This window comes from Pseudopipra pipra, chromosome 6 (assembly GCF_036250125.1).
Source record: "Pseudopipra pipra isolate bDixPip1 chromosome 6, bDixPip1.hap1, whole genome shotgun sequence".
NCBI classification, from domain to species: Eukaryota; Metazoa; Chordata; class Aves; order Passeriformes; family Pipridae; genus Pseudopipra; species Pseudopipra pipra.
Genome location: NC_087554.1, coordinates 64,518,917 through 64,661,921, shown reverse-complemented (window position 1 = coordinate 64,661,921; position 143,005 = coordinate 64,518,917). Strand labels below are relative to the sequence as shown.

At 47.0% G+C, this 143,005-nt stretch overlaps 1 protein-coding gene and 3 long non-coding RNA genes across 13 annotated transcripts in view; 2 read left to right on the top strand and 2 right to left on the bottom strand.

The window, feature by feature from the left end:
* Positions 1-24,667: 24,667 nt before the first annotated feature.
* On the top strand, positions 24,668-83,310 carry LOC135416511 (uncharacterized). Of its 3 annotated transcripts, XR_010431608.1 has the most exons (13): positions 24,668-25,191; positions 28,439-28,575; positions 30,599-30,718; positions 58,975-59,102; positions 59,403-59,475; positions 62,371-62,500; positions 63,415-63,856; positions 64,342-64,499; positions 68,836-68,925; positions 71,085-71,130; positions 75,334-76,256; positions 81,909-81,984; positions 82,483-83,310. It is a non-coding gene; the product is annotated as an uncharacterized LOC135416511 (long non-coding RNA). The 3 variants fall into 3 exon arrangements; XR_010431606.1 differs by lacking the exons at positions 24,668-25,191; positions 28,439-28,575; positions 30,599-30,718; positions 59,403-59,475 and adding an exon at positions 42,037-42,190; XR_010431607.1 differs by lacking the exons at positions 24,668-25,191; positions 28,439-28,575; positions 30,599-30,718; positions 68,836-68,925; positions 71,085-71,130 and adding an exon at positions 42,037-42,190.
* Positions 83,311-83,822: 512 nt separating this feature from the next.
* Positions 83,823-93,982, top strand: LOC135416501 (uncharacterized). Of its 7 annotated transcripts, none has more exons than XR_010431596.1 (6): positions 83,823-84,880; positions 85,774-85,959; positions 86,710-86,771; positions 88,907-89,048; positions 89,263-90,339; positions 93,340-93,982. It is a non-coding gene; the product is annotated as an uncharacterized LOC135416501 (long non-coding RNA). The 7 variants fall into 7 exon arrangements; XR_010431601.1 differs by having other exon boundaries at positions 89,263-89,353; positions 93,340-93,977; XR_010431600.1 differs by lacking the exon at positions 93,340-93,982 and having other exon boundaries at positions 89,263-89,353; positions 90,196-90,812.
* Positions 93,983-133,491: 39,509 nt separating this feature from the next.
* On the bottom strand, positions 133,492-140,297 carry LOC135416510 (uncharacterized). 2 transcript variants are annotated; one of them, XR_010431605.1, is made up of 3 exons: positions 140,027-140,297; positions 138,046-139,250; positions 133,492-138,010 (listed from the first exon to the last, which is right to left on the bottom strand). It is a non-coding gene; the product is annotated as an uncharacterized LOC135416510 (long non-coding RNA). The 2 variants fall into 2 exon arrangements; XR_010431604.1 differs by having other exon boundaries at positions 138,046-140,297.
* A 650-nt stretch (positions 140,298-140,947) lies between these two features.
* The window catches only part of MDGA2 (MAM domain containing glycosylphosphatidylinositol anchor 2), a gene marked incomplete at its 5' end in the record, with an annotated part of 311,527 nt that continues 309,469 nt past the window's right edge, over positions 140,948-143,005 (bottom strand). The window contains 1 exon segment of the mRNA XM_064660078.1: positions 140,948-142,027. Within this exon segment, the coding sequence (XP_064516148.1) occupies positions 141,939-142,027 (89 nt within the window).

The following is a 143,005-nucleotide window of genomic DNA, read 5'->3' as shown; positions in this document are numbered from 1 at the left end:
CACACAGACAACAACAGGCAGGGTTGGTTCGTCCATATTTTATAGAACAAGGGAAAAACAGGCATTGCAGAGGAAGCTGCCATTAATTCTGCCTAAAAGGGAACCCAAAAACGTCTGACAGCTTTAAGAAGTAAGGAAATGACAGTCTGTCCAGCAGGAAAGTACATGGTCCCTGCTCATCCCCCTCTTTCTGGAGCAGACATGCTCTTTTATTCCTCAGCAGATGGTAATGAAAAAACTCCTCTTTCTGATTTTGTCCAGTCACTTTGACGCTTCTCCATTAATTTCTGGGGCTTCTCAGCTCCTGGTTTGTCCACATAAACATCCCCACTCCGTCCCAGGATGTGGGTTCACACCCAAACCCAGCCCTTCAGGGGTCCCTCTTGCCCGGGCTCTGCTGCAGGAGCCTGAGCTCATCCCTTTGGTCCCATTTCCAGTCTGTCCCAGAGCTTCACCCCGAGCACAGGCAGGAAACTTAGGATGTTAAACCACCAAAACCACCAGGAGCTCCTAGAGCAGAGTTGGCCTCTTTCCTTTTCTGGGATTTCCCTCTTTCTGGATCATTCACTGCTCCTGTTTTCTCTCCCTGGTGCCGCCGTTTGTCCTTTCAGGGGAGTCCCAGGAGGTGTCCAAGCAACATCCCAGCTGGGTACTTTCTCCTCCCAGGGTTGTGCTCCTCAGATGAGGAGCAGGAGCTCTGAGCACCCCAGAAGAGGTGGTTCTTCATCTTATCCACCCCCAGAAACCACGTGGCCCTTGAGAACAAGTGGCCTGTTGCTGGTCCCTAAATTACAGCTGCTCCACAGCGACTCCTGACTTGGTTTGAGGTGGAAAATAGGGGGGAAAATGTCACTGGAGGTGCTGAGGAAGGAGATGGAGCTGGTGATCCCAGAGGGCAGATGGAGACACAAAGGACTGTGCCAGGGATAACGAGGAGGGTCTGCAAGAGAAATGAAGGAACTTTGTTTAAAACAGCAAGAGAAGATGGTGGGATGGGAGGTGGAAGACAGGGGGTGGCTGGAGCAGGGAGCGGGAATGGGACTGAAAACACAGAGCTGTTCAAAAGCAAAGGAGAAGGGGAAGTGAAGAGACAGAGGAGCCAAGGTGGAGAGGAGAGAGGGAAGAGCTGCAAGGAGAGGAGAAGGATGGCCACGGTGGTGGGATGAGTGTGGGAAACAGGGAGAGGGGCACTGGGATGCTGGGGGGGTGAAACCTGGATTTTCAGTGATTGGGGAGAGTGGGCAAATCAGAACAAAGTGGGCAGAAGGGATGTGGGGAGCTGATGGGGACCATCCCAAGGGAAGGACAGCCCTGCTGGAGATGCCCCAAATGCATGGACACAGAAAGAGCACAGGCTTTGGGTGAGGGAAAGAATGTTGATGTGGTGATACCACCTTAATGCAAAATACATCAATGATCCCACAAACACGCTCCTCACTCTGCTTTTAGGAGGTTTTTAGGATCCCAAGTGTTTCTGGGCTCAGGCAGCTGAGGTCTCTCTGTTGACTAGAGAGAGGCACATCTCTGATGTGGCTGAGCAGGTTGAACTCTGGGACTCAGCAAGTCTCTTCTGATCCTGTTCCCGATCCTGTTCCCTGTTCCCTTTGAACATTTCCCTGTTGGACCCTTGGCTGTCACATCTCTGAACTCGCCAGGACTCGGCCCCTTCTGTGCCTCCGGGATTCTTCTTCTCTCCTTTCAGCACCTCCAAACTAAACATGAAAAATTAACTGAGATGAGGAAATTCTGCCAAGCCTGACTTGAAGAGACCTCTATTTCACAAGGAGGCTGGAATTAAAAAGTCCTCTCAGCGTTTGTTTGCAGGAGATAGGCATTAGTGCTGGGCAGGGTGCCAGGAACACTGAGATGTTCTGAGACAGTAAAACCTTCTCTGTTCCTTGTGAATCACATTTTAAACATGTGAATTTTATGTCTCAGACATCACTGGCAGATGTTAAATCATTTCAGACACCACAATTAAAAACAGATTAATACTCACTCAAGATGAGTCTCCTTTGAATAAGGAGGACCATGAGGACCAGGATGAAAACCCAGTTGTAGGAAGCACAGCAAACATTTAAATCCATCTCTTTTCTAAGGGCTGCTGTTCCTGCCTGCAGGGATCCAGCCCCTGGGACACACTGGAGCATTCAAATGAGCAGGAAGGGGAAAAAACAAAATATAACCAAATTACTCAGTGTTCACTCTAAGGACTGAATTTATTAATAGCTCCAATATTCTGGGAGAAACATGGGATGGGTTGGGTTGGGAGGGACCTTAAAGTTCATTCAGTCCCACCTCCCACTAGCCCAGGTCACTTCAAGCCCTGTCCAGCCTGGCCTTGGACACTTCCAGGGATCCAGGGGCAGCCACAGCTTCTCTGGGCAGCCTGGGCCAGGGCCTGCCCACCCTCCCAGCCAGCAATTCCTTCCCAATATCCCATCTCTCCCTGCCCTCTGGCAGTGGGAAGCCATTCCCTGTGTCCTGTCCATCAGGATCATCAAGTCCAAGTCCTGCACTGGAGAAGGTTGGGAATAGACTTGTTTTGAAACCAAGAAACAACCTTTTACTCAGCAAAGATTTAATCCTACATACTGCAAGGGAAAAAAAAAAAGAGGACTATTGAAAGAATAATTGTTATCCAGCATGGAAAACTGCAGGATATCCCACTGAAAAAGAACCAGCATGTTACAGAAACACAGGGAGAAGAGCCACTGAGTGGGTGCAGGATTTTGGCTGTGTGTTCCTGTGAGTCCCAAACTAAACATGAATTGGAAATGAAATGTTATTGCAGAGATGCCAAACAGGCCCTGGAATGTCTTGGTCACTGCAGAGACTCCAAAGGTGGGGAGGTAACTCTCTGTGCCCCTTGGGAAGGGAGAACTGCAGCATTTCCATCAGTCCTCGCTGGCAGTGGGGGATACAGGGATACAGAGGCTGAATCCAAAATAATCCCAAATTGGAAAAAACCCACGTTTAAGGACTACAAGGAAAGAGCAAAGTAGGACTTTCAAACCAAAAGAAGGCAGATGGGCCCAGGAAGCAACTTTCAAGGTCATAAAAGACTGTTTGTTGAATGCTCACAAATTCTAGGGCAAGAAATGAAATGCTTAAATGTCAGGAAGAAAGGCTGGAGGTGATTCCAGAGAAAAATGAACTCTATCACAAGGATACTGAGGGCTTTGCTTGGAGGCTTTGGAGACGCTGGCTCTGAAAGTCTGGAGGAAGAAATCCATCCTTTTTCCAGCAGATACGGGGTGTGGATCATCATTACCTGGGACAAGGGGGGCATCGGGCACAGGGGGATCCGTGGGCTGGGAGGGCTTTGCCAGCCTCAGGGATCCTGGGATTCTGTGATCTTACAGGTCTTTTCCAACCTCAGTGATTCCATGATTCTACACCATCCCAGTGTAGCAACTCTTCCAAATTTATGGTTTTTTTCTCCCTGGAAGTTACTGCTGTATTTTAGCAGTTTAACTCAGTCTATTTTCCATATTTTTTTTTCCCTGCAGCAATTTCAGGGAGCGTCTTGTGAGCTCTCAACCTCCCCACCACCAGCAGAGTTAAACATCTCTTCCAGTGCAAGAGCTGGGCTGGAAATGGGGCAGCAATTAACTCAGATTTGTTAGAAAGAGGGATCCTTCACTCTCACTTGGAGATTAATTCCTCTGCTTTAAACCTTTCCCCATTTATCCCTCATGTATCCCATTGTTCTCTCCTGGGGTGGGGGCTTTGTGCAAACACCATTTTAATTACTTTTATAATTAGTCAGCAGCAAAATCTGGGATGAAACACCTCTTGTGCTTCCTGCAATCCTTGCTGCTTTTTTTTTTTCATGTATTATACACAACTTCTCATTAACTTTTTCAAGTCTAATTAAATTCCTCTCATCATTCCTGCATTTTCCCCCCTCCAGTAGCACTCCCTCCTAATTCTTCTTGTGCCATTAGTCTGGATAACATCATTAAATCTCACGTGCTTTAGAGGAGAAAAAAGGCATTTTGGAAAATGGAGGCTTGGGAGCAGCTTTTATTTTACTGTTATTTTCAAAGGAGGCTTCTTTCTGCTTTGCTAAAAATCAGTGAAACAGAAATTGGTAACGACTGGAAATGCAAATTTCCCGTGGCTGAAAGAGTTTAAACAAAGTTGAAATAATGTTATTGCTGTGGATCCTGAATTTTATAGACATTTTAGAAACAAAGTAGAGATTTTTACAATAACTTTTTCAGTTGAAAAAATAAGATGTCTCGGCTCTTGAACTCAGTGATCTTACATCTAAATTATCTTCCTGGTGGCCCCTCGCTGACCTTAAGGAGCCATTTCCAGAGGGTGTGTAATTAATGACACCTCTTGAACAATCCTTGTAATTAATGACACCTCTTGAACAATCCTTGTAATTAATGACACCTCTTGAACAATCCTTTGCTGCTTGTGTTTTTGGGATTCACTTCCATGGGAAAATGTTTTTAGTCCTTCTTTGCAACTCCCACCTTTCTCTGCCTCTTCACAACTTGCCACTGCTTTGTTCCTCCCTGCTTCCCTCTGGGATGGCCTGCAGGGATTATTTAGTGGTGCCATCAGTAGGATTCATGGCCGGGCTTGGCGAACGAAGATTTGGGAAGGGCTCTACCCACTTTTGTTACAGGCACACTGGTGGCTAAAAAGGCCACGAGATAGACATGTCTGGTTGCAAAAGGCACAGCAGAAAGACTCCTTAGGTGGGAAATTCTGCAAGACACGATTCTTTCTGTGTTGTCTTTTCTCCTCCAGGGTGATCCTGCTGCGTTCTCAAAGGAGACAGCAGCGTTATAGATGGTGTGTCTCCAGGCCTCCTGATTGGAGGCCAGAGTAGACCAGTTATGATGATCAATGTGGCCAAGGCTGAGATGTTGTTTCAGGCAGTCCTTGTATCTTCTCTTTGGGGCTCCTCTCTTGCAGCAGCCGGTGGCAAGTTCACCACAGAGCACGATCTTAGGGAGGGGGTGGTTGGTCCTTCATCCTGGAGACGTGCCCTGCCCAATGCAGCTGTGTTCTCAGCAACATGGCCTCAGTGCTTGTGACTGCTGCCTGTTCTAGAACAGATGGATTGGTCACATCATCTGACCAGGGGATGTTTAGGATTGTACGGAGGCAGCGTTGATGGAAGCGTTCCAGGAGTCGCAGGTGGTGGCTGTAGATGACCCATGATTCAGATCCATATAAGAGAGTCGACAGCACTATGGCTCTGTAAACACTGATCTTGGTGCTTTTCTTCAGGTGTTTATTTCGCCAAACTCTTTTATGGAGTTTTCCAAAGCTCTCTGTGCCTTTGCTAACCTGTTGTCTATCTCCCCATCAATCTCACCGTCCGAGGAGATGAGGCTGCCTGGATAATTAAACTGCTGGACTGATTTGAGCTCTGACTGGCCAATGGTGATTTGGGGATGATGGAAGACTTCCTGAGGTGCAGGTTGATGGAGAACTTCTGTCTTCTTTAGGCTGACTTCCAGCCCAAAGAGCTCAGCAGCCTCAGCAAATCAGGATGTTAAACGCTGCAGAGCTGCTTCTGTGTGGGCGACAAGGATGGCGTCATCAGCATAAAGCAGCTCCTGGACAAGATGGTTTAAGGTCTTGGTGTGGGCCTTCAGTCACCTTAGATTGAATAGACTTCCATCAGTACGGTATTGAATGTAGATACCGTCCTGATCATCGAGGTCATTTGGAAATGAATCCCCCCCCCCCGTGGATTTATTGGGGAGACCGGATGAAACAACACCTGGACACGTTTCAGTTCGTCTTTGAGAAGTTGCTGTTTGGTCTCATTGTCCCTTCTCTGCCTCTGCCCACACACCTGGGCATTTATGGTGTGGGAATTATCTCTCTTTTTCAATTTAGAAGGACAGCATAAACTCAGGGAACAAAGAAACTCAGGGAACAAAGAAACAAGGAAGAATTTATTCAGCACGTTGGGTCTTTCTCGCCCTGAGTTTCTGGGGGAAAGACCCCTTGGGTTTAAATTCCACACATTTTATAGTTTCACAAAATCCCCACCCTTTTCAGATAATCTTAATATATTCTTTGTTTTGCCTAAAAAGGTTTCTTTTCTCTGAGAAGGGGCTTTCCCTTCTATCCAATTGGCCACTGGACATAATGGATCTTCCTTTGTTCTTTTAGCCCGAAGAGAGAAGAGAAACCTCTGCGTGCAAAATTCTCACGTGGCCTCAAAAGATTTTAATTTTTAGGAATTTTTATATTTCCCTTATCAGGCTGAAAAAGTCCCTGATACCCAGTCCCAGTCTGGGACTTGAATATTTGAATATGTAAAAAACCCAGATTTTTATTTCTCCTGATGGGAATTGCCAGCACTGCTTTATCCACGCGCTTCCAGAGCTTTTGGGTTTCCTTTCCTGGGTTTCCTGCCTGTCCTTGGACCTGGGAGCACTTGGTTTGCACCTCCCCTTCAGCCCTAAAAGCAGAGGTGAGACCGGAGCGCGAAGAGGGGCTGATGTGGGCAGGAATATTCCCAGCCCCGGGCCAAATCATTCCTGGTTTTCCTTTGGCTCTTTGTGCTCCTGGGATGAACGTGTGGGAAGTTTCAAAGAGCCTGCAGAGCATTTCCTGGAATGTCAGAGGTTGGAAAAGTCCTCCAAGGTCACCAAGTCCAACCACCAACCAGCGCCACCATGGTCACCACTGAACCGTGTCCCAAGTGCCCCATCCACATTTTTTGAACTCTTCCAAGGATAAAGACTCCACCACTTCCCTGAGCACCCTCTTCCAATGATTTACGACTTTTCTGTGAAGAAGCTGTTCCTGATTTCCAACCTAAATGTCTCCTGATGCAATCTGAGGCCCCTTTCTCTCATCCTGCATTTGCCTCCTGCCCATTCCACGCCTTATCCCAACTTTCCCATAGAAAAATCCCATCCTGCTGCTGGTGGGACCAACCCAGCCCAGCTCACAGGTGGTGGCATCTCCCCCAAAAGAGGCCTGAACTTGGAAAACACTTCCTGTTCACCTTTTTCCCCTCTTGTTCTTCCTCTCTCCGATTCCGTGTGTCCTCCTGTAACAATTCCCACACCTTGGAGCACGCTACGGATTTTTAGAGGAATATCCCAGAATAACCATATTAACAAAGCCATTTCTTGGGATGTTTTCCTAAAGGGTGCACTTAGTATTTAAAGCCATTTTGGCGTTTTTCCCCTCCTGAAGAACATCCCTTCCTGCACCTCTGGAGTTGCTCCCCCAAACCCACCCTGTGCAGGGACAGGGTGAGCTGCCCTCGGGCTCTGAGCTGTTGTTTTTTGTGGTGAAAAATTCCAGTGATTAATAGTCCATCCCAGTGATTATTATTCTTTCTTTGTTAAAAAAAAAAATATCCTTTTTCCAGTTTTAATTTCCCTGGGTTTAGCTTCCAACTGCTCCTTCTTCCCGTGCCTTTCTTCGTGAGATTAAAGCAGTTTTCACTCTTCATAAAAGTGCTTTGCATGTTTATAACATTCCCTCTCTTTTTTTTTTCCTTTTGATGAACAAGCCCAGTGATTTCTTTGAGTATCTTCAAATGAGAGCTTTTCTTTAACCTCGCTGGGGGCTCTTTCCTGCCTCTTCTCCCTTTTTTTCTCCCATGAAAACAGGAATAAAATCAGCAGCACGCATCTCTCCAGGCACCTTTCAGCAGGAATTTCTCCACTGCAGCATTCAGAGGTGAAACATTTCCATTTAATCACACTCTTGTCTCTCTCTCCTGGCAGATCCACGTGTTTTTTAGGTGTATTATTGTTCTGGGAGCTGGTTCGCTCGCTCACCATGACACAGGAGGTCGTGTAGCACCACAGTTCTATGGAAACAAGGGGGATTCAGCAAAGAATGGATTTATTTTGTGGCCTGCAGTTCAGACCTTCTTATCAGAACATTTGCTGGTTGCTCTCCAGGGTTGTTTTTTTAACCTCAGTTCCAGCAGGAGTGGGAAAACTCTGTCCTGGCAGCGTTGCAGTGTCAGAAAATCATGGAATGGTTCGGGTTGGAAGGGACCTTAGAGCCCATCTCGTTCCAAAAGCAGGGCTTTGAGGTCCCTTGCAACCCAAACACAGGCAGCAAACAGCAAGGGATTGTTCAAGAGGTGCCATTAATTACAGCCCCTTTGGAAATGGCTCGTTAGGGTCAGGGAGAGGCCGCCAGGAAGGGAATTTAGGTATGAGATCACTCAGTGACAGGGCTGTTTCTAACAGCTCCTCAGCACACAAGTTCAAGGGCCAAGGCATCGTGTTTTTCAGTTTGCAGCGTTGATTTGAATGAGCTGAGGGTGAGGCCACAGGTTTCTGTTGGGGGGGTGTCACAGCAGGGCTCCTAAATGGATTTGTGGAGTCACTGGGAGAGGTTCTCTGCATCCAATGAGCCTGAATCTCTCATTTATGGTGGCAGTGCAGCCTCTCTAGGGTTTTATTCTGATTTCCATGGTAAATGTGGTGTCTGTCTGAGCAAGTTTCCTCCCTGGCTCACAGCAATGGGGAGATTTGGTGCTTGTCCCAGTCTGGGACCTCCCCGGCCCTCGTGCTCAGCTCACTCTTGATGCTGATTCTGGAGGTGACACTGTGGCACCAACAGCTTTTAGCCTGGGCTTCCTCCTCCCCCCTTGAGTTCCTGTGCTGTCTGAACCAGCTCAGGATGAATTCCCCTCTTGGTGAGGAGTTCAGTCACTGGCAATCCCGGGATTCTGTGCACTCTGGAATTGCGGCGCAGACGGCTCCAAACCGTGACCTCGGCAGCTCTTTCCAACCTGCTCTGCTTTGACACGAGCTCTGCTGGAAAGAGGGAATTGCTGGGAAGAGGGAAAACTGCTGGAAGGAGGGAATTTCTGGGCTCACCATCCCTTGGAGCGTTCAAAAAACATGTGGATGTGGCACTTGGGGACACGAGTTAGTGATGGTTTAACGGTTGCACTTGAAGATCTTAAAGGTCTTTTCCAACCTTAAAATGCCATGATTTTTTTTTCCTATAATGAAACACGTGCAAACACCACCTCCTGCTATTTTCTGTGTATTCTCTTGGCATCTTCCTGGATATTTTACACCCAGCACAGGAGGCATTGGGGTTTTTATGATCTCGGTGTGTTGTTTTTTTAATTTGCGTTTGCTTTTGGAGACTTTTGGAGGGTGAGAAGATGTTCAAGGGGAGGGAGGGAATGTGCTGAGCGACACTGAGGTGGATAAACAAGGGGAGTGTGTGAATTATGCATATTTTTGAGCGTTCACCTTCAGGAAGCAGTCGGATTTGGGCAGAGAAGACCTTGAAGAGTAGCTCTGTGGGACTTACTTACTTTTTTATCAGCACAGTCTTCCAGGAAGATTAATTATCCCACAGAAAAGCCTCGAGGGATCTTTTTTTTTGTTCTCACTGTACAAGTTTTAGGACCAAGAAAATAACTCTCTTCCCCAGAGAGTTCTTCTTCCCCCATCCTGCTGCTGAGCTGGACAACAGGTTACCAAGGCACCCAGTGAGCAGGATTAGGCAGCCTGGAGATGGGAATGAGGACATCTTACAGCTCTCCCTGGATTTTATGACCTTCATTAAGCCCAGGGGAGCAGCTGAGCACAGAATCCATGGGCTCACACCCTGCCCAGGGCATGAACTGCAGAGCAGCAGAGCTCCTTCCACGGGGGGCTCGTGGGGAGCAGGACAGGCTGGGCAGGGGCTGGGCAGCTCAGGCAGGGCTGGGTTTAATAGTCAGGAAGCTCAAATATAACCCCCCCTAAAAAAATTAACACACAAGGAAAGGATGGATTTAGACAAGGAAGGGCTTGTGTGTGTGCAGGAATCCCAGAATCCCAGGATGGTTTGGGTGGGAAGGGGCCTTAAAGCCCACCCAGTGCCACCCCTGCCATGGGCAGGGACACATCCCACCAGCCCAGGCTGCTCCAAGCTCTGTCCAAGCTGGCCTTGGACACTTCCAGGGATCCAGGGGCTGGTCATCCCATGGCTTTGGAATCACCAGCAGGTGCAGCTGCTGCACAGGAGTTGTAAAGTCTGTGAGCTCAACTTTCCACACAAAGCCTCCAGCCCTGTGTCCTGTGCCCTGTGTGCATTCCATGTGTTCATCTGGTGTGCACACAGTTAATAAATATTCCCTTTGATTAACTGGGATTGCTTTGGAGCCTGAGCCAGGGCTGGAACTCTCACAGTGAGGAGGTGCCCAGGAAGGCAAGGGGGGTGTGTTTGAGTCCCTAGTGACAGTCCCTGCCTTTAACACTCCTAAAGCATCCCAGAATCCCAGGATCCCTGAGGCTGGAAAAGCCCTCCCAGCCCATGGATCCCCCTGTGCCCGATGCCCCCCTTGTCCCCAGCCCAGAGCACTGAGTGCCACGGCCAGGCCTTCCTGGGACACCTCCAGGGCTGGGCACTCCAAACCTCCCTGGGCAGCCCCTGCCAAGGCCTCACCACCCTTTCCAGCAGGAAATTCCTCCTCCTGTCCCACCTGAGCCTCCCCTGGGGCGATTCCACCAGATTCTCTTTAAAGGTTTATAATTTCTCTTGTTGTAGTAGAGACTCATAATTGCAAATTCCAGCTTAGACTCTGATTAATCATCAGCCCTCAACACTTCCAGCCTCTGGTTTGTGTTTGGAAGGCACTGATGGCCTGTGTTTGATCTCCCATCACTCCAGATAAAGTGGGGTTGCCCTAATGCTTCACACATAATCTGTTCCTAATTGGAAGAGCTCCTTGAGGCCTCTCCTCATCCTGGGGACACAACACTTCATCACTGCAGCTCGTTATGAGAGTGCCACCCTCAGAAATTATAATTCTCTACCTCTTTGAAAAGGAATTAGTGTTTTCTGATGTCTTCCCTGTAACAAGCACCTGCAGCCAAGTTATTCCGAGAGAATGATTTCCTCACAATTAACTGGGCAGGTTTCCCCTCTGGGAAAGAGCAGAGTTTGGTCAGAATGTTATATTGTGGTCAAAAATGAGTGGTTGTAAAGGTCAGGGTGTCCAATACCTGCAGTGGCCCAACAGTTGAGTGGGGGGTTGCAAAGATTAATAGGAAAATACATGAAGGAAGCATTAAAAAAACCCTTTGTGATTCAGACAGCTCGTTGTGTTCTGCTTCTGAGCCTTGGAGGAGCTGCCAGAGTTCAGGGGGAGTGGCAGGCAAGGAAAAGGGATCAGTTTATCCATGGCAGGGGGAGATGTGGCCCACTGAGTTCCCTCTCAAAGGCCAGCAGAGGGCTGGGTGCCTTGGGGGCCAGGCCTGGAGAGCAAACACCCCATTTTCAGTGGTTCCTCCAAAACTTGGTGGTTTGGGAACTTCACAGGTTTTTAGTGGAATCCAGATCAAAATATAAAAGGATCAGATGAAGGCACTGCTGGCAAATATGAGTCTGTCTCTGAGCAGGTGGACTAGAGACCCCCAGAGATCTCTTATTCCATCATTTTGAGGTGTCCACTTTGCCAGGAGAGAGTTCCAAGCTCAGCAGGTTAAATACAGAACCCAGCTCCTCTTGGAAGGAACAACCCATGTCAGGGTCACAATCTTTGCAAGGAATTCATTTATTCTTTGGAAGGAATAACCTGTGTCAAGGTCACAGTCTTCCCAAAGAATTCATTTATTCCTTGGAAGGAATAACCTGTGTCATGGTCACAATCTTCCCAAAGAATTCATTTATTCCTTGGAAGGAATAACCTGTGTCATGGTCACAATCCTTCCCAAAGAATTAATTGATGTTCTTGGCAGAGCTCGTATCAATGTAGTTTTTATTCTTTTATATGTTGAGATTATTTGATATAACTTGGGACAAAGATATTGATACATTCACAGTGAGAGAGATTCCAGAACAATCCTGTGCCATGTGCTCTGGGGTGGCCCTGGGACCAGATGAGCCACTGGTCACTTCCTGTGATCTTTACTGAAAACATTGATAAATTGGTGGTGATCAATACCCAGCACCAGTGAGGAGATGGAACTCCTGCTGATCCATTAGAACCAAATGGTGCCACAGGAATGTTTTGGGAGCCTGGGGGGGAAAATTCAGAGCTCAAAGTGCTGAGTCTGGTACGAACCAACTCCAAGAACATGAGGACATCTCTGTTGCATAACATCCCACAGGGAGATATCCAATATATCCACTTATTGCTCCCACATCCTTCTCCGTGCTGTTGCTCTCAGAGGCAGCATTATCCTGGTTTTTTTCACCTCCATGGCTTTCCATCCTCATGGTCCTGCCTTCCAGTCACGTTTGATGGTGTGATTTCCCTTTGTGCTTCCCTTGTGTTGGTGCCAGTGGTTCCTGAGTTGTTTTTTCCCTGCTCTTCCCTCCTCCCTTCCCTGGTTCCACCTGCACTGTGTTCCATCCACTGAGACGCTTCTGATCTCGAGATCAGGGCAGGATTATTTCTGAAGGGTCAGAAAACTGATGCTTTTAAATCATATGGAAGAGAGGAAACAGCCTCAAGTCGCCCCAGGGTTGGACATTAGGAAAGATTTCTTCGTGGAAAAGGTTGTCAGGCACTGGGATGGACTTCCCAGGGCAGTGGTGGAGTCCCCATCCCTGGAAGTCTTCAAAGACCACGTGGATGTGGCACTTGAGGACATGGGGGTGGTTGGACTCCATGACCTGGGAGGTATTTTCCAAACTCAAGGATTCTGTGATTTCATTCATTTAAGTTTTAGAAACGGTGCATTTTTGCACTTTTTTGTGTAGTTTGTCCAGAGGAATCTCACAGGCCGTGAAAATCACTGGCTGAGCCACAATTCCAACCAGGAATGGGATGGAAGAGCCTGTGAGAGTAAACAGGGCCCTGAATTAGAAGAGGGTTCAGGAGCTGTGGAGCACCAAGGGATGAGAAAAGAGCGTTTAAGAAAATGGTGTGAATTTTCCTTTCATACCTCGGAATAACTTTGTTTCACTCAGCAGAACAAACAAGGCAGAGCCTTTGCTGGAGGGGAGGGAGCCACGGGAGAGATTCCACAGTAAATCAACATTTACCTCCCTGAGTCACACTGAGGATTCCGTGGCCCTGAGGCCCTTTGAACAAATAGCTGGGAAGGAGCACCAAGGGGCTGGGAGGAGTTTTACAAACCTTCTCCTTGCTTTTAATGTCTCTGTACACGGAGCCAAGAGGGACATTCCAAGGGGGGACGTGTGTTTTTGCTGCTAATTTTGGTGTTCAGCAGCTCAGGGGGGTGTAAAAAGTCCTGCAGGTTGTTGTGGTGGCTTTTGTCAATTGTTAAATCCTCCCATGGATCTTTTTCTGGCCAGGATACTGAGTGAGGATGAATGATGGGGCTTTGAGGTCCCTTCCAAGCCAAACTCTTCTGGGATTCTGTGAGGTTTTTGTAGCTTTTAGGCTTTTCAAGCTGTCCCCCACCTCAAAAGGGAAGGGAGCACCCAGCATTCATGGATTGGAAAAGGAGCTACAAAAGTGAGAGGGTGCAGAAAAGCTTACAAAGTTTTATTGGTAAATGACAGACTCGGGGTGGAAATTGGTGTAAATTAGTTCCTGATCTTCTGGTGCCTGGGGTTTGAGTGAGGAGGAGGGGGAGTTGAGAGAGAGAAAAAAAGGAAGGAAGGGTGATCCTCAGTCCTGGCTCCAGCACAGATCCGGCTGAAGGGGTGTCCTGAGTCCTGGGATTCATGGGAACACCTTTTTGGAGATAAATTTCCCCACCCTGGAGATCACTTTCTTCATTTCTATGCAACTTAATTCTCATGCTCAGCCTGTTCTCCCAGACCCTTCTGGAGATGGGTCAGAGGATTTGGGGTCTTGGGTGCCCCTGATCCCCCCGTGGTCCATTCCCACTTCTCCAGCTCATCTGTGCTGATCTCCAGGAGCCAGAACAAGGATGTTTGTCCCAGAAAGTGCTGCCCTCCCTCCATGTGGCCCCTTCTCCAGCCACATCCTGCTCTTCCTCACTGGGTGTTATTCCCAACAATCCTTGGGTGTCTCCATGGGACAGACACGTGAACTCTGATCTCCTGGGCTCCTCCACACCTCCCCTGTTGGTGTCTTCAGTTAAAGTCCATCTCTTCTGCTGCCCTGGACCAGCTGCCTTTTGTTCCCTCTGTCCCAAAGGGAAGGAGATCCTTGGAGTGGAGTGGTCTTGTTCCCAGCTGGGAATGGGAAGGGGATTAATGCTGCTGTTTCTGAGCTGCTCCTGGGTTTTGCTTGGAGAGGAGCAGATGTGCTCATTTAGTGGGAAGTGATTGTCCTTAGCAGGGAAACAAGTTCTGCACAAGGTCTACAAATAAAATATTGGTTTAACTCAGCAGGAGCACAGGTGACCTAAAGCAATTGATTGAGGGGAATTTGGATTTATTAATTGATAGATTTTGGGTTCCAGGGAGACCTGAGAGCCCCTTGCAGGGCCTAAAGGGGCTCCAGGAGAGCTGGAGAGGGACTGGGGACAAGGGACAGGACACAGGGAATGGCTTCCCACTGCCAGAGGGCAGGGAGAGATGGGAGATTGGGAAGGAATTGCTGGCTGGGAGGGTGGGGAGGCCCTGGCCCAGGTTGCCCAGAGAAGCTGTGGCTGCCCCTGGATCCCTGGGAGTGTCCAAGGCCAGGTTGGAGCCACCTGGGCTGGTGGAAGGTGTCCCTGCCCATGGCAGGGGTGGCACTGGATGGGCTTTGAGGTCCCTTCCAGCCCAAACCACTCAGGGATTTTATCATTAACTCATAGAATAAGTAAAAAAATAGAGTTTGCAATACTGGATAAATTTTAAAGCCTGATCAAGGTTTAATATGCAAATGAACAAAAGGGTCATGGGTGGGTGACCTGCAAAAATAGTGATAAAATCTGCTAAAAGGAGTGACTTTCTTGCCAGAGAGCCCCTGAGCGTGAGCTGGAGTCAGAACTTGGGCTCTCTGCAGGAGTGCAGGATAAATGGGATGTGTTGTGCTCCAGAACTGCCCAGACTGGATGATCTACTGTCTGTTCTGGGCTTCAAATTGGTCTGTAATTCTTTGGCCAGTGGCTGTGGCAAAGCTACACGACAACGAGCGGGACCTGCCATGAATCTCCCCGGGAGAAAGAGTTGCCAGGTCGTTCATCTTCCCCTTGCCAGCGCCCTGACAGGTCCCTGGCAGGCCCTGGCAACGCTTACCTGCTTTTAATTAGAGTTCTGCAAGATTTACATCAGTGCTCCAGCCCCTGCCCCACCATATCCCACTGCAGAAAGACATTCTGCCCGCCCAGCTGGCAGGGGATGGAGATTTTTCCAAGGAATAACTGATTCTCGGGAGCACATCAAGGACGAGGGCTTGAATCCAGCCCAGAGGAGTGGGGTGGGAAGTCCCAAACTCTAATTCCTTCTGGGTAATTGTCAGTCCATGGTCGCTGCACAAAAATCGACTTTTAGGAGTATTTTTCCATTATTTTGTGGAAGAGTTGGGATATCTTTTATTTTCAGGAGCTGCAGGCTCTGCCCATCAGAAGTTCTTCAGTGAATACCTGACATTAAAATGCTGCACCTTAAAACTGGGAAGGGCTGGAGGTATTTTTAAATAACAGTGATGGACAAGCCACCATATATTACAAAGTACAATGTACCTTTTGCATCAGGATCCATGAAGGAAAACTACCCAAGTTCCTGGTTTTTAGTACAAATTAGGCAGGCGCAGGAATATGAACACGGGAAGCAGAGTCTGGAAAAGTCAGAAACCTTGGCTGGAATTAAAGACTGGTCTTTGAGGAAATTTTTCCCTCCTGTTGCCCAGAATTCCACTGCCCAGCTGCTGTATCTGCAGACACCTGTGATGCTGTGCTGGAGGCATTTTGGGGCTTCATTTATTTATGTTTTTATTTATTTGCTTCTACCTGAACTTCCCCACTGTGTTCAGGAGCTTCAGTCCTGCTCTGCAATGCAAAATAAATCCGGGTTAATGTGTCTGCAGTGAGGTTATAAATCAAAATCCATTTAAATGACCTCCAAAGCTTCATGCAGTGCCACGGGTTTTATGTGGTTCTGGGTGGGTGGCTGGGTTGAACTTGGTCCTTTTGTTCTTAAAGAGCTGCAATAGGAAAACCATGGGAATGAGTTTAAAACCTGCAGATTTTAGATGAGTTTAAAACAGGTAGAGGGAGTGTGCTGAGTTGGTTTTGACTTTGTGCACTGTGTGATGTAATTATAGAATTACCTGATACTTCAAAAAAAATTAGGGATTGTATTTTCCAGTGACTGGTGAGGACCAAGGCTGGTATTTATCACTCAGGCCCTAATTCCCATTTTTAACTCACAGAATCCCAGAATGGTTTGGGAGGGACCTTAAAGCCCACCCAGTGCCCCCCCTGCCATGGGCAGGGACACCTTCAACCAGCCCAGGTTGCTCCAACCTGGCCTTGGACACTCCCAGGGATCCAGGGGCAGCCACAGCTTCTCTGGGCAACCCGGGCCAGCCACGAATTCCTTCCCAAGATCCCATCTCTCCCTGCCCTCTGGCAGTGGGGAAGCCATTCCCTGTGTCCTGTCCCTCCATGCCTTGTCCCCAGTCCCTCTCCAGCTCTCCTGGAGCCCCTTTAGGCCCTGCCAGGGGCTCTCAGCTCTCCCTGGAGCCTTCTCTTCTCCAGGGGAACCCCCCCAGCTCTCCCAGCCTGGCTCCATAAAAATACCACACTGCAGGAAAAAGTGGATCTTGCCCAGTCAGCTGCAGGCTGGCAAAGAGCCCCTCCTGATTTTTGGAGCAGGGATTCAGCCCCTGCATCAGAATCCAGGAGTGCAGCAGGTCCCGTTCCCGGCCCCATAAACGGCTTTAATGTGCTTTTTGTGATGTGTGAACACGAATATCCTTCCCCTCTGCTGGGATTCAGCTCGCAGTGACCTCTCCCCTCTCTCTGCAGGAGGAATGTGAAAGCTGGCAGTGTGATTATTCCTGCCCCGGGCACATTCCCTGTTTTCCTCCACGGTGTCCGGGTGCTGCTGCCAGGAGGGAGTGCAGCATTCCCAGCCCTCTGCTCCCCTGTGCCAACAGCAGTAAGTCAGCCTGGTTTCTTTATTTCTTTATTTCTCTTTTTTAAGGATGAAATCATTAAGATGAGTAGCAGTAAGAGAGGTTGTGGAATCCCCTGGATCCCTGGAAGTGTCCAAGGCCAGGTTGGAGCAGCCTGGGCTGGTGGAAGGTGTCCCTGCCCATGGCAGGGGTGGCACTGGGTGGGCTTTAAGGTCCCTTCCCACCCAAACCATCCTGGGATTCTGGGACTCCTGCACACACACAAACCCTCCCTTGTCTAAATCCATCCTTTCCTTGTGTGTTAATTTTTTTTTTTTGTGGGCCTTGATATTTGAGATATTTGACTATTAAACCCAGTCCTGCCTGAGCTGCCCAGCCCCTGCCCAGCCTGTCCTGCTCCCCACGAGCCCCCCGTGGAAGGAGCTCTGTTGCTCTGCAGTTCATGCTCTGGGCAGGGTGTGAGCCCATGGATTCTGTGCTCAGCTGCTCCCCTGGGCTTAATGAAGGTCAGGGAGAGCTGTAAGGTGTCCTTATTCCCATCTCCAGGCTGCCTAATCCTGCTCACTGGGTGCCTTGGTAACCTGTTGTCCAGCTCAGCAGCAGGATGGGGGAAGAAGAACTCTCTGGGGAAGAGAGTTATTTTATTGGTCCTAAAACTGGTACAGTGAGAACAAAAGAAAAAAGATCCCTCAAGTGGCACTGGATGGGCTTTGAGGTCCCTTCCCACCCAGACCATTCCATGATTCCATGATTCTGCGATCCAGTGCCAGTGATCTTGGAACCACAACCTCAAACCTTGTGTGGAAGGGAAAAAAAAAATGGTTAAAAAATGAGGAACTGGAGGTGTTTGCTCAGCACTGCAGAGCTTCAGCTTTGATTAGAGGAGTAGCTGCTGCAGGAGGTTAAGAACTCAGGATTAAAAGAACTGATGATATTTAAACCCAGTTTCTGAAGGTTCATTATCCCCGTTGAACAAGGCAGTTGTTAAATATTGGGATAAGAAGGAAACTGTTCCTGAATGGGAAGTTATTTTATCGAGGTCGCCTGAAGAATTTCTTTCTCAACAACACTGGTTTTTAACTTAGAGTTGCTTGAATGGGTGGATTTTTAGTAAGATTGTGTTTAAAAGCTTTGCCCAAAGATCTCTTGCCAAACCCACATAATTATGCAGAATTCCAGTGCAGGAATTCCAATACTTCCTTTACATTTGTTTTTATTTTAATTCAAAATATAGGAAAGTACTGAATGCAATTTCTCTAATAAAGTTTTGTCCATACCAGAGAACTCACATGATAGGCAATTAGTGAGATGTATTAGGGCATTATTTTCCCTTGACAAATGAACGGATTTTTGCACTGGATTTAGAGGATGGAAAAAATTACACCAATTAAAAACGAACCCTGAGGCTCAGCCATCAGAGCTCAAGTGTCAAAATAGAAATGTTTCCCAGGGAGCCATTCTATAACGAGGAAAAGGAGGGCTGTCCCCTCAGAAAGGGATTCCAGACAAAACTTTGGCATTTCAAGAGCCAGGAGGGTGAAAAATTATGTAATTTACGGAGTGACAGTACTGTGGTTGTGAGAAATGCGTGGAGAGGGGATTGGAGAAGAGAAATTCCGTGTTGGGAAGCACAATCTTCTCAGCCCCTGCTTTGGGTTCCTCCTCCAGCCGGAATAGCTGTGTCACAGCAGGAATTTTGTGTCTTTCCATGGAATTCAGGGTGAGCCAGGAGAGCCCTGGGTTGGAAGAGTTGAGCTGCCCCTGAGCCCCGATGGACCTGTGGGGTCTGAGGGTCTGTGGGACTGTGGGATGGGATCCTTGGGCCCTGGGAAGGGGTTTTGCTGCTCAGGGCTGGTCTCCTCTGGCAGAAGGTGGAGTCACACCATTGTTTAGGTGGGAAAAACCCTCTGAGACCATCGAGTCCAACCAGCCCCAGCACTGCCCAGGCCACCACTGACCCACGTCCCCAGTGCCACATCCACAGGGCTTGGAAATCCCTCCAGGGATGGGAATCACCCCTGCCCTGGGCAGCTGTGCCAAGGCTGGACAGCCCCTTCCAGGCAGAAATTCCTCCTCCAGTCCCACCTGAGCCTCCCCTGGCACAGCTGGAGGCCGTTCCCTCTCCTCCTGTCCCTTGTTCCCTGGGAGCAGAGCCCGACCCCCCCCGGCTCCCCCCTCCTGTCAGGGGGTTGCAGAGCCAGAAGGTCCCCCCTGAGCCTCCTTTTCTCCAGGCTGAGCCCCCCCAGCTCCCTGAAGGAGAAGGTCTCTGGAGCTGTCATGGACATTAAAGGGTGGTGAGGCCTTGGCAGGGGCTGCCCAGGGAGGTTTGGAGTGCCCAGCCCTGGAGGTGTCCCAGGAAGGCCTGGCCGTGGCACTCAGTGCTCTGGGCTGGGGGACAAGGTGGGCATCGGGCACAGGGGGATCCATGGGCTGGGAGGGCTTTGCCAGCCTCAGGGATTCTGTGCCATGCTGCAGACACCACCCTGCAGTTGCAGTGGAGCAAAACTGGGATGTGGCCTTTAAATTAAAACACTTTAAAGGTTCGGAATCCCAACGCTCTGCTCCTCGTGAGCTCCTGCACCCATTTCCATTCACATTTTCCCATGTCCATCAGTGTCAGCAGCAGGAATTTGAGGACAGGGAGGTTTTTGCAGCATTGCTGGTGCCCAGCAGTTCATCCCCACGTCCTGCTCCAGCTCCCAGCTCTGTCCCTGCCGAGGGCTGAGGTGTCTGTGGGATCCCAGCCTTGTTCCTGCTCAATGGCCCTGTAAAATCCACACACTTGGAGCCTTCACAACAGAGGTTATTTTACAGCTCTAATAAAATCCTTGGGTAATAAATTATTTACCTCAATGTTGTTACTCCGTGGTTTGAATCCACTGTTCAAAGTGGCTGATCAGTCACCCCAACAGCCTCAGTTTTTACAGCAATAATTCTCTGGGGATTCCAGCACAGACTGGGCACGGGCTGGGAGTGTCACACGGGGGCTGGACCATCCCTTTGTGCTCCTGAGCAGTTCTCATACTCCAGAAGTCATCATGGAACGGTTTGGGGTTGGAAGAGACCTTAAAGCCCATCTCATTCCAGCCCCTGCCATGGGCAGGGACACCTTCCACCAGCCCAGGTTGCTCCAGCCTGGCCTTGGACATTTCCAGGAATGTTCAGGTAAACAGGAGCACAACCAAAGAGGAAGAACAGGAGGGGTTTGTACACTACAAAGCAATTTTTACATCAGTAATGCCATTATGTTTTCTTTATTATAAATGTTACTGTCTGATGCTTTTTCACCCAACAAATATACCTCTGCACATTGAATATCTTACCCTGTTAGGCTGTGTAATTCCCATTACATATCACATGGGAATGTGAGTGCCAGATCCCACTGCACTGCACTTCTTCCACAGCTTTGACTCCTTAAAACAGGAGAAGTCAGGATAACCCCTATAAATAACCTTGCCTTCTATTCCTACATGGGGTGCTGGTGGGTGGATTTCCATCTTTGGTGGTTTTTCCTCAGGGATGGTTAATGTGGTGGCTTTGCAGGGCACTGGGCTCTGCCATTCACCCTCCTGGGCATCTGGGACAAACAGGGACTGGTGACCAGGAGGAGCCTTCCCCTTCCTTGGCAATCCCAGGAATGTCACCAAAAGCTGCCTGATGAAACCCACGTGCTGCTGATGGAACAGAATTTACAACATTGAAATCTTTTCTGGTTCAGATTTCTGAAAAACAGGTGGAAACCCCTCCCGCTCAGGAAATCCTTCCTCTGTGTCACTCTGCTTGCTGTAGGACTTTCCTGCCCTCAGAACCTGTGCAATAATCTGTGAGATCACCTCGGTGTATCCCATGGAGAACCATCTGCTCCTTTCCAAGAAACCTTGTCAGTGCAATCCCAGTGGTCCTGTTAATCCCCCACCTCGTGGCCTTTGGCAGCAACTTGTCAGGGATCACAGAATCATGGAATCATAGAGTCATGGAATCATGGAACCATAGAATCATAGAATCATGGAATCATGGAATCATGGAATCATAGAATCATAGAATCATGGAATCATAGAATCATAGAATCATGGAATCATGGAATCATAGAATCATAGAATCATGGAATCATAGAATCATAGAATCATAGAATCCCAGAATCAGCTGGGTTGGAAGGGACCTCCGAGCTCATCCAGTCCAACCCTTGATCCAACCCCGCCGTGGTTCCCAGCCCATGGCACTGATGCCACATCCAGTCTGTCCTTAAACACCTCCAGGGACGGAGAATCCCCCCCTTCCCTGGGCAGCCCATTCCAAGGGCTCAGCACCCTCTCTGCAAAGAAATTCTTCCTGATCTCCAACCTGACAGCTGGACAGGGATCCTGGCCCTGGGAGCTGCAGCCAGGAGCCATCCAGGCAGTTCAGCCAAGAGCTCCAGCCCTTGGCTCAATAAATCCTCCTGCACTTCATTCAGCAGCAAAGGAGCTTTGCTGCAACGTGTAAAACCTCCCCGTGTGTGGCACAAGAGCTTTAATATCCCAAATTCTGCCTTTTAAAACCCCAAATCCCCTTCTCATCGGAGCCGACGCTCAAAGGTCCCGATGCCGTGGGGCAAACATGGGACAGAATTTCAAACACAACATTTCCAAGTGTTCTTTTCCCTAATTTTTTTGTTTGTTTTGTTTTTTGTTCCTTTATTTGCTTGGTTTTGGTTTTGTGGGCTTTTTTTTGTTTTGTTTTGTTTTGTTTTGTTTTTTTGGCTTTTTTTTGTGTGTGTTTTTTTTTTGTTTGGTGGGGTTTTTTGGTGTTTTTTTTTTGTTTTCAGTTTTGGTTTTTTATCCTTTTTTTGTTTTGTTTTGTTTTTGATTTTGTCCTTTTTTGTTTGGTTTTTTTGTTTTGTTTTGTTTTTGGAGGGGTTTCTTTGGGGTTTTTTTGTTTGTTTGTATTTTTTTGGGGGACTTTGTTTTGGATTTTTTGGGGGGTTTTTTTGTGTGTTTTTTTGTTTTGGTTTGGTTTTGGGTTTTTTTAATCCTTTTTTGTTTTTGTTTTTTTTTTTTGGTTGGTTGGTTTTTTTGTTTGTTTGTTTTTTGGTTTTGGGGTTTTTTTGTTTGTGGTTTTTTGTGTGTTTTATTGTTTGTTTTGTTTTTTGGGGGCTTTTGTCTGTTTGGATTTTTTTTTTGTTTTTCTTTTTGGTATGTTTTTCTTTGTTCTTGTTTTGTTTTGGTTTTTTGTTTGTTTCTTGTTTTGTTTCAGGTTTTTTCTTTTTTTGTTTGTTATTTTTAGTAGCTGAAATACCACAATTTCCCGAGGCACTGCTCCTCTGGGTGGGTCCCACTCAGCCTTGTCCCAGCTAAAGCCCCCAAAAGCAGAGCCTGAAAGAAAGAATAACAACCTGGAGCAAGCCAAACAAAACTAACCCCCCAAAGAAACCCGTTGCTATTTATCAAACCAGCTCTTTGGGAACTGCCTTCCACGCAGGGAAGCACAAGGATTTCCCTGGAGGTGGAAAGAACATTTTGGTTGGAGCTCCTGAAGCAACCCTTGTTCTTGTGATGAATCTTTGCCTCGTGGTTTCAGCTGCAGGGGGGGTCCTGACTCGGAATTCCCTCTCTCCTCCTCCTTCCCACTGCACGGCTGGAGCTGGGAAGGGGTGGAGGGGCTGCAGGAAACCCTCCCCTCCTGCCCCCCTCGGGCAGTGCTGGTGTTGCCACTGCTTTTCCAAGCACCTGTGGGCTCAAAAATCCACAGGCGTCCCTTTGGTTGTCACTTCAACTTGCCCTTTTTTAGGAACAGAAGGGGAATTGATAAGGAAAGAGCTGAACAAGGAGGGAATTGATAAGGAAAGAGCTGAACAAGGAGGGAATTGATAAGGAAAGAGCTGTTTTGCTGCCCCTGGCTGTGGCAGCACAGGGGCTGGGGGCAGTGGGGTCAGGCTTTTGCTTTTCCTCTGGATATTCCAGCTCATTTCCCACGGCAAAGCTGCTGGAGATTCCAGCTCCATTAACTGCTGCTGCTCCTTGGCCTTCCATCCCTGCCCAGCCCCAGGCTGCAGGAGAGAGAAATGCTTATTTTTATTCAACTAGAGCCTGAAAAAAGCCCCTCCAGCAGCACTTCCCCTCCTCCCAGAGTGACAAACAGCCCTGCCCTGCTGCCTGAGGTTCCTGCTGGGCCAGACCCACCCTGTTCCCCTGCCAGGGGCATTGTCAGGGAATTCATTTCGGGCCTGTGGCACCAGCAAGTGGCAGAAATCGTTTGTTTTCAAGTGTCAAAGAGCTGCTTTCCCTGTTCCCAGCTGGAAACTCCTCTGCAGCTTTTATCCCTGACTTCCTTGTGTCCAGTTCTGGGCCCTCAGCTCAGGAAGGCCCTGGAGGGGCTGGAGCAGGGGCAGAGGAGAGCAAGGAGGCTGGGGAAGGGACTGGAGCACAAGTGCTGGGAGGAGAGGCTGAGGGAGCTGGGGGGGCTCAGCCTGGAGGAGAGGAGGCTCAGGGGAGACCTCCTCACTCTCTGCAACTCCCTGCCAGGAGGGGGGAGCCGGGGGGGGTTGGTCTCTTTTCCCAGGCAACTCTCAGCAAGACAAGAGGGCTGGGTCTGCAGCTGGGCCAGGGGAGGGGGAGGTTGGAGATCAGGAAGAATTTCTTTGCAGAGAGGGTGCTGAGCCCTTGGAATGGGCTGCCCAGGGAAGGGGGGGATTCTCTGTCCCTGGAGGTGTTTAAGGACAGACTGGATGTGGCATCAGTGCCATGGGCTGGGAACCACGGCGGGGTTGGATCAAGGGTTGGACTGGATGATCTCAGAGGTCCCTTCCAACCCAGCTGATTCTGGGATTCTGTGATTCCTGCAAAGTGCAGCACACTGCAGGTTGGTGTGGGAATTTCCAGGACATCCCACTGCACCCACACATCCCGGGATGCTGCCTCAGGGAAAGGCAGATGTGAGCAGGGCTTGGGGTCCAGCTGGGGCAGAGCTTGGGAGAGGCTTGGGAGAGGTTGGGAAAGATGTGTGGCCAAAAAATGAGGAACAGAGTGACTTTGTGCCTAAAGGGGCTCCAAGAGAACTGAAGAAGGACTGGAGTGCCAGGACACAGGGAATGACTTCCCACTGCCAGAGGGCAGGGAGAGATGGGATATTGGGAAGGAATTCCTGGCTGGGAGGGTGGGGAGGCCCTGGCACAGGCTGCCCAGAGAAGCTGTGGCTGCCCCTGGATCCCTGGAAGTGTCCAAGGCCAGGTTGGAGCAACCTGGGCTGGTGGAAGGTGTCCCTGCCCATGGCAGGGGTGGCACTGGATGTGCTCTAAGGTCCCTTCCAATCCAGGCTGGAATTCCATGGTCACACCTGCTGCCTGCAGGGTTTGGAATTGGAGCTGAACAGCAGCTTTTAGTAGATGGTGTTTGGCACAGAGGTGGGAAGGGAGGTTGAAATATGTCCCTGGTTTTCAGCTGAACAGCTCTGAAATGAGTCTCAGGGGTTCAGGCAGCCCTGAGGAACAGGCTGGAGCAGCACTTTGTGTCCTGCTTCCCTTTGATAGATCCTGTGGCTGGAGGCAAAAGCAGCATTGGAGTCTCCACAGGTTTAATTTGCTCTGTGCACAAGCAGGGGGTTGTTTCCATAAAGGGGGTTGTATGTACATAAGTACAAGTGTTCAGTCCTGACCCAAAGGGGGGAAGTACCCAGGCAGTGGCCGTGTGGAATTGTGAGTGCCAGGAAAAATACTGCTGGGGGTGGTTCTTCCTTCTAGTGGGAGGTGTCCCTGCCCATGACAGGGTTGGAATAACATGGAATTTAAGGTCCTGTCCAACCTAAGCCATTGTGTGATTCCAGGACAACAGATCTGTGAAAACCAGGCCCCAAAGCTTTGCAATGCAGTCGGTGCCAGGACTCTTCTCCAGAGCAGCTGGTTGGTTTGGAGCAGGACACATTCCAAGACACCCAGTTCCTGGCATTGGCTTGGTCACAGCGACATCAGACCCCTGGAGTTCTGCTGATGTTGCTCATTATTGGCTTGAAGTGTCGCTGCTGCTTGGAAATGTGGAGTTGCAGTCAGAGAAAGTTCAGTTTGGGGTCAAGTTTCCCAAAATAGCCCCGAGCTGGGCCAGGCAGAGGAGGATCTGATCCCCTGCCATGGAGAGGGGGGTGTGGATCTGACCTCCTGCATCCACTGAGGAGCTCCTGCGAGCACCAGTGTCACTCATCAGGGAGAAACCTGCCCCAAGTGGCCCATCTTCAGCACCAGGGGTTCAGCTTTGCTCTGTGGGAAAGCTGGAATTTGCCCAAGCAGGAATTTGTCTGTGCAGGTACAAAGCAGAGGTGCAGCTGCTCCGGTGCCGGCGAGAGTCCAGCTGGTGGGTGGGGAACAGATGGACAGGCAGGGGTTTCATCTCTGGGCTGAAGCATTTCTGTGAGCCCACAGGTGCTGGGGAAGGAGGAAAGCCCCCCCTTTCCCACTCCAAAATGCCATCCAGAGGGTGAGAAGGGTGGGGGGAGGACACAGCCTGGAGCAACACCGAGGAGTGGGAAGGAAACTGGGAACTGGTCTCCATTTGGGCTGGGGGGTCTGGTCTGGGGGCTCTTGCCCTCTGAAGAGCCCTCTGCCAGTCCAGAGATGCTCCCACCAGAGCTGATTCCACCCCTTGAAGAGAGTGCCAGCTCTATTTAGAGCTGCTGTTCCTCCACACAGGGTTTGGGTGGCTGGCAGACCTTGGCAGCTGTCTTGGTGTTTAGCGCGAGAGTCCTAATTTATTTTTCCCCTGAAACCACACAAGCCTGAACAAATCCTCTCCTTTGTCCCCTGTCAGAGCTCTGAGTCCCTGGGAGTTCATCCCCTGTCACTGGAGATCACTGTGACACAGGAGAGTGGAGCCACCAGCACCTCCAGGGCACGGGGGGCCATCAGTGTTGGCTTTCCTTGGCCAGGAGCTGCTGTCAGCTCCCTTCTGACACACTCCACCTCTCCTGGGAGAGCCTGAGCTGCTCAGTAGAGCTGAGTCAGGCCTGAAAGCCCTTCCAGCCACCATCCTGGCTGGCAGGAGCTGTCCTGCCCACTTCCCAGTGCCAGGAGAGGTCCTTCCCTCAGGGCAGCCCTTGATCTGCCTCAGGCTCTGACTTTGCTCTGGGTTCACCTGAAGGAAATGGGAGAATTCCCTTTTGCTCTGGGATGAAAGAGCTGCCTCTGTTGTGCTGCAGGTTTTGGGCAGCAGGGGTTGCAGAGGAGGGTGCTGGAACAGATTCTGCTTCAGGTCCCTCCTGGCAGATCAAAAGCTGCCTTTGTTCCTAAAATTCATGCCCTGATTCCAGGGATCTGCTGGGCAAGTGCAGGTGAAAATAATTTCCATCTCATGGTCAGGTGCACACAGACAAGGCAAAAGGCCCTGAGCTCTGGTGAGAGAAGTGTTTCTGGAGGGGAGGACGGGGGAGAATTTCCTGTGTGAGTGAAAAGCAGGAATTGGGAACTTTTCTCTCCCTCATTGGGGAAAAGCCTCCCTGGGGTGACTTAACAGAGCAAAGGAGGAACCAAGGTGGGCTTGTGATCCCCGAGGCACTGGTGGCACATCAAAGAAGGGCCTTTGTAAGTGAGACAGCAGCTCATTCGTTTCTAGGGTGGTTTTGATCCTTTTAAAGCAGGATTCCAGGGCACAACAGGCAGGTTTGAGGAATCTGTTACTCCTTCCCGTGTGTCCCACATCCCTCAGAGCACGAGGAGGGGGAGGAGTTCCCTGCTCCTGCAGGGAATGCTGCAAGTTGGCCCTTTGTGGTGGGGCAGGGCCAAGAGGAGTCACCCCCACAGTGGCCACAACATGGGTGAGGGCACGTTTTGCTTCCCCAGGAAAGGGGAGGAGATCACAGAACCTTTGGGGTCAGTCTTTTCTTCTGGATAACAAGTGACTGGGTGAGTGGACACGGCCTCAAGTTGTGCCAGGAGAGGGTCAGGTCGGATATTAGGAAAAATTCCTTCGTGGAAAGGGTTTGTCCAGCCCTGGCACAGGGTGGAGTCCCCATCCCTGGAGGGATTTCACAGCCCTGTGGATGTGGCACTTGGGGACAGGGGGCAGTGGTGGCCTGGGCAGTGCTGGGGCTGGTTGGACTCAGTGATCTGAGAGGGCTTTTCCACCTTTAATAATCCTTATCCACTGTCCCCCCAAATCATCCCTCTGGAGGCTTCTCCCTGGCAGATCCCCCTGGGATTGCAGTCCAACAGCAGCTCTGCTTCTCTGCCTTTTCTTTTCACTGTGGAGGTGGTTCAGGGCCCTGAATTTGTATTTACAGAATCACTGAATGGTTTGGGTTGGAAGGCACCTTAAAGATCATCTAGTTCCAACCCCTCCACCAGAAAACTGAGTTTAAAGCAAATATCTTTCTCCTGGGGTGTTTGGAAGCTTTTTCTCTGATGGCTGCAGGTCCCAGGATGAGTCAGAAAATGAGGGATGGGGAAATCCCGCTGGGTTTGTAAATGACTTGGAGGAAAAGGTGCAGCCAAGAGACACACCAGAGCCTGGGGATGCTGGAGCTGAAGTTCCTTTTGTTCTCTGATGACAGAGAGAGCTGCCAGTCTTGGCTGTGCTGCAAGGCTCGCTCTCTGTAATTAAAAATCAATTAGTGTGTTTAGCAATTAGCTCATTGACTTACTGAAGCTGTCATGTTAGATTCATATCCAGACACGCCTCGGGACTGGGGGGGTTGGTGCCGATGCCAACGGTGCCTTTGCTGCTCCTGCACGTGGGGATGAAGGGAAGAGCAGGAGGCTCTTGGGAATTTGGCACATTCCCGATGCTCCGGGCCTGGGGATCCTCCAGGGATCGAGCAGGGGTGGGAAAACTTTCCTGGGAACACGTTCTCCATGTGTAGGACTTGCTCCCTGAGGCTCAGGGTTGAGGAGTAGTGGAGAGTGATCCCAGCATCAGTGGGGAGTTACAGTCGGTGCAGTTTGACTGTCCTGGGGCTTGTTCCCAGGTCCGTTGGTGGCCCAAAGGACCAAGTCTCAGGCTCTACCTGGAGCAGTCATGCTTGGCTGGTGGTCCTGGATCCACCACTGCCCACTGCTGGGGCACCTCCAGCCCTGGGGGCACTTCTGGGACCTCAGACAAGAGAGACCCGGAGGGGCTGGAGCGTGTGCAGGGAAGGGAGCTGGGAAGGGGCTGGAGCAGCAGGAGGGGCTGAGGGAGCTGGGGGGGCTCAGCCTGGAGAAAAGGAGGCTCAGGGGGGACCTTCTGGCTCTGCAACCCCCTGACAGGAGGGGGGAGCCGGGGGGGGTCGGGCTCTGCTCCCAGGGAACAAGGACAGGAGGAGAGGGAACGGCCTCCAGCTGTGCCAGGGGAGGCTCAGGTGGGACAGGAGGAGGAATTTCTGCCTGGAAAAGGGCTGTCCAGGACAGAGGTGGAGTGCCCAGCCCTGGAGGGATTTCCAAGCCCTGTGGATGTGGCCCTTGGGGACAGGGGTCAGTGGTGGCCTTGGCAGTGCTGAGGGAGAACAGTTGGACTTGACCTTGGAGGCCTTTTCCAACCTAAACAATTCTGGGATCCATGATTTCTGTCTCATTTATTCCAGGATCCTTGTGCAGCAGGAACCATCCCCTGGGCAGTCACATTCCCAGCACTGAGTGTTTCCCTGCTCCCAGTTCCATCCTCTCAATAGGAATAAAAAGCTGTCTGATGCCAAGGACCCCGTTGTTTCCTGCCCCAGAGGTGAGGTCAGGCTCAGTCCTGAGTTGGTATTTACAAAGCCAGCTTTTAAGCCAGCTTTTAACCCAGCCTAGGTGGTTTTCTCTGCTGCAGCTCTAACAGGTACTAAAAAAAAATAAAAATGTCCATGGTTTTGTAACTGGCTGTAGAATGGGAATTGGGAACAGCTTTTGCAGCCTCTGTTCTTTGTGAACATCCTGGATTCCAGCCCTTTCCTGGGAATCTTGCAGTTCAGGCTGTTAATGAGGAGGGTGTGCAGGAAGGTAAAATGGGATGGCAGTGGCTTTGCAGAGCCAAGCCTTTATTTAGTCCAGCAAACTTAACTTCCCATCAGGGTTTGCTGATGGGAATTGGAGAAAATCCAGAGCAAGAGGCATGAGCAGAAAATCCAGAGCCTGTTTCCAAAGGTGGGGTGGGACTATGAGCCTGGAAACCTGCAGGTGTGCTCAGGCAGAAGGACTCAGGTGACAGATATTGCTGGTGACATTGTCTGGAGCTCCAGCTCTGCAGTTCCAGACGGTGCTAAAGGCAGGAAAAACCCCTCCTGTAAAACCTCAGCTGCCTGGGAAGAGAACTGGGGAAGCTTTAGAGGTTTGGAAGACCTAAAACTGGGGCTCTTGCTTGTCCTTGATGACAAAAATTGAGCAGCTCCAGCGCCAGTGGGAGGGATTGATGGATCTGAGGGGGCTTCCAGGCTGGACAGTTCTGCCTTATTAATAGCAAGGGATGTGATAAACCCTTCTAATTGTCTTCCTAAATCCCCTGGGATACATTTCTCCCGGGAAAGAGGGGGCTGGAGTTGTTTGGTGACGTGGGAGCCAGAGCTGTGTGGGATCTGTCGGGGAGTTGCTCAGCCTGGACTCCCCAGGGAGTTGAATATCTTCGATCCTTGTGTCAGTTAAAAACCTCTAAGGTGGAAAAAATACACCAGGAAGATGAGCATAAAGGGGATGTGGGCAGGTTTGGGAAGGTCATTAGGTGCCTAAAGGTGCAGGGAGGTATTTCTGGAACAACCTGAGTCCCAAAAGTCAGTGGAGAAGAAATAACAGAGAGTTCAGAATATGAATAAGGAGCTCTGAGGGAACAGGTTAGAGAGGGGATGGAGGCAGGTGAAGAGGTGGAGATTTATCAAGCAGGACTGGTATTCAGGAGCAGAAAATTCTTCAGCAAGTGCTGAGACCCAGTGTCAGGTCTGCAACAGGGATGGGAGTCCAATGTCCTGGGAGCAAAACACTCCCTGAGGTGCCCAGGGGGCAGAGCAAGGCTGGGGGACAGGGCTGGCACAGGGGCAGGGGAGGAGCTGGCAGCATTTCTGGGAATGGCTGGGAAGGGAAGGACAAGAGGCAGCCAGGTCAGCAAGGAACAGGACTGTAAAGAGAGGATTTGTGAGACAACTGGAATTGCAAATTAAAATCATAAATAAAAATCAAAGAGAAAAGTTCTGTCTTCATAAACTCCCAGGATGGTTTGGGTGGATGGAAGGACCTCAAAGCCCATCCAGTGCCACCCCCTGCCATGGACAGGGACACCTCCCACCAGCCCAGGTTGCTCCAACCTGGCCTTGGACACTTCCAGGGATCCAGGGGCAGCCACAGCTTCTCTGGGCAACCTGGGCCAGGGCCTCCCCACCCTCCCAGCCAGGAATTCCTTCCCAATATCCCATCTAACTCTGGCAGTTTGAAGCCATTCCCTTTGTCCTGTCCCTCCATGCCTTGTCCCCAGTCCCTCTCCAGCTCTCCTGGAGCCCCTTTAGGCCCTGCAAGGGGGCCTAAAGCCAGCTCTCCCAGCCTGGCTCCAGCCCTTGATGGATTCCCAGTGATGGGAATACCCATAATAGGTCTTCCCCCATCCCAGAGCTGTAAAACTGTAGCTCCAAGGATTGTCCAAACAGCAGTTTCTTCATCATCAGTTAATTTTGTGCCTGAAAATCATGTGACAAGTCTGTAGATCAGACAGACATTTCTAGTTTATGCCACTTCATGCATGACACAGCATCTTACAATCAATTATTCCCTTCTGTCCTCAGATCCCAGTACCCTAAAGGACATTTAATACTATAACTGTGAGCGAGGAGGAACCGAAATATTTCTTCAAGACACCTGAGCTCCTGCAGCACTGAGAGCTTTGGGAGCTGACCCTGCCACAGGTGAGTGATTTTTTCCCCTCCTCCCCATCCTGCTGACACCCAGGGCCTGCTGCCAAATGCACTTTCCGTGTTTGGTGCTTCAGCACCGCAGGAAACGCTCTTAAAAATTGATAAGTGCATGTTGCACAAGAGCAGGGACTCTGCCTTGGCTCCCTGTTCTGCCACCCAGAATAGAAAAATGCATTAAGGGCTGGTTCAGGTTTTCACTGTTTCCTCTGTGGTTGTTTTACAACCTGCTGGAGCTGCTGAATTGTGTCATAAATTGGGGAGTTTAAAGGTTGTCTCCCAGAAGTAACCAATTATCCCATTTGCAGCTGTCTGTTTGCAGGGTGATCTCTGCTGCAGGAGCTGGAGATCACAGCCCTGGGTGGCAGCACAGCAACCATAAATTACAGCTGGAAACATTCCTCTCTTTTTAAAACGTGGCCACGGGAGGATCTGCCTTTCCTCTCCCCCCAGAACCCTGGGTGGTCCTTTCCATTTGGAATTATTGCCCTTGTGGCAACTTTTCCTCACAGGTTTGATGCCAAACCTTGGTACTTGACCACAACCCTGCCCCTCAAACCCCTGAAACCCCCCCACAAAAACCCCTTCTCAGGTCTGCAATATCTCCACAAATCAACGTTTTGGAGTTCTCAGCCTTGCAAGGATCTGCACAGTTATTATCCTTAGGTGGGAGAGCAAAACTCTGGGAATTTTCTAGGGTTTTTCCAGGCAAGAGCCCACAGGGAGAGGATTCCTGGAGCTGCCTTTGTCCCTGACCTCCTTGGCATTTGTTTCCTTCCTGAAAACAAGGAGCTGCTCCATGAATCCCTGCCCAGCTCCTCTGGCTTTCATGGTACCTAAAATCCTACAGAGATTTCCATCCTGGGAATGGGGTGAAAGGGCTGTGGAGCCACCCAGGGAGGGGTGTTAGAGGTGGTAGTGTTCAAATATGGAATTTTGGAGAAGAAAATGGGATCCTCCAGCTTCGATCCCGAGCACCAGGACAAACTGGCTGGAAAGGGGAAGGCAGGAGGAACTTCTGAGTGTGGCCATGGAATACAGAGGAAGGATATGGGAGAGTAAACAGTGCAGAAAATGGAATTAAAAGAGAGATAAAAAACTCCCAAAAACCAGGGAAAATAGCCCCAATGACCTTTATTAGGGCAAAGTGAAATAAGGTCAGAACTGGTAGGAAAGATCCTTTGGGAAACAAGCCCAAATGGAACAAAAAGGAGTTGAGGGAAGTGGGCAGCTCTTTAAAAATGCTGTTAAGGGCACAGATACAACCCATCCCAGTGCAGAGGAGCTGCCAGAAGGGTGGGGAGGGACCATGGGGGTTAAATCAAGAGCTCTTTATCGACTTGGAGTAAAAAGGGATTGTACAGGGAGCAAAAAGTGGATCAGCTGTGTGAGAAATGGAGTGTGGAGAGTGCTGCAGGCACAGGGGGAGGAGGGAAAAGCAGGGAGGAGGGTCAGGGAAGGGCTCAGTGGTGCAGCTGCATTGGAGGAGACCTGGAAAACTTGGGGGTCATGACTGGGAAAGGCACAGGGGGGGCTCAGGTGGGGCCTTCAGGGATGGATGAAGGGCTGAGGGTCCTTTTCCTGCTGGAAACACCAGCAGGAACACAGCCCAGAGGGCACAGGGACACAGCCCAGAGGGCACAGGGACACACCAGAGGGCACAGGGACACACCCAGAGGGAACAGGGACACACCCAGAGGGAACAGGGACACACCAGAGGGCACAGGGACACAGCCCAGAGGGAACAGGGACACAGCCCAGAGGGAAGAGTTGGTCTGGAAGAGGGAAAGGATTTTAATGAAGTGTCTGCATAAGGGAAGTGTTGTTGGATCAGGCTGGTTTGATGGAATCACTGAATTATAAAGGTTGGAAAAGCCCTCTGAGATCATGGAGTCCAACCATCCCCAGCACTGCCAAGGCCACCACTGACCCCTGTCCCCAAGTGCCACATCCACAGGGCTTGGAAACCCCTCCAGGGGTGGGGACTCAACCCCGTGCCAGGGCTGGACAACCTTTTCCAGGGAGAAATTCCTTCTCCTGTCCCACCTGAGCCTCCCCTGGCACAGCTGGAGGCCGTTCCCTCTCCTCCTGTCCCTTGTTCCCTGGCAGCAGAGCCCGACCCCCCCCGGCTCCCCCCTCCTGTCAGGGGGTTGCAGAGCCAGAAGGTCCCCCCTGAGCCTCCTTTGCTCCAGGCTGAGCCCCCCCAGCTCCCTCAGCCCCTCCTGCTGCTCCAGCCCCTTCCCAGCTCCCTTCCCTTCCCTGCACACTCCAGCACAGCCCCTTTTGCCCTCCCTGCTCTCTCCAGGTGACCATGAGCAGGTCCCTGGGCACAGGATGGGAGGGGGTGGCTCCCTGGAGAATAATTAGCAGGATCAGGGATCAAATTATGTATGAGGTGACCTTACATTTTGGAACAGACCCCAAACAGGCCTCAGAAATCAGGACTGTGCTCTGAAGGTGATGTCAGGGAAGCTGTCCCCTTTCAGGGCTCCTGGGTTTCTATTAATTTAACAGAACAGAGGTAAATATAACTCAGTGTGTAGCCTTGAGCTTTCCATTTTCCTGTCCTTAATTCAGCTTCAGCAGAGAAAAATTATATTCTGAAAGGTCAGTGCTTGTGTTTTTACTGTAAACCAAAGATACCTTCTTGGAAAAGCATCAGAGCTGGAGATGTCAGGGAAATTATTGAAATTATTGACAGAAGCTCTTTAGGAATCTCAGAATCATTAAAGTGGGAGAAGAGCTTTAATATTATCAAGTCCAACCATCAATGTTCACTCTCCTCACAGCCTCCAGTGTTCATGTTCACTGAAAGTGAAGCAAATGGTGCAGCACTGACAGACAATCCCGTGCCTTGGTGGGCACGAAACTGCAGCAGGAATTCCTGAATTCCTGGCTCCTGGCCAGGTCAGAGCTCCAGGGTTTGTGCTGGGGAAAAAAAAGGGATTACTCCATCCCTTTGCTAAGTACAGGCTCTGCTGGCAGCTCCTCCAGCAATCAGGTGAAACCCATCCCTGGAATTGTCCCAGGCCAGGTTGGACGAGGCTTGGAGCAACCTGGGCTGGTGGAAGGTGTCCCTGCCCAGGGCAGGGGGTGGCACTGGGTGGCCTTTAAGGTCCCTTCCAACCCAAACCATTCCAGGACTTTGTGATCTCCATGTGAAGGCCTGAGAAGTCCAAATTTCCATGCCCAGCCAGATATTTGTTGGGATTATTGATGTGCTGATGGTCTGGCAGATGTTTGGTTTGCAGGGGTAAAGGTGAACCAACTTGGGTCTAGGATCCCTTTTCTCATCCTTATCCCAACTGTTTCCCCTTGGAAACAGTTCTGAATGCCATGGATGGTCTTTTCCTCTGGAGAGGAAATGTAGAGGGGAGACCTGGAGAGCTCCACTGGGACAGCTCAGGAGATGGATGGATTTTTCAGCTGTCCTTTTTCTGGATGGAATTTTCCCTGTTTCTGTGGTGGTTGACCTTGGCTGGCCCACCCAGCTGCTCCATCACCCCCCTCCTCAGCTGGGCAGGGGAGAGAAAGCACAACAAAGGGTTTGTGGGTTGAGAGAACCAAATCCACCCCCAAAACCTTGCCCTGGAACCCCAAACCCTGCCCTTGGGCTCAGCCTGTGGGTTTGCTTCCAATTCTAAGTTATGAACCCCAAAGCTTTGCCTGTGCTCAGGTGACCTGTCACAGGGCCTGGAAAATCATGGAATCATTCAGGTTGGGAAAGCCCTCTGAGATCCTGGAGTCCAACCATCCCCAGCACTGCCCAGGCCACCACTGCCCCGAGTCCCCAAGTGCAACATCCACAGGGCTTGGAAACCCCTCCAGGGGTGGGCACTCCACCTCTTCCTTGCCCAGCCTGTTCCTGCCATGCCAGGAGGGTGTTCAGCTGGATGAGCAAAGAGGGGCTGAATTAAACCCTCAGTGTTGGTCCTCTCCCCGTTGGTGTCCCAGAGAGGTCGTGTGGCCTCGGTGGTGGAGGCTGAGAAGAAGAGGCTTTGGTCACTTGTGTCTCCTGTGCTCCTGAGCTTTGGGGCAGAGCAACAACTTGTATTTTCCAGCTCCAGAGCTGGGTGAGCTCTGTCCAGAGCAGGAAGGCACATGGAGCCCATTTTAATAGAATCATGGAAGATCCTGAGTGGGAAGGGACCCACAAGGTTCATCCAGTCCAACCCCTGCCCAGACACCCCAACAATCCCCCCCTGTCCCTCAGAGCGTTGTCCAAACCCTCCTGGAGCTCTGGCAGCCTTGGGGCCGTGCCCATGGGGAGCCTGGGCAGTGCCAACCACCCTCTGGGGGAAGAACCTTGTCCTGATATTTCTGTTCCTTGGTGGTTCCCTTTCATTTTTGTGACAAAAGCATCCCACACACGCAGCTCCAGCATCTTCCAACTGTGGCAGCAAGGTGTTTTGTCCCCTGTAAATCCTCTTTTTGTGCCCCAAGAGCAGCACTAGGATGCTGAAGAGCCCTGCAGAGGGAGGAAACACCTCCTAACCGAGCAGGTGCCTCACTTTCCAGTCGCGCCCGCGTGAACATTTATGATTTCATTTCACAAAGGCGTTGCAGTGAGCTGTGCCTTTACAAATAGCAAATTAAATCAGCTGGTGATGTAAACCTGCAGAGGAGAACAGGCAGCTGTAATGGTTCTTTATTGCTTTTTTCATCTGCTGTTGCATTTTGCCATCGTCTGGTGCTTAGTGAAGTGTATGATTTATTCATAGGAGACACTGTCGCAGCCAAAGGCTTGTACAATAAACCACTGACAAGGCCTGTGCCAAAAGCCATTAGGAAGAGAGAACAATAATGCAGACACAAAGTATTTACAGACCAAGTTGTCTTTAATTTAAAATCCTTTACTAGGGCTTGATGATAATTGCATCACATTTCCAATCAGCCAGTGCTGACAGGCTGCTCTTCCCCACGTCGGCGGGAAAAAATCCGCGATAATTGAAATGTGCCTTATGAAGCTGCGACAAATTAATGTCATCCCGAGGTCACCCAGGCTCATTCATGCTGCCAGGTTTGCTTGATGGTGGTGCCAGGCTGGCAGAGGGGTTGGCATGACAGGTACGTGCTTCATGTGCACATTGGGCTGGATCCTCATCCGTGGGTTTTTCTTTCTCCTCTTCCTTCTCATTCTCTCTCCCTTCCCATACAGAGCCATTTATAGAGGGAGAAAATAGCTCTGTTTTATAGAGAGATCTATATATGGGTTTCTTTCTTTGGGAGGGGCTGAGGGGTGTTACTAAGGTGGGAATGGAGACACGATTTCAAGCCTGCAAATCCACTGGAATTCCCAAAAGGACCTTGCCTGCTCTTCCCCTCAGCTGCCCCTCTCTGCTCCAGCTCAGCCTTGGCCATTCACCCTCCAGCTCCTGGGAGGGGGTTCTGAGTGCCAGGGGTGTCCCTGTGGGCTCCGGGGGATCCCAGAGGATGAAATCCCTGTCCCAGAGCAGGGGGGCAGTGGGAGGGAGGGGCAGCTCCTCCTCCTCCCCTTGGCTCCCCTGCACCCCGGGGCAGGGTTGGCAATGGAGCTGGGCACATCCTGCTCTCCAGAAAGCGGGCAAGGCCAGGGGAGAGGCTCATCCCAAAGCCCCCCTTCCGTGGCTCCCGTGGCAGCAGTGCCCCCAGGGCTGGCACAATCCCTGCCTGCCCAGGGGCAGCTCCCTCTGCCTCCCCAGCACTCCCATTGCAGCTCCCAGGATGTCGCAGTTTGAGACCCCCAGAAATCCAATTTCCCAGTCCAAGCCCCCCTCCCACAACTCACCCCACTGGGAGGGGGGCTTTCCAGACACAACACAGGACTCAACGTGGGGGGAAGGGAATTCTATTACAATTATTACACAGATAAATATTACAGGACATTATAGACACAATCCTAACTCTCTGTCCTATGGTAAAGCAATATGGGGGTCTCAAACTACGACACATGGTTTGGGTTCTCTGCTCCTGGACAACCTTCCCAGGCACAATTCCCTGGGCTCTCTGTCCCATGGTGGGATGGGAACCCCCCGGGAAGGGGCTCTGAGCCCAGAGCCTTAGCAGTGGGAATGTTGGGAATTGCTGCAGGCAGGGGGATGATTCCCCCTGAGCTGTCCTGCTGAGCCATCTCTGCAGGCAGGGCGAGGTGCCCAGGCTGGGCCATCCCCCTGAGACACACCCACCTATGGCCTGGAACAGCATTTATGGGTGTTATCCACCAGGGAGGGTTGGCAATGGAGCTGTGCACATCCTGCTTCCCCAAAAATGGGAAAGGGCAGGGGAGAGGCTCCTCACAAACCCCCCATTCCATGGATCCTGTGCCACTGGTGGCCCCTCAGGGTGCCTGTCCCTCAGCATGTCCATGGCCAACTTCCAGCTGGGACATGTGCTGGGCAGGAGGGGGGAATAAATCTGCTGGATATGCCACAGCTCCTGTGCAGTGGGAATTTTGGGAATTGCTGCAGACAGGGGGATGATTTCCCCCCCTGAGCTGTCCCCTCCAGGCAGGGCGAGGTGCCCAGGCTGGGCCATCCACCTGAGACACACCCACTGATGGCCTGGAACAGCATTTATTCTCTGCTAGACAAAGGCATTGGTGGCAGCACATCAGGCCCAGGAGATGATGGGGAGAGATTTGGGGCCTGGCTGATGTTAGTGACACCTGGCTGGGCTGGAGCAGGTTTTAGTGATGGCTTTGTGAGAGGTAAATACCTGTATTCTCCACAAATGGGATTGCTTTTTGACAGGGGCCCTTCATTTCACTCTGCCATCCTCCTCCTTGTAAGAAATAAGGGTATTTTCTGTTATTGAGGGTCTGCCTGCACTGTCAGTGCTTGGAGAGGGAAATAACTGCTTATTCTGTGCTGGTTCTGCCTCATTCCTGTCAAATCCTGGCCAGCCCGGGGGTGCTCCAGTGTCCAACACCAGGAGTCAGGGAGGAATGAAGGGATCTCACGCTGCAAACCCACACTGGGAACGTGGTCAAGGCTGATTTAGTGCCTTGGGGGGTCCCAAAAAGCACAGCCCAGATAAAGAGAGAAGATGGTGCCCCTGGCACCCAAAATGTGCCCTGGGCTGATTCCACAGTGTGGGCAGAGTGAGGGGGGATCCTGCCCCTCTGCCCCTCAGGTGAGACCCCCCTGCAGAGCTGCTCCAGCCCTGGGAACAGCACAGGGGGGACGTGGAGCTGCTGGAGAGAGTCCAGAGGAGCCATGGGATGCTCCAAGGGCTGGAGCCCCTCTGGAGCCAGGCTGGGAGAGCTGGGGGGGTTCCCCTGGAGAAGAGAAGGCTCCAGGGAGAGCTGAGAGCCCCTTACAGGGTCTAAAGGGGCTCCAGGAGAGCTGGAGAGGGACTGGGGACAAGGCATGGAGGGACAGGACACAGGGAATGGCTTCCCACTGCCAGAGGGCAGAGTTGGATGGGATATTGGGAAGGAATTCCTGGCTGGGAGGGTGGGGAGGCCCTGGCCCAGGTTGCCCAGAGAAGCTGTGGCTGCCCCTGGATCCCTGGAAGTGTCCAAGGCCAGGCTGGAGCAACCTGGGCCAGTGGAAGGTGTCCCTGCCCATGGCGGGGGATTGGAAACTGGGAGTCTTTTAAGGTTTCTTCCCACCCAAACCGTTCTGGGATTCTCCAGAAAAGAAGAGCAATTATATCATCCCCAAAGCAGGGGTGGGAATCGGGCACTTGATTGTTTTCCTCAGTGAACTAAAGCTGTGATTTCTGCTGCACCAACTGTGTCCTTGGAACGAATCAACACTGAACAGCGTCTGAAAAAAGCAGATTGTCTGCACGGGAAAGCAGAGCCCGGGCAGGGTGGTGCTCAAAGGGTTAACGAGCTGCTCCCTCCCGGCTTCGATGTATTCGGTGACATTTTTTTCTGGCCGATTTTTGGAGGGAATAGAGGAGAAATCCCGAGGATCCCAAGGCTCCCCTCGCCACGGTGGCACCTCCCGGTCCTGCAGGGCGGGATGTGCAGTTCCAGGGCTCTGACGATGGGGAGCAGCAGATCCTTCTCTCAGCTCCTGAGGATGGGGAGCAGCAGATCCTTCTCTCAGCTCCTGAGGATGGGGAGCAGCAGATCCTTGGCTCAGCTCCTGAGGATGGGGAGCAGCAGATCCTTCTCTCAGCTCCTGAGGATGGGGAGCAGCAGATCCTTCTCTCAGCTCCTGAGGATGGGGAGCAGCAGATCCTTCTCTCAGCTCCTGAGGATGGGGAGCAGCAGATCCTTCTCTCAGCTCCTGAGGATGGGGAGCAGCAGATCCTTGGCTCAGGATCCTGAGATCCTGCTCTCAGGAGTCTCTGAGGAGGAGGAAGAGCAGCCTCACCTCAATATTTCCCTTCGCTGTAACTTTGCTCTGCCTTTATTTCTTGGTGATCTCAGAGCTGCAAGGACTTTAAAAAACCACATCCTGGCTTCTTTGTGATGCTCAGTGAAAGCAGGAGGAGGAAAAAGTCAGTTTGTAAACCCAGCAGTGTAAAAACCCCTCTAATTGGCAGCCTGATGAAAATAACCCTCGTGCAAACACACCTCGAGGTTTGCCTCCAGCTGGGAATGTAGGGTGTGTTTGTGGGCCCTTCTGGAAAGGTTTTGAGGGTTGGAAATTGTAACACTGTTCTCCAAAGGGAAATTCCAGTCCTTTAAACAGGAGCTGTGGCATATCCAGCAGATTTATTCCCCCCTCCTGCCCAGCACATGTCCCAGCTGGAAGTTGGCCATGGACATGCTGAGGGACAGGCAGCCTGTGGGGCCACCAGTGGCACGGGATCCATGGAATGGGGGGTTTGTGAGGAGCCTCTCCCCTGCCCTTTCCCATTTTTGGGGAAGCAGGATGTGCACAGCTCCATTGCCAACCATCCCTGGTGGATAACACCCATAAATGCTGTTCCAGGCCATAGGTGGGTGTGTCTCAGGGGGATGGCCCAGCCTGGGCACCTCGCCCTGCCTGCAGAGATGGCTCAGCAGGACAGCTCAGGGGGGAATCACCCCCTGCCTGCAGCAATTCCCAACATTCCCACTGCTAAGGCTCTGGGCTAAGAGCCCCTTGCCAGGGGGTTCCCATCCCACCATGGGACAGAGAGCCCAGGGAATTGTGCCTGGGAAGGTTGTCCAGGAGCAGAGAACCCAAACCATGTGTCGTAGTTTGAGACCCCCATATTGCTTTACCATAGGAGAGAGAGTTAGGATTGTGTCTATAATGTCCTGTAATATTTATCTGTGTAATAATTGTAATAGAATTCCCTTACCCCAAACTGAGTCCTGTGTTGTGTCTGGAAAGCCCCCCTCCCAGTGGGGTGAGTTGTGGGAGGGGGGCTTGGACTGGGAAATTGGATTTCTGGGGGTCTCAAACTGCGACATCCTGGGAGCTGCAGTGGAAGTGCTGGGGAGGCAGAGGGAGCTGCCCCTGGGCAGGCAGGGATTGTGCCAGCCCTGGGAGCACTGCTGCCACGGGAGCCACGCAAGGGGGGCTTTGGGATGAGCCTCTCCCCTGGCCTTGCCCGCTTTCTGGAGAGCAGGATGTGCCCAGCTCCATTGCCAACCCTGCCCCGGGGTGCAGGGGAGCCAAGGGGAGGAGGAGGAGCTGCCCCTCCCTCCCACTGCCCCCCTGCTCTGGGACAGGGATTTCATCCTCTGGGATCCCCCGGAGCCCACAGGGACACCCCTGGCACTCAGAACCCCCTCCCAGGAGCTGGAGGGTGAATGGCCAAGGCTGAGCTGGAGCAGAGAGGGGCAGCTGAGGGGAAGAGCAGGCAAGGTCCTTTTGGGAATTCCAGTGGATTTGCAGGCTTGAAATCGTGTCTCCATTCCCACCTTAGTAACACCCCTCAGCCCCTCCCAAAGAAACAAACCCATATATAGATCTCTCTATAAAACAGAGCTATTTTCTCCCTCTATAAATGGCTCTGTATGGGAAGGGAGAGAGAATGAGAAGGAAGAGGAGAAAGAAAACCCACGGATGAGGATCCAGCCCAACGTGCACATGAAGCACGTACCTGTCATGCCAACCCCTCTGGATGGACCTTTGGTCTGACCCAGTATGGTCATTATTATGCTTTAGTAACCTTTAATTAATATTTCCTGTGAGTTTTCATCAGCTTCTGATGATTTAATCACGTTTAGATAATATTCCCTAGGAATCCCCAGCAGCTGACATGGGCTGGGAAAGGACATGGGAACAGCTGGATGACCGTGCTCAGTCTCCCAGAGTTTTAAATGATGTTGAGGATGATAATTTCATGAATAACAAATTATTTGAACATCAGGAGTTCTTCCTGTGCCGTGCCAAACGGGTTTAGACAGCAGAGTTAACCAGCTGGTGACACTGGGAAAGGGAAAGGAGCACTCAGGTGTTCAGGAAGCACCAGGAATCCAGGAAGAGGATTTTACAGAGAGGGTGCTGAGCCATTGGAATGGGCTGCCCAGGGAAGGGGGGGATTCTCCGTCCCTGGAGGTGTTTAAGGACAGACTGGATGTGGCATCAGTGCCATGGGCTGGGAACCACGGCGGGGTTGGATCAAGGGTTGGACTGGATGAGCTCGGAGGTCCCTTCCAACCCAGCTGATTCTGGGATTCTATGATTCTGTGATTCTATGATTCTCTGAGTCTATGATTCTGTGATTCTGTGATTCTATGATTCTCTGAGTCTATGATTCTGTGATTCTGTGATTCTGTGAGTCTATGATTCTGTGATTCTATGATTCCATGATGTTGATTTGCACAGCTCTGATTTTCTGTGGGAGCGAACGTGCATTTCGGAGCATCCCTTTGGAAAGGGAGAACGCAGCAGGTTTGGGGTGATGCTGCAGTGCAGACACGTTGGAGTGAAGAAAACGATGTGGGCAAAGGAGTAAATAACCCATTTTGGCAGGAAATTATATTTTTGGGGGGGTGGAGAGGGGAAGAAGGCTTTCCTGGAGTCTGGTCAGGAAAAGTTCTCCTGGTTTTTCCTTCTTGTAAATCCCAGACTGGTTTGGGTTGGAAGGGACCTTAAAGACCATCTTGTTCCAACTCCCTGCCACAGGCAGGGATGCCAATAAGTGGCAATTAGTGCTAATTAGGATGCCAGTTGTGATAAATAAAATAAGCAAAAGCTGCTGCAGAACCGATTTCCTGCATGAGCACAAATCCACTGTGAAGGCAGAGCAGTTGCATTCCTGCAGGAATTCTGAAATTTAGGGTTTTCATCTCCTTCTCTTGCTAAAATTTCAGGTTGAACACCCAGTTACTGCATTTTAAAAAATTCCTGTGTCCTTCCTTTCTGCAGGAGGAAAGGGCCAGCACCTTGCTTTTCATGGAATCATGGAATCATGGAATATCCTGAGTTGGGAGTCCAACCCAACCACCTTCTGGGAGAAGAACCTTTCCCTGATTTCCAGCCTGGCCCTCCCCTGACACAGCTGCAGCCATTAAAGCTTCCCCACAGCTGAGCTGGAATTGCAGGAAGAGAGGGATGGCCGTGGTTGGTTCCTGGGAAGAAGGAGCTCTGGGTGAGTCACACAAAAACCTGAATTTTTTTACTCTTGGATGCTCAGTTGTTGCTTTATATCCTTCCTGTCGTACCAGTGCTGGAAATGTTTGGGCTTTAATTATTTCCTTGCTGGAATAAAAGGTTGAGGGGGAAGGAAAGCAGCTCCTGAAGAAGGAGTGGGAAGGATTTTGGCAGGAGGAAAGGGAAGAGGAGGAAAAGTTCCTGCCTGCTTAGAAAGGAATGATGTGAGCAATTACCACTCTGGTGGCAACAGGGTGATGGCAAACGAGAAAATCTGGGCTGAAATATCCTCAGCAAATGCATCTCTCAGGGATGGGACCTTCTCCAAGAAGCATTTTAACCAGGTGTATTTTTATGGAAGCAGTTTTATCTTTGGGATCAAAACCCCCGCCGAGCGTTTCCCAGCAGAAACACGGAGAGTGTTCAACCACCACCGAGCCAATTTGCTGGAAATCTCAATTATTTCCCCCTTTGTGGATTAGAAAGTCAGCCCGGGGTCTGCTCTTAATGCCTGGAAAAGCCACCGGGAGGTTTTCCCAGGAATTCTCCGGAGGGCTGGATCCCTCTGGTGCTGCAAAGCCCTTAAGCTTTTGCTGGGTTTTGTGAGATTTGCATAGTGGGAAATTGGAGCCCGGGAGTTCCAGGAGGTCGGGGCTAATTTGGGGGAGAAATGAGATATCCAAGCACAGCCTAAAAATCCAATCTAACTGGAAATAGTGCCAGGGAAGTGCCTGGTTTCAATCCAGATTTACATGGCACAGTTGATCCTGAAAAGCGATTTAGGACAAAAAAGCTCTGCCTTTGTGTGGGTTGAGTGGTTATAGGATGTTTTCAGGGGAATTTTTTCATGGAAAGGGTGGTCAGGCCTTGGCAGGGGCTGACTTTTTTGGGTGCTCCACCTTTAAGTCACCCTGTGGAAAAAAAAAATTTGCAGGAAAACCGGCAAAGGCAAAGAAAAGAAAAGCAGAGTGGGAATTAATTACCTGTTTTTAAAGTGTGGCGAAGTTAAATATTGAAAAGGCTGAATATTTAAGTGCAGATAGGATAAACACTAACTATTAATGCAGGAAAAAAGCATTAAAATTCCATTAGATGCCTGACATTTTTCCTATACCTGTTTGAAGAAAACTCTCCCTTGATCCCAATCCCAGTGGGAACAACCACTTTCATTGTTTGATTTCCACCTCAAAGGAGTCTCTACATCAAAGGTCAAAATCATCAATAGTTAACCAAACTAATTAATTAGCTCTCAGGATCACTGCTAGAGCCCAATTTTAACATCATTTTCCTTTAATTCCCCTCATGTCCACTGAGTTGATAAACTTTTTTACAAGTTTCTGTGTTCTAGAAATTTAATTGCGCTTTTATTGTTGTGTTTGGAGTTAATTACACAGCCAACCAGGTTTATCTCTTAGATATTAAATCTAGCAAGTGCTCTTTGAACAATCAATTGATATTTAATTACAACAGAGAAGCTGCCCTATTAAATCTAAATTAAATGCTCATCGAAGACTATTAAAGTGTTACCAGACCATCAAACAGCAAATGCAATACAATGAAACATAAACCCTGATGGGGTTGGTTTTCTGGGCCTGCTTTGGAAACCTGAGCAGAAAAAGTGACCTCAGATGCCATTTCCCTCCCTTTTTGGTGAATTCCTTGGCAAAGTTCCCTTCACAAAGGCAATTTTACTGCACAAGGAGTGACAACAACACGGGGCCTTCTTTGTACCTTCCAGCCTGATTGGAAGAGTTTAGACCAAAGGATTCAGGAGAAGATTCGGGAGAGGAGCATGGAAAAGGCAGGAGACACTTCAGCAGGGATAATTGTGGAATCCCAGGATGGTTTGGGTTGGAAGGGACCTTAAAGAGCATCTCATTCCACCCCTGCCATGGGCAGGGACACCTTCCAGTGGCCCAGGTTGCTCCAACCTGGCCTTGGACACTTCCAGGGATCCAGGGGCAGCCACAGCTTCTCTGGGAATTCTATTCCAGCCCTCCCCACCCTCCCAGCCAGGAATTCCTTCCCAATATCCCATCTAACTCTGGCAGTGGGAAGCCACTCCCTGTGTCCTGTCCCTCCATCCCTTGTCCCCAGTCCCTCTCCAGCTCTCCTGGAGCCCCTTTAGGCCCTGCAAGGGGCTCTCAGCTCTCCCTGGAGCCTTCTCTTCTCCAGGGGAACCCCCCCAGCTCTCCCAGCCCGGCTCCACCCTTGGAGCATCTCTGGGGCCTCCTCTGGACTCCTCCAGCAGCTCCACTGCTGTGCTATTTTGGGACCTGAGCTGGCTGCAGGGCTCAGTCCTGTTATTCCTTCATCCTTTGTGAGCCCACAAGCTCCCAGAACACCTGGCTGAGCAGAGCAATGTCCCCCAGAGCAGTAACTGGGTTTTCCAATATCCCAGCTCCTTTGGCCGAGCCCGTTTTCCACCTCTGCCCTCGGGAGTGGAACCTGCCTTATCTCCAACCTCTCCATGTTCAGGTGGAGCAGGATCCTTCTTCTTCCTTGAGGAAATACCTGCTGACCACTGACAAAGCAAGGACAGCAAAGCCAAGGGATTCACAGGGACAGAAATTTGAAGTATTTATTTTGATTAAAGGGTCGCCACGTTGAAACCAGGAAGATTTATTTTTCCTTTTGAAATTCTACAGAAATTCTACAGAAACTCTTAAGAAATTCTACAGAAATTCTAAAGAAAACAGTGCTTAAATGAAAGAGCCAAGAGGGGTTTTTTTTGGGGGGGTGTGTCTGAAAGGCATTTAAGTGACTCTCATGTTTCATTTTGAAAGAGGAACTTCCATTACTCAAGGAAAGCCATTACTCTGATGAGTTCTGGGTCATCCATCAGTCACTCCCCTAATGCATCATCCATATTCATGCCCAACCTTCTTAGAAGAGTGATGTTAATTTGGGTTTCCCTTGACTTGTTTTCCATCTTCATTTACCTGCACACTCTGAGCTTCCAGCCTGAGATAAGTGGAGATTTGTTTGATGATTTTCCCTGGGTCAATTAGGAGTGGATCAAGCAGCAGACAGTTGGGAACACGCTCCGGGAAGGCTTTTGCCTTCCAGCAAATGGGAAATTAGACATGGGCACCTGCCAAGCTCAGCCCTTTGGACCTTCCAGAGCCCGTGGCAGAGATGTAAACATCCAGTTCCAGGTGTATTTACACTCAGAATGCGTTTGGTTACAGCAGAATCTCGTGATCAGCTGCAGGTGTAATATTGACGTGTTATAAAAACAGGAAAAGAAAATTTATAGTTCCCGATTTTTCCCCTCTCATCTCCTGTTCTGAGGCCAAGGTGTTGTCCCATCCCTTCAGCTGTGCCAGGGGAGGCTCAGGTGGGACAGGAGGAGGAATTTCCTGCTGGAAAGGGTGGTGAGGCCTTGGCAGGGGCTGCCCAGGGAGGTTTGGAGTGCCCAGCCCTGGAGGTGTCCCAGGAAGGCCTGGCCGTGGCACTCAGTGCTCTGGGCTGGGGGACAAGGTGGGGATGGGGCACAGGGGGATCCATGGGCTGGGAGGGCTTTTCCAGCCTCAGGGATCCTGGGATTCAGTGGCTTCAAGGCTCACAACCCCACAATCAATCAGTGTTTTGGCTCCTCGTGGCTCTGCCACCTCCCTGCTGGGCGAGGCTCAAACAGCCCCTGTTCCCCTGGGCCTCTTTCCCTTTGGTCCCAGATCCATCCCCTGGGCAGAGACAGTGCTTTGGATGCTCTGAGTTGGGATCTTGAGCTGCTGAACAACTTCCCTTTGCAGTCCAGTGTTCCTTCTCCTTTTCCTTCCCCTGGAAGTACAAACTGGACGATTCCTTTGCCGGGGTGAGAGCCAAAAACGCTCTTTTTGCCCAGCAGGATGAGGGGGGGAGAAACCCGCTGAGCAGAGCAAGAACAAAGTCTGCTCCTTGCAAGAGCATCCAGGGGGGTTTGCTGTGCCAGCTCAGGAGCCAGATCTTTGCCAGGAATGTGTGAGGAGGGATTTCCATGTTTAGAAGTCGGGAGGGGATGGATTCAGCCGGTGATTCCCTTTCCTTCCAACAGCACAGGGTTTTTCCTGGCAGATTCAGGGAATGTGCTGCTGCATTTTCTCCTCTCAGCTGAGGGCCTTGTCCAGGAGACCTGGGTTGTCTTTGGGCAGTGGTAATTCTCAAATCCTTTTTTTTATTTTGCTTTTTTTTTTTACTAAGAAATAACATCCTTGGTTTTAGGCAGCTCTAGAAAATTATTTCCAAGCTTCCACCCACTGCCTGCCCTGCTGTGTTTGGGGGCCAGCTTAGGTTTTTCACCATGAATAAGGGATCACTGAGTGTGATTCCCACCACTGGAATAAACCCCTATTTTTCAGCCACAGTAGTACCAGCAGAACCCAAAGATGCAAAATTTTGATTACAGGTTTCTCAAGTCCTGAGTGTTTTCCCTTTACAGCTCCCGACTCAAAGGAAAGTCTCAGCAGTTTTTGGAGAACTGATGAGTCTTGTGGCCCTGTTTTATTTCCCTCATCTCCTGCCAGAGAGATGGATCTGATCTTTAATTATTACCTAAAGTGCTTTCCAAATTCACTGGAGCAGTTCCAGTGTGAACACGACTGTCTGGGCTGGCTCCTTCCTGTAGTGGTGGAACAACGGGAATGCTTTAAGCTGGGAAAGTAGGTTTAGATGGGATATTGGGAAGGAATTCCTGGCTGGGAGGGTGAGGAGGGGCTGGGAAGAAATTCCCAGAGAAGCTGTGGCTGCCCCTGGATCCCTGGAAGTGTCCAAGGCCAGGTTGGAGCAACCTGGGCTGGTGGAAGGTGTCCCTGCCCATGGCAGGGGTGGCACTGGATGGGCTTTAAGGTCCCTTCCAACCCAAATTGTTCCATGATTTCTGGCCATGGTGTTTCTTGTGCCATCCCAGAATTTGCTCCTCTCAGGGCAGAACAAATTTGACAATAGTTTAATAATTCCACCAATGTTTGAAGTAAGAGAAACAACCTTTCAGCCCGAGCTCACCCGAGTGGGGACTTTTAGATCAACCCTTGTCCAGCTGTTTTATTGAAGTAGTTTAAGACCAGCTCAGTTAATCCCAGGCAGTTTGTAGGTGGAGAAGGTTTTGCTCCTTTGTGTGCCCAGCCCAAACATTCCCCCAGAGAAGGTGCCCACCACGACACCACAATGATGGGCTGCTGAGCCCAACCCTGGGGCTCCTGTGCTGCCCTAAAACCGAGCCTAAAATTACAGTTTATTGCCATTTTCTGGGTAGGAAATGAATTGTTACCTGAGACTCGCCTTACCTGTGACCCCCCCTGAGCAATCCCCTCCTCCTCCAGGGCAGGTGGAGTTCCCACATCTCCCAGAATGAGATTTCAAGCCTCTTGCAGTTGTTGCTGATGGTTTCTACACTCAAGTGTGCAATAACCTCTGAGCTTTTTATGCAAAATAGTAAAATTGAACTGCTCCTTATCCCATAATTTTTAAGTGTCCTGGAATTTATTCAATGGAAACTCAGTTATGTGATAATGAGGAGTTGAATGGGAAAAACCCCACTGGAGTGAAGCATAAATGGTTTCAGTCTTGTGTTTTTCTTTGGGAAAACAGTTGTCTGTAGCTTCTGTCCTGAACAGCAGGTATTTATATATGTATTGATAATTTATAAGATGGAGAATCAAGTGGATCCACTGCAAGAAAAGGTGAAGGAATGGTGTCCCTGAGCCCCTGCTCACTTCACCAGTTCCCACTTCTGCTGAAGGTGTTTCCTCCCAAGCCTGTGTGGGTATAAAGCTGATTTTTTCCTGATTGAGATCACGTGGGGTTTAATGTCCCTCTGTAACATCCCCCTGTCCCCAGCAGATAAAAATCCCCCCCATTAGATATTGCCACCCAGTCAGCACATTAATATTCATCATTACCTTTTGCATTTTGCCTTTCAATTAGTTTCCAGCCCACATGAAAGTGCTCCTGTCTGAGCCTATTTAATTAGTTTTTCAGGTAGACTTTCTATGAGACACTTTCTGCCACTCTGCTCCAAATATAATAGAGATTCCTTGAATCTGCTTTGATAAGTCTGTTGAAAGCACAATCAGCTCTGCTTAGCAAGATAAATCTGGGATAAATTCTGCTGCCAGTGCTTTTCTGAGCTGCTTAAGAATGAAAGTATCTCAATTAATTATTGCTGGTGTGGAGAAATCCTGCCTCAAAAAAACCCGTGGTTTTTGTGGAAAAATCTTGACTGTGGTGTCACCCATGGGAGCAAGAGGGTTAAATGTTGTCTCTGGAATATATTTGCCACAAAACCTCTTCTTGGCTGCCAGTCTGTGCTTGAAAAGAGAGCAGGGAGTGAGCAGGGAGTGTTCTCACGTTCACAGGGGGGTCAGGGAGTGAGGGAAGGGTTGTAGCTCTGCTCTGTGGAACTACTCTGTGTTTACTACCTGGTGCTGGGCACAGCTTAGACATGAGGGTGGTTGTTCATTCAGCAGGAGAGAAATTTGGGAAGATACACCTGCTTCTGGGGTGGAATTGGTGGGACAAGGCTTTGGGCTTGGACAGGAAACCCGTGTGAGGGAGGTGCTGCTTGGAGGTTGGGGACAACCTTCCCAGCTCTGCTGGGAACTTCAGCACCACATTTCATGGGATCATGGAGTGCTTTGGGATGGAAGAAGAGGCCTTAAAGCTCAGCTTATCCCAACTCTTTTCCACGGGCAGGGACACCTTCCACCAGCCCAGGTTGCTCCAACCTGGCCTTGGACACTTCCAGGGATCCAGGGGCAGCCACAGCTTCTCTGGGCAACCTGGGCCAGGGCCTCCCCACCCTCCCAGCCAGCAATTCCTTCCCAATATCCCATCTAAACCACTTTGAAGCCATTCCCTGTGTCCTGTCCCTCCATGCCTTGCCCCCAGTCCCTCTCCAACTCTCCTGGAGCCCCTTTAGGCCCTGCCAGGGGCTCTCAGCTCTCCCTGGATCCTTCTCTCCTCCAGGCTGAATAGTCCCAGTTCTCTCCCCTTTCCTCCCAGCAGAGCTGCTCCATCCCTCTGCTCATCTTGGTGCCTCCTCTGTTCTCCCCCCAGCAGCTCCATGTCCTCCCTGTGCCTGCTGTTTCCACTGATCCATGGAAATCCTGGAACTTTGCCTCCCCCTTGTTGTCCGTGTCACCTCAATCCCGAGAGAACATCCCAGTGCCTGAGCACTGCAGAGCCCTCCCTCCTGACACCCCTCAGCCAAAAAACAAGCAGCATTCACTGCCACTCCAGCTGCCTTTCAGGAAGATTTATGGCTTTTGTTGCCAGGCTGGATTTTATAAATAATGCCTTTACTTTAAGTAAGAAGTTATTGGACAGCCGCTGCCTCCGTGGCAGGTTTGATGGAGTAAATGCCAGTGGGGAGCAGTTCTTCTGAACAGATCCATCTTCTGGCACGGAGGATATCGTTGTATCCTTGGCTACAGAGCTGGAAAGGACTGCAAAACAAATGTACTCGTTCTGTTGGCTGAGGATGAAGTGGCCCAAGCCTGGATTGAACGCTCAGGGCGGTGGGTGGGGGGTCCTCTGCTCACCTTGCAGCAGCTCCTGTCTGTGCTTCAAACAGAACAAGTGAGAGAATGAAACCAGGACAGAGCTGGAGACAAAAAACATGCCAAGAACAGAAGGAAATAACATGATCCAGGTTTTATCCTGGTGAGCTGGTCTATAAAATTCCCCTCCCAGCGAGCACAGGGTTTGCTTTTACAGACGCTGCTGCTGGGGTGGCTCTCCAGGAAAGAGGGGCATTAATTCCCTTTCTGGGTGCTTTTATCCATACACATAATTTATCCCTACACATATCAGCTGGCCCAGGGAAGCTGTGGCTGCCCCTGTATCCCTGGAAGTGTCCAAGGCCAGGTTGGAGCAACCTGGGCTGGTGGAAGGTGTCCCTGCCCAGGGCAGTGTTTGGAATAAGATGGTTTTTAAGGTCCCTCCCAACCCAAACCATTCCACGATTCCATGATGAGAACTTTGCCACTCCAGGTTTACGTGAACAGCTCTAAAATGAACAAAACCACAAAAATAAGAATGTTTTGAGGCAGCTCATAAAGTTTGGAGAGTGGCAGCACGAGCAACTAAATCCATCCTTCAGCACAAATTCCCTTTCTGTGTTTCCTTTCCAAGTGGGGCTTGTTCCTTCGGTGAGTGCAGCGTGGAGCACATTTAACGCCCCAGCAGCAGCGATTCCAAAGCTCAGCTTGGTGATTTGCCGAATTGTTGTGATGATTATTCGGAAAAATCTGATAATGATCGAGTTTAAAATGCATCAAACGTTCCCGGAGCTTCCTAACTGATTGTTGCAAAAATAATCATTATGGTGCATTATGCTGAAGTGTTTGTTTTATACTAATTGTTCTGACCTTCTTCCTCTGTGGTTGATGAGATTTCTGTGCATAATTAAAAGGCCCTCCAGGAAAAGAAAAAAAAAAAAAAAAGTAGTCAGCAAAGTAATCTATAGGACAAGGAAATGCAGATCATTCCCATCGCCTTAATTCATTTAAAATTCAGTCTTTAATATTCTTCCTTCAGCAGTGCTTAGTGGGAGCTAATTATAAGTCACTTTAGTCTGTTATTAAGATGCACACAAGACTTTTTATCCCCATCCTGAAGCCAAAGTGTTTCGTTTTTAAGGCAGGCAGTGGTTTCTTTGGGAACTCGTGCCGAGGAAGGTGTCCCTGCCCGTGGCAGGGAGAGAGTGAGGTGGGATTTAAGGTCCTGCCAAGCCAAAGCATTCTGGAATTCTGTGATTCCCTCTCAGCAGGGCTCCCCAGGCCAGCAGGCAGGTGTGTCCCTCGTGGCCCCTGGGGAGGGGGACAGAGCAGGGCAGGGAAAGATGGAACGTGCAGAGAGCAGAGGAAATCTTTCCAGGGGAGAAGATGTGGAGTCCCACGGAGCAGGAGAGCAGGACTGAGGCTCTTCACACCCCTAAATCCTCTTGGAAGTTGTTTTTCCTGAATGGAGAGCAGGACTGAGGCTCTTCACACCCCTAAATCCTCTTGGAAGTTGTTTTTCCTGAATGGAGAGCAGGACTGAGGCTATTCACACCCCTAAATCCTCTTGGAAGTTGTTTTTCCTGAATTTGTGGACCAGCTTATTGGGCCTTTGAGCAACTCCTGATTATTAATTTTTTTAAATTTCACTTCAAAAGCTCCAGATCCACGAAGTGATGATTTCAGCACTACTTATGTGGATGTTGTTCCTCACAACAGAGAGGAGTTTGGGGACTTTATTTTCCTTTTTGTCTTGGCTTTGCCAACTTCAACCAGGAAGAAATGCTGTTGAATAGTCCTGAGACTCTGAGAGCTCTGGGTTTTATTGAGAATTTCAGTCTGTACTTCCAATTAAACAAACTGCCACTGAAGGGAACACTGATTTCAAGCCTGAAAAGCATCAAATCTGCACGGGTGGATGCTTCTGTCCTCAGTAATCCGGGTGTTTTGGCTGTGCCATTCTGTCCAGGTGGTTACAAACCCAACCACTGCGTTTCCCCGTGTTAATCAGCAATTAGGAGTTAATTAGCAGCTTTTTGGCAGCCTCAGCAAAGGAGATTCTTGTAGATGTTAGGGAGGGAAAAACCCCCAAATAGTTAAAACAGGCCTGAATTTCCTGGGTTGGTCCCTTTCTTTCTGTTGTGCTCAGACACCACAGAGATTTAGGGGTGAGTGGTGTTTTCTCTTCTCTCTGTAAAGTGTCTGTTGGCTCGTAGACATTAAAGAAAAGGTGGCAAAAAATCTCTGGAAGGCTGTCAACAAATCCTTGGGGAATAAAACAGCTGGTTCAAGATGCAGATCTCAGTAAGGGTTGAATCCTGGAGTTTGTGAGGGGCTTGTGGAGCTCAGCCTGAGTAGCTGCACTCATCCCTCTGAATGAAAGCAAAGTGCTGAGCCCTGTTTAAAGCAGAAATGCTGCGTGAGACAGATTTTTGTCTCTGGAAATGCACATTTCAGAAGCACACAGTTCCCTGAATAAAAACCAGGACGTTTTCCAGGGTGTTATAAGTGCTTATTTCAGCTGCTGTGTGCACTAAAGAGAATTAAAGGGGATAAATCTTACAAAAAGGCAGGGCCCAAAGCCGAGGGTTGGGAGTCCAGTGTCCACAACAAGATTTGCATCTCCTTAGTGCTCCTTCCTCCCACAGCCCTGACATTTCAAATGGGTCAATAGATGTTAAAATCCCATCGATTCGTTAATTTTTCAAAGCAAACTTGGAAAAGATGCATCTGGGAGGGAGATGCCCAGTTAGAAAGGTTAATTGTTGTTTCAAGGCACTCGGGAAAATCGATGGGACCGGGAGCTCCCAACGCTTCCCGTGCCAGGGGTTTTGTGGAGGAGCAACTTGAACTGTCCCTGCTGGAGCCCAGGAGTTCTGCTCCTCATGGAAAGGGAGCAGTGGCTGTGCAGGGACTGGGGCTCAGAGCAGGAGAACTGGATCAAGCTCCTTGTCAGTGATGGAAAATCAAGGAATTGTCGGTTTTGGCAAAGGCCAGAGGAGGTTCCAGGGAGTCTCTGGTTGCAGAACACCCAGAGCTGGTTTCAAAGCTGCTGTTGGGGGTCACAGGGACAGTCCCCCAGGAAACAAGGGGCAGATCAGGGGGTTTTATCTGTTCCTCCTGAGGGACAGTGTTTAGAGACATTGTCCCTTTTTCCTCCACTGAGGGACCTGTGAGGGAACAGAGGCAGCAGAGCTCACCCAGCACAGAATCATTGGGGTTAGAAAAGACCTGTAAGTTCAAGTCCAACCATCCCCCAGCACTGCCAAGGCCACCACTGACCCCTGTCCCCAAGTGCCACATCCACAGGGCTTGGAAATCCTCCAGGGCTGGGCACTCCAAACCTCCCTGGGCAGCCCCTGCCAAGGCCTCACCACCCTTTCCAGGCAGAAATTCCTCCTCCTGTCCCACCTGAGCCTCCCCTGGCACAGCTGGAGGCCGTTCCCTCTCCTCCTGTCCCTTGTTCCCTGGGAGCAGAGCCCGACCCCCCCCGGCTCCCCCCTCCTGTCAGGGGGTTGCAGAGCCAGAAGGTCCCCCCTGAGCCTCCTTTTCTCCAGGCTGAGCCCCCCCAGCTCCCTCAGCCCCTCCTGCTGCTCCAGCCCCTTCCCAGCTCCCTTCCCTTCCCATCTCCTCCATGTCCTTCTTGTCCTGAGTAGAAAACAAGCCATTGAGTCCCTCAACCTTTTCCTCATCCTTTATGTTTCCCCCCCATGGAGATTCTCCCTCCTTTTGTTGCTGATATATTCATATAAACCTTTTAAAGTCTTTTGTGGCAGTAACCAGTTTAAATTCTTCCTGGGCTTTGTCCCTTCTCATTTTCTCCCTGGGTGACCTCACGACACCCTCGTCCCCCTGAGTTCCTGCCCCTCCTTGAAAGGTTCCAAACTCCGTGTTCTGGTTTAATTCCTGCTGTTTGCACAGCCCAGGGCATTCAGTGCTCCCCTGCTGGGCAGAATTCAGACTCGAGATGGAAAACAAGTCCCAATTTCCTGGGGGTGGAAGGGCTGGAGCCCTGGGAAGTGACCCAGGGATGTGTTTTTGGAACAAACTCTGAGGGGAGAAAACAAACGTTTTTCTCTCTCCTTTGCCCCTGAAATGGAGGCTCAAAGAGATCAAAGGCAAAGGCTAATTTTGGGTGCTGTGTTTGGGGTACCCCGGGCCTGGTTTTGGGGTGAGTTTGGTGCTCCCAGCTCGGCTCCTGCTGGTCCCTTCTCTTCCTGAAGTGCCAACTCCAGCCCAACTCACGGGAACATAAACGTGCCAACAGCTTTGAGCCTTGACTTAACAGACTGAAATGCTGAAACACAGCAGGAGTTTTGTTCAGAACACGAGTGCAGCTCAGGAAAGATGAAGGTGTGTAAAATTAATGCCGACGAGAGGAGAAAATGAGATTTTTTTAAAGATTTCTGCCACTTCCACTTCAAAACACCCTCATCAGGGCTGTTCTTTTGTCACCCCTCCCACCTCCCCCCCGTCCTTGGAGTGTCCTGATCCTGGGATCAGGGCCTGTCATCCCAGGAATTCCTGTCTGAGCCCCACTTTTGAACCAGGCATCAGGTGTGTCCCTGCTCCCCCTCCCTGCACTGATCCTATTTAGATGGAAGGACACAAAAGCCCCATTAGCCTGAGCTAATCTGAGTAATCAGAATTATTTAACAGCCTTGTTTTCTCTGTACTGAGTGAATGTAGCACATCCAGGAGATCTTCCTGTGGACAAGGAAACCCTGATGAAAGCTCCTGAGCACCAGACTAAATTAAAATCGCTCATAATGCCCATTGAAACCTTACACGGGAGTTTTAATGAGATATTGCTGATTAGAACTAGTTCCAGGATACCTGTCTTTATCCCTTTTTCCTTGGGATTTAGCAGTAATTTGTATTTTAATGGCCCAACACTGTCCTTTTGTACAGCTCTATTAGATCCTTTTAGATTTTATCCCTCCCCCTTTTGATGGGAAGAAAAATTCCACGGGATTTTCACAATCCAGACATTACTCTGGATTTTTACTCATTGTCCAGCATTCCAGCCCTTCCCCAGAGTCTGGGTGAAGGTGAAGCCTTTGGAGTAATCTGTGTTATCTGTGAGTGAGCTGGTCACAGAACCATGGAATCCTGGGATCATGGAATGGTTTGGGTGGGAAGGGACCTTAAAGCTCATGTTATCCCAACTCTTTTCCATGGGCAGGGACACCTTCCACCAGCCCAGGGTGCTCCAACCTGGCCTTGGACACTCCCAGGGATCCAGGGGCAGCCACAGCTTCTCTGGGCAACCTGGGCCAGGGCCTCCCCACCCTCCCAGCCAGGAATTCCTTCCCAATAGCCCATTCCCTGTGTCCTGTCCCTCCATCCCTTGTCCCCAGTCCCTCTCCAGCTCTCTTGCAGTCTCCTTTCCTGGCAGCACATTCCTACTTTGGGAATCCTGCCCATTTGATCCATAATTCAGGCCAGAGGACCCTCTGTTTTCCAAGGAGACCATCCACCAGCCTATTTCTGATCTTATTTCTCCTGGCTGGGTCTTTGTCCTCTATTTTTAATAGAGAAGATGGAAAGGGTGTGAAGAAATCATGGGATCAGGGAATCTCAGAATCCCAGAATGGTTTGGGTTGGAAGGGACCTTTAAAGCCCATCTTATTCCACCCCCTGCCATGGGCAGGGACACCTTCCACTAGCCCAGGTTGCTCCAACCTGGCCTTGGACACTTCCAGGGATCCAGGGGCAGCCACAGCTTCTCTGGGAATTCTATTCCAGGGCCTGCCCACCCTCCCAGCCAGGAATTCCTTCCCAATATCCCATCTCTCCCTGCCCTCTGGGTTTCCTTCGTTTCCCTCTTTGGCTTGGGCAGATCCTTTGGATTTTCCTCATTTCTCTCCTTTCGGATTTCCTTGTTTCTCTCCTTTGGGTTGGGCAGATCCTTTGAGATCCTCTTATTTCTTTCCTTCGAGATTCCCTTATTTCTCCCCTTTGGGTTTCCCTCATTTCTCCCCTTTGTCTTGAGCTGTATATCTCCCAGAACTATTTTGCTGTAGGAAGATCTGAGGGTCTTCTCTGAACCTAAAACATCTCAAAAATTTAAAGATTTAAACATTTTAAAAGTGTAAAATTTGAATATTTCTGCTGCCTCGGCCTGAAGTCAACACAAATATATCAGTGAGTAATTCCAAGTCACCTCACCAGGATGTCACCTTTGGTAATTCCCAGCTCTGGGATGGCCTGGAAACCCCTTTTTGGGTGTCCCTGTGTGTAGAAGGGTGAATTATTCCCTCTCCCAGGAGCTTGGGAGCGGGTGGGGTGAGAGGAGGGGGGATTCCACTGTCACTGTGGAGTGACCGTGGCTGAAAGTGGAGCAGGAAACAAAGGGGACTTTGCCACTGCACATGGCTGGGAATGTTTTCCTCCTGCCATTCCCATTTTCCTCCTGGCATTCCCATTTTCCTCCTGCCATTCCCATTTTCCTCCTGGTATTCCCAACCTTCACGTTGTCCCTGTTTGCTCCCAGCTCATTAAAGGAGCACCCTCATCCCAGTCCTCCCCTTATCCATCCCAAATCCACACCTGCAGCAGAGCTGGGGGTTCCCCTCCCGAATTCCAGTCAACTGGAATAAATAATTTGCAATTGAGTTCCTGCTGCAATTCTGTGGATTTAAACAATCTTAATTGTGTTCAGGGGGAAAAAAAAAATTAAATCATTAATCTGTGGTTTGATCACAGCATTTAATCAGTTTGTAGCAATTAATTCCCAGTATTTCCACCATAATTATTATTAATTATAATTAATTCCAACCATTTCTTTAAAAACAGTTGGTTTTTTATATGAATATACATGCACAGACCTGAAAACTGTTTCATTCCTCTTTAAAACAAAGGAATATATATATTTTTTGTATATTTATATATATATATTCAGCAGACTGGCTGAGTGTCTCCAGGTTTGAGGATATGCTGAGTTTAGAACTGTCTGCAGTTCAGCTCCTCTGGGAACCAGGGGAGTGTGAATTCATCAGATGCCTCTGAGGCTTGTAAATGTGTCACCTTGTTTTCTAAAGCTTGTCTTACTGAAGCAAGAGCAGAGCAACAGCTGGGAAAATGCAACATTTCACTCCCAGGCAGATATTTATAAGGAAAAACAGGGATTTCACTGGTGGTGTCACATTAGCACTGGTCAATGTGGGACCATTGCTTAAGGTTTGTTTGAAAAAATACCTTTTTACTACAGAAATTCAAGGTGGTGTCAAATCTGGAAACGGGCAAAGGAGGCACGAGAGGATTTTTGGCAACAAAAAACCCTGAAAGAAATTGGATTTTTTCCACAAACAGGCTGTGGCCAAAGCGATTCTCTCCTGGCTGATTCAGGAGCATTTGAGGGAGATTGGGCTGGGAGGGAGCAGGAGCTGAAGTATTTTTGTTTTCTGTCTGCTTTGTGTAACTGAAGTACAAGTGGTTACCCTGGGAATGAGGGATCTGTCTTTTTTACTGAGCTATTAATCATCTTCCAGCTCTATGTCTAGAGACAGCAAAGGACAGAATCACTGAGCCTGCCTGGCTAAAATGGGCCTGTTGTGCTCTCTCTATTTTGGTCCAGAGGATTTCCAGCTGTAAATCTGGGCTTGTGCAGCACTGGAAAAAAAAAGGCTTTTTTTTTTTTTTAGTACATTTAATGTACTATTTTCCAAATGAATTGGAGCAGCAGAGTTTGATGGGATGTGGGTGGCAGTGTCTTTCTACACCTGCATCAGGGATGAAAAGTGGGTTTAAATGGCTTCAAACTGGAAGAAAGTAGGTTTAGATGGGATATTGGGAAGGAATTCCTGGCTGGGAGGGTGAGGAGGGGCTGGGATGGAGTTCCCAGAGAAGCCGTGGCTGCCCCTGGATCCCTGGGAGTGTCCAAGGCCAGGTTGGAGCAACCTGGGCTGGTGGAAGGTGTCCCTGCCCATGGCAGGGGTGGCACTGGATGGGCTTTAAACTCCTTTCCAACCCAAACCATTCCAGGATTCCAGGATTCTGTGGCTCTGGTACTGCCCAGAAGGCAAAGCCCTTTGAAAGCAGGGAAGCAAATTCCCAAACTGTGCCCAGAGTTCCTGTCAGGTTGGTTTGGGCTCCACAGGGATACCTTTACACCTCCTCGGGCATTTAAAGATCCCTAAAGTGACTGAAACTGCCCAAAGCCAGAATTTCCACGTGTTTTGTGGTTCCTTTGGGCTGCCAGAGATGTGGAAAAAACTGTGACAGAACTGGCACTGCTGCCCAGCCTGGCTGAGTGCAGGGTCAGGGGATCAGCAGTGGCAGCTGAGCCTCAGGAGCTGCTCCTGGCCCTTCCCCAGGGAGTCATTCCACTTGTTTAAAGCCACTTTGCTGATCTTGAGGGAGGTTGGATCACGGAATCCTGGAATGGTTTGGGTGGGAAGGGACCTTAAAGCCCATCCAGTGCCACCCCTGCCATGGGCAGGGGCACCTTCCACCAGCCCAGGTTGCTCCAACCTGGCCTTGGACACTCTCTGGGATCCAGGGGCAGCCACAGCTTCTCTGGGCAACCTGGGCCAGGGCCCAGAAGGCAAAGCCCTTTGAAAGCAGTGAAGCAAAGTTCCCAAACTGTGCCCAGAGTTCCTGTCAGGTTGGTTTTGGCTCCCTGTCCTGCTGCTCCACAGGAATCCCTTTACACCTCCTCGGGCATTTAAAGATCCCTAAAGTGACCAAAACTGCCCAAAGCCAGAATTTCCACGTGTTTTGTGGTTCCTTTGGGCTGCCAAAGATGTGGAAAACAACTGTGACAGAACTGGCACTGCTGCCCAGCCTGGCTGAGTGGGGTTGAGCTGAGGCAGCAGCTCTGCCCTGAGCTGTTCCTGCAGCGTTTGCAGCACTGCAGGTTCCTTGCCCTCAGAGTTTGCACCTCCTTCACCCTCTGCTTTCCTTCCAGCTGGAAATAGGAGCAATTCCCGAGCTCTGGGCCTGGATCAGGGCATTGTGCCCAGCTGGAAGCACAGCCAGGAGTTTGCTGGGAGCTGGGTTGGAACTGAGCCCCACCACGGCCAGGCTCCTCCACAGGGCAGGGAGCTCCAGCAGCAGTGGATTCATAGAATTCCCTGAGCTGGAAGGGACTCACAGAATCAAATCCAACTGCAGGCCCTGCCCAGGACACCCCAGCAATCCCACCCTGTCCCTGGGAGCGTTGTCCAAACCCTCCTGGAGCTCTGGCAGGTTTCTAGGTTAAGGTGATTTGCCTCCCTGTCGTCTCCTCATTGATTTGGGGCTTTCTAGGACACGTTTACCTGCTCTCTTCTTCCTTAATTTCTTCTCCTGCCTGCTTTAGGTGTCCACCCTGCCATGGAGGAGCATCTTCACCTGCTGATGGGTCAGAAAACTTGCAGGATCATTGAGGTTGGAAAAGCCCAGCCAGCACCGATTCATCCCCAAGGTGCACATTAAAGACAAAATGATGTGAGTACAAAGATGTGGATGAATTATGGAATCCCTGAGGCTGGAAAAGCCCTCCCAGCCCCCCCTGTGCCCGATGCCCCCCTTGTCCCCCAGCCCAGAGCACTGAGTGCCACGGCCAGGCCTTCCTGGGACACCTCCAGGGCTGGGCACTCCAAACCTCCCTGGGCAGCCCCTGCCAAGGCCTCACCACCCTTTCCAGGAGGAAATTCCTCCTCATGTCCCACCTGAGCCTCCCCTTGATGCTTAATAGGTTGATCACTCAGTTCTCTGGACTCACTGACACCTTTTTGCCCCACACAGAAGCTGGTCTGAGATGTGTCAGAGAAACCATATCATGTCTCACCTCCCCTGGTAAAACAGGATCTACACAAAGGTAAGGGCAGGAAAAGCAAAAATAATATGATTATTAGAATTCTGCAGTGCAAGTTGCATCTTTTTATCCTGACAAAAAAGAAACCCAAAACACTGGGGCATTGTGAGACATGGAATTAATGGAGACAGCCCTGATTAAATGGGTGGCTGCTTCTTGTAGTAATAAAAGAATTTATGGAAGACCACAGCAGTTCAGCACAGATCAGCTTAAAATACATTCTGAGGCTAATCATGGAGCCTGAGAGCTGTGCAGAGAGTGCTGAATTAATCAGGGGCTCTGGACTGTGAAGCACTGGGAAAGGGAGAAAAGAGAAAGGGCCTCGTGTCTGCTCAGTGAACTGCCTGGAGCTGAAACGGTGCCCAGGGACCCCTGGAACAGGAGTCAGCAAAAGGAGTGACCTTCATTAGCCCAGTGCTGACTGAGCACTTTCTGGGGCTGCCTTCAAATGGCTCAGGGAAAGAAATGTCAGGGGAAAAAAAACCATGTGCTTGGAATCAACAGCAGTTCCCGGCCTGGTTTCAGAGGAGGGGCCTGTTTGGGGCCTCTACATGACAGCAGGATTTGGGCTTTGTGGCCAAGTGCCTGCCTTGTTATTTAGTCTGTTTAGCCCTCAACTCTCCAGGGCAAAAATGGGTGTAATAATTCCTCTTTCCTCTCCAGTTCTGTCTTATCTGTTGGGTTTGAAAGCAGTTCAGTGCAGGGATAACCTTCTTTCCCATAAATACCCCTGTGCTGGGCACAGAGTGCGTGGGGACCCTGCAGGGACACTTTGTCTTGTGTCACAAGTGATTGTGAGGTGTTTTTCCTTGCCTGACCATTAATGTAAGGGGACAGAAATGGTCCTGTCTCCCTGCCAGCATCTCCCAGAGCTCCCTGGGATGCAGGTGGGAGGTGGAGGCTCCAGTGGGCACCTTTCTGGGGTGGATTCCCTGCAATTAGGACGTGAATTGAGCTGGTTGTTCAGGTAGCAAGTGCACACATTGCTCCATTTATTCCAGCCAGGAGTGTCCCTGCAGCAGGAGAGAATTCTCCCTTCTGGGAGAGGATTGCTGCAGAGGCAATTCCTGCAGTGAGGAATGTCCATCAGGAGGTGGGGAGGGAAGTGCCAACCTCTATGAAGAGAGCTGGCAAAGAGAGCCCTGGGGTCTCCAGGGATTTTGTGCAGATCCCAAATGATCCCCCAGGTTGATGTCCTGGATTTGTTTCCCCAGGGATTTTGTGCAGATCCCAAATGATCCCCCAGGTTCATGTCCTGGAATTGTTTCCCCAGGGATTTTGTGCAGGTCCCAAATGATCCCAGAGGTTGATGTCCTGGAACTGTTTCCCCAGGGATTTTGTGCAGATCCCGAATGATCCCCCAGGTTCATGTCCTGGAATTGTTTCCCCACTTTCCCCCCCCCCATGCTCTCCACAGGGACTGAGCAGCACAGCAGTAGTTTTGGGCACCCTGAGCAGTGTCCTCTTCAGGAAATTGTTTCACCCTTGGAGGCTGCAAGGACCTCTCTGAGTTCCCCATTCCCACGTGTGTGAGGAGATCACTGGTGGTGGCACATCCTGAAAAAATTATGGAGTCCTGGAATGGTTCGGGTGGGAAGGGACCTTAAAGATTATCCAGTGCTACCCCTGCCATGGGCAGGGACACCTTCCACCAGCCCAGGGTGCTCCAACCTGGCCTTGGACACTTCCAGGGATCCAGGGGCAGCCACAGCTTCTCTGGGCAACCTGGGCCAGGGCCTCCCCACCCTCCCAGCCAGGAATTCCTTCCCAATATCCCACCTATCCCTGCCCTCTGGCAGTGGGAAGCCATTCCCTGTGTCCTGTCCCTCCATCCCTTGTCCCCAGTCCCTCTCCAGCTCTCCTGGAGCCCCTTTAGGCCCTGCAAGGGGCTCTCAGCTCTCCCTGGAGCCTTCTCTTCTCCAGGGGAACCCCCCCAGCTCTCCCAGCCTGGCTCCAGAGCAGAGGGGCTCCAGCCCTTGGAGCATCTCTGTGGCCTCCTCTGGACTCTCTCCAGCAGCTCCACATCCTCATGTTATTGTTCCCAGGGCTGGAGCAGCTCTGCAGGGGGGATCTCACCTGAGCAGTCAAGGGGAAGAATCCCCTCCCTTGACCTGCTTGGATATGTCCTTCCATGGACCTTGGATATGTCCTTCCATGGACCTTGGACACATCCCTGGGCAGGAGGTGAATTCCCCAGGAGGCCCATCTGCTCTGAGCTGCCTCAGCAGCCCCCACATCACCCCAGAAGGCTTCTCACCCTGCAGAACTCACAGCAAAAAAACTTCAGGGGAGAATGATGCTGATAAGAACAAACAGAGAGATTAAGCCCAGCTCCTCCAAGCTGTGTTTAGCCCTCTAATTCCCATGGCAAACAGGAATCCTCAGGGGCTTGGCACGAGCTGAGCCAGTTAGAAAAGCATCAAGATTAGACAAAGCTGAGTTTGCTTTCCTTTGATCTGTAACTCTCTCCTGGTTTTTCAGGATAAAACGTGAGGCAGGAGGCCTTTCCCAGAGCAGGGAGCAGAACTCCCAGCTCCCACTGCCAGGGGGGCTCTGTAGGGACCTCTGGAGGAAGGGATGGGGCAGGAGGTGAGGTGGGAACTTGTGTTTGTGGTGGCAGCAATCTGGAAGTGTGGCAGCTTTGCCATTTATCCCAGAATCCCACAATGATTTGGGTTGGAAGGGACCTTAAAGCTGATTTTGTTCCACCCCCTGCCATGGGCAGGGACACCTCCCACCAGCCCAGGTTGCTCAGAGCCCCAGTTAGAGACAGGCAGCACTCCCAAAAACCTCCCCAGCCATAAACCAAAACACTCCTGAGTTTTAAAATTGCTTTGCGCAAAAATATTGATATGCCCTTCAAAAGCTTCATTTTGCCCACTGTATCTTGTTCTACAGAAACTCCCGTTCCAGGAACACCGGGAAGATGAAGAGAGAAGAAAATGAAGTCCCAGGGGATGACAGGCATCTCTTGGTGTTCAGGAACTCCTCATGAGATGGTGTCTTCTTGCACTGATTCATCCCCAAGGTGCACATTAAAGACAAAATGATGTGAGTACAAAGATATGGATGAATTATGGAATCCCTGAGGCTGGCAAAGCCCTCCCAGCCCATGGATCCCCCTGTGCCCGATGCCCCCCTTGTCCCCCAGCCCAGAGCACTGAGTGCCACGGCCAGGCCTTCCTGGGACACCTCCAGGGCTGGGCACTCCAAACCTCCCTGGGCAGCCCCTGCCAAGGCCTCACCACCCTTTCCAGGCACAAATTCCTCCTCATGTCCCACCTGAGCCTCCCCTGGCACAGCTGGAGGCCGTTCCCTCCTCCTGTCACTCTTCTGTACAATTACCCAATTAACTGGTTCTCCTTTAGATCCCAGCTCCTTGGATCATCCCCCATGCCATGGATGATGATGGATCCATAAACCCCTGTACACAGCTCGGTGTTTTTGGGGAATATTCTCCAAGATAGGATTCCTACCTTAAGCAGCAGCTTTGTGTCCAGACGTGGCACTTGGGGAATGCTGCAGGACACACCAGTGGAGCCATTTCAGGGCTTTGGGAGGGATATCCTGCATAATCCCAATGGGAATATTCCATTATTACTGCTGCAGCTATTTTAGCATTTAGGGAAAGAGCCACCCGAGCCATCCATGGAGCCCCTCTGGATCTGGGATGGATCTCCTCCTGTCCCTTGTTCCCTGGGAGCAGAGCCCGACCCCCCTGGTTCCCCCTTCCTGGCAGGTACCTGGATCATCTCTTTTTCCCATTTTTCCAAGCTGCCTGTTCCTCCAGCAGTTTTTAGCTCCTAATCTCAAACAGCTGTTCCATGAAGCCTCTCAGTGTGGTACAAACCCCGGGATGCCTTTCATGGTGGCAGGTGAGGAGTTTAATGATGTCTCTGTGCTAACTGCCAGCTTTCATATTCCTCAATAATTTTGTTGCAGCCTGTCCTGGTGCATCTGGTGGCAGAACAGCTGCTCAGTTAGATCCTGCTCTCGGGGATTCAGGAACTGGACATCAAACAAAACGTGGAGGGCCCAGGACTTGGCTCATCTGTGTGCTCAGAACCAGCCCCAGCTGCCTCAAGCTGCTGCTGAAGTGATTTTTTTCTAGAAGCAGATTGAAGGAAGGACCTCAAGTGCAGCTCAGATGTGGAAAAAAGACTCCTCCAAGTGAGGACAGTGTTTGGTGGCCTCGAAGTTTCCAGCAGATGGTTCCCCCAGGGCTGATCACAGCTTCAGCTCTCACTGATTTGGCAATTTTGGTTGGCTTCCTGCCAAAACCCACCTAAAAATAGCAAGCAGAGAAGTTTGGGAAGTGGGACAAGAGCAAGGTCAGCTGGGATGGAACCAGCACCAGTCTCCTGCCATCACCTCCAAGTATCAGGTTTGCTTTGTTAATGCTTCAGCACTTTGCTCCATTTCCCATATTTTTCCTGTATTTTTCCCATATTTTTCCTGTATTTTCCCCGTATTTTTCCCATAACAGTGTGTTCTTATCCAGGAGGAACTGAAGAGTCTGGTAGGCCAAGGAAAGTTAAGCAGGTCTTGGTCACCTTCCACAGTTTTACTCCTGTAAACTGTCAAGGAACTTGCAAAAACATTTTGAGGAAGGAAAGTGCTGGATTTGAAAACTTCTGTCGTGCTGCAGCTTTTTCCAGCTGTCCTGAACACTGAGATATTCCAGGGTTTTTTATTGGTTTGTTTTATAAAAACCATAAAACCATCTAAAAACCCCCTTATTTTTTATCCTCTTTTTTTTTACTGCTTTTTCTGTGACAAAGTAAAAAAAAAAAAAACCACCACCAAAAAGACCCAAAACGCTGCATAAAATCAATTTTCATTTAAATTTTTTATCATTTCCATCTGCAGGAGCTTAATTGCAGATCAATGGATTTTAATTGGCTTCAGCTCACCTTGGAGTTCCCATTTCAGCCACGCAGAAGAATTTGGAACAGCAGCACTGGGGAGTTCCACCAAGGTGGAGCCTGGACCTGCTTGAGGGAGAGTTTTGGAGAGGCCTGTGGTTGGTAAGTGGTGAAAAAGGAGGAATTCAGTTGTATTTGGATGCTGTGGAGTAGTACAGGGGTTTTTGGACAAATATCCTGTCTTGGTGGAGGTGACACCACACATTCTTCTTTAGGAAAATAGGAAGAATTGGGTTAATTTGGAGCAGGAAGTTAAATCTCAGAGTAGAAAGTAAGTTCTTTACTCTGAGGGTGGGGAGGCCCTGGCCCAGGTTGCCCAGAGAAGCTGTGGCTGCCCCTGGATCCCTGGAAGTGTCTCCAAGGCCACGTTGGAGCAACCTGGGATAGTAGAAAGTGTCCCTGGAACAAGATGGGCTTTGAGATCCCTCCAACCCAACCCATTTTATCCTTCTGCTCTTCTCTGATATTAAATCCACGAGCAGCTAAGCAGGTCCTGAGCACTTCATTTTAAACTGGAATTCAATAATATTTTTTTACTTAATGGAAGGTCTTCAAAAATTACCCATTCAACCATTCACTGCTCCTTTGGAGTGGATTTTTGGAATGCAAGAAAGGACACCCTGGGGTTGGGTTCAGAGTTGTGGCCTTGGTGCTTTATCTCATGGTTTGGCCCCACCACAGGAGCAACGTCTTATCTGAGGGACATCTCAGCAGCAGGACTTAGTGGGACCTCAGAGAACAAAAATATGGAAAATTTTAGGTTCCAGCTCTTTGTTCCAAGTCAAAACAGGATCCCAAAGATTTCTCTGCTCCCCAGGGCTGCTGCAGCCAAAGGGGAGGGTTTGGTTCCTCAAAATTTACCCTAAGGCTGCATCTGCCCACAGAGGTGCCCTGAGCTTTAGGTTCATTCAAGAGTTCCCTCCTAAAGCTTCACCACATGAGGAGATCACAGATCGTGGGTAGGTGTTGGTCTTGGCTCTTGTACCCACAGAGAAACACAGGGTACAGGTTTAGGTGGGAATTTTGCATCTCCCAGCCCCTCAGAAACATTTTTGCCCCAGAATTCCCCCTCCCATCACTTATTGCTTTCTCCACGTGAAGAGAAACATTTCCACACTGGAACATTAAAAATCACAATTCCTTGGCCCAGGCACCCACGGAACTGCCAAGGTTCCCTTTGCCTCCATCACTGGTTATTGGGATATTTGGGGGAAACCAGCAGATATTCCATTTTCTCCTCAGAGTTCCTGCCCTGTCCATGCAGTCACAACCCAGGTTTGTGGCATTACCTGTTTGTCACCACAGGAACCATTCTGGGATCGGGTTGTCTGGCCAACCTCATCTCCTTTCATGACCAGCTGGCCCTCCTGGGGGATGAGGGGAAAGTGTGGATGTGTCTGTCTGGACTTCAGCACAACCTGGGACACTGCGTCCCACTGGATACTCCTGGAAAAGGCTTGGACAGGGGCACTCCCTGCTGGGTTAGGAACTGACTGGAGGCCCAGAGAGTGGTGGGGATGGAGCTGCATCCAGTTGGGATCCGTCACCAGTGGTGTCCCCAGGGATCAGTGCTGGGCCCAGTCCTGTTTAATGTCTTCATTGATGATCTGAATGAGGGGATGGAGTCCATCAGCAGCAAATGTGCAGATGGCACCAAGCTGGGGGGGAGTGTCCATCAGCTGGAAGGCAGGAGGGCTTTGCAGAGGGACCTGCCCAGGCTGGATCCAGGGGCTGATTCCAAGGGGATGAGGTTCCACCAGGCCAAGGGCCGGGTCCTGCCCTTTGGCCACAACAACCCCCGGCAGCTCCAGGCTGGGCCAGAGGGGCTGGAGAGCAGCCAGGCAGGAAGGGAGCTGGGAGTGGGGATGGACAGGGAGCTGAACAGGAGCCAGAGTGTGCCCAGGGGGACAAGAGGGCCAAGGGATCCTGGCCTGGCTCAGGAACAGGGGGGCCAACAGGGCCAGGGAAGGGATTCCTGCCCTGGACTCAGCGCTGGGGAGGCCACCCCTGGAGTGCTGGGTCCAGTTCTGGGCCCTCAGCTCAGGAAGGCCCTGGAGGGGCTGGAGCAGGGGCAGAGGAGAGCAACGAGGCTGGGGAAGGGACTGGAGCACAAGTGCTGGGAGGAGAGGCTGAGGGAGCTGGGGGGGCTCAGCCTGGAGAACAGGAGGCTCAGGGGAGACCTCCTCACTCTCTGCAACTCCCTGCCAGGAGGGGGGAGCCGGGGGGGGTTGGTCTCTTTTCCCAGGCAACTCTCAGCAAGACAAGAGGGCTGGGTCTGCAGCTGGGCCAGGGGAGGGGGAGGTTGGAGATCAGGAAGAATTTCTTTGCAGAGAGGGTGCTGAGCCATTGGAATGGGCTGCCCAGGGAAGGGGGGGATTCTCCGTCCCTGGAGGTGTTTAAGGACAGACTGGATGTGGCATCAGTGCCATGGGCTGGGAACCACGGCGGGGTTGGATCAAGGGTTGGACTGGATGATCTCGGAGGTCCCTTCCAACCCGATCAATTCTATGATTCTGTGATTCTATCATCCCAAATCTGGCCTGTGGAGTTAATGAATAAATAAGGAGGTAAGAGCACTGATTACAAAAAAAACCCAAACAAACCATTGAAAAGCTCTGCAATCAGCAGTAATAACAATAGAAAAAAATGCATGGCAGGTAATAAATGAGAAAATTCTCAACATTAGAGTTGGAAAACTCTGCTCAGGTCCTGCAGTTTCCTCTACTTTAATCCAAGAGGGATCTCCTGTCCACTGCCTTGGAGAAAAATAGCTGCTGATCAGATCTTCATTTGAAAGGAGGAATTCTCATTGCAAGGATAACGTTCCCCCAGTATCAGTTTCCAGAGTATCATGGAGAGAAATATAAACCTGAAAATGAGCATGAACAAAAATATTGTCCTTGGCACATTTGATTTTTCAATATTTAATACCAGCAGATCATTTTTTTATTATTATTATGTGATGAAATGAAAAGGAGCCAAGTAGGAGCCTGAGGGGAAAATAACTTCTTCTCTAAAGAGAGGAGTTTTGTTATTAAGAGTTTTTATTATTATGCTGGGTCTGTCTGCAGGGTGTAATGAGCTGCTGGTTGATGGTGTGTCCTTGTCCAGAGGGCCAAGCCAAACCATTCCATGATATCCCTCCAGGCTGTTCCTCCCACTGGCTCTTCCCAAATCACCCAGAGCAGGTCGGTGGGTTGGGGGCTGCCCCACAAACCCTCGGTGATGCTCAGGGGGGTTTGCAGCTCTCCCAACATCCATCTGCACTCCCAAGGAGGACACTGGACGTGGAGAGACTTGTCTGCAGGATAATCCACGTCAGGAACGTGCCACAGATCCTTTGCTTCCCCTGGGGGGAAACATTTCCAAAAGGCAGGGAGGGTTGGGCTGTCAAGCCATGGAAAGCTGGTGTTTGTGACAGAGTGTTCAGTAAACAGCCTCATTCCCACAGGGATGGGAGGAACAACCACGTTTTCCAGCTCTTTTAGGGCAAAGGCTTTTAATGAAAGGATTTTAATCAAGAAGGTAGGCAGGATAAGCCACTAATTGATGTATTTGGCTGTCAGGCCAAGCCCCACACGATGTCCTTTGGGGATGGGAGAGGCCAGGGAGGGCAGGAAAACATTAATATCAACAATTAAAAAACTCAATTATGCCCAAGCAGAGAAGAGCAAGAGAGGAAAAGCAGCTTCCAGGGCTCATCCTGAACAAGAGCACAATGGAATTATGAATTCTCTGCATTTTATGAATAGTTGGCATTAATAATAACACAGGTGAACACTTGCAGAGAGGCCACAGCTTCTCTGGGAATTCCATCCCAGTCTCTCTCCTCTCTCCCAGCCGGGAATTTCTTCCCAATATCCCATCTATCCCTGGGAAGCCATTCCCTGTGTCCTGTCCCTCCATCCCTTGTCCCCAGTCCCTCTCCAGCTCTCCTGGAGCCCCTTCAGGCCCTGCCAGGGGCTCTCAGCTCTCCCTGGAGCCTTCTCTTCTCCAAATCCTGTTTGGAATTCCCATCTCTCACTATTACAAACAAGCAGAGACTTAGATTTTGAATTTTCCAGGCTTTTCTGAGGAAGAAAGGAATGACCTTCAGATCTTAGAGGGAAAACCACTTTTCTCAAAGGTTTCAACAACAAGTGTGTGTTGAATTATCTGTGCTGCACAGAGAGAATTCTGCAATCTACAGGCACTTCTATTAATATAATATGCTAATATCCATAGTTTATTTTATCCTCCTTCTCTTTAAAGTCAGCACTCCAGTCCTCATGTGTATCCTATCTCAGCAGAGCGAAGAAATGTGACTTTATTTCTTATTATTTTACACTCAATTTCTTTTCAAACCCTCTGAATTTTTTTTTTATTTTATTTTCCCCTGGGGGTTTTTTGTTCTCAAATTTCTTGTGGGTTTTTTTTTGTTTTTGTTTTTTTTTCACAGCTTCCACAGAGACTTCAGGCTCTTGTCAAAGCCTCCTTCTCAGCTCCCACGACAAGTGCCCTTGGATAAAGAAATGTTGTATTTTCAATGGTGAGGCAAATCAGAACTTCATTATTTCTCTTTCCAGCTACTTCTACCAACTCATTTCCTCTTCCTTATCGAGAGGCCCCATAGTAAAATTTTCTTGACTTTTTAATAACTCTGATTTTGTTGTCCAAAGCTGTTGGGGATGGAAGGGAGGGTTTGAATTGCCAGTGTTTTGGAGACAGGAATGTTCCCACAAATCAAATGTCCTGGGGTGTTGGTTGGGGAGGTCCCACCTTCCTGCAAAGAGAGGTTTGAGGTGACCTCAGCTTGAGTCTCCTCACAAGTCTCAGGCCGTGTGTCCATGAACTTTGTGTCTGAGGGCAGAACCTTCCCAATTTTGTCATACACAGGAAAAACACTTGGATATCTTCTGTCTTTTAATGGGATATTTTCAAGCAGTAATTTTATGTCTGTATGATCTTTATGGCATTATTTTATTTGTAGCTCTTGTCCATGTTCTACTTGACTGGGGCCTTTTTGCAGTCTGGGGCCTCTTGCTCCAGGAGGGCTCCAGGAGATGTTTCCAAGCAAAACACCCACAAATTCTCACAATTCTTGGGAGCTCTGCAACCAGGTCTGGGGTCTTCAGCAAAAGAAAGGAAGGGACCTGTTGAAGCAAGGCCAGAGGAGGAAGATTTTTGAGGGGCTGGAGCCCCTCTGCTCTGGAGCCAGGCTGGGAGAGCTGGGGGGGTTCCCCTGGAGAAGAGAAGGCTCCAGGGAGAGCTGAGAGCCCCTGGCAGGGCCTAAAGGGGCTCCAGGAGAGCTGGAGAGGGACTGGGGACAAGGCATGGAGGGACAGGACACAGAGAATGGCTTCCCACTGCCAGAGGGCAGGGACAGATGGGACATTGGGAAGGAATTGTTCCCTGTGGCCCCTGGCCCAGGTTGCCCAGAGAAGCTGTGGCTGCCCCTGGATCCCTGGAAGTGTCCAAGGCCAGGTTGGAGCACCCTGGGCTGGTGGAAGGTGTCCTGCCCATCTCAGGTAGCTGGAACTTGATGATCTTCACAGTCCCTTCCAACCCAAACCATTCCATGATTCCATGATTTACCTGTTGGACACAACACCAGCACAGCCCAGTCTTCCAAGAACCTTCCATGTGCTCTGAGGAGCACTGGGGAGAATGCAGTAAATCCAGGAGCTAGTTGGGGGTGAGGAATCCCACGGAAATAAATTCAGCAGGGCTCTGAAGCCTAAATGAATATCTCAGTGCCTGGATAAATCTGCTGCTCTTTATTAAGTCCTTTGAAGATTTATTAAATTTCCTGTGGCTTCAGAAATACAAAAGAACTGCAACAATAAGAGAGAGGGGATTGCTTGTAATTCACATTTTAATAATGGTCAAATGGCTCGATTGTATCTTTTCTGCTGCGATGAATATTATAAAATGTTATATAACCTAATATTTGGGGGGAAATTTATGCAACACAAAGATGTTCAGATGGTTCAACTGTAAATAATAAAAAATAAATCACTTTGGAGCCTTAAATAACTTTGGCATCAAGGTTTCTACTTAAGGTATTTTATTGCAGCATTATTTTGATCAGAAGAATTGAGGTTTTTTTTAGCATAAATTGGATGTGTACAATTCACTTTTATGAGCAGTGGAAAGTTTTGATTTCTCCTCATCCAGCGTGGAGATAAATCTGGGTCCACCTTTCACTACCCCGGGTTGCTTCTGGGGGGTTTCACAGAATCCTGGAATGGTTTGGGTTGGAAAAGACCTTAAAGATCATCTTATTCTACCCCTTTTCCATGGGCAGGGACACCTCCCACTGGCCCAGGTTGCTCCAGCCTGGCCTTGGACACTTCCAGGGATCCAGGGGCAGCCACAGCTCCTCTGGGAATTCTATTCCAGGGCCTCCCCACCCTCCCAGCCAGGAATTCCTTCCCAATATCCCACCTAAATCTCCCCTTTTCCAGCTCAAAGCCACTCCCTGTGTCCTGTCCCTCCATCTCTCTCTGTGTTTCTTCTCAGCTCCTTCAGGCCACAATGGGGTCACCCCAAAGCTTCTCTTCTGCAGGCTGAACGATCTCAGTTCTCCCACAGCTCCCCAGGACCTGCAGGGATAGAAAATAGGTTGTACTTGTGAGAAGAAATTCTCTCCAAGTTCAACTCTGACACTTTCTTCATCAAATAACAGTATTTTCTTCCTTTTTTCAGCCTGACACGGAGGGTTAGAACAAAAACCCCTCTGGGAAGGAACCGGGTCAGTCGCTGTTTGGTGTGGGCTCAGCTCCACTTCCAAAATTCACTCCAAAATCCATTAATTTCTGGCTGTCTTCTCTCCAACCAGCAACAGAAAAGAAAATCAGTTTATCTGCCTCAAACTCCCCTTGATTGAATCGTTTCAGCCCCAAATTTCCCCTCCAGCACCCTCTACCCTCACCCCCAGCCAGCAGCAAGAGGGAGGTCAGGAAATCCCACCCTGAGCCCTGGAAAACATCTTTGTTTTCCTGTTTCCAGGGATTAAACCTGACTGGTTGGATGAGGCTGGAAACACAAGGAGTGCTGACTGGATCTGGGACCCAAACTAAGAGGAAGGCAAAGATATGGGTTCAAGGACCTACAGTGAGAGGAAGGTAAAGGTATGAGATCCAAGGCCTACAATGAGAGGAAGGCAAAGAGATGAGATGTAGGACCTAAACTTAGAGATGGCAAAGATGTAGGATCAAGGACCTAAACTTAGAGGAAAGCAAAGATAGGAGATCCAGGAACCAACACTGAGAGGTGGCAAAAATATGAGATTTAGGACTACACAGAGAGATTACAAAGATAGGAGATCCAGGACCTACACTGAGAGATGGCAGAGATGTGAGAACAGGGACCTAAACTTAGAGATGGAACAGATATGAGATCTAGGACCTAAACTTAGAAGAAGACAATGAGAAGATGTATTCTTAGAAGAAGATGTGAGATCCAGGACTTACAATGAAAGGAAGGCAAAGAGATGAGATGTAGGACCTAAATTTAGAGATGGCAAAGATGTAGGATCAGGGACCTGTACTGAGAGGTGGCAAAGATTTGAGATGAAGGACCTACACTGAGAGATGGCAAATATATGAGATCAGGGACCTAAACTTAGAAGAAGACAATGAGAAGATGTATTCTTAGAAGAAGATTTGTGAGATCCAGGACCTACAATGAGAGGAAGGCAAAGGTGTGGGATCAAGGACCTACACTGAGAGGAAGGCACAGGGATGAGATGTAGGACTTAAACTTAGAGATGGCAAAGATATGGGATCCAGGACCTAAACTTAGAAATGGCAAAGATATGGGATCCAGGACCTACACTGAGAGATGGCAGAAATATGACATTTAGGACATACACAGAGAGATGGCAAGGATATGAGATCAGAACCTACACTGAAAGGAAGCAAAGATATGAGATCTGGGACCTAAATTTAGAGGAAGGCAAAGATATGGGATCTGGGACCTAAACTTAGAGGAAGGCAAAGATATGGGATCTGGGACCTACACTGAGAGGATGACAAAAATATGAGATCTAGGACCTAAAGAAGGCAAACCCCACCCTCAGCACAACTGTCACTGCTGAGATTCTCATCTGAACAGCACTTTGACCTTCTGCCCATGGCCAACCAGCCAAGAGCACCCCCAGGCTGCCAAGGCAGAGCAAACTTCCAAATCCTCCTTGTTTGCAGGAGAAGCTGAGCTTCTGTTGGACCCTTTTCCTGCTTTAGTTATTTATTTATTTATTCCCCTGCTGCATCTCTTAATTAAATCATGTATTTACATAAAAAAAGGCCTTGCCATAATCACCTCTCTGTGCTGAACAAGCCACAGCCTGCACTTCCATTATTACAGGGCTGTTGCCTCTTTTATTTTATTCCCAGCTATTGAAGGTGAAAGAAAAAGCAGGATGGAGGAGCACGTGGCTGCTCCAGGATGGCAGCAGCTTTACAGGATCCACAAGGTCATTTGCACCTCCCTTAATTAGGGTGTTCTCCACGTTAACAGCTGAAAAGCCATTCCAAGCCATTTATTGTATCAGCTTTGTTAAGCAGGATATGAGTTGGAAGGGGGTAAAAGCAGCTGATGTGCAAGGAAAAACTCCTTTTCCATCCCTACATCCTTCTTGCTTTAGACACGTGAAGATACTTTGGGAAAATGTACAGGGAACTCCAAAAAATAAAATAGGAATGTTGAAATGAGGCTGCACACTGAGACCAGGCTGCACATCTGAACCACTGAAGTTCATCTCCCTCCTCATTCTCTGCTCGTGGCAGCTCCAAAGGATAATTTCCTTTGAGTGAATTTTATTTTTTTTTCAGGCACTTCATTTCAGTTGGATGAAAAATTGTTTCTCCAGGACCAAAATTGTCTCTGGGAATTCCACCCTCCCTCCTAATATCAAAGATGAGCTTATGGAGATATTTACTTCCAGGTCACTGAGAGCTGAAAGAGGATATTTTTATTTTCCAGCCCAGTCACTTCTGCTACACTTGGTCCCCAAAGTCTCCCCAGATTCCCAGGCACGGGCTTTTTCCTGCATTCCTTGCAGGAATTGGGGAGAAATTCCTGCCTCCCATGAGCTTGGAATGCAGATCCCATCCTCACCAGAGGAGCCAGAGACAGATTCTCACCCAGGTGACCTCAATAAATTTACCAGGGAACTGCAATTAAACTGAACTGAGACATTTGAACCAGCCCAGCAGAAATTATGGGGACATCCAGCAGGAAAAGGCCAGAGATTCCTGAATTTGCCTTGTTTTACACATTGCAGAAGATTAAATGTCTGAATTCCAAAGGAATCAGCTTGGCCACACTATTCCCCTTCTTAATATAAGTCACTGTGACCCTGGAGAGGAAAGATGTGGAGAAGCGTTGTCGTGGTTTGAATCTTGTTTTCCCCCAGAGGCTAAGAGAAGTGGTAGACCCCAAGGGGTGGAAACCCCTAGAAGTTTTGAAATTCTACCCAATGGGCGCTCCTGCAGAAATGTCAACATCTCACAAACCAGACCGGAAGAGAAGAGTTGTAGTTTTGATGGTTGTAGGAGAGGTGGCCATGTTGTGAGCCACGAGGAAGGGGCTCTAAGCCCCTTGGGGCCTCTGGCCCCCTCCCAGCCCCGGCTGGGGGGCTGCAGGGACCTGGAACAGCATAAAGCTGGGCTGGGTGCCTGTAGTTATGCTGGGAGATGTTTTCTCCATGGGCACAGAACAGCAGCCGGGACTGACCAGAGAAACAGTGGCAGAGAGCCAGAGATAAGACCTGAACTGAAGAAGCAGCAGAAGCAACATGCAGCACCAAAGACTCCTGGAAAGGGAGAGAGAGAGAACCAGCAGCTGAGAGACAGAGTTTGGGGTAAGACTGTACCAGCCCCTCAAACTCCTTTGAGACCTCCTGGAAGGAGGAAGATGATGGACTCTTACTTGAAAGAGCCTTGGAGTGCTACAGCACAGAGAGAGAGGAGCTGAGAAGCTCAGAGCGTCCCGGGATCTGGACCAGGACGGCCAGATGGAATGCAGGGGGAGTTGACCTTGGCTCCCCCCCCCTTGCACTGCTGCCACGGTGGCAGCCTGAGAGGCAGTGGCACAGAGGCCCTGCAAGCAAGGAGCTGAGTCTCCTGGAGATACCAGACAGTCACGAAGACCCCCCTGTGTCTCGTGATATGACGTGGTGATACGACCTTGTCTGGGGTTACGAAGCCCACGGAAGACCCCTCGGGTGAGGCGATGGGGCCGGGGGAGTTTGATACCTCCCTCCTTGAGTGCTGGCAGAAAGCCAGCTATCAGCTGCTGCATGTGGAGAAGACAGACAGAACCTGCTGCATTAGAAGATCCTGCTGCTTAAGGACTGGAAGGGATCTGTCCTTCTTTCCCTCCTGGACTTTTATTTGGAGGGGAGAAGAGATCTGATCATTGTAAATACATATGTCATGGTAGAGATAGTTTGTGATCGTGTGTATAATGTGATATGGTATTTATTTGTACAGTCATTGTAATATATTCCCTTTCCCCCACTTTGAGTCTGGTGTGTTTTGTCTGGAAAAGCCCATCTCACATTAGGTTGAGATGTGGGAGGGGGGATGGAGCTAGGGAATTGGATTTGGGGACTATCTCAAACCATGACAAGCCCAAATCCAACTTCCACTAAAGTTAGTGGGTATTAACTTACATATATTGTAACTTATGTAATTATTATTAACTTATTGTAACTTCTGTAATTATTTATTTAAGAAAAGACTAGTAAATGGGTAAAGAATGGAGATTAAAAGCAACCTAATAAGTCATTATTGACCAAATCCTGGCCAATCCGCTGCTTGAAGTTTTGCCTCTGGGTGTCTGCAGCCAGCATTTCTTTAAAGAAGCATAAAGATATTCCAGGAATGTTCCAGAAACGAGCCCCTGGTTCTGTTCCCTTTCCTAAGCACCATTTTATTGTGTTTTCCAGTGAGCTGTAGGACTTCAGGAGAGCACTTCAGGAGAGCACTCGTGTTTTCCATGGAGCAGCATGGAATTCCTGCCCCTGACAGCCCTGCTGGGGAGCCTGTGTGGAGCTCTGAGCCCTGATATCCTGCAGGATCTGGTTTTCCTTTTCCAGCCCCCCAGCACAGCATGGATGTGACAGAGGAACGTGTCCTGCTGCCTGGGACAAGGAATTTCCGTGGATGTGACAGGGGATGTGTCCTGCTGCCTGGGACAAGGAATTTCCATGGATGTGACAGAGGAACGTGTCCTGCTGCCTGGGACAAGGAATTTCCATGGATGTGACAGGGGAACGTGTCCTGCTGCCTGGGACAAGGAATTTCCATGGATGTGACAGGGGAACGTGTCCTGCTACCTGGGACAAGGAATTTCTGTGGATGTGACAGGGGAATGTGTCCTGCTGCCTGGGACAAGGAATTTCCATGGATGTGACAGGGGAACATGTCCTGCTGCCTGGGACAAGGAATTTCCATGGATGTGACAGGGATACGTGTCCTGCTGCCTGGGACAAGGAATTTCCATGGATGTGACAGGGATACGTGTCCTGCTGCCTGGGACAAGGAATTTCCATGGATGTGACAGGGGAACGTGTCCTGCTGCCTGGGACAAGGAATTTCCATGGATGTGACAGGGGAACATGTCCTGCTGCCTGGGACAAGGAATTTCCGTGCCAGGACGTGACATTCAGCCACTGGTGTTCCATCCCACATCCAGAGGGGCTCCATGGATGGCTCAGGTGGCTCTTTCCCTAAATGCTAAAACAGCTGCAGCAGTTGGAAAATGCCAGTCTCATTGGGATTATTCAGGATATCCCTCCCAAATGGCTTCACTGGTGTGTCCTGCAGCATTCCCCAGGTGCCACGTCTGGACACAAAGCTGCTGCTTGAGGTAGGAATCCCATCTTGGAGAATATTCCCCAAAAACACCGAGCTGTGTACAGGGGTTTATGGATCCATCATCATCCATGGCATGGGGGATGATCCAAGGAGCTGGGCTCTAAAGGAGAACCAGTTAATTGGGTAATTGTACAGAAGAGGGACAGGAGGAGAGGGAACGGCCTCCAGCTGTGCCAGGGGAGGCTCAGGTGGGACAGGAGGAGGAATTTCTGCCTGGAAAGGGTGGTGAGGCCTTGGCAGGGGCTGCCCAGGGAGGTTTGGAGTGCCCAGCCCTGGAGGTGTCCCAGGAAGGCCTGGCCGTGGCACTCAGTGCTCTGGGCTGGGGGACAAGGGGGGCATCGGGCACAGGGGGATCCATGGGCTGGGAGGGCTTTGCCAGCCTCAGGGATTCTGAGATAATATAAGAAAGATATAAAGCTATTAAAGAACTACCAAAGGAGGCCTGCAACGATGGTGATGGGTCTGGAGGAGGAGCCGTCTGAGCTCACTTGGTTTGTTGAGCTGCAGGAGGCTGAGGTTGGAGCTCACCAGGGGCTGCAGCTCCTCCCGAGGGGCAACTCCAGTCTCTGCTCCCTGTGGCCACTGACAGGACCCAGGGAAGGGCTGGAGCTGTTTCAGGGCAGGGTCAGGTTGGATCTCAGGACAAGGTTCTTCCCCAGAGGCTGGTTGGGCACTGACCAGGCTCTCCAAGGCAGTGGGCACGGCCCCAAGGCTGCCAGAGCTCCAGGAGGGTTTGGACAACGCCCTGAGGGACAGGGTGGGATTGTTGGGGTGTCCTGGGCAGGGCCAGGGCTTGGACTGGATGATCCCTGTGGGTCCCTCCCAGCTCAGGATATTCCATGATTCTGTGACAACGTCAGCACATCGCTTTTTGGTTTTCCATTTTCCTGTGGTCTCATTCTTACCAGTGTAAATGTGCTTTGCTGCTCATCAGATTTCACAACTTTCTGGGGGAGAAAAATGAAGTTTGTTGATGAGTCCTGTGGTCTCTCAGAACCCACCCTGTGTGACCTGAGCAAACAGGGCACGTCCTGCAGCTCCTCTCACCCCCACAGCGCTTCAGTGCCCGTGTGAAGTGTGTTCAAATGCCATTTTCACCTCAAAATCACTGAGCAGACTCTCTATAAATTTTAAAGTCAAGGTTACTGCCCTTTCTACGTGGTTTGCATCAGCACTGTCTCTCCACAGAGAGGATTTTTTTGTACAGCACAGGCAGGAAAAGGCTGGAATTGTTGGCCACCAGCTGCCCTTGGCCAGTCCTTCCTTGGTCAGAGCCCCAGTCCCATCCCACACCAGGACAAGGAGAGAAGGAGCACATGGATTCTGTGCCAGGAGCACAGAACTCACCAGGAATTAGGACATCAGATTTGCAGACTATTTGGGGTATTTATTCATGCTTTCTTTGCCTGAGCTCCAGTTCATTGTGAATCTGGAAACTGGACAAGTTTACTGGCAAGAGGGAATTCTCTGCCTCTCAAGGAGCTGTTGGAAGTGGGATGAGTAACCCGGGGAAGGGCAGGAGCTGTTCTGCTCCCTGAGCATCCCTTTTTATGTCCAAGATGAGCTACAGCCCTGTGTGATTTCCTGCTCTCAACCAGAACGTTTCCTAAACTTTTGGTGCCGTACAGGGACACATTTGTACTGAACACAGATAATTGAGTGGGAAGGGGAGAGGGAGAGCAGCAAATCCCAGGTATTTCCTGCCCTGCCATCCTCAAATAGCAAAGCTGCTCTTTCCATGTGTCAACCCCTGGAGCAGGGAGAGCAACAGGAGCCCCTCTGGACTCTGCCCCAGCCCTGGGCTGCAGGAAAGCTGCCATTTCTGGCAGGGTTCAGATTTATGTACCCCCCAAAAAAATCAATATCTAAACTCAGCCACACCAAACCCCTCCCGTGGGTGTCGTGCACCTGAGATGAGTGAGCAGAACGGGAGGGGTTGGCTGGGGGGAGCCCAAGGTGTAAAGAACTGAATCAATCAAGGAAATGCTGAAGGTTTATGGGCAGAAAAGCTCTGGGTTGTTGCCTGTGGACCAGCACAGGCACCCAGAGCCACGTGGCTCCTTGGCCTGACTCCAAGCACTGAATCCAGCCTTGCTACTCCCTAAATTCCTAATTCTGTTTAGAGACAGAATTTAGCCTTTAAACAGCAAGGGATTTATTTAGGCAGCGTTGGAGAGCAAGGTGGTTCACACCACACAAGACTTGCTCTGCCTTTTCCGTGAAAAGACAGGTTTATGTACAATTTCTGTGAGGGATTATGACATCTTCACATACATATTCATATAATTGCAATATCTAGTTATAATATTCATAACAGGTGGAGTCTGGGGTGGAGTAATCTTTTTGGGGTGATGTTTGGTGGTAACAGGTTGCCCAGGGAAGCTGTGGCTGCCCCTGGATCCCTGGAAGTGTCCCAGGCCAGGTTGGACGGGGCTTGGAGCAACCTGGGCTGGTGGAAGGTGTCCCTGCCTGTGGAAGGGATGGCACTGGATGGGCTTTAAGGTCCTTTCCAACCCAAACATTGGAGCTGAACATGACATTCTCCTGAGCAGGAGGGTCCCCAGATCAGTATTCAGAGCTAACTCTTTAGGCCCTTGCTCCGTTCCAGATGGGCTCGGTTTTAACCAACCTTTGTGCTCGGCACAACTCAATCCCGTGTCCTGGGGCTGCTGATGCGACTTTAAGCAGGGACTTCCCTGGGATTTGCTGAAGGAGGAGGACACCAGGCAGGGCAGGAGGCCCAAAGCTGCCCTGGCATGGCCCTGCAATTAGTCAGCAATTAGTGACTGGCTGGGCTTTGCTCAGAACCTCTTCACCTCCCCGGGGAGGCCCCTTTTTGCTTCCAGACTCTTATCCCAATTGTCCCGAGGGTCTGGCAGGGACCCCACGGCCACCTCTGGCTGGGAAGTGCCTGGGTTGGCTCTGCCTGTGCTGCAGCCTCTGGGAGAAATGAACTTCCCAATAAAGCAGGAATGCAGTCCCATAAATCCCGGGGAGGAAAGGGGAGAGGGATCTGCTGGGCACGTGCTTTGCTTGTGGAATGAGGGGCACGGGCCCAGAGCTGCTCTTCTGAGGGGAAAGCAGCCAAAAAATGAGATGTGAAAAGAAACCAAAGCCTGCAAAGGCACAACTGGTGCTTTTTTAGCTGGTTGTGAGTGTTGACAGAATCATTAAGGCTGAAAAAGTCCTCCAAGATCATTAAGTCCAACCTTGGAGCAATCCCTCTGTGCCCATGAAGTGCCACATCCACTCACTTTTTTAGGTTGTTCAGAGGGAGAGGAAACTGCCTTAATTTCTGTGCTGCTATATTTCACTCATTATATTTACTTTTTTTAATCCTCTGCTCGTTTATTACAAATGCTTTTTGTGCCTTGGAGTTGATTTTCTCAGCAGTTCATCCTTCCTGGAACTGCTTTGCTTTGCTTTGCTTTGCTTCCCTCACTTCCAGCCCAAAGCTCAGCCCGCCTGAATTGATTCCTTTTGTTATTATTTTTTATTATTATTATTTTACTGTTTTATTTATTTTTTATTATCACTTTCAGCCACAGTTTCTCTGAGTGCCTCGGTGCTTTGGGAGAGATCTCAAGGCTCTGAATCCTCCTTCAGCTCCGAGCTGAGAAGGGGCATTTATGTCTTTGCAGAAGTCTCATTTTCCGCCCGTATTCTTTGAGTGCAGCATCTCCAGGAGGAAAAAAAATGTTCTTTTTAGATGGCCAGTCAAGAATTACAGCTGCCTGCCTTACCTGAGTGCTCTCTTTGTGCTGCTCTGTGTTCATTCCCTCCCGTGGAGGATGGATGGAGCAGCCATTCAGCCAGGAAAACACTTGCCACGGGAAACTGCAATATTATCCCGAGCTCCTGGAGTGTTCCACATCCATCCCCACTGATCCCTGCCTCCGGGTGACAGATCTCCCCTGGGGGAGCTGCAGAGCAGCATCAGCTCAGGAGGAGCTTCCAGGGGAAATTCAGCCCTTCCTGCCCAAAACGATTCCAAGGAGGGTTCAGCTGTTGCTAAACGGGGGAAAGTGTCTCCAATCCATCAACCTGCCCTTTGTTTTTCGGGCAGGGCTCGCTGCCTTTACTGTGTTATTCCAAACAAAGCCCCGGGGGAAGTGGTTGGAGGGGTTGGTTCCCTCCTTGCAACAGGGGTAGTTACAATTTTATTCTGTTTTTAGTTGGCTGGAGGGAAAGCAAAGACACCTGGAGTCACTTCAGGGCTCGGCTGGGACAGTTTCTCAGCCTGGTTTAGTGGCCTCACCCCCTGCCTGATGCTGTGCAGAGCTGCACTTCCACATCCTCCTCTCCCACAGCACCTGGGGGGCAGCAGGAGAAGCTCTGGGGGTGGGCAGGACCCAGGAATCCCTGGATTTGACAGATAAAGGGTGTGCAAGTCCAGCTCAGGTCAGAGAATCATGGAATTGTTCAGGCTGGAAAAGCCCTCTGAGATCAAGTCCAACCATCCCCAGCACTGCCAGTTCCACCACTGCCCCTTGTCCCCAAGTGCCACATCCACAGGGCTTTTAAACCCCTGCAGGGATGGGGACTCCATCCTGTGCCAGGGCTGGACAGCTCCTTTTGGTGCTGGAATTTTCCCAGTATCCAACCTAAACCTCTCCTGGTACAACTTGAGGCCGTTTCCTCTTGTCCTACCAAGAACTTGTCCTCCAGTGCTGCAGCACCTGCCCAAATTAGCAAATAGAGATGTATTTTTAGATAAGAAAAATAAGAAACAAGATCTATTTTTAATTAAGAAAACACCCATTAAAAAAAAAAAGAGTTTCTTCTTTTTGTGGGATAATTTATCAAATCTCCACTGGTGCCAATGCACTGCTTGCCCTGGGGGCTTCACTCAGAACTGGCTATTCCCCCCCAAAATTCCAAGCTCCTGAGCCCTGGCCATCTGCTCCCTGTAGGCTTAGGCTGGCCTAAACACCCTGCTCAGGTCAAGGTGCTTTAGCTGATCCTGGTTGGTGTCACCCTGCTGGGCTGGGAGCAGAGTTCATCAAGAAAGTGTATTTACATTTCAAATATGGGTTTAAATATCTATTTATTAAAAACAAACACATAAACCCACTTAAAACCAGTCGGTACCTCAGCTGTGGAAGTCGTCATGAGAATAACTTGGGTTGGTTTGGAGAGTGGAGCCCAGTGAACTGGTTTTTCTGATTTAATTATGTCAAGTTCTCTCCTGAACTATCCAGCAGCAAAAAAAAAAAAAAAAAATAGTTGCAGAAAGACATAAATTATTAAAAAAAAAAAAGAAATCATTTTGTCTGACTTAATTTTCGACTTGGTTGACCTGAGGTTGAACAAGGAGGTTCAGTCCATTGTAACCAGAATTACCAAGTGCAACAAGAACAAGGCTGGTGTTGGGCTGTGCTTTGTGCTGACGAGGTTTTCATGTCAAATTAAAGCTCTTCCCGTTCTCCCAAAGCCTTTAGTTGTGCTGGCAGGTCCTGCACACCGACATGATTCCTGAATGTTACCCAGCAGAACCTCATCCCTGTGGGAATTGCTCTGAAACAAAAATAGGCTCAGGCTTGTTCTCGTGCACCTGCTGCTTCCAAGATGGAAACACGTAGGGAAGCAGTTTAGAAGGACAGAACAGGTTTTAATTGAAGAAATATATTGGTTTTTTTGGAAGACTGGAGCACAGCTGAGCTTTGAAGCAGAGGAGAAACATGTCTGAGGGTCACGGACATCTCCAGTCTGGGAGGATGGTGAGCATGTGCTGGGAAGGGAAGGGAGCTGGGAAGGGGCTGGAGCAGCAGGAGGGCCTGAGGGAGCTGGGGGGGCTCAGCCTGGAGCAAAGGAGGCTCAGGGGGGACCTTCTGGCTCTGCAACCCCCTGACAGGAGGGGGGAGCCGGGGGGGGTCGGGCTCTGCTCCCAGGGAACAAGGGACAGGAGGAGAGGGAACGGCCTCCAGCTGTGCCAGGGGAGGCTCAGGTGGGACAGGAGGAGGAATTTCTCCCTGGAAAGGGTGGTGAGGCCTTGGCAGGGGCTGCCCAGGGAGGTTTGGAGTGCCCAGCCCTGGAGGTGTCCCAGGAAGGCCTGGCCGTGGCACTCAGTGCTCTGGGCTGGGGGACAAGGGGGGCATCAGGCACAGGGGGGATCCATGGGCTGGGAGGGCTTTTCCAGCCTCAGGGATTCCACAATTCATCCATATCTTTATTCTCACATCATTTTGTCTTTAATGTGCACCTTGGGGAAGAATCAGTGCAAGAAGACACCATCTCATGAGGAATTCCTGAACACCAAGAGATGCCTGTCATCCCCTGGGACTTCATTTTCTTCTCTCTTCATCTTCCCGGTGTTCCTGGAACGGGAGTTTCTGTAGAACAAGATACAGTGGGCAAAATGGAACTTTTGAAGGGCATACCAATATTTTTGCACAAAGCACTTTTAAAACTCAGGAGTGTTTTGGTTTATGGCTGGGGAGGTTTTTGGGAGTGCTGCCTGTCTCTAACTGGGGCTCTGGGCTGGTGGAAGGTGGGCATCGGGCACGGGGGGATCCAGGGCTGGGAGGGCTTTTCCAGCCTCAGGGATTCTGTGTGAAACACCTCAGAGATCCAGCAGGCACCCAGAATTCTCCACTCAATTAGAACAAGCTCATTCAAGGCAGCAGCACCTTTCAGGCCTTTTTAATAAATCTTTCCATAATTTAGAAATTTTTAATATCTACATGAAAATTGTCAGATTTTGATTTCGAAGCTCTGTTTTCTTTACTCCTGTAAATTTTTCTCCACGCACAATGTGAGGTTTTTCCTGGAACAAGATAAGACTCCTTTTGGTCTTTCCCCAACCTTCTGTAGCTCCCCAGGCTTTGTCCCATCCCTGGGAGTGTCCAAGGCCAGGTTGGAGCAACCTGGGCTGGTGGAAGGTGTCCCTGCCCAGGGCAGGGGTGGCACTGGGTGGGCTTTGAGATCCCTTCCAACCAACCCAGCCTGGGATTCTACACCAAACAGGAAAATAAATAAATTAAGGCTTTCAGTTTATTGAAATGTCGTTTTCAGTCTGCTCCAAACAGGTTTGTGATGGATTCCCTCCCATATATTATTTATATATTTTATATATGTATTCCTTATTTATATAAATATATATACGAATATATAATATTTTATATTATATATTTATATATAATATATAATTTATATTTATATATAATATATAATATAATACATTATATATTATATTATTGTGTATTTATACATTATATTATTATGTATTTATATAAATATGTATATTGTAAATATATTCATATATATTTATATTATTTATATAAATATATTATATATATTTATATTTCTTATTATATATTTATATATAATGTTTATATTATTATACGTTTATATATTATGATATATTTATAATATATAATATTATTAAAAATATAATATATTATATATAAATATATAAATTATATATAAATATATAAATATATATTAAATATATATTTAATATTATATGTATTATATATTTAATATATATTAATAAATATTATATTTTTAATGATATATTAAATATTATATATTTAATATATATTTATATTAATTTTAAAAAAAAGAAAATTTTTTAAAATCACATTTTTAACTGAAATCTTTCCAGCCTTTCCCTTTTGCACAATGCCCTCCTCAGGCTGGCAGGGTTTGGGTGGTGGCACCAACCTGGGAATGTTGGGAAGTGGGAAGAGAGTCCCACAGTGCTGGAGCTCTTTGGCTCAGAAGGATCAATAACATTTATTTGCAAGTGTTTAGAGCAGATTATTTGCATTTGTGAAGGTAATGAAAAAAGTATTGAATTTTAATTAGCATTTTCTGGCTCTTCTGGGAGAACTCTGGATTCAATCCGTGGACACTCGCAGTGTATTCCAGGGAAAATTCCGGATAATTTTGGGTGTTCTGCCATCACAAACCCACCTCCGAGCACGGATTTCCATAAAGTCCCCCCCTGCCAGGAGTTCTGGCAGGAGCATAATGACAGGTCTCTTGTGCTCAGAATTGTTTTGTCATTTCACATCCCTGGGAACTGCTGAGAAGAAAAATTAAATAAATAAAATGACCAATTTGCTTCTATGAAGCCGGGCCTCAGCTGGGAAAATGAATTTTTTTTTAGATAAATAGATCAGCTTTCTCTCTGCTCCGGGCTCCAGAATAAATAATTGTGCTAAATATCCATGTAAATGTTTCCCATAGAAAAACACACAGTGGGAAATGATAAAAAATCCTGGGAGTCGGAGTGGTCACAAAATGTGGGATTGCTTTTCATCCAGGGAAAATGGACCTGCCCTCAGCGGGCTTTCCAGGTGGGAAAGGGAGGGTGGAACAAAACACAGAAGTTTTAAAGGAGAGCTGAATAAAACCCTCAGGAAGGTGGTTGTGCTCATGGAAAATTGGAATTCCTCCATTGCACGGGGTGGAGGTGTTTGGGCAGAGCTGAGATTCCTTAACTGGCATTTCCCTCTCTTATATGGTGAGAATTTTATATTTTTATATATAAATAATAGATATATAAATTATATTTCCCATTTATAGCTTTAACTGGTTGGGTTTTTGGACTGTCTGCTCCGTTTCAATCCTCGTGTTCCATAGAGGGACTGGAATTCCATAAACATCCCGGTAAATATGCTGGGGATAAACTGGCTGTGGGTGGGAGAGAGGGAAGGGAGGGAATTTGGGTGGTTGCAGCTCAGGTTTGGGTGCTCAGGAGCTACTGAGACATTCCAGGGAGGAGGAATGAGAGAGGGAAGGGAAGGTTTGGGAAGGTTTGGGAAGGTTTGGGAAGGGAAGGTTTGGGAAGGTTTGGGAAGGTTTGGGAAGGGAAGGTTTGGGAAGGGAAGGGAAGGTTTGGGAAGGGAAGGTTTGGGAAGGTTTGGGAAGGGAAGGTTTGGGAAGGTTTGGGAAGGGAAGGTTTGGGAAGGGAAGGTTTGGGAAGGTTTGGGAAGGGAAGGTTTGGGAAGGGAAGGTTTGGGAAGGGAAGGTTTGGGAAGGGAAGGTTTGGGAAGGGAAGGGAAGGTTTGGGAAGGGAAGGTTTGGGAAGGTTTGGGAAGGGAAGGTTTGGGAAGGGAAGGTTTGGGAAGGGAAGGTTTGGGAAGGGAAGGTTTGGGAAGGGAAGGTTTGGGAAGGGAAGGGAAGGTTTGGGAAGGGAAGGTTTGGGAAGGGAAGGTTTGGGAAGGGAAGGTTTGGGAAGGTTTGGGAAGGTTTGGGAAGGGAAGGGAAGGGAAGGGAAGGGAAGGGAAGGGAAGGGAAGGGAAGGGAAGGGAAGGGAAGGGAAGGGAAGGGAAGGGAAGGGAAGGGAAGGGAAGGGAAGGGAAGGGAAGGGAAGGGAAGGGAAGGGAAGGGAAGGGAAGGGAAGGGAAGGGAAGGGAAGGGAAGGGAAGGGAAGGGAAGGGAAGGAATTTGGGTGTTTGCAGCTCGGATTTGGATGCTCAGGAGCCCCTGAGACATTCCAGGGAGTGGGAATGCCGTGTTTGCCCCCCCTGCTCCTCCTGGCTGATATTTGCTGTTTGCAGGCTGATGTTCTGAGCCTGACTGATGCTTCTCCCCTGGAAAGCTCCTTGGGAACTCGTCTGGACCCGGATTTTTGTGGTGAGAAGCAGCAGCCGGTGCCAGGAAATGTGGCCATTCCAGCCCCAGCCCTCCTGTCAGAGACAGGGATTTAATCCTGGCTGATGGACAAGCACTTCCATTCCGGGCTTGTGAGCATTCCAGGCTCAGTGCCGGGCTGGAATGTGTGTCTGGGCTGGAGGAGAGGACTCTCCTTGTTTCTGCTGCATCCCTGCCTGGCTTTGGAGAGGTGCTGGATACAGTGACAGTGTCTAAAAGCCTTTCAGCACCTTGGCCACCATCCAGGAGAGCAGGGCAGTGCTCCCTGCCCCTCTCACTCCCTCTAAAGCTGATCCCAGAGCAAAAGGATAATCCCTTTATTCCGGTTCACTGCCCTCCTGGACCTCTGGGTTGAGGATCAGCAGTAACTGCCTCATTTTGGCAGCCCTGGGAACCAAAGGAGCCCAGGCTGGCACCTCACACCAAAATATTGAGGCTGGCACCTCACCCCTTTCCCATCCCCCCAGAGGGACCTATTATGTATTTTATATTATTATATATTCATATATAATAATATTTATAAATATATGTATGTATAATATATTATTTAAAAAATAAAATTTTTTAAAATCACATTTTTAACTGAATTATTTCCAGCCTTTTACTTTTGCACAATTCCCATCCTCAGGCTGGCAAGGTGTGGGTGGTGGCCACTCCTAGGACAGTCCAGGGCCACCAACCTGGGAGAGGGGACAGTGAATGGCTGAGTGTGGGAAGGCACCAGAGAGTCCCATCAGGACTCTAACCCTGTTAGGAAAGAATGTGAGAAAGAATGTGATGTATGGGCAGGAATTACAGCAAATACTCCACTGCAGCCTCATAATCCTTTTTTTTCTTTACAGCAATGTGCCCAAGGATTTGGAAAGAGCACTAAGGAGGAATAAACCCTTCTCCATTTTACCAGGTAAGTCTTGCCCCGAGCCCAGTTCTCAGTGCTGAGCACAAAAACTGCTGCAGCTCTGACCCAGCAAATAGAGCAAAAAACCCTCCAAACACGAGGAGAAGCAGCTTTGTTCCCAAGCTGGAATGGTCTGGTGACTCTCCTTGGAAATGCTGAGTCCAGGGAAACTCAGGCTCCTGAAAGCAGGGGAATGTGCAATAAATAATTAAATTCCAGCTTTATTGTCAGGGCAGGTTTCCCAAAATAGACCTGTTTTCAGGCAGGATTATCCGTGTTCACAGCAGGGGGGTCCCGAGGGGTGAGTTAAAAATGCCGAGTTGGAATTGCCTTAAACAGCTGATTGCTGGAAGCAGGGAGATCAGGGAATCATGGAACGTTCTGAGTGGGAAGGGACCCCCAAGGACCACCCAGTCCAACCTCAGTCCCTGCCCAGGACACCCCAACAATCCCCCCCTGTGCCCCAGAGGATCATCCAAACCCTCCTGGAGCTCTGGCAGCCGTGGGGCCGTGCCCACTGCCCTGGGCAGCCTGGGCAGTGCCAACCACCCTCTGGGGGAAGAACCTTTTCCTGAGATCCAACCTGACCCTGCCCTGGCACAGCTCCAGCCCTTCCCTGGGTACTGTCCCTGTCACACAGGTCCAAGTGCCCTCAGCTGCTCCTCCCATGGCCCCTCCAGACCCTTCCCCATCCTCGTGTCCCCCTTTGGCCGCTCCAACAGCTTTAGATCTTCCAGAAAACTTGGGGTTCAGGTGATCCCTGACCTTCTCTCTTCCCCAGAAATCCTCTGGCAGGACACCAGGAGGGAGGATGTGCAGGTTTTTTCCTGCAGAAGGCAGTTCAGACCCACTGGTAGATGTTCCTCTGGCTCCCTGTTCGGGGGAGGAGCAGATTTTTTCCCATTCTTGGAGCATCCTGCTCCATCTGCTCCCCTCTCCGTGGTGCCTTCCAAGGGGACCACGACTGAGAAGTGCATTAATGCTAAAGCTGGACCCTAATTCCTGAATTATCCACTCTCCAGAGCTGGAATTTAAGGTCCCAAAGTGCCACGAACACCCGATTTCTGCAGTGCCCTGGTCTGGTCTCAGCCCCACGTGCTGCCTGTTGGCTCTGGGGATGAGGAACCCCAAGCCCTGCAATCCCTTGGGAAGACTGGGAGCTTCCAGGACTGACCATGTGTCTCAGGAGCCTTCATTCCACCTGATAAATCCTGATACATTTTGCTCATCGCTTCGTGTCCGTTGGGGTTTCTCTGGGAAAAAGAGGGGAAAAAAAAATCCAATATCTGAATTATTTCCTTGTGCTGCCTGTGGAGTTACCTGTGGCCCCAGGTACGTGGATATGGGGTGGAACAGAAAGGCAAAGGGGTGCATTTCTCTGGGAAAAAGAGAGGAAAAATTCAATATCCAAATTATTTCCTTCTGCTGCTCCTGCTCACTTTGGAATCATCTGTGGCCCCTTGGAATCATCCCTGCCCCAGGTACTGAAGTGTAACAGTCAGCAGGGAAAAGGGGTGCATTTCTCTGGGAAAAAAAGAGGGAAAACCTCCAAGATCTGAATTATTTCCTTGTGGAATTACCTGTGGTAATATGAATATGGGGTGTTACAGACAGGAAAAGGGAATGGAATTAGTCTGTTTTCTGGATTAGCCTGAGTTTCACTGCTGCATTTTGCTCACGTCTGAACATGGAATTTTCTTGCCTGTTTTATCCTCACAGCACCTCGAGCAGATGGACAGCGAGTCCATAAAGAAATGAAACAATCAGATGAAATATTGTTCCCTTACAGCATTCCTAAAAAAGAACAGCGATGCTCCATGGCAGGGGTGAGAGTTAAACTGCAGCAGTAAAACACAGAATAATTCGGGGATGGATGGATGGGTTCAGAATTTGGATGAGGTTTTTGGACAAACTTTAAGGCAATTCTGTAAAGGCTGAAGATTCCCAGTTATCCTGAGTTCTGGACCTGACACTGGGCCAGAAGCCCCATCAGAGCTCCTGGGAGGGCTCTGCATGGCCTTGCTTGAGATTTATCAAGTAAAGACAGCAAATTATCAGCAGGCTGATTACAAACTCCTAATTAACCTCCTCGGGCTGCTTTGCTTCCAGCTTCCCACCTTCCCTCCCCTCTTTCCCTGCAGCACAATATTCCAGACCTGGAAACCCCGGAGGTTCCAGGACATTTTAGTGACTTTTTCCAGCATCTTTCCTAAGATTCTCCTTGGAAGGTGTTTTTGCTTCCTTGTAGGAACCTGAAGCTCAGCAAAGCCCCGAACAAAGGAGGTACTTGGAGCTGCTGCCTCACTTTTTCCCCTCGGGAAAGAGTGAAAGGTTTGCTGGGGTGGGATGGGATGGAGAGCTCAGCTGGGAAGGATGGAGCTCAGGAGGGACACCACGTTTTTGGGGAGATGTATCACCCCTGTCAGGACCTGCCAGATGTTGGATCCTCTCCCTGGTCCAGCATGGATTGCAGGAGGACTTTCCCTTCTTATTGCAGGGACTCCATGGCAGGAGCCTGGAGGTGGTGACAGGAGGGGAATTGTGCCAGAATTTAGACCCCAACTGAAGGCACTTGAGAACTGTGTCCAGTGTGTATTTTTTACATTAGTTTCTGTGTATCCAAACATTCATTTCCAGCTCTGCCTGGAAGCAATTCTGCCCAACTCCCCAGAGAATCCGAGTAATAAAATCAGGTGTTCATACCCTTCTCAGCTCCAAATTAAAATAACTTCTGCAAAGTCTTGTCATGGATCTGTTTTGGGTTTTTTTTTTCCTACTTGCTGTTCCCCAAGTTTTCTCTTTAAGGAGGAAAATGTGGGATAAACCAACCAGAGGATGCTCTGGCTGGGAAAAGGTCATCAGTCATTCCCCCTGGGACAGCTCAGGTTCAGCTCCTTGGGAATAGTCTGGGGAGCAAAGCTCAAAAGCTCAGTTCAGGAGGAGCTCAAAAGGTTTAGGAGGAGCTCAAAAGGTTTAGGAGGAGCTCAACAAATTTGTGGCCTCCAACCCCTCGAGTGAAAAGGAGCTGAGAAGATGGGAAGGGATAAAGTGGCAATTTGTAGAGATAATCCTGGCTTAAAATGCCATTCCAGGGGTTAAGCCTGTGGTGTTTGGGGATAAGCTCTGCTTGCTTGTGGGTGTATTAATGGTGATACTGCTGGAATATATTGAATTAACCTGTTATTTTCATGGAATTGTCCATGGTTTGGGTTGGAAGGGATGTTAAAGATCATCTCCTTCCCTGAAGGGACACCTCCTGCCAGAGCAGCTTCCTCCTCTGCTCATCTTTGTAAAATATTGCAGGTTTTCCTGGTTTTTCTTTGGTGATTATTTATTCCTAAAATTGGTGTCTTTGCTGTGCTTTGTGTTCAACATGAGAGACAGTGACAAATTTTATTTTTTGATCTTTTTTCCCCCCCCATCACTGAAGGGTCCTGAGCAGAAAGAGGTTTCCCACAGCAGTATTGCTGCCCTGGGCTCAGCTCCCTCCTGGAATTCCATCCGGGAATTTTACGATTCTTTACTTCCCTGTCTTGTTTTCTGGAGCCACCTCTTGGAAAATGCTTATTCTGAGGTACTTTGGGGAAGAAACTCTGTTTGTACCACTTGAAAATGATATTTTCTTCCCCAAGAACACGAGTGCTCGATAACCACACGTGGTTATTTTGTTAGAATTGTCCAAAAGCTTCATTTTATCTCCACACCAGGTGGGAAATTCGATATTCTTGACTCTTCTCATTCCCTGGCACAACTCTGTGTGTCCTCTGGGGCGTGATCAGAGCTGGGGAAAAAACAAACCACCCACAACGAGTTACCAGAGAGAATTAACATTTGCAAAATCACTTTTTTTTTAATGTGCCAGAAAAGAAAACTCAGGTTCCATTCTCATTTTCGTTTCAAGCATTTAAGAAATAGTTTCTTAACTTCTTATTTTCTGTGATTTGGCATTTTTGTCCCTTTTATTTTTTTTTTGCTGTTCATTTTTCTCTCTTTTGCTTCTTTTTATCCCGTAAGAACAGAAAATAAATGCAACAAATAGAACTGAAACCAAGCTTTATTAACATTTCATTGTTTTATAAAACACTTCACGAATTAAAAACCCCTCTCTCTCCTGGAAGATCTGGCCTTTAATGCTTATTCCAACCCTTTTCCATCTCTTCCTTGCCACTTTGACACTGTCAGAGAGGTCGGAACCCCTGGAAAAGTTTAAAAAACGTGTGGATGTGGCACTTTAGGACATGATTTTCTGGTGCTGGGTGGATGGTTGGACTTGATGACCTTAAAGGTCTTTTCCAACCTTAATGATTCCATGATTTTATGGCTCCTCCTGATCCTTTGCTTCCACCCTGTGTGTCTTCCTCCAGCTTGGATTGAGTTTATAGGGAATTTTTAGGGAATCCCTCAGGCCTTTTTTCCCCCTGACTCTGACACAACCCTCAAGCAGAACTGGAAATAAATCCCAGCCTAAAGTGGCCAGTCCAGCATTAGGATAAAACAGGGATTAATTATTATATTCCTTGATTTATTATAATTAGTGTGTTTGCCCCTCACGGTGACCAGGGAGGGACATCCAGGTTTAAGGGATACCCTGATCCTGTTTACCCCAAAAATCTCCCTGGGAATCAGCACCTCCCCTCTCCCTCTGAGGGGTTTTCCCCCTCACCATTCCCACTGTCCTGCCTCCAGTGAATCCCAGCTCTGATTCCCAGCAGCTTCCAAAGGAATTGAGCTCCCAGATCCCAGCCCAGCTCCTGCCTCCCCCAGGGAGAACCTGGAGATCCCAGCTGGGTATTGGCCCTCCTGCATTTTGGCAGCAGCCAGAAAAGGAGTTCATTTTGGTTTATTGAAGTTAATTATCTGGTTCATTGGGACAAAAATTCCCCAAATTAGATTTACCCTCACCATCCACACTGACCCAGGGCTGTCCCATTTCCCAGGGAAAAAACAGCTGTGGGTTTTTTTCCTGGGACATCAAGATCCACAAATCCATGGTTGGTTAAAAGGGAGAAAGCTTTTTTTTCCCCCTAAATCGTGGCAGTGTTCTCTGAGCACCAGATTGATCACCCCCCTAACGTGTTAAGTCGTTATGACACATTTTGCTTGTTTACTTTGTAGCTCTAATTAAGATGAAAACCGAATTGAGGCTCAGAGAGCCCAATAAATCCAATTTGAATCACATCCCCTTTAATTTTAATTTACTTACCCATAGGCTGGATGTAAAGAAAGGCAGCAAAACAATTATTCTAATTAAAAAGGAAAGATTTGCTGGAGCTCATTTCCATTTTAGTCCTGTCTGGGTTCCATCACAGCCTCTCACCAGCCTGTCCAGGAAGGGAGGAAATAGTTCCTGTTTCCCAAATCCTTTAATAATAAAACCCAGAAATAGTTCCTGTTTCCCAATCCTTTTATAAAAAAAATCAGACATAGTTCCTTTTTCCCAAATCTTTTTATAAATAAAACCTACAAATAGTTCCTGTTTCCCAAATCCTTCTATAAATAAAACCCAGAAATAATTCCTGTTTCCCAAACCCTGTAATAATAAAACCCAGAAATAGTTCCTGTTTCCCAAACCTTTCGTTAAAAAAAACAGAAATAGTTCCTGTTTCCAAATCCTTTAATAATAAAACCCAGAAATAGTTCCTGTTTCCCAAATTCTTCTATAAATAAAACCCAGAAATAGTTCCTGTTTCCCAATCCTTTCATAAAAAAAATCAGAAATAGTTCCTATTTCCCAAATCTTTTTATAAATAAAACCCAGAAGTAGCTTCTGTTTCCCAAATCCTTCTATAAATAAAACCAGTCCCTTGTTAATGACATTTAAAAAAAAAAAAGTTTTAAACTCCTGAACTTTGCTCCGAGGTTTTGCATTAAAAGGTTCCTCTAAACCCAGGTGCAGGTGCCCTCAAAGAGCTGTCAGGGTGCAGGTTTTTAGGTTTGATGAGAGGTGGCGTTAAATGCTGGAAAAAAACCCCTCTCTGCTGAGGAGCAGAGGGAAGAAATGCTGAGGTTGTTTCCAATAAAAACCCTTTCAATTCCTGGGCCATCACGTTCCATTTCAGTGGAAAGCCTCACACAAGTGGATTTTCCTGCTCTGCAGTGATTTGCAAGCGCTGCTGTAATAAAAAGGGAATAAAACCCCCTGCATTTTTAATATAAATAGGAAATTATTACCTTTTAGCTGTTTGTTTTTTTGCTTGATTTGAGTGCACACTTCCACTTGAAACGCCGAACCTTTTCAATTATTGAGAAGCCAATTCCATAAATATATTATGGAATATATATATATATATATATATATACACACACTACAGTGGTTTTCCTCAACATCTGGAGTGAGTACCCTGCTGGAAATGGGGTCAAGGGAAGGAATTTTTCTCCCCCAGTTCTTCAAACCCAAACCTCTTAAAAAACACTTTTATTTTTTTCTTTGTTTTTTTTTTTTTTTAATTGATTTAATAGTGGGTCAGAGGGGTGAGAATGTGCCACACGAGCAGTTCCTGCTTTATTCAGCCCCATTTTTCAGGAATATCTACCGATAAAATTCTCTCATTATTTCCTCTCTGTCATTCCCCAGGAGCTGAGTTTCCCATCATAATTCTCTGCTGTTTCCTTTCGCACCTCGGGGACGTTGATGAGACAAATAATTCAGCATTTCCAGCTGCAAGACAAATAATTCAGCATTTCCAGCTGCCTGGAAGGATTTTAACTTCCAGAAATAACCCCAAAGCTGCTCCCTTGGGCAGCATTTGCTGCTAATTCCCTTCCTGGAGAGAGCTGGAATCCATCACCTTTTAGGATATTTTATGAGCAGGGTCTGTAGCAGGAGGGCAGATGGATTTAATCCAGAAAAATGAGATGTTTGCCTTTTTCCAGGCTTTTTTTTTTTTTTTTTTCGTGGAGAAGCTTCTCCAAAAGTGCTGAAGTTTGGGCTGGAGAAGAACCAAGGGCTCTGGGTTTGCCCAAGTGTCACAAGGAGAGGAGTCACCACAGACAATTCCATCCTCTCCTGCTGCAAGGAGGGTTTGGGAATCCCGGGAAAGACATGGAATCATGGAATGGTTGGGGTTGGAAGATACCTCGAAGAGCATCTTGTTCCACCCCCTGCCATGGGCAGGGACACTTCCCACCAGCCCAGGTTGCTCCAACCTGGCCTTGGACACTTCCAGGGATCCAGGGGCAGCCACAGCTTCTCTGGGAATTCTATTCCAGCCCCTCCCCACCCTCCCAGACAGAAATTCCTTCCCAATATCCCACCTATCCCTGCCCTCTGGCACTGGGAAGCCATTCCTATGTCCTGCTCCTCCATCCCTTATCCCAAGTCTCTCTCCAGCTCTCTTCCAGTCTCCCTTCCTGGCAGCACATCCCTACTTTGGGAATCCCCCCCATTTCATCCATAATTCAGATTTTTTATTCATAATTCATAATTTTCCAAGGAGACAACCCCACCAGCCTATTTTGGATCTTATTTCTCCTGCCTGGGGCTTTGGCCTCTATTTTTCCTTTCCTACCTGACAAGGCTCCAGTGACACATCCCTGAGCCCTCCCCATGGCAGGGCAGTGTCACAGCTCTGGAAATCCCAAAATACATTCAGCAATACATTAATTATCCTGTGGGAGACCTGGCCTGACACTCTGGAATTTGAAAAGGGCCACTTCTAGGAATTGCTGCACTTGGGTCCTTCAGAGAGAAGCTGAAGTGGAGCTGTAATTTGTGTATTTAATACATGTTTTAATGACAGTCTGGTTTTGTGGAAAAGGGCTTTGATTGTGCTTTGTGTGATCTTCTTGTTGGGGGAGGGCTGGGCTTGATGATCTTGAAGGTGTTTTCCACCCTTGATTGGAAGGCTTTTCCAACCCTAATTATTCTACCACTCTGTGATTCTAAAATGGAGTAACCCTGTGAGGAAAGAACGTGAGAAATGTGCATTGTGATGTATCTACAACAGGTTGTTTATTAGAATCCTTAATTCCATATAGTTTTTAACATTAAAGAACATGCAGTGCCCCCCCACACTGGAAAGGGGACAGTTTGCTGACTGCAGTGGGCTGTCACACCTTGGGAATCTGAATTGTTTGAGAGATATCCCTGTTTTCCTGTAAGAAAAACCAACTTATAATAGCAGGAAATTATTGTAACAACCCAATTCCAGGCACGGATCACGATCAAACCATGACCAAAGGGTTTGCCATTCCCACCTCTGCTGGAAAATGGGGGTTGTTGCAGATTTACATCCCTGAAATGATGGGAATGCCAGGATTTACATCCCTGAAATGATGGGAATGCCAGGATTTACATCCCTGAAATGATGGGAATGCCAGGATTTACATCCCTGAAATGATGGGAATGCCAGGATTTACATCCCTGAAATGATGGGAATGCCAGGATTTACATCCCTGAAATGATGGGAATGCCAGGATTTACGACTCCCTTTTCAGCAGGAGGACAAAGCAGCCCCCAAACAGGTTTATCTCCAAGTGCTTGGGGAGAGCTGGAGGGGAGATTTGAGTGGATGTGGAGGCTGGAAACAGGGAATTCATCTCTTCCTCTTCCCAAAGCAGCAGGGGGAGTGTCCAGAGCTTTCCATCTTTCCATCCAGCAAATCCAGGGAGCAACAGTCAATAAATAGATCAGGCAGCTAAAGGTTAATACTTTCAAAGGGCTTATTACAGGGAACAACTGTGGGCTTGGGGTATTTCTGCATCTTTCTTTTCCTTGCTTCTAATTCCCCGAAGAAATCCCAGGGATAAAAGCTGATTTTTTAGGCAACTTTCAGGGGGACTCAGCAAAACTGTTTTAACACCAGGCTGCTGATTTGAGATGTGCTGAAGAGACTAAAAGTGGCTGAGGCTGGAGACGAGCCCGTGGATCAGCAGGAATTGCAAGAGCTCATAAATAAAGCAGGAGCAAGGGGGGGATTTTTATTAAAAAATATAGATCTTTTCTTACTCGCTTTAGATTCAATTCTTAAATCAAAAGGGAAGGGCATAAAACCATCCCAGTTCACTCAGCCAGATGATGACTTCAGCAGAGACACTTCAAAAGGAGAGCAAGCAGAAGAAATGTGCTTTTCCCTCTCTTTATATATGAATTTCCTCATTGTTTTTTTAGGCCTCCTGAGTCCAGGTGTCTGTGGCTGGAATTTGGAGCTTTTCCTGATCCCTCCACCCAACTTGGAACAAATAAACAGGTGGCAAACAGAAAAGAGGTGGATAATTCTTGCTTGAAGCACCACAGATTTCTCCATCCAGCACATCCAGAGTGTCCCATAAATAAAGGGCCTCTCTCAGAAGGAGAAAATGTGGAATATTTCTGCCTCCTGGCTTTGTGTGGTGTCCAAATCACTCCCTGTGAGCAATAAAAACACCCAAAAAAGGATTTTTTGCCTTCGTGGCCCAGCACCAGCATTGGGTACCAACCTTCTCATCCAACAAAATTCAGAGAGTGAAGCAAATAAAAGCAAATCCAATTCAAAGAATAAAACAAATAAAATGAAACATAAAGGATGATCAGAAGAGAAATAAAATAAGGAAACAGGCACAGGCTAAAGGCAGGAGGGAAGTTTTGTCCTGTCACTTTTCACTTGGGAGAAGAGACCAACCCCCACCTGAGTCCAACTGTCTTCCAGGTGATTTTAGGGAGTGAGAAGGTCCCTGAGATGTGAAGGAAGGGAAGATCCAACATGGCATCATGTCAGGCTGATCTCCCCCCTTTCCATGACATTGCAATGGGATCAGTGGGTGGGGGAGAGGTGGGAACATCTTATATTTTAATTTCACCAGGCTTTGGACCCTGTCTTCCACGAGTAGGTAAAATGAAGGAATATGGTCCAGGGAAAACTGCTGCATGACAAGGGAAAAAATGTTGGCAGGACACACACAGGGCTTTCCAGAGGTTCTTCTCCAAAACGAAAAAATAGTTCCCAGTGGGATTTTTTCTGGTGGCACAAAAACCCCTCCCTAAATAACAGCACCACTTCAGCTTATCTCTGAATACCCAAGTCAATCTTAAAAAGAATTCCTTCAAGTGGCCTTTTTCAGGGTCCAGAATGTCAGGGTGGGTCTCCCAGAGGATAATTAATATGTTGTTGAATGTATTTTGGGATTTCCAGAGCTGTGACACTGCCCTGCCATGGGGAGGGCTCAGGGATGGGTCACTGGAGTCTTGTCAGGTAGGAAAAAAAAAACAGAGGCCAAAGGCCCCAGGCAGGAGAAATAAGATCAAAAATAGGCTGGTGGGGTTGTCTCCTTGGAAAATTATGACTAAAAAATCTGAATTCTGGATGGAATGGGGGGGATTCCCAAAGTAGGGATGTGCTGCCAGGAAGGGAGACTGGAAGAGAGCTGGAGAGAGACTTGGGATAAGGGATGGAGGAGCAGGACATAGGAATGGCTTCCCAGTGCCAGAGAGCAGGGATAGGTGGGATATTGGGAAGGAATTTCTGCCTGGGAGGGTGGGGAGGGACTGGAATAGAATTCCCAGAGAAGCTGTGGCTGTCCCTGGATCCCTGGAAGTGTCCAAGGCCAGGTTGGAGCCACCTGGGCTGGTGGGAGGTGTCTGGGATCAGAACTGGATGATCTTTAATGTTCCTTCCAGCCCAGGGCTCTCTCTGGGTCTGTAATTCCCTGACACTGCCAGGGCTGATCATTCCAAAGATCCCTCTGAGCCTTGGAACCGAAGCTTTGATGATCCACACCCTCTGGAGCCCGTTTTGTCCCAGACTCTCCGAGTACCAGCGCGAAGCCCCCGGGCCGGGAAGCGCTTTGGAGGCTCCGCGTCCCCGTCCCCGTGACAGCACCAGGAGCTAAAAACGCTCTTCCACAGACTGGCAGCTCCCTGAGTGGCTCCCAGGGGCACTTTTCCATGCTTTCCAAGCCCTCCTGAGGAGCTGGAAGGTTTCCTAGCCCCGTGTCAGCCCTGACAAATGCGCTGGCAAAAGCAGAGATGAGAAATGACGGCTCCGGGAGCACCTCGATGAATTCAGAGAAAAATCAGAGCTCCCTTTCTGCCCAGACAGGCAGGGAAAGGAATTAATGGCAAGGTTGTTGGAATGATAATAGTCTGTTAAAGCATATGTTACAAGGAGCTTATGATGTTCCCGCTCCGTTGGAAGTGATTATTTTTCATTTAGCGGGATCTGAAGAGCCGAATAAGTCGGAGTCTTTGCTCCTTCCATCCCTCAGCACCGAGTTACAGCACGAGGAGGGAAGTGTTTCCTGAGGGCAGAAAAAGAAAATAGAGCAATATATTAAACCCCCAGTTGTAAGTAATTGTGTGTTTTTCCTAAATAGTGCCTTTTAAAATTGCATTTCCTCAAAAGGCTTGAATTATGCCGGGTGTTGGAAACATGAAAGCAGGCACGGCTTAAACACCCTGAACAAATATCTGCCTTTTATTGGCAATCAATCTCGCCATCAGAGGGACAAAATAGACAATTACAAACCTTGCAGGGCAGAATTTACAGGGCTGAGTTGGGCTAAAGCAGGAATGGGTTGTTAATTATTAAGAACCGGGTTGTCATCACGTATTAATTGGGTTTTTTATGGGTTTTTGGCATCACAGATCTTATTAGGTGGGAGTTTTTATCGTTGGTTTTCTGGGGCAGAGAGGCACTTTCTCATTTCTTGCTTTAGGTTTTGAGATCTTTCACGTGATAAATTTGGTTTTAATCAAAAAATTGAAGTTCAGTAAGAGGGGTCTGGAGTGGAGGGAGAGGAGGAAGAAGGACAGAGCAGCAGGAGAGGAAGGACAGAGCACCAGGAGATGAAGGACAGAGCACCGGGAGATGAAGGACAGAGCACCAGGAGAGGAAGGACAAAGCACCAGGAGATGAAGGACAGAGCACCAGGAGAGGAAGGACAGAGCACCAGGAGATGCTCCATGGCAGAGCAGGGACAAATCCGTAGGGAACGTGGCTCAGGGATAGTGCAGGAGACAGGACTGAGAAGGAAGATCCAAATATGACCATATATATTAAAAAGAAAAAGCTTAAATAACATGAAAATCCATCTGAACTTGCAGGAGACAGCAGTGAGAAGGAAGGAGCAAGAGCAGGAAAGGGAAAGAAGGAAGGAATGGCCCAAAGGGAATGCTGCAATTTTCCATAATTTTCAAGGAAATGCAGTTTTAACACCTCCCACATTTTTACAGTTGCATCTCTCAGTAAATTTTTTATTAATACCCAAAAATACCCCCATGGTTTGAAGAGCAGGAGTAGGTATTATCCTTTTTTTTTTTTAATCTGGAGCTGGAATGAATAATTTCTGTGTTAGGAGCGTTCCCTTTCCATTAACACTGAGATTATCTGATATATCTGTCCCAAATTAACATGGAATATGCAGGATTAAATTAATCAGAGATCCAAATATGACCATATATATGAAAAAATAACATGAAAATCCATCTAAACTTGCAGGAGACAGGAGTGAGAAGGAAGGAATGGCCCAAAGGGAATGCTGCAATTTTCCATAATTTTCAAGGAAATGCAGTTTTAACATCCCCACATTTTTACAGTTGCATCTCTGAGTAAATTTTGTATTAATAGCCCAGAATACCCCCATGGTTTGAAGAGCAGGAGTAGGTATTATCCATATTTTTTTAATCTGGAGCTGAAATGAATAATTTCTGTGTTCCCTTTCCATTAACACTGAGAATATCTGATATATCTGTACCAAATTAACATGGAATACGCAGGATTAAATTAATCAGGGATCCAAATATGACCACATATATTAAAAAAACAAGCTTAAATAACATGAAAATCCATCAAAACTTGCAGGAGACAGGAGTGAGAAGGAAGGAATGGCCCAAAGGGAATGCTGCAATTTTCCATAATTTTCAAGGAAATACGGTTTTAACACCCCCACATTTTTACAGTTCCATCTCTGAGTAAATTTTGTATTAATACCCAAAAATACCCCCATGGTTTGAAGAGCAGGAGTAGGTGTTATCCTTTTTTTTTTTTAATCTGGAACTGGAATGAATAATTTCTGTGTTAGGAGCGTTCCCTTTCCATTAACACTGAGATTATCTGATACATCTGTCCCAAATTAACATGGAATACGCAGGATTAAATTAATCAGGGATCCAAATATGACCATATATATGAAAAAATAACATGAAAATCCATCGAAACTTGCAGGAGACAGGAGTGAGAAGGAAGGAATGGCCCAAAGGGAATGCTGCAATTTTCCATAATTTTCAAGGAAATATGGTTTTAACACCCCCACATTTTTACAGTTCCATCTCTGAGTAAATTTTGTATTAATAGCCAAAAATACCCCCATGGTTTGAAGAGAAGGACTAGGTGTTATCCTTTTTTTTTTTTAATCTGGAGCTGGAATGAATAATTTCTGTGTTCCCTTTCCATTAACACTGAGATTATCTGATGTATCTGTCCCAAATTAACATGGAATGCACAGGATTAAATTAATCAGGGATCCAAATATGACCACATATATTAAAAAAAAAAGCCTAAATAACATGAAAATCCACCTAAACTCTGTTTTTTTCCACCCAAGAAGGTGAGACCTTCACTGCAGTGAACATTTCCATCTGATTTCAGCTCGGGGAAGTTTTCCCTCTCCACGTTCCAGGAGAAATCAGATCCACTTTTCCCTAAATTACCCCCCCCATTAAATGCATTGTGAGGGAGGAAAAAAAAAACCACACCAATTTTTTCCCTACTCTTGAGCAGCACAAATTTCCCTCAAATACAACATTTCCCACTGTGTGTCCTGGATGATCCAGCATTTTTGGGAGAGGCCAATCCAGCTCAAGAAAAGAAGGAAAAAAAAGGAAAAAAAAAGGAAAAAAAGGAAAAAAATTCCTATTTTTCTCCCCCTGCCAAAGCTTTCAGCACCATTGCAGTGGCATTTGAACAGATGAATGCCTGCAGGGGAGGAGGCAAATTCAGCCTTTAAAAGTTAAAATAACCCAAATTATATTGGACATAAGAACCCCCTCCCGAGAGCTCCAAGGCAGGGAAAATTTATGCAAAAAAAGCCTAAAAAAAAAATAAAAATCACAACTAATGTTGCTGTGACTCAAGAGCAACACTCGGATCCTTGGTTAAATTATATTTTAATATCATATATTCTTGATACAAGAGGGATCAGGTTTTTTCCTGAGCTTGAATCTTGGGAGAAATGACTTCCAGAACCTGCTCCAGGAGAAAAAAATTCCTTTGGTTAATTTATTTATTGGGTGGCTTCTTGTTCTGGATGGGGTTGTAAGAATTTTTTATGTTATTAACAGTATATATAGTTAATATTGTTATTATTATTAACAATTATATTAACAATATAATATATAAAATATTTATATTTTTATAAAATATATAAATATTTTCCTATATTATAAATATATATTATATATAAATATGTATTTATAAATATATTTATAAATATATAGATATATAAATATATAAGTATATAAATATAAATATATAAATATAAATATATAAATATAAATATGTATAATATATAAATGTATTATGTATATGATATATAAATATATTATATACATAATAATAATAAATAAATATTTATATATTTCATATTATTTATTTATATATCATATATATTTATATGTTTATATACAATATATAGTATATATTATATAATATATATATTATATAATATATAATATTGTATATTATATATAAATATATATATATATCCTGTTATATATTTAATAAATAATTCCTGTATATATTTTTCCTGTATATATATTTCTATATATCTATTTCCTGTATATATATTAAGTTCTAGAGATAAATTTAATTATTGTAGGGAAAAGGAGCAATGATGTCCCATGGAAATGTTTGCTGTTGGATTTGTGTGATGGACATTAATTTGTCTAATTAACCCCTGTTAATTAACCAGGGAAGGAACAGAGGGACAGGGGGAAAAGGGAGATGCTGAGAATGTTGTGCCAAGTCCTTTCCCTCTGGATGAACTTCCCCAGGAAATGAGGAATTTAGGAAGGGAAAGCTAAATAGAAAAGGATGAATTTAGGAAGGAAAAGCTAAATAAAAAAGGATGAATTTAGGAAGGGAAAGCTAAATAGAAAAGGATGAATTTAGGAAGGAAAAGCTAAATAAAGAAGGAAAAGCAGCACCAAACCCACAGAAAATACGGAGGAATCAGGAGAAAAAAGCTGGAAAAGGCACAAAAAGTAGCACCAAAACCTCTAAAATAACGAGAGGCAGAAAAATGTCATTTTGTGGGCAAGGAGAAACAAGAAATAAGAAAGAGATTTAAGTGCTTTCTTAGGGGGAAAAAATATCTGAGTATTAATTGAGTTCTCCTGAGAATGAATATTAATGTGGGTGATGACAACACAGAATAGGTGCAACATTACTTATCTGTATTTATATTTATATTATATTTCTATAAATAAAATAGAAATTTATATAAATAAAAATATTTACAGCTAAAGTTTATATTTCTCTGTGTCTTATATTTATATTTACCTGTGTTCCAGGGCGGGGGGATGACAAAGTGACCTCCTGAGAGGTGTTTTTTAACGACCTTCCAGCTCTGGAAATTGGAGAATTTATTATTATTATTCCTGTCTCTGGGAAGATATTTTTAGAAATAAGTTCATATTTTTAGAAATTAGTATTAATATTTTTAGAAATGATGATATTAAGGAGATAAATGCATTCCAAAAAGATTAACACTGGGAAGTGGGAGCAGGGATACGAGTCCAGGGCCACCAGTTTGGGGATTACCCTGAGTGAGAAATGCAGAATGAAATGGGAAAATAAATAGATAAATATTTATTTTTAATGAGTATAAACAAAATTTTATAAATATAAATAAAATACTGTAATTATAATTATTTATAACAAATATAAATAATATTATAATTGTAATTACATTATAATTTAGGAAGTAAAATCCAAATAAAAAAGGAAAAGCAGCATGAAACCCACAGAAAATGGGGAGGAATTGGGAGAAAATATAATTATAATAGTATAATCTATATAATCTATATGTAATGAATAATATTACAATTATAATATCATAGATTAAAATACATTATATACTAAGCAGTATATATTTATATATTATATTAATACATAATTAGAAATTAATAATAATTAGTAATAATTAACACATAACTATAATATTGGCATTATATATTTATCTATGATTTTAACATTATAATATTATATTATTATAATATTATATAAATATATATTTATATACAAATATATACATTTATGTACATTTTATATATAAATATATATTTTTATATATTTATTTATAAATATAGTTATAATAATGTTTATATTATTTATAATAAATAAAATAAATCAAAAAATAAAGATTAAGGAAATGGAGCAGGGGCAAGACACAGGAATAGCTAAAATTAAGTGGTTGTACAAAGGAAAAATTAAGAATATTAACTTGAATTTTCTCCTCTCTCCCCCTCTGAAAAGTTGCTTTTCTTGGCTCAGGCCTCTGTGCAATTGCAATAATAATAATTACCAATATCAAAAATGTCATTATTGCTGTTGGGCATTAAATGAAAATCAACCCTGGAGTGAGAAATTTAAGCTCAGCAAATTTGAAATTTTGCACCTCTGCCACTTATTTATTTTATTTATCACCCCTTTTGTGTCAATTGAGCTCCTTTATGGACACAAGTCAGAATTCTTGGCCCTTTATAAATTAGTGTTATGGAATATTACCTCCTTTTTTCAGCAGCCCTCGGGATTTATGACATTTAGTGGCATAAACTCTATTTTTTATGTCGAAATCTCTGCCAGTGCACGATGAAAAATGTCTTTTTTTTTAAGGGCACCTGAGAGATTCAGAGAGAAAATGTGACAAACTTGCACTTTATTTCCATCCTGGCAATTAGAGAGATTAAATTAAATCGAAATTAAATTCTTCAGCACATCTTCTGCTGGCTTCAAACAATATTTTTCCCCGTGGCCTTTTGTTGTTCCCATTCTTATGACACGAAAAAAATGATGATTAATGACACTTCAGGAATGAGTTTGATTGCCTGTATATCTATTTTTCATGTATATATTTTTCCTATATATATTTCCCTGTATAAATATTTATCCTGTTTATATTTTCCTGTATATCTGTTTCCTGTATATATATATATTTTTCCTGTATATATATTTTTTCCTGTATATATATTTTTCCTGTATATATTTTTTCTTGTATATCTATTTCCTGTATATATTCTCCTTGTATGTTTTCCTGTATATCTGTTTCCTGTATATCTATTTTTCCTGTATATATTTTCCTGTATATCTATTCCCTGTACATATGAATATTTTTCCTGTATATCTATTTCCTTTATATATATTATTCCTATATATATTTTCCTGTATATCTATTTCCTGTATATGTTTTTCCTATATATATTTCCCTGTATATATTTTCCTGTATATCTATTTCCTTTATATATAAATATATTTTTCCTGTATATATATTTTCCTGAATATCTATTTCCTGTTTATCTTATTTTCCTGTATACATTTTCCTATATATATTTTTCTTGTATATATTTTCCTGTATACCTATTTTCCTGTATATATAAATATTTTTCCTGTATATATTTGCCTGTACACCTATTTCTTATATATATTTTTCCTGTATATGTTTTCCCATATATCTATTTCCTGTATATATATTTTTTCCTGTATATCTAATTCCTGTATATATTTTTCCTATATATATTTTCCAGTGTATTTATTTCCTGTATATCTATTTTTCCTGTATATATTTTCCTGTATACCTATTTCCTGTATATACAAATATTTTTCCTATATATATTTCCCTCTATATTTGTTTCCTGTATATCTAGTTTTCTGTATATATTTTCCTGTATACCAAGTTCCTGTGTATATAAGTATTTTTTCTGTATATCTATTTCCTGTATATATATTTTTTCCTTTATATCTATTTCCTGTAAATCTATTTTTCTGTATATATATTTTTTTTCCTGTATATATTTTCCTGTATACCTATTTTCTGTAAATCTTTTTCCTGTGTATATTTTCCTGTATATCTATTTTTCCTGTATATATTTTCCTGTATATCTATTTCCTGTATATATATTTCCCTGTATATATTTTCCTGTATACCAATTTCCTGTATATATAAATAATTTTCCTGTAAATCTATTTCCTGTATGTATATTTTTCCTGTATATATTTTCCTGTATACCTCTTTCCTGTATATTTATTTTTCCTGTATATATAAATATTTTTCCTGTATATCTGTTTCCTGTATATATATTTTTCCTTTATATATAAATATTTCTCCTGTATAACTATTTCCCTTATAACTATTTTCCCTGTATATATTTTCCTGTAGACCTATTTCCTGTATATCTATTTTTCCTGTATATATTTTTCTATCTATCTATTTTTCCTGTATATATTTTCCTGTGTATCTATTTCCTGTATATCTATTTTTCCTGTATATCTATTTTTCTTGTATATATTTTCCTTTATACCTATTTCCTGTGTATATAAATATTTTTCTGGTGTATATTTTCCTATATATCTATTTTTCCTGTATATATTTTCCTGTATATCCATCTATATCTATATATTACATTATATATATTAATGTATATATATTAATTATTATATATAATACATTATAAAAATTATAAACAATACATTTTAATATAATGTATTATATATTAATATAATATATAAGTATATGCTACTTACTATATAATGTATTTTAATCTATAATAAATAAATATTTTATATAATTTTATATAATTTATGTCATTTTATTTTTTATAATTTTATATATTACTTATTACATAATTTATTTTAATCTATAATATATAAGTATTTTGTATAATTTTATATAATTTATATAATTTTATTTTTTATAATTTTATATATTACTTATTATATAATGTATTTTAATCTATAATATATTAATATCATATATAATTATACAATTCTTGTTAATAGTATTAATAGAATTTCAAATTATGTGTTAATTATTATTATTTATGTTTAATTTCTGATTATGTATTAATATAATATATAAATATATACTACTCAGTATATAATGTATTTTAATATTATATACAACTAATATTATATACAATTAATATTATACACAATTATATAATTATTGTTAATATCATTAATAGTAATTTCTAATTATGTATTAATTATTGTTTATTATTAGTTTCTAATTATGTACTAATATAATATATGAATACATACTGCTTAGTATTTAATGTATTTTAATATATACTATATTAATATAATATATAATTTTACAATTATTGTTAATATTATTAACAGAATTTCTAATAATGCATTAATTATTATTGTTTATTATTAATTTCTAATTATGTACTAATATAATATATAAATATATACTGCTTAGTATATAATGTATTTTAATATATAATGTAGTAATATTATATATAATTATACAATTATTGTTAATATCATTAATAGTAATTTCTAATTATGTATTAATTATTATTTATTATTAATTTCTAATTATGTACTAATACAATATATAAATATATACTGCTTAGTATTTAATATATTTTAATATATAATATATTAATAGAATTTTTTCATCATTGAAAGGCTGCAAATTCTCCTTCAAAAAGTAGACAAATAAACACAATTTATTGTATAGAAATGGGAATTGAGGGGATGGTCAGAAATCGAGTTGGATCATTCTCTGTTATCGGGTTGGAGACTTTTAGGAAGGACTTTCACTGAGTCCCAGGAGGGTTTGGGTGGGAAAGGACCTTCAAGATCCCCCCCTGCCATGGGCAGGGACACCTTCCACCAGCCCAGGCTGCTCCAACCTGACCTTGGACACTCCCAGGGATCCAGGGGCAGCCACAGCTTCTCTGGGAATTCCATCCCAGCCCCTCTCCACCCTCCCAGACAGGAATTCCTTCCCAATATCCCACCTAAACTAGTTTGAAGCCATTCCCTGTGTCCTGTCCCTCCATCCCTTGTCCACAGTCTCTCTCCATCTTTCCTGTAGATCCTTCAGGTCCTGGAAGGCCACAATCAGGTCACCCCAAAGCTTCTCCTCTCCAGGCTGAACAATCCCAGCTCTCCCAGCCTTTCCTCCCAGCAGAGCTGCTCCATCCTCTGATCCTCCTGGAGCCCCCTCTGGACCCATCCCAGCAGATCTGTGTCCTTACATATGTTCAGATCTCCATCCATCTCCACACCAGCTTCTCTGGGAATTCCATTCCAGCTCCTCCCCACCCTCCCAGCCAGGAATTCCTTCCCAATCTCCCATCTGTCCCTGCCCTCTGGCAGTGGGAAGCCATTCCCTGTGTCCTGTCCCTCCAGGCCTTGTCCCCAGTCCCTCTCCAGCTCTCCTGGAGCCCCTTCAGGCCCTGCCAGGGGCTCTCAGCTCTCCCTGGAGCCTTCTCTTCTCCAGGGGAACCCCCCAGCTCTCCCAGTCTGGCTCCAGCCCTTGGAGCAGCTCAGGAAAGTAAAATCTATCTTATAAAGATAAAGCCATGGGGGTATCAGTTATTATCAGAATACATTTCTAGCTAATATTTTAAATGAAAAATGACTCGTTTCACGTTAAAAACCGCTCTTGGAAAACACCCATTTCCACAAAAAAAAAATGTGTTTCTTTGCAAAAAAATCAATCAAAAGTATGGAAAGATCATGTCTTGGGTGACTAAATCCTGACTAAATCCTGCTGGTTGCCAAGTCAGGCTCTTGGTTTCCATTATGGCAAAGCTAAATGACATTATTGCTGCTGTTCTTGCAGGTTTTCCCATCCAAGTGAAAGGTTGATGCACGGCGGAGAAACTTGGGAAAAATCTATTTCTTCCCTGGGTGCTTTTTAGTGTAAAAAGCTGTGCTGAGCAGCCAGAATTCATGACTTATTTGTCATCCCAGAGACAGAGAGATATTACTGGAGTAAAATTTCAGCAGGGAGAGGGTGAATTGGGACGATGCTCCTTTCCAAGGGGGGAACAGGTGCAAATTCCAGGGGTGAACTCCTGTTTCAGTCCAAAATCTGTAGAATTTGAGATGTAATTAAAGGAGAGGTGGGAAAGGGCAGCAGATTCACCATCTTTTGGGGGGATTTCAAAGCCCTGTGGATGTGGCACTTGGGGACAGGGATTAGGGGTGGCCTTGGCAGTGCTGGGGGATGGTTGGACTCAGGGGTCTTAGAGGGATAAAATTAATAAATATTCATTGACTGCTCATCCACAGCCCTGGGAGGTCAGTTGGGATCATTCCTGAGGGAATTGCAGAGCTCTGGCATCATCCAGATGGATAACAGGGAGCTGGAGACCAGTGACAGGCCAGGCTCAGAACAGAGATCTTTGGCTTCAAACTGAAAGGGAGTAGGTTTAGGTGGGATATTGGGAAGGAATTCCTGGCTGGGAGGGTGGGGAGGCCCTGGAATAGAATTCCCAGAGAAGCTGTGGCTGCCCCTGAGTCCCTGAGAGTGTCCAAGGCCAGGTTGGAGCAACCTGGGCCAGTGGAAGGTGTCCCTGCCCATGGAAGTGTTTGGAATAAGATGGGCTTTAAAGGTCCCTTCCAACCCAAACCAGTCTGGGATTCTGAGATTCCCTGATCCCATGGTTTCTTCACATCTTTTACATCTTCTCTGTTAAAAATAGAGGACAAAGACCCAGCCAGGAGAAATAAGATCAGAAATAGGCTGGGGGATGGTCCAGGGCCATGTTGGATTTTCCAGCTTGCAAAGCTGCAGCAGTTGGGAAGTTTCACCCCTGGGCTCTTTCCAAACCATCAGCAGAGCCCTCCTGGATCCAAACTGTCAGCCCTGGGCTTTTTTTTTCCCTTGGGAGAAATGACCGTGGAATATTTGCTCCTCCAGACGCCCAGGACCATCAGCAAGTTCAGAACCTGTTGCACAATAATGGTTCCTGTATATATATAATTCTTCCTGTATATATAAATATTGTTCCTGTATATATTTTCCTGAATATCTATTTCCTGTATATGTATTTTTCCTGTATATCTGTTTTTCCTGTATATGTATTTTTCCTGTATATATTTTCCTGTATATATATTTCCTGTATATGTATTTTTCCTGGATACCTGTTTTTCCTGTATATCTATTTCCTGTATATGTATTTTTCCTGTATATATTTTCCTGTATATATATTTCCTGTATATATATTTTTCCTGTATATATTTTCCTGTATATCTATTTTTCCTGTATACATTTTCCTGTATGCCTATTTCCTGTATATATTTTCCTGTATATCTATTTCCTGTATATATATTTTCCTGTATATATATTTTCCTGTATATATATTTTCCTGTATATATATTTTTCCTGTATATATATTTTTCCTGTATATATTTTCCTCTATGCCTATTTCCTGTATATCTATTTTTCCTGTATATATTTTCCTGTATATCTATTTCCTGTATATCTATTTTTCCTGTATATATTTTCCTGTATGCCTATTTCCTGTATATATTTTCCTGTATATTTATTTCCTGTATATATATTTTCCAGTATATATATTTTCCTGTATATATATTTTTCCTGTATATATTTTCCTGTATACCTATCTATATTTATATATATGTATGTATATATTTTTAATGCACATAAGAACTAGATCCTGCCCTGTAAAGGAAAACCTGGATTCATCGTTATCCTCTTCCTGAACCACAGGGTTTTCCTACTTTATGGACCTGAAATGAAAGGAAAAAAAAACCAAAAATGCTGTTTAACTGCAAAATATCATGAATATTATTAATAGCTACAGATTAACTGTTAAGCCCAGACTTAGCCTGACTCATTTATTGAGGCAATTGGTACCTTTTGGGAAATTTAGGTGGTGTTTGGGTTAAATATAAGATTGTCCTAAAGAGGAACCACCTCTCCCTTTTTCTCCAAGTGAAAGCCAGACAGGAATTTTCTGTCCTGGTGAATTCTCATTTTTTGGTGGCTTTGTGTTCAATAAAAGGAAGAATGTTCCTGCTTTTTTTTTCCAGCACGGCCTGAATCCTGATGGAAGAAATCCTTCAGTAAATAAATATATAGGACACGGAACAAGAAAATGACATTTTCTCATTCCTCCCTGCGACCTGTTGACTTATTTCCTGAGGAAGGGGGGTTTATATCCCTTCCCAAAATAATCCTGGAGCACAGAAACCCATGAAATCATTGCAGGCCCATTGAGCACGTTGCAGATAAAACAGAGAGATCTCAATGGCTTTGGAGGAGAATTATTCAAATGTCCTTCAAGGCTGTGTCAAATCCTTCTGTCACATTCCCGAGCCATTAAACCCGTGTTATCTTTGGGAGGAAAAGCAGAGATTAATGGCCTGAACAAAAATGATGGATTCACTGGGCAGGAGCAGGGAGAAACTTCTGAAACAGGGCAGCAAAAACAGGGAGGAAATATTAAAACTAGAGAAATAATAGAACAAGAAGGTTGAAGAAGGAAAAAAAAATTGAGTGTTATTTTAAATTATTTTAATTGCGTTGCCTACATTAAAAAATATTAACCATCTATATATATATTTATGTTTGCTCTGGGTTGAATTTTCTCCAGAGGGAGAAAATTTTAGTGTCAAATCATCTCCTCCTCATGCCCTGCACGAATCACAGCCACTGGAATCGAAATTAATGCACAAAGGACATTATTGTGGTTAATAAGACAAAAAAAATCACCCACCAGCGGCCTCAGACACAGCCAGGAAGTTTTTAATGATTCTTTTTTACTGTTGCAATTTGCTGCTGGAAAACCACCGGGGCACTTTATTTCCTTTTCCTCCTTTAACAGGAGGATTTCTGACAGGAGGGGTTTTAAATATTGGCACCTCTTGCTCATATTTGGGTGTGGGATTGCCTCAAGTAGCTGCTGCAGGGTTAGTTTGCTCCAGAATTCCTTCTTCTCTCTGTTCAGAGAGTATTTGCATTTATGGCCCAGAGTGGGAGCTGGGTGGGCTGCAAGGACATGGGGTTTTTAAATTATTAATTAATCAATATTTTTATGCATTATAATGAATTAATATGAATTATTATGAATTAAAATCAACACATGACTACTAATTAATATATTATTAATCTATCCTAATAACTCTTTAATAAGGAATTAATAAGTAAATCATTGGGGTTTCATGGAATCACAGAACCATGGAATCATTGAAGTTGGAAAACTCCTCCAAAATCATGGAGTGCAGCACTGCCAAGGCCACCACTGTCCCCTGTCCCCAGGTGCCACATCCACTTGGGAATTTACCTGCAGGAAATCCAGGAAATGCTGCCCTGGGAGGGTGGGAACAGGTTTCCCAGAGAAGCTGTGGCTGCCCCTGGATCCCTGGAAGTGTCCAAGGCCAGCTTGGAGCAACCTGGGCTGGTGGAAGGTGTCCCTGCCCATGGCAGGGGGTGGAATAAAATGGTTTTTAAGGTCCTTCTAACCCAAAGCATCCCATGATTCCATGTCTTTCCAATCCCTCCAGGGGCAGTGACTCCAGCCCTTCCTGGCCAGCAGCCCCGTGGAGATGCCAGGACTGTGGGAAGCCACCTCTGCTGTCCCACTGCACGAGGAAAGGCAGGTGTGAGACCTCTTCCCTCTCCAGAATTCCAGGAGCCATTCCAGCTGGGCAGGACACACACACGCTGCTCCGTGCCAAAGCAAGGAAGTTTTCCATGGCCCTCCTGCAGCAGTTCCCAGGGGTGCAGAAATGATGACCCTGAGGGTCTTTTCCAACCAGAAAAGCATTTTACTCCTTGCTGGGAATGATGACATTTTCCACCCCATGGGCACTGCTCTGAGTGCAGACACTGCACGAGTTTAGAGGAGAATTACTGCAAAATAGCATTAAATTGTCTAAAACAAGCAATCTCAGGGGCCTTGAGCTACTGAGGAGGGTGTTTGGAGCTCAGGCACGGGGATTTATTGCACAAAGGTCCCTCAGAGCACCAGTGAGGAGCTCTCTGACTCCTGCTGCCCAGAGCTCTGCTGGGAGCAAAGGGATTAGTGCTGGGATTTATACCCCGAGAAAAATGCCACCAGTATTAATTTCTCAGGGCTGTGGTGGCACATCACAAATTATTAAGAGCCCACACTTAATAAATCTGGAAGAACAGTGTCTGGTACATCCAGAGGAGAGTAATGCTGCAACTGGAAATGAATTTCTGTGTGTGGTCTCTCCCAGGGCACAGACCTGCATCAGGCTGGAAGGTTCGTGGATCAGTTTGGATGTCTTGTTTCTTGTAGAAAATAAAATTTCCATCTCCAGGTATGAATCTCTTTTCTCCCAGTGGGTGTTTTAGGAGCTCTCAATCCTGGGTTGGCTCCAGAATCAACTTCCCAGAATCCCAGAACCTGCAGAGCTGGAAGGGACCCCCAAGGCCCATCCAGTCCAACCCTCAGCCCTGCACATATCTGAAGCAAAAAGGATTTGAGGAATGAAAAATAAAACCTCCCTCATTACCTTCAGTGTTGGACCATTGTAATCCTTCCAGCCCCCAGGAGAAAATTATGACACCAGAGGGAATTTCAGCTGGCTGGGAACCAAAAGCTTATGAAAAGGGGGAAGAGCAGCCCAGGAGTGTCTTGGCCACTGTAAAATAAACTGTAATTACACAGAATGTGCATTACATTAGAATCCTGACAGGTTACTAAGAGCTCCTGAACTTGGGAAGATCCATCTTTTGTGGGAGACAAAAAACCAACAGAGTCATGATGACAAAACCTGGGAAATGCAACCCTTGTCTTTAGAATGGGAGACCAGGGAATGTGGGAAGCAAATACAGAAATGATCCCATGGGGGAAGGCAGAGTATTACGTGTTTTTCACCCAAAAGTCTGGCCAGTGACAGACTCACCTCTCCTGACTTGTGTCTGTCTTGACAAGAATTCTTGTCTTTGAGGAAAACCTTTCTTTTCTTCTCTCCTCTCTCCCCTTCTCCCTTCCCTTCCCTTCCTTTCCCTTCCCTTCCCAAACCTTCCCAAACCTTCCCAAACCTTCCCTTCCCAAGCCTTCCCACCAAAAGAACATCATCCACGTTTCTTTCCTGTTCAAAAGAAAAAGGCAAATTAAAGGGTTTGGCTGGAGCTGATGAATCAAATCATCTGCTTCTCTGGAGCCTTTTTGTTTGAACCTCACCAAAGGAACTGTGCTGAGGATGACACACGACTGGATCCTCCACCAACCCCCCAAGGTTGTTCTGACAATCTGACAAGGAAAAAATAAGAAAAAGAAAAAAAAACAAAAAAGGAAAAAATACAAAAAAGGAAAAAAGGAAAAAGAAAAAAGGAAAAGGAAAAAAGGAAAAGGAAAAAAAGAAAAAATGAAAAAGGAAAAAATATGAAAAAGGAAAAAAGAATAAAGAAAAAAATTAAAAAAATGAAAAGAAAATGAAAAAAGAAAAAGGAAAAAAGCATAAAGGAAAGAGGAAAAAGGAAAGAGGAAAAAGGAAAAAGAAAAGAGGAAAAAGGAAAAAGGAAAAGGAAAAGGAAAAAGGAAAAAGGAAAAGGAAAAAGGAAAAAGGAAAAAGGAAAAAGGAAAAAGGAAAAAGGAAAAAGGAAAAAGGAAAAGGAAAAGGAAAAGGAAAAGGAAAAGGAAAAAGGAAAAGGAAAAAAGGAAAAGGAAAAAAGGAAAAGGAAAAAAGGAAAAGGAAAAAAGGAAAAGGAAAAAAGGAAAAGGAAAAAAGGAAAAGGAAAAAAGGAAAAGGAAAAAAGGAAAAGGAAAAAAGAAAAAATGAAAAAAAATTAAAAAGGAAAAAATGAAAAAAGGGAAAATGAAAAAAGAGAAAATGAAAAAGGAAAAAATGAAAAAAATGAAAAAGGAAAAATGAAAACAGGGAAAATGAAAAAGAAAAAATGAAAAATGAAAAAATTAAAAAAATGAAAAAAGAAAAAATGAAAAAAGTGAAAAGGTAAAAAGAGAAAATGAAAAAGGGAAAATGAAAAAAATGAAATAAAAATTCAATGTAATTTTGCTTAAAAAAAATATATATAAGTCATCCTGTGTCACAAGTGTTTTCCAAGGAATGCTGTCTTGGCCATAACTCAGGATCCCGAATCCCTGCCGTGATCACACCCAAAACACCCCCTCATCTTCCCCACGAGACAACAACGGGGCTGTTCCCCTTTCCAGCTGCCAACAAAACAACCTGGACATGTGACCCCTTGACATGGAGCCTCTCGGAGGGTTGGGCTGAATTCCTCTGGAATTGTTGGATTTCTGGAAAGCTCCTCAGTTTTTGTGATTGGCACCAAGGACCAGGGAGAGAGGAGCCTTTCACTGCCTGCAATTATGAGACAGGGGATTTGATACTGGGTGAATCAATAATTCTATTTCGAGGGAACACTCAAATTTGTAGCCTTTTTGTTCCAGGAGATATGTCAAATATTCAAAGGAGACATCATTAAATAAAAGCAGTGATAATTGCCTGCCTCTTCTCGAGAAGGAAAAATAGTTGACCCTGCATGTAAATTTTCCCTCGAGGAATCCATTAAGTCTCTTTTATGTTCGTTAGCACAGTTGGTTGGAACGATTCAGAGAATAAATGAACTAATGGCTTGAAGCTTGAGCTGGGCTGACAGACCTGAAAGGGCTGGAAAAATTCATAATAACTGCTTTGCTCTGTTTGCTGGCAAATGCTACCTTGGCTTTTAGCTTGGAATGGTTTGGGTGGGAAGGGAATTTTTGGATAATTCAGTGCCACCCCTGCCATGGGCAGGGACACCTCCCACTAGCCCAGGTTGCTCCAACCTGGCCTTGGACACTCCCAGGGATCCAGGGGCAGCCACAGCTTCTCTGGGCAACCTGGGCCAGGGTCCACAGGGAACAATTCCTTCCCAATCTCCCATCTCTCCCTTCCCTCTGGCAGTGGGAAGCCATTCCCTGTGTCCTGTCCCTCCATCCCTTGTCCACAGTCTCTCTCCACCTTTCCTGTAGTTCCTTCAGGTCCTGGAAGGCCACAGTCAGGTCACTCCAAAGCTTCTCCTCTCCAGCTGAACAATCCCAGCTCTCCCAGCCTTTCCTCCCAGCAGAGCTGCTCCATCCTCTGATCATCCTGGAGCCTCCTCTGGACCCATCCCAGCAGATCTGTGTCCTTACATATGTTCAGATCTCCATCCATCTCCACACCAGCTTCTCTGGGAATTCCATTCCAGCCCCTCCCCACCCCCCCAGCCAGGAATTCCTTCCCCATATCCCATCTCTCCCTGCCCTCTGGCAGTGGGAAGCCATTCCCTGTGTCCTGTCCCTCCATCCCTTGTCCCCAGTCCCTCTCCAGCTCTCCTGGAGCCCCTTCAGGCCCTGCAAGGGGCTCTCAGCTCTCCCTGGAGCCTTCTCTTCTCCAGGGGAACCCCCCCAGCTCTCCCATTCTGGCTCCAGCCCTTGGAGCCTCCCCTGGCTTTGTTTCATCTGTTTGAAGTTGTCTAAAAAAAATAAAAGCCTATTAAGGAGTTCAGGGGCTGCTGTCAGAGCCAGATGAATTCCTCAGGATCCCAGATTCAAGTGATTAATTCAACTGGAGAAAGCAAAATCACTCAATAGCCACTGGAATTCTTTTCCCCAATGAACTGAGCTCGCTCAGAGTCACCCTCAGTGTCATTTCAAGCACTGAATATTTTGCACTCACAGAAACCTCTTTCAAGCAGCCCAGAAATGCAGCTCCAGACACAGAGTGTTACACCTGGATAAAGTGCAAATTGGAGTTACAGGCACCTCACAGGAATCTGGGATGAGATCAGGCAATGGTTGGCAGGAGCTGGGGGGGTTCCTCTGGAGAAGAGAAGGCTCCAGGGAGAGCTGAGAGCCCCTGGCAGGGCCTAAAGGGGCTCCAGGAGAGCTGGAGAGGGACTGGGGACAAGGCATGGAGGGACAGGACACAGGGAATGACTTCAAAGTGGTTTAGATGGGATATTGGGAAGGAATTGCTGGCTGGGAGGGTGGGCAGGCCCTGGCCCAGGTTGCCCAGAGAAGCTGTGGCTGCCCCTGGATCCCTGGAAGTGCCCAAGGCAAAGAGGGATATCCTGAGGGGAAGAGGCTGCCCTGCAATGATGGAGTTGGCAGCAGGGCCAGACCATCCATTGCCTGGGGACCTCTTTGCCCTTTTAGGCTGGGAAGTGCAGAATCATGGAATATCCTGAGCTGGAATGGACTCCCCAAGGATCATCCAGTCCAACTCCTGGCACTGGACACAACAATCCCCCCCTGTGCCCCAGAGGATCATCCAAACCCTCCTGGAGCTCTGGCAGCCTTGGGGCCGTGCCCACTGCCCTGGGCAGCCTGGGCAGTGCCAACCACCCTCTGGAAAAGACCCTTTCCCTCACATCCAACCTAAACCTCTCCTGACACAGCTCCAGCCTTTCCCTGCCTCCTGTCCCTGGTCTCCACAAAGAATTTTCCCTTATAGAGACAACTCAGAAGCAATGAGTTAACCCACTGCTGAGCCTGATGCTTTCAACTTGTGGGGTTTTTTTTTAGGTTTGAGGGGTTTAGGACCTTTTGCCCCCCTCTTCTACATGTGCATGTATTGGAAATTTCTGCCATTGTTTTCTACTAATTTCTTGTAAGCTTTCATTGGCACAAGTTATATTTGGGGAGATTATTATGGTTGAGAGTCCTGTTAACACCCCCTGGGGAAAGAACCTTCCCCTGAGATCCAACCTGAGCCTGCCCTGGCACAGCTCCAGCCCTTCCTTTGAGTCCTTCCACCTGTCACGAGAGAAAATTCCTGAAGTCAGGAATATTTGATGACACCAACAACCCTCCCCTGGCACTGCAGAGCTTCTGTGGCTGCAGAAGTGCAGGTAATAACAATAATAATGGTAATAACCATAGTGATAACAGCAATAATCAGATAAATTACACCAAAGCCAACATTCTCCCCTCTGGATTCACGCCAGCAGGACTGAAAAATGCACCTCCCCAGAAGCCAAGCCAGCAAGGGGAAAAAGCCAAATTTCCCCTCATCCAGCATGGTTAGCCAGGCCCTGAGAGACTGAGAGTAATTAAATAAGGTATAAATTCACTCCCTGGAATCAGCAGCACACAGATATTTGCAGAGCCCGTGTTCTGGGATGCTGGAGGTGAGGAGCTCACCCCTGGAGCACTTCCCCCTCTTTTTTTAGCTGGGAAGGAAAGTGGGAGGAATAAATTCTGCACTTCCTGGGTGTTTGTTGGTGGCTTTTCTTTTCCTCCTGAATGTGGATTATTTATGTCTGTTGAGTTATAACTAATACCTATAGCTACATATGAATATCTGAATTACACATAAATTATAACTAATAACAATATACCTATAGAAGAGAAATAATTACTATACAGATTATAACTATTAACAATACACAAGAATATATGAATTCTATGTGAATTATAACTAATAACTATAACTATATAAGAAAAAATAACTATATGGATTATCACTAATAACTATAACTACATAAGAATATATGAATTACACATGATTATAACTACTAACAATACCTATAGAAGATAAATAATTACTATATAGATTATAACTACTACCAATACATAAGAATATATGAATTCTATGTGGATTATAACTAATAACTATAACTACAGGAGGTAAATAATGACTATATGAATTGTAACTAATAACTATAACTATATAAGACAAATAATGACTATATGGATTATAACTAAAAATTATAACTACATAAGAATATATCAATTCTAGATGAATTATAACTAATAACTATAACTAGATAAGAAAAAATGACTATATGGATTATAAGTAATAACTATAACTACATAAGAATATATGAATTACACATGATTATAACTAATAACAATAACTACAGAAGATAAATAATTACTATATAGATTGTAACTACTACCAATACATAAGAATATATGAATTCTATGTGAATTATAACCAATAACTCTGACTATATAAGATAAATTATGACTATATGGATTATCACTAATAACTATATGAATTACACATGACTATAATAAAAAAAGAGAAGATAAAAATAACTATATAAGACAAATAATGACTATATGGATTATAACTAAAAGTTATAACTACATAAGAATATATGAATTCTATGTGAATTATAATTAATAACTCTAACTATATAAGAAATTATGACTATATGGATTATAACTAATAACTATATATAAGAATATGTGAATTACACATGATTATAACTAATAACAATAACTATAGAAGATAAATAATGACTGTATGGATTATAACTACTAACTATACATAAGAATATATGAATTACATATGAATTATAACTAATAACTGTAACTATATAATAAATAATGACTATATGGATTGTATTTCTCCTACCTGTGAGAGCTCATGGGGAAACCAGCTGGGAACAGTTTGAACACTGGGAATAAGTTGACAGAAGTGAAATGCAGCCAAATCAGGTGGTTTCCCAAATAAAGGAACCTTTAAGAAGCTGGAGAACCCAAGGCCCACAGAATTCCCAGCAGCATTATAGGCTGGATAAGGCTGGTGCACAACTGAGCATGAAATAATTCCGTGTAATACAATTAGGATATAATTAGGAAACAATGGCTCCAAATAAAAGGAGCAGAGGAGGAGGAATGTTCAATATCAGCTGTGGAATTAACAGGGCTCTCAACCATAATAATCTGCCCAAATGTAACTTGTGCCAATGAAAGCTTATAAGAAATAAGTAGAAAATAATGGCAGAAATTTCCACATGTAAAAGAGTGGGGCAAAAGGTCCTAAACCCCTCAAACCTAAAAAAAACCCCACAAGTTAAAAGCATCAGGCTCAGCAGTCGGGTTAACTCATTGCTTCTGGGTTGTCTCTATAAGGGAAAATTCTTTGTGGAGACCAGGGACAGGAGGCAGGGAAAGGCTGGAGTTGTGTCAGGAGAGGTTTAGGTTGGATGTGAGGGAAAGGGTCTTTTCCAGAGGGTGGTTGGCACTGCCCAGGGCAGTGGGCACGGCCCCAAGGCTGCCAGAGCTCCAGGAGGGTTTGGATGATCCTCTGGGGCACAGGGGGGGACTCTTGGGGATGTTCCTGGGCAGGGCTGAGGGTTGGACTGGATGGGCCTTGGGGGTCCCTTCCAGCTCAGCAGATTCTGGGATTCTGGGAAGTTGATTCTGGAGCCAAGCCAGGATTGAGAGCTCCTAAAACACCCACCTTGGCAGGTGGAGGAGGAATCCCAGACTGGTTTGGGTTGGAAGGGCCCTTCAAGCCCCTCTCATTGCCCCCCCTGCCATGGGCAGGGACACCTTCCACCAGCCCAGGTTGCTCCAAGCCCCGTCCAACCTGTTCAAACACTTCCAGGGATGGGGCAGCCACAACTTCTCCGTGCTGTTGGATGTTCTCTGGGATTCCTCTCCACAGCAAATGAGAATCCAAATCTTTCTATCAAGTGTCATTTGAGTTGAAGAGTAACTGAAGTTCTTCCCCCAGAGGGTGGTTGGCACTGCCCAGGCTGCCCAGGGCAGTGGGCACGGCCCCAAGGCTGCCAGAGCTCCAGGAGGGTTTGGATGATCCTCTGGGGCACAGGGGGGGATTGTTGGGGTGTCCTGGGCAGGGCTGGATGATCCTTGGGGGTCCCTTTCCAAGCCAGGATATTCCCTGACTGTGCAGACAACCATCACCTGCATCAAACACCAACCTGGAGATCACAAAGGCTTTGGAAATGAAGTTTAAGAGGCAGCAAAACAACATGAATATTTGAAGAGTGGAACAAGGCAAACCCCACTTTGATGCCCCCAGAAGAGGCTCAGGTGCCACCACAGGGTCCCCAAAACCTTTCCATCAGCCCCCCCGTTCAGGAGGGGGTTGTACCCACGTTTTCACAGAGTTTGTGTGTGGAGTTACAACTCTCTGGGATCAAAGATCCACGTCCAGGAGCTTTGTAGGAATTTCTCCCCCTTTTCTGAGTGTCCAGTACCTGTGCTACCCCTGGTATTGATCTCACATGTGCAGCTCACTGATTGCCAGTTAATTAAGTGCTGTTAATGAATCAATAAACCACTTCAGCCCCGATTTGGTTGGAACTACCTGAGCCAAGCAGTTTTTTCCCTGCAGCAGGGGCTGTAATTCCCCTAAATCAGAATAAAGAAAGGGATGGGAGGGGGAAAAACTCTGCTGCACCCCCAGTTTTTTGTAGATGTTGGTTTAAAAACTCCTAATTCAGCCAAAAACTAGAGCAGTGATGGACAGACAAGCAGGGGACTCCCAATCTGCCCATTTTTCCTACTGCTTGAACAAACTAAGGAAAAAGGGATGAAGCTTCCCCCCCCAAAAAAAAAAACCACAACAAAAAACCACCTCCTAGGATGAGGAGCATCATTTAACAGGAGTATTTCAGAGTTATATATTAAAAATAAAGAAAGAAAAATAAAAATGCTTGACCTCATCCTTTGCAAAGCCTGGAGGGAGCCTGGGAAACACCTGTTGGAGTTCAGAATGATGATGCAGCCAAGATGGGAGGGAGAAGACAAGAGGTCTGATAATGGACCAAAAGTGTCTTCTGGGAGGCAAAGAGAGGGGAAAAATAAAAGGAAAAAATCTAAAATATAAAACTAAAAACAAACAAACAAACAAACAAACCAAAAAACCAAAAAGCCCCACAAAAAAACACCAAAAAAAACCCTAAAACCCAAGAAATTTCCATAGCAACCAGCACCACTTTTGCCAGGGAAAGGGAGGAAAGAATCCAGGCTAAGAAAGAAGGAATCAAAGCAGCTTAAGGAATATAAAAAAACAATAGGAATTGTTTATGAATTATATATAAGTCTGCTAAGAACTCTTATAAATCAATTCAGAGGGAGAGAGGAATGTTGAATGCATTCAAAGGAAAGGAAAAGGTGTTCTTTGCATTCTAACACTTCCCTATAAATTATGGATCTTTCTGTTTGGGAAACAACTCTGTGAAGTGAGTTGACTTTGTGGAGGTCCAAATATTTAAATGTAACACCAAGTCTATGATGGGAATGTCCTGCTGCTTAAAATAGCCCAGGATGGGAGATTCCCAGTGTGGGAGAGGGGGCAGAGACACTTCAGTTCTCACTGTGGCTCTTCCAAGTGCCCTGCAAAGATCCTGGAATGGCTTGGGATGGAAGTGACCTTCTGAACCATCGGGTTGTTACAATAATTTCCTGCTATTATAAGTTGGTTTTTCTTTCAGGAAAACAGGGATATCTCTCAAACAATTCCCAAGGTGTGACAGCCCATTGCAGTCAGCAAACTGTCCCCTTTCCAGTGGGGGGGCACTGCATGTTCTTTAATGTTAAAAATTATATGGAATTAAGGAGTCTAATAAACAACCTGTCATAGATACATCACAATGCACATTTCTCATGTTCTTTCCTCACAGGGTTACTCTATTTTAGAACCATAGAGTGGTAGAATAATTAGGGTTGGAAAAGACCTCCAGTCAAGGGTGGGAAATACCTTCAAGATCATCAAGTCCAATCCTCCTCCAATAAGAAGATCACACAACAATTTTCATACCCTGAAACCTTCTGGTTCTCTATTTTCCTTTGGATCATCTCTCCATAGAATCATGGAATCATGGAATTCAAAGTCCATCCAGTGCCACCCCCTGCCATGGGCAGGGACACCTTCCACTATTCCAGGTTGCTCCAACCTGGCCTTGGACACTTCCAGGGATCCAGGGGCAGCCACAGTTCCTCTGGGAATTCTATTCCAGGGCCTCCTCACCCTCCCAGCCAGGAATTCCTTCCCACTATCCCATCTCTCCCTGCCCTCTGGCAGTGGGAAGCCATTCCCTGTGTCCTGTCCCTCCATCCCTTGTCCACAGTCTCTCTCCATCTTTCTGGGCGATCCTTCAGGTCCTGGAAGGCCACAATCAGGTCACCCCAGAGCTTCTCCTCTCCAGTTGAACAATCCCAGCTCTCCCAGCCTTTCCTCCCAGCAGAGCTGCTCCATCCTCTGATCATCCTGGTCCCTCCTCTGGAATTTCTCCAGCAGCTCCATGTCCTCCCTGTGCTGTTCTCAGGACTGAATTAGCCTGAAAAAGAGCTTGTCCCAAAAGGAGAATATTTTCTGGCACAAAGGCAGAGCCACCTCAAGACAATTAATTATCAGAAGGGACCCAGAGGAAGAAATCTCTGAATATCCTGTGCCAGGAACTCCTTGGACCTGGTGACCCACTGTTGTCCCTCCCATGGATTTGATAATCCCAGTGGCTCCCTTCCAACTCAAGATATTCCAGGATTCTCCAACTCAAGATATTCCAGGATTCTCCGACTCAAGATACTCCAGGATTCTCTGACTCAAGATATTCCAGGATTCTCTGACTCAAGATATTCCAGGATTCTCTGACTCAAGATATTCCAGGATTCTCTGACTCAAGATATTCCAGGATTCCCTGACTCTGCCTCCCTGGGCTCGGGCACAAATAAACCCCACAAGAGCAGCTTGGGCACAACTTTTTCCCCCCTCTCCCCTTTAAATCTGACCAGAAGTGATGAAGAGAACAAGGATGAAGTTCCTAACAGACATATTTTGTTGTTAATTAGGAGTGTGTGAGGATTTGGGCCTCCCTGGGCTGGTTGGGTCTCCAGGTCTCCTCAGGGAGTGGAGGAAGATCCTTGAAATGTCCCCTTGGGACCCCAAAACTGACCTCAGGGGGTTCAAGATGCTCAAGTGCTTTGTAAACCCTCCTCCTGCCTCTCAGTCTCTTCCCTAAAATGTGACCATTGTAATAGAGAAGATTGTATTGTTTTACATTACAATAATGTAGGTACTGCATGCCATGTGGGTATAAACTATATAATCAATATTTCATATTTTTATATAAAATCTACCAGAAAACCACAGCAGAACACAGCAGTGCTCACACAAGGGTGGAAATTTTTATAAAGACATGAATCAAATGAGTTGATTTTCAACGTCTGAAGTTCTGCTTTTTTCCCCCAGACACCAAATTTCCCACCCCCTGGACATGGAAAATAACCCAGGGAGGAAGAATTTCTACGAAGGAAAGCTCCATGTTGAGCAAAGGATGGATTTTTTTTCAAGGCAACGACCACCTGAGAGTTCCATCCCCACTTACTTCTCACTAATTTCACATTAATTTTCACACATTTCACTTAATGGAGCCATTTCAAAAATAACATGAGTGTGGGGGGGGAAAGAGTGACAGAAGGAGTAAAGCATTTTATAATTTCTTTACAGGCTTTGCCACGAAGCATTTGATGAAATGGAGGCAATTCATTACTCAGGATGGGAACTGGGATGCTATTAAATAATAAAATGTCCTTACATAATCTGGAAAGTTCCCTGAATGTTCTGCTGCCTGAATCCAGCTTGCCACGAAAACTGTCAGCAGTGGAATTATTTCAATTTAAAGTCACCATAAATGACATCTCCATCTTCCTGACTCGACCCAACGAGGGAAAATAAAGTACTTAGCAAGAGAGTTCCTCTCAATATTTACTCGGAAACAAAGTGTTTTAGAGATTAACAAGCAGCATCTCTGTTTTTCCACGGGCATTTTGGTGAGTGATGTTCAGCAGGGAGGCAGAGATGTCAGCCTGCACTGGCATAATTGCAGGTTAAAAGACTCAAATATTCCGATTCATTAAGTAAATGACGAAAGAAAATGAGGGGGAAAAAAAAAGGAGGATGAAGGAAATCAAGAGTGAATAAAGAAAATAGACCCAAAATTAGATTATCCCATCAACATCAGAGTCAGGGGACTTGATAAATCACAGTTAAAGGCACCCACAGAGCACCAATAAATAACCCCTTGACATTTCTACAGGAACAAAGAATGAGCCTCCTGGAAGCACAGACTGGGCTCCAAAGGGATCCAGTTTTTCCATGGGATACCCAGGGCAGGTCTGGTTAGATTTCACAGCAACTCTCCCAAACTCCTCCAGAATTCAGGAAATTATTCAATTTAATGCCTCCAGGAGGGTTTGGACAATGCTCTGAGGGACAGGGGGGTATTGTTGATGGAATAGAGAAAATGTACCCAAAAACCAGATTATCCCACCAAAACCAGATTACCCCACCAAAACCAGATTATCTCATCAACATCAGAGTCAGTGAACTCGATAAATCACAATTGACAAATCACAATTGATAAATCACAATTGACAAATCACAATTAAAGGCACCCACAGAGCACCAATAAATAACCCCTTGACATCTCTCCAGGAACAGGGAATGAGCCTCATGGAAGCACAGACTGGGCTCCAAAGGGACCCAGTTTTCCCATGGGATACCCAGGGCAGGTCTGGTTTAGATTTCACAGCAACTCTCTGAAATCCTCCACCAGGATTCAGGAAATTATTCAATTTAATGCCTCCAGGAGGGTTTGGAAAACGCTGTGAGGACAGGTGGGGGTTGTTGATGGAATAGAGAAAGTATACCCAAAACCCAGATTATCCCATAAAAATCACATTATCCCACCAAAACCAGATTATCCCATCAACATCAGAGTCAGGGAACTCGATAAATCACAATTGATAAATCACAATTAAAGGCACCCACAGAGCACCAATAAATAACCCCTTGACATCTCTCCAGGAACAGGGAATGAGCCTCCTGGAACCACAGACTGGGCTCCAAAGGGATCCAGTTTTTCCATGGGATACCCAGGGCAGGTCTGGTTTAGATTTCACAGCAACTCTCCCAAATCCTCCAGAATTCAGGAAATTATTCAATTTAATGCATCCAGGAGTGTTTGGACAATGCTCTGAGGGACAGGTGGGGATTGTTGATGGAATAGAGAAAATATACCCAAAAACCAGATTATCCCATCAAAACCAGATTATCCCACCAAAACCAGAGTCAGGGAACTCGATAAATCACAATTGACAGATCACAATTGATAAATCACAATAAATCACAATTAAAGGCACCCACAGAGCACCAATAAATAACCCCTTGACATCTCTCCAGGAACAGGGAATGAGCCTCCTGGAAGCACAGACTGGGCTCCAAAGGGACCCAGTTTCCCATGTTTTGGAATATCTCCAGGGGTGGAATCACAGGCAACAAGAAGGATGAGACACAAATTTTTATGGAAGATGAAGAGGCAAAGATTATTTTCCGCCTCTCCCAGCCCGAAGGTGACAGCAATGATCTGGTTTTTATTCTAATCTGGGCTTTTTAATTATACACTTGGGCTTTTCAGAGAAATCCAAAGTGTTTTAAGAAGCATTTGAAGCACTAAAGGATGTTGGTTCTGGGCAGAGCATTCCCAGGGGTTATTTAGAGAGCACAAAAATCAACTTGGCAGAGGTATTAATTAAATTTTAAAGCCTAAAAGCGGGTTTGTTTGGTTCATAAATACAATGTATAGGCAGGAGGAGATAAAATGTAAGTTATCACTGTTGGAAGTTTGGAGAGTACAAGATTATTGCTTTTCAAATAAATTCATTTTTAGGTCAACTTCACCTTGGAGAGGAAAAAAAAATAAATCAGAAATCTGATATTCTTAAGCAGCCAGGCAGGGACTGTCAGACCACACAAATTGCCCAAAATTTCTCCCTGTGTCATGAATAAATTAGATATTAAATATACAAGGAAAACAAAAGTTCCTAGCATGTCCCACCCAGAGATTTGCAAGGGATTTAATGCAGGAATTGTGCTTCAAAATTGGTCCAATTTTGGGAAACTTAAAGAAAATACCAAAATTGAAACAGGATATTTAAATTTCAGACTCCAAACTGCCAAACTGGAAGTCTCACTTTCAATTATAATAGTCACTTTAAATTATATTCAAATTATATCTATTATATAGTACTAGATATATAATATATATAATATATAATATATAATATAATAAATGTAATAATATACAATATAATATTATTATGTATTATTATCTATAATATATATGACATGAAATAATAAATACAGTAATATATTATATAATAATAGATAATATATATTATAGATAATGATATATAAAATATAAAAATATATAATTATCATATAATTATATAATAATATATTATATAACAAATATAATAATATACAATATAATAATATTATGTATTATTATCTGTAATATATATGACATGATATAATACATACAATAATATATTATATATAATAATATATAATATATATAATAGATATAAATATATATAGATATATATAATGATATATAAAAAATAATAATATATAATTATCATATAATTATATACTAATATATCATATAATAAATATAATAATATATAATATAATAATATTATATAATTATATATATATATAATAGATTATACATTATATAATAAATACAATAATTGGATTTGTTGGCTCTGGGAGGAGAGCAGAGCACAGAATCCTGGGATCAGGGGGTTGGTAAGGTTGGAAAAGCCCTGTAAGATCATCAATTCAACCATCAACCCACCAATAAACCACATCCCCAAGTGCCACGGCCACAGTGCTTTGGAATCCCTCCAGGGCTGGGCACTGCAAACCTCCCTGAGCAGCCCCTGCCAAGGCCTCACCACCCTTTCCAGGAGGAAATTCCTCCTCCTGTCCCACCTGAGCCTCCCCTGGCACAGCTGGAGGCCGTTCCCTCTCCTCCTGTGGGAAAACACAGAGAAAAACACTCAGAAAAGTCATTTTTTTCCCCGAGTTACACCAGGAATGCCCTGGGAATGCATCGGGAATGCAGCACACGTTGCCTGACGACATCCCTGCCTTGAACCACCTCACAAATAAAAAACCCCTGCCTGATTACTCACTTGAAAAATACACTTGTGCTGCGAGGGCAGCGTCTGCTCCGAGGAAAAATTCATCCCCTTTAAGTGCAGATTAAATTCTTAGATCACCTGGATCGTAACCCGAATGCCACAGCCCATTAAACTTCCCTGGCAATCCCCACATCCACTCTCCTGGCAGCCAGGGAATGGAAATCCTTCATCCTTTGCTGCAGGATGAGTTCTGTGCCACGGGAGGCCGAGACTCCACGGGTGTGTGGGCAGGGAATTGGAGGGATGACCCCCACCAGGAGGAGGAGGAAGCAGGAAAAAAATCACAACAGTCTCCACGAGTTCCCAACTGCTCAAAAATTCCTGCCAGTTTTTACCCTGGAAATGGGAACAGCTGGAAGCATCTGGGAGGAGGAGGAGCAGCACCAAGTCCACCCCATCCACCTCCAGCTGGGGGCAAATCCCTGCTGCTTCAGCTTCCTACCAGGAAAATGCAGGCAGAAGGAGTGGGAGCAGCTGTGTCCAGAGGGGAATTCCTTCCTGGCACCTGCAACCGATTGCCTGAAGCCACCAGACAGGAAATTTTAATTTTAATCAGAGCTTTTCCATGGTCAGAGAACTCCCAGGGCGAGACGGGCGTTTCTCTCCTCTCTTGCCCACGGACGTGGGTGGGAGGTTGTGCAAACTCACAGAGCCCAAAGGCAAAGGGGATCCTGGACACGGAATTTGGGATTTTAATGGAATCACGGAATGATTTGGGATGGAGTTAGGCTGGGGTAGCTACTCTGTGCAGTTTAAAAGCCATAGAATCATGGTTTGGGTTGGAAGAGATCGTAAAGTTAATCCAGTCCCTCCCCTGACACGGGCAGGGACACCTCCCACCAGCCCAGGTTGCTCCAACCTGGCCTTGGACACTCCCAGGGATCCAGGGGCAGCCACAGCTTCTCTGGAAATTCCATTCCAGCCCCTCCCCACCCTCCCAGCCAGCAATTCCTTCCCATTATCCCATCTCTCCCTGCCCTCTGGCAGTGGGAAGCCATTCCCTGGGTCCTGTCCCTCCATCCCTTGTCCACAGTCTCTCTCCATCTTTCCTGCAGCCCCTTCAGGTCCTGGAAGGCCACAATCAGGTCACCCCAAAGCTTCCCTTCTCCAGGCTGGACAATCCCAGCTCTCCCATCCTTTCCTCCCAGCAGAGCTGCTCCATCCTCTGATCCTCCTGGAGCCTCCTCTGGACTCTCTCCAGCAGCTCCACGTCCTCCCTGTGCTGGGAATGTTTCACCTGCAAGGGCAGGGCTGGCACAGCTCTCCAACCCTAACAAGGTTCACACCTGCAGGATCCTCGAGCATCCAAAGCACTTTTTGCTTCAAATGGTGCTTTCCCAGTCGGTTCCTGCTCTGGGAACCTTCCCACACAACTCTGGGAACCTTCCCACACAATTCTGGGAACCTTCCCACCCAGCTCTGGGGCAGCTACAGGACCTGCAGCCCCCCCAGCCCACAGAGCCAGTCCCCACTTCGGTGTCACTTCAGTGTCACTTCATTGTCCCAGAGTCCTCCTGTTTCCCTTTATTTTCTGAGGGATCATAAACCTTTTTTATCCAGAGTCCAACCCCCTGCAGGCCCTGCTGCCCCCCCTCCTTCCAGCCCCCCGAGCTCTGCTCTGCTTCTCCTGGTGCTGCTGTTCCCATGACCAGCACTAACATCCCATTTGCATCCCCAGCTCCTCTCAGGCAGCCTCATTATCCCCAAATATTGAACAAACACCCCAGGAAGGCTTGTTCCCTGCCATGCCCAGGGCTGCTGGCCCTGATGTTCCCCCAGACTGAATCAAATGGAAAATGTCAGGCTGCACTTTCGCTCAGGTACCCTGATAAATAAATCTCTTTAATTAAAAACAGCTCTTGATTTTTTTTTATTTTTTTTTTTTTAACATCAAATCAAACGCTTTCTCATCTTTCAAGTGGTCCCTGTTCCCTGGGAGCTCCAGATTATTATTCCCTGTGTGTTCAGGCCCGGCAGGGAATGGGACTTGCAGTGAGAGGGCTCTTGCTGAGCGAGCAGCAGGACCTATAATGCCAATTAGGACGAGGTTTAGAGGGATTTAAGCCTCAGTCAGCCTCTCCCAGGGCCTGCACATGGGCTGCAATTACCACCCAGCAGCAGTGGAGACCATTTAGGGGGAAGTTTTTCTGAATATTTTATCCATTTAAGCAAAACAGGAGTTTGGATTTGGCTGATTTCTCGCTTCCTGCAGGGAAAAGTGAGTCTGAGGATGGTATAACTCTTGGCTAATGAAACAAGACAAAGGTGCAGGAGAACATCAGTGATGTTCCATGAGGGAATTGGAAGAACAGCATTGAAGGAGAGTTGGGGATTGTGCCCCTCTGCCCCTCAGGTGAGACCCTCCTGCAGAGCTGCTCCAGCCCTGGGAACAGCACAGGGAGGACATGGAGCTGCTGGAGAGAGTCCAGAGGAGGCTCCAGGATGATCAGAGGGATGGAGCAGCTCTGCTGGGAGGAAAGGCTGGGAGAGGTGGGATTGTTCAGCCTGGAGAGGAGAAGCTTTGGGGTGACCTGATTGTGGCCTTCCAGGACCTGAAGGAGCTCCAGGAAAAATGGAGAGAGACTGTGGACAAGGGATGGAGGGACAGGACCCAGGGAATGGCTTCCCACTGCCAGAGGGCAGGGACAGATGGGATATTGGGAAGGAATTGCTGTCTGGGAGGGTGGGGAGGGGCTGGAATAGAATTCCCAGAGAATCTGTGGATGCCCCTGGATCCCTGGGAGTGTCCAAGGCCAGGCTGGAGCAACCTGGAATAGTGGAAGGTGTCCCTGCCCATGGCAGGGGGTGGCACTGGATGGGCTTTGAGGTCCCTTCCCACCCAAACTATCCCATTCCATTCCATTCCATTCCATTCCATTCCATTCCATTCCATTCCATTCCATTCCATTCCATTCCATCCCATTCCATTCCATTCCATTCCATTCCATTCCATTCCATCCCATCCCATTCCATTCCATTCCATTCCAATTTCTTCCCAGCCAGTCCCTGCCTGTGGGATCTCATGGGAAAAAGGTGGGAAAATGCAGACACCTTCCTCTATCCCAGGTTGCTCCAACCTGGCCTTGGACACTTCCAGGGATGGGACAAAACCTGAACCCTGAGCCCAACTCCCTCTCCAAGCATTTTTCCTGGCTGGAGTTTTTGGTGGTCACTAAATCTCCCCCACCCTCAAGAAATACTCACTCCAGACTCCCCCTCCCAGGGGAGCAGGAACAAAATGTCCTTTTCTGGTGCCTCATTTCTAGAAAAACACCCCACTTTTAACTAAATAAATCGTTATTTGGATCTCAACTGCTCTTCAAGCCCCTTGGAAATGGGACACATATTCCAAGACTTATTAAAATGAGAGGACTGAGAGGTAAAAACCACTCCCAGAAGGGTTGTGTAATCCTTGTTCCCCGAGGAATTAGGCTGAAAATGTCAAGTATTACTGAGCACAGCAGAAACACACATTTTTGCTGCCCCCCCAAATAAACTGGGATTTAGATCCCTCATCAGAATGTCATTTTTGAGCTATTTTTTATTAATTTCCACAGCCTAATTAAGGAATATGAGAGCAGCCATTGTGCTCTGGTGGGATTAGAGCAAATAATGGGGATTATGGAAGGCCTGGAGCCACTCCAGTAATACTTTAATCCCTGCAAATACACCCCTGTCCTCCTGGCATGGAAAAAAAAACAACCAGGCAACATGCCAAAAAAAACCCCTCCAACACGAATCAAAAGCACTCCCCAGGGAGACAAATCTGACAGTCCTGGCAGCTTGACATGTTGTGCCACTTCAGGGAGCAATAACACAGCAGGTCCCCAAAAATCAAGCAGCTGCTCAGGGTCACCATGGTGTGTTCAGCCCATCCTACAGGTCAGGCTTGGTCCCAGCTGATCTTGGTCTGAAATGGTCCTGTTCCCATAGGGAAAGTTCCCAAAAATCAGTTAAAAATCTATCCAACAGACTTAATGCTGGTGTTTTTTAGGAAAATGATGCAAAAAAATCCAACATTTTTCCATAGATGTGTCGAGCAGCTTCCACAGATCTTTCTGGAGCGGGGTGGGGTGGGGACAGTGAGGGGCAGATCTCGGTCCCCGAGGGAGGTGTCGTGGTTTGAAACCCCCAAAAATCCAATTTCCAAGTCCAAGCCCCCCTCCAATTTGCTTCAGTGTGAGAGGGTTTTCCAGACATAACACAATACGTGAGAGAAAGGGAATTATATTACAGTTATTACACAAATAAATATTATGCTACATTATAGACACAATTCTGTCTCTCCTATGGGAGATTCCTGCAGGGAATGGTGCAGAGCATCTCTGGGGTAGAAATACAGGTAAATAATCCAGGGGGTGACTGTTGTACTCTGAGATCAGGTTGGAAGGGGCTTGGAGCAACCTGGGAGAGTGGGAGGTGTGGAAAGGGGTGGAACAAGATGAGCTTTAAGTCCCTTCCAACCCAAACCAGTCTGGGATTCTGTGATTCTCCCAGCAATGTGTATAAACCAGGCTGTGTTCCCAGCCCATGGGATGTGCCCCTGGGGGCTTTTCTTGGCCCAGTGTAGAACCAGGATCTAATTCCCAGGACCTAATTCCCAGGATCTAATTCCCACCACAGAAGGGTGAGCAGGTCAGTGTGGCACAAATAAAGTGCTTCAGCCCATCCCTGAACACCCGAAAACAAGGACATGGAGCTGCTGGAGAGAGTCCAGAGGAGGCTCCAGGATGATCAGAGGATGGAGCAGCTCTGCTGGGAGGAAAGGCTGGGAGAGCTGGGATTGTTCAGCCTGGAGAGGAGAAGCTTTGGGGTGACCTGATTGTGGCCTTCCAGGACCTGAAGGATCTACAGGAAAGATGGAGAGAGACTGTGGACAAGGGATGGAGGGACAGGACACAGGGAATGGCTTCCCACTGCCAGAGGGCAGGGAGAGATGGGAGATTGGGAAGGAATTCCTGGCTGGGAGGAGGGTGGGGAGGGGCTGGGATGGAATTTCCAGAGAAGCTGTGGCTGCCCCTGGATCCCTGGAAGTGTCCAAGGCCAGGTTGGAGCAACCGGGAATAGCGGAAGGTGTCCCTGCCCATGGCAGGGGTGGCACTGGATGGGCTTTGAGGTCCCTTCCCACCCAAACTATCCCATTCCATTCCATTCCATTCCATTCCATTCAATTCCATTCCATTCCAGTTGCTTCCCAGCCAGTCCCTGCCTGTGGGATCTCATAGGAAAAAGGTGGGAAAATGCAGACACCTTCCTCTATCCCAGGTTGCTCCAAGCCCTGTCCAGCCTGGCCTTGGACACTTCCAGGGCTGGAAGGACAGGACACAGGGAATGGCTTCCAACTGCCAGAGGGATGTAGAACGACTTCAGGTTCTGAGATCCAGTGGCACAGGGGGATTTTTTAAGCTGAAAAATAAGAGACTGTTTCTTTTTAAGAGAGACCTTTTCCTTTTTTAATTTTTTTTGGGAAGCAGCGAATTCCAGAGCGTTGCTGTTTGTCACCACCTGCCTCGGAGGCCACCGGAGAGCGAGGCTTGTCTGGAAGCTCTCGAGTTTCATCTCCTGCCTGATTTGGAAGGTGTTCTCTGCAGCTGACAGCTGACAGTCACACATCTCATCAGGAGCAGGATGGAGGCAGCCACCGGAACGGGAAAGGGCAGAGAAATGTCAGCGTTTGCAGAACACAACGAGATAACAGAGTGAGCTCTTATTTACAGAGGTCGTGGGCTGGTTTCAGCTGCAGTGAAAACAGATTTAAATTCTGAAGGGCTGGGAGAAGGTTCAGCCCCTGGATTGTGCCCACAGCAGGGTGGGCACAGGAGCAGGGCAGGGATTGTCCCCTGTGCTGGCACTGCTGGGGTGACACCTCCAGGGCTGGGGCAGTTCTGGGACACTCAAAGAAAAACAGGGAGGGGCTGGAGTGTGTGCAGGGAAGGGAAGGGAGCTGGGAAGGGGCTGGAGAACTCCTGAGGGAGCTGGGGGGGCTCAGCCTGGAGAAAAGGAGGCTCAGGGGGGACCTTCTGGCTCTGCAACCCCCTGACAGGAGGGGGGAGCCGGGGGGGGTCGGGCTCTGCTCCCAGGGAACAAGGGACAGGAGGAGAGGGAACGGCCTCCAGCTGTGCCAGGGGAGAAGTTTAGATTGGATACTGGGAAAATTTCCTCATGGAAAGGGTTGTCCAGCCCTGGCACAGGGTGGAGGCCCCATCCCTGAAGGGATTTCCAAGCCCTGTGGATGTGGCACTTGGGGACAGGGGTCAGTGGTGGCCTGGGCAGTGCTGTGGGATGATTGGACTCCATGATCTCAGAGACCTTTTTCAAACTCAACCATTCCATGATTTTAAGATTCAGCCTCAGTAGAAGAGCTGGACAAGGAACAGAAACCCCCAGGTGGTACCTGCAGCAGGGAGTGGGCATCAACCCCACAATTCCTGAGGTCCAGCTGGGAATTCTCCACATTGGATCACGTAGGAGACCCCCTTGGCTGGTCTGGGCTCATCCTGCAGCAAGGTCCAGGTGGGATCTGGAGGTGCCCATCCCATCCACAGCCACGTGGGGAGGAGCTCTGGAGCAGCTCTGCCAGGGCACACTCATCCTCACCCACCTTCCTCTGGCTTTGCTTCCCAGGGATCCAAAGGGAGTCATGGAAAGGCAAAGAAATGGATTTCGACCCTCAATTTGTAGGGCTGGATAAAACCTTGTTAGGCTGCTGGGACCACTCAAAGGAAGGAATTGTCCCAGCAGATAACAGGGGGGCAAAACCTCTTCGTGGCCTAATTAAAACCTTGCCCTACTTAGGACAAGGAGGAGACAAATTCCTCCTTTTTTCCATCTCTCAGGAAGGCAGGGACACATCCAGAGGGAAATATCCCCCATCAAACCCAGTCCCTCCCAGCTGACCTCCACTCCTCACCCCAGTGGAGCAGCAAGGAGGAAAAGACAGAAAACACTGCTGGCAATGGAAAAGGTCCCCACAAATCCAGAGTGGTTTCTTTTTTGTTTTGTTTGTTTTTTTCTTTATAAAACATACAGAAAGAACATAAAACCCCCTTTGAGGTAAAAGTGAGGCCAGTTTGTAATTCAACCAAGGTACAGAAACGACAATGACAAAAAAAAATAATAAACCTCCAGCGGGTGTGGTAGTAAAACAAGAGAGCAGGTCTGGGGCTCTGTACAGTGCTTGAGATTGTTAAAATGTAATCCTCAGCTTTATATACATTAAATACATACAATTACAGCTATTTATATGGTATTTACAGACACAAACATGTGGTTTCCCCCCTTTGCAGTTGGCTGTGTGCAAGCAGCTCATCTGATCTTTCCTGAGAAGGTGCCGAGGCTGTTAATTGTTAATTCTTAATTTCTTCCGTCTCTTTTGTGGTCAGATCCATCAAAAACGAGTCAAGAGATGAACAGTTGTCTCAGTGATCCTTGGTTGGGTTTTTTTTCCAGCCTGTAGGAGAGGATTTGTTCCATGCAGGGATCCCAAATCCCGAGGGATTGAGGTGGAGATTCCTCCAGTTGTCAACCACGACCTCAACTGGGAGCAAAGCCCAGGGCAGGGGGTGGCACTGGGTGGGCTTGAAGGTTCCCTTCCCACCCAAAGCATTCCAAAATTCCACGGGAAAGATGTTTTTATTAAAAGAAAGCTGAGTGGCTGAACCTTGCTCTCCAGAGGCTCCCAGGGCTGAGTGGGGTGACACATTCCCACCCTTTGGATCTGTTTTTTTTTGGGAAGAAACACAAGCAGCTTCCCAGAGTATAAACCTTGTAGCCCAAGCTCTCCAATCTGATAGATAAAAAAAAGGAAAACTGAACAGTATTTTAATAAGTAACAGCAGGGTGTACAACCCCAAATTCCCTGTATTTGGGTTACTGACAGCTTTAATTTGGTATTATTTCACTTTTCTAACCCAGATATTGGAAAAAGAAACAGCCAAAAAGGGGGGACTTGGAGCAGCCTGGGGGTAGAAAGGGAGAGGAATTTAATACCAGGAAGGGATAAACAGGAATAAATGATGCTAAACAGGTACCAAGAATTGGGTTTTTAGGACAAATATCCCCCCAGCAAGGTCTTGCCACAGCCTTGGAGCCAGTGCAGAGGGCAAGGCCCAAACACATCCTCCCTCCTGTGCCTTTAAATTGGTTTTAAGATGGATTAATTAGCGAGTTCAGCCCCTCCTTCCCCATCCCAAATCCCACAGGCACCTAATTCCCATGGGATTTATGGGGTGACACCAGTCAGGGCTTTAGGGAAAGGTGACAGAAAATTGAGAACTCTGGAAGTCCCAGGACTGCACGTTCTGTAGGTCCCGAAATTCCATAATGGAATGGTTGAATTCCCTCTTTCCTGCCTGACTCTGGCATTGTGGTGGAGGAGCCATAAAAGCTCCTGCACCGCTGCTTTTTTTTTTTCACAAAAATTAAGAAGAAAAGAAAAAAAGAAGAATTTGAAATGGAAAAATAACCTTTTTATAGCTTTTTATGGTTTTATGGGAAAATCCAAGCATTAATCCAGATGGCACCCAATCTCTTTATTAGCACAGAGAGGCAGAGAGTGCTTAAAATACCAAACTGTATCTTATTTTTATTGAACTGCTCTAAAAAGTCATTTTTCTGACGGATGGCAGCTCTTCTTGGGGAGGAAGAGAGTTTCAATTACCCTTCAATACATGAAAAAACATTGCTAGTGAGTAAACCCTCCGAAAATAAACCCAGGGAAGCCTCTTCCACTTTTTCCATGGGGAAAAAAATCTGATCCTTCTGCCTTAACTTCTCAGTAGAAAGGGATTTCACTGCCCTTACAGGGAAAAGAGAAAAAAATCTTAAACAAGAAGTTGATGCTTTAACTGATCAACTTTGTCTTAAAGTTTGGGGATTCCAATCACCCCCAAAACCTGATTGTGCCCCGAATGGAGCAGAGGTTCCAGTGCTGGATGTGAAGAAGGAAAGCTCTGGCACCAGTGGGGGGCAGGACTCGTGGTGGGGCTGGAAGGTGCAGCTCCATCCCTTTTGGGTCCTCTCTCAAATTCAGGGGAAATTGCCCAATTCCAAGGATTTCTGTGGGGCTGAGAGCAGCACAGCCTTGGATTGCAGTCCCCAAAAAGTGGCTGATGAGACGAGATGGGCTCAGTGTGAAGACCTTGTTGTCCACATGTTCCTCACGTGGGTCATCTCCCCTTTTCTGGGCTCTCCAAGAGCTGCTCCTGCCTTCCAACCATAATTGGGCATTTGAGGGTGATTTGTAAGGTCTTTCTCTGCTCCCTTTTGGTCTGTGCTCCTTTATCCCTCCTGGTATCCCATCCAGGCTGGAGGAGAGCTGGGTTGGCAGCACGTCCAAGTGTTCCATAATTCCATGTGGGACACAGGATTCCCAGAGAGGTGGTGGATTCCCCACCCCTGGAAGTGCCCAAGGGCAGTTGGACACGGCTTGGAGCAACCTGGGATAGTGGAAGGTGTCCCTGGGTGGAACCAGATGAGCTTTAAGTCCCTTCCAACCCGAACTATTCTGTAATTCCATGATTTCCCATTCAAACCTCCACCTCCCTCTGCTTGGGGAACACCCAGCAAACTCCCCCAGCTATCCCATCCAAACCAGTTGCTGATCCCAACATCCCAGTGCTGGAGTTGCTGCACAGTCCACATTTGCACCATTCAGCATCTGATTTCCAGTTTAAAGCTCCATCAGAGACATTATTAGATGGGATAACCCAGAACTGAGTCAGAGGGTTTTCAGATTCCTCAGGAGACCTGCCAGTTCCAACTCCCTTTGTCTGATTCCTGGTCCAAATATCTTACAAATTCTGCATCCATTTGCACCAAAAAGACTAAAAATAAAACAAAAATCGAGACTAGGAAATGCATATCTCAATTTGTTCTTCTTATTCATGGCCTGGAGTAAAATCCCACTGCCCTTTCCAGTGGTTTATCCCGGGAATGTGAAGGAAGATAACGCTGCTCCTGAGTCAACACTGGAGAGAGAGAAAAGCAGCTTTTCTTTTCACCTTCTGCCCCCAGGCAGAGTAAAACCGGAATAGGGATGGGAAATAAATTCCCTTGCACACAAAGACCTGGGCTTTTCAGGACAAACAGATTATCCTGCCCTGAAAGGAGATGTTTGTGGTCTTTGGCTGTCAATCAAAACCCTTTATCCAAAATAATGCGAGGGAGGGAAAGAAAAATCGACATGGAAAGAGAGACCAGGATTCCAGCCTGGAGTCTCAGCTTGGGATCTACACAAGCAACCAGGATCTCCATTCCCTGATCTTCAGGACAGCTGGGGACGTTCCAGGGCACTTCCCAAACCTCCCTTCCCGTGGAGTCACACCCTCACCACCAGCTCTGCCCTTGGTGCTTGGGAAAACCCTTCTCCTGGTCCCTGCTGAGCAACGGGCACTGAAGGCTCAGCTGATTTGGAGTCTGTTTCTGGAGAATACCAGGAAAAATATTTGAAAGGAAATGGAATGTTTCACATGCTCCTTCAACCTGGTTTCATGGACAGCATCCCTCCCGTGGCAGGGGGGTGGAACGAGATGAGCTTTAAGGTCTCCTCCGACCCAAACCACTCTGGGAATCTGGGATTCCGTGAAAATTATTGACAGGTTGCCACTCTTTTTTGTTTTTTCCATAGTCCAGGAATATTCCAGGCTCAGGACAGTGAGGTTGTGCATCATAAAACACAGCAGGACCAGGTCTCTGACCTGTGGGATCTCCTGCAGAGCCTGCTGAGGCTCCGGCCTGGAGCATCCCTGAAGTGCTGCTCTGACCAGAAAATGAGGGGAAAAGGAGCCACCCAGGTCACACATGGATGAGAAATGCCAGAGGAGAACGAATCCACTTCTGTCAGGGCTCTCAGTGGCCTTGGGCAAAGCCAGACCCTTCCAAAGGTGGAGCCTCTTGGACCATCCATCGGTTCTGTGGCTTTCCCAAGACATCAGCGGGAGGAGGCACATCCAGGTTTGGATTCCACATGTCCTGAGTAATGAGACAACAACCTCCTGCTCAAAAATCTGCAGCGGGGTCTTGCCATACCTGAGCTGGTCCTCCAGCCAGCCAGCCACCCTCAAAATCCAGTGATGCCAACGGGAAATTTGGTGGTTTGTGTTTTTAAGGGTGTCAAATCCCACAGTCCATCCAGACTCAGAGACCTCATTATTTTCCAGACCCCACAGTCCATCCAGACTCAGAGCTCCCAGTTTTCCAAACCCCACAGTCCATCCAGACTCAGAGCTCCCATTATTTTCCAGACCCCACAGTCCATTAAAACTCAGAGCTCCCATGGTTTTCCAAACCTCACAGTCCATCCAGACTCAGAGCTCCCATTATTTTCCAGACCCCACAGTCCATCCAGACTCAGAGATCCCATTATTTTCCAGACCCCACAGTCCATCCAGACTCAGAAATCCCATGGTTTTTCAAACCCCACAGTCCATCCAGACTCAAGAGATCCCATTGTTTTCCAGATCTCACAGTCCATCCAGACTCAGAGATCCCATTATTTTCCAGACCCCACAGTCCATTCAAACTCAGAGCTCCCACTATTTTCCAGACCCCACAGTCCATCAGAGACCTCATTGTTTTCCAGACCCCACAGTCCATTAAAACTCAGAGATCCCATTGTTTTCCAGACCCCACAATCCATCCAGACTCAGAAATCCCACGGTTTTCCAGATCCCACAGTCCATCCAGACTCAGAGATCCCATTATTTTCCAGACCCCACAGTCCATCCAGACTCAGAAATCCCATGGTTTTTCAAACCCCACAGTCCATCCAGACTCAAGAGATCCCATTGTTTTCCAGATCTCACAGTCCATCCAGACTCAGAGATCCCATTATTTTCCAGACCCCACAGTCCATTCAAACTCAGAGCTCCCACTATTTTCCAGACCCCACAGTCCATCAGAGACCTCATTGTTTTCCAGACCCCACAGTCCATTAAAACTCAGAGATCCCATTGTTTTCCAGACCCCACAATCCATCCAGACTCAGAAATCCCACGGTTTTCCAGATCCCACAGTCCATCCAGACTCAGAGCTCCCATTATTTTCCAGACCCCACAATCCATCCAGACTCAGAGATCCCATTATTTTCCAGACCCCACAATCCATCCAGACTCAGAGATCCCATTATTTTCCAGACCCCACAGTCCATCCAGACTCAGAGCTCCCATTATTTTCCAAACCCCACAGTCCATCCAGACAGAGCTCCCATTGTTTTCCAAACCTCACAGTCCATCCAGACCCCACAGTCCATCCAGACTCAGAGCTCCCATTATTTTCCAGACCCCACAGTCCATCCAGACTCAGAGCTCCCATGGTTTTCCAGACCCCACAGTCCATCCAAACCAGAGCTCCCACGGTTTTCCAGACCCCACAGTCCATCCAAACCAGAGCTCCCATTATTTTCCAAACCCCACAGTCCATCCAGACAGAGCTCCCATTGTTTTCCAAACCTCACAGTCCATCCAGACCCCACAGTCCATCCAGACTCAGAGCTCCCACGGTTTTCCAGACCCCACAGTCCATCCAAACCAGAGCTCCCCCCATCTCCCAGCCCCCACAAAGTGCCTCCAAAGCCGGGAGCCAATATCCTGGGAAAGCTCCAGCCCCCCCAGCATCACCAGTATGGACCATTAGACCTTCAGACACCACCAGCTGACGAAGGGAAAGCCCAGGCCAGGCCATTTTGGGGGCCTCACTGCTCAACAAACGCACGCACCACTTGTCATACCTTACCTGGAAAGAGGCTTTATTGAACAGCTGTAAAATTATCTCTTCAGTTGAATTACTGAATTTGCACAAACATTTCTCTACAGAATAAAAAAAAAAAAAAAAAAAAAATCAAGCCTTGTCATCGTTTTACTGCATCTTGTTGTGCTTTTTATACTCGTGTTTGCAAATATTCTCCTCGTTTGTTTGTTTGTTTTCATGGTTTTACTCCAATTATTTGCATATCAGGCGGTTTGTTTGTCTTTTTTTTTTCGATCTTAGGGCGTCGAGAGAACACGGAATAATAATAATAATAATAATAATAATTATAATAATAATACTCTCCCTTAGACGAAAGTCCTTTTTTTTTTTTTTTCTTTTTTTTTTTTTTTTTAAATGAAGTTAAAAGCTGAGATAATTTAAAGGAAAAAAAGGTCTTCAAATTGTCAGCTGGAAGGAGGGAACTTTTACAATGCAGTGGAAAACCGGCTGGCTAACGGCACGTGTCGGGGGGGGGGGTGGCTCAAACCCACAAAGGGTTTGGTTTTTTTTTTATTTTTCTCCTTGTAAAAGTGGGATTTTATTTTTTTTAATTTTTTTTTTAAATTTTTTAATAGTATTATTTTTTTTCTTTTTAATTTTGCTATGATAACAAAAAAAAATAAAATAATAATAACCTCTCGTGCTCAGCGCCCGGAGGAGGAGGCGCGTTGAGCCCCCTCGGCGCGTCGAGCTCGGCGGTTCCTCGGGGGAATTCTGGGAATAAATCCCCCCCTAAACGACTCCCCCTCCTCCAGTGGAGGGTGGGAGCGGGAAAATCCCTCCTGTGTCTCCCCACCTTGTGTGTCCCAACAGCCTCTGCCTCTGGTTGACCCACCGGAGAACCCGGAACGGCGACGGCAAGAGCGCTGCTCCCATTCCCATTCCCGATGGATGCTGTTTTTTAAGGGATAAGAAGCTGAAAGGTCGTGGCCGTCTGGGAGGTCACACCAACAAATCCCTCATCCCAAAGGAGGGCTCAGGCAGCAGCTTTGAGGTCCATCCCATCCATCCATCATCTCCAGACGCGAGGTCCATCCCATCCATCCATCCATCTCCGGAAGCGAGGTCCATCCCATCCATCCCATCCATCCATCTCCAGAAGCAAGGTCCATCCCATCCATCCCATCCATCCATCTCCAGAAGCGAGGTCCATCCCATCCATCCCATCCATCCATCTCCAGAAGCGAGGTCCATCCCAATCATCCATCTATCTCTGGAAGCGAGGTCCATCCCATCCATCCATCCATCCATCCATCCGTCTCCAGAAGCGAGGTCCATCCCATCCATCCATCTCTGGAAGCGAGGTCTATTCCATCCATCCATCTCCGGAAGAGAGGTCTATCCCATCCATCCATCCATCCATCTCCGGAAGAGAGGTCTATCCCATCCATCCATCCATCCATCTCCGGAAGAGAGGTCTATCCCATCCATCCATCCATCCATCTCCGGAAGCGAGGTCTATCCCATCCATCCATCTCTGGAAGCGAGGTCCATCCCATCCATCCATCTCCAGAAGCGAGGTCCATCCCATCCATCCATCTCCGGAAGTGAGGTCTATCCCGTCCATCCATCCATCCCTCCATCTCCGGAAACGGCTCCGTCTCCTTGCCCTGCACACCCAGGCTCCGTAGTTTGTTTAGAAAACAGAGTTTGCACAACCCACGTTTTTTAGCAGTGCAAGCTTCCTTTTGAAACCGTTATTCTCCTTACATTTATTCTTTTTTTATATATATATATATATTTAAATATATTTCGGTTTTGTTTGTTTTAGTTTTTGTTTGTTTGTTTTGTTTGTTTTTTTTTTTATGTTTTAACTCAGGCTTGTTTCATTGAAGGCACTTGGTTTCCATGGCAATTTATAAAAGACGGTGGTTTGGTTTCTTCCCTTCGTTGGAACGGATGACTCGGGTCGGGGGAGGAGGGGAGGAGGGAGAGGGGAGGGGGCGAAGTGGCCGCAAGCAAACTCCGAAAATCCCGGAAAAATCCCGTGTAATAACGTGTAAAGCCCAGGGTGGCACGTCCTGGCTGGGAAATGCATGCAAAGAGGAGACAGCACACACAGTTCTCAAGCAGAGCCATGAGAAATGAAAACAGGAACGTCTGAAACCGGCTCTGATCCCGGGTGATTCCCTAAGGGAGGCGACAGCCAAAGTAGGAAGGGCCTACATTTGTTTAACTCCACACTAAAAAACCTTCTGCAGGGGGAAATGAATGCCAGCTCTTCACATACCCTGTTTACAGTGAGGTGTTTCTCTCTCTCTTTTTTCTTGTTCTTTATTTCCTCTCTCCTTTTTTTTGTTTTTGTTTTTGTTTTTTTTTTTGGCAGGCCATTAGGTTTCCATGGTAACAAGCAAACTATTCATTTGAAACAAAACCAGCCATGACTTTTTGTGCTTTGACAAGGGTTTCTATAGCTCTTCGCCGAGAGTTCAACCAGATGATGCTGAATTCATCATTGACCACAAAAGCACCTGAAGGTCTCTTCCTTCCTTAGGCCAGATCCCGTCCTCACACGTGGCTCGTGATGCCTTTTATGTCCCCAGTGCTTTCTTAATTACCTTTTTTTGTTTGTTTGTTTTGTTCTGTTCATTTTTTAATTATTTATTTACGTACTTAGTTAACTTTCTCGAGTCAGTTCAGTGGAGGAATCTTTGGTAGTTTGTTTTTAAAATGTCCATTTTACAAAGACTCTTTTCTTCTTCATGCCAGTGCCTGGTGAATCTTTTGTAGCCTCTGCCAGGATAAGGTCACCTCTGATGACTTAAGACAGACATGAGGAGGAGAAGTGGGAGGAGTCGTATATGTGAGAATGTCCCAACAGCACCTGATCGTAAATCTGCAGAAAAGGGGGGAAAAAGGACAATTAAAGAGCTGCCCAGACACAGTCAGAACTCTACAAGGCTTTAGAAGATCGAGGGCTCACCCACCAGGAGCTGCACAGTCATGTGGAGGGGGCAGGAGGGGCTGACTTGGGATGTCCCCACATGTCCCACTGAGGGCCACCAACCTCCCCTGCAGGGACAAGATCACCTTCTACACACAGGGGATGAGAACAACCCTCACAATCCAATAGGGCAGAGACATCAGGATGAAAATCCACCACACAGTTAAACAGGGCAGAGGCATTGGGGTGAAAATCCACCTCACAGCTAAATAGGGCAGAGATATTGGGGTGAAAATCCACCTCACAGAGAAAAAGGGCAGAGATATAGAGATGAAAATCCACCTCACAGCTAAAGAGGGCGGAAATATTGGGGTGAAAATCCACCTCACAACTAAAGAGGGCAGAAATATTGGGGTGAAAATCCACCTCACAACTAAATAGGGCAGGGACATTGGGGTGAAAATCTACCCCACAACTAAAGAGGGCAGAGATATAGGGATGAAAATCCATCTCACAGCTAAATAGGGCAGAGACACTGGGATGAAAATCCACCTCACAACTAAAGAGGGCAGAGATACTGGGGTGAAAATCCACCTCACAGAGAAAAAGGGCAGAGATATAGGGATGAAAATCCACCTCACAACTAAATAGGGCAGAGATATTGGGAAAAAATCCACCCCACAACTAAATAGGGCAGAGACACTGGGATGAAAATCCATCTGGCTGCACAGTTCTGGTCTGTGCAATGCACACATGGGGGTGGAGGGATGAAAGAAGGTCCACACGGGAACACAACAGTGATTGTCATGAATTCTATATTGTTTGGACCCTCTGAGTATGTTTTTAATGTTGCTTTATGTGTTTGACTATCTCAAATTGGGGCTGCACAGCCCAACCCGCTGTGGGGAGTCAGTCACTGTTCTCACCTCT